General features: G+C 46.4%; 4 protein-coding genes, 1 long non-coding RNA gene and 1 other non-coding gene across 18 annotated transcripts in view; 3 read left to right on the top strand and 3 right to left on the bottom strand.

The window, feature by feature from the left end:
- The first annotated feature begins 6041 nt into the window (after nucleotides 1-6041).
- On the top strand, nucleotides 6042-61146 carry BUB1B (BUB1 mitotic checkpoint serine/threonine kinase B). Of its 2 annotated transcripts, XM_061430758.1 has the most exons (24): nucleotides 6042-6317; nucleotides 9050-9094; nucleotides 9252-9398; nucleotides 14360-14419; nucleotides 14807-14951; nucleotides 18865-19061; nucleotides 28101-28270; nucleotides 29442-29656; nucleotides 29818-29909; nucleotides 31597-31823; nucleotides 38488-38600; nucleotides 39122-39237; nucleotides 39820-39869; nucleotides 41256-41316; nucleotides 41450-41555; nucleotides 45278-45552; nucleotides 50647-50780; nucleotides 51074-51214; nucleotides 51546-51646; nucleotides 53721-53870; nucleotides 55479-55621; nucleotides 58118-58289; nucleotides 59067-59173; nucleotides 60593-61146. In XM_061430758.1, the coding sequence occupies exons 3-24, from the start codon at nucleotides 9259-9261 to the stop codon at nucleotides 60822-60824; spliced, it is 3147 nt and encodes a 1048-aa protein (XP_061286742.1). In that variant the 5' UTR covers nucleotides 6042-6317; nucleotides 9050-9094; nucleotides 9252-9258; the 3' UTR covers nucleotides 60825-61146. The 2 variants fall into 2 exon arrangements, with proteins under 2 accessions (XP_061286742.1, XP_061286741.1); XM_061430757.1 differs by lacking the exon at nucleotides 9050-9094.
- TRNAS-AGA (transfer RNA serine (anticodon AGA)) lies at nucleotides 23983-24054 on the top strand. Its single transcript has one exon. It is a non-coding gene; the product is annotated as a tRNA-Ser (tRNA).
- On the bottom strand, nucleotides 59168-73404 carry LOC133256057 (uncharacterized). Of its 3 annotated transcripts, XR_009739097.1 has the most exons (5): nucleotides 70412-71039; nucleotides 63583-63658; nucleotides 62700-62815; nucleotides 62438-62621; nucleotides 59173-59324 (listed from the first exon to the last, which is right to left on the bottom strand). It is a non-coding gene; the product is annotated as an uncharacterized LOC133256057 (long non-coding RNA). The 3 variants fall into 3 exon arrangements; XR_009739098.1 differs by lacking the exons at nucleotides 62438-62621; nucleotides 70412-71039 and adding an exon at nucleotides 72454-73404 and having other exon boundaries at nucleotides 59168-59324; XR_009739096.1 differs by lacking the exon at nucleotides 62438-62621 and having other exon boundaries at nucleotides 70412-71030.
- Nucleotides 73405-75991: 2587 nt separating this feature from the next.
- PAK6 (p21 (RAC1) activated kinase 6) lies at nucleotides 75992-115553 on the top strand. 5 transcript variants are annotated; one of them, XM_061430759.1, is made up of 11 exons: nucleotides 75992-76735; nucleotides 77480-77558; nucleotides 87244-87361; nucleotides 103301-103509; nucleotides 104375-105028; nucleotides 110508-111005; nucleotides 111113-111246; nucleotides 111605-111731; nucleotides 111821-111946; nucleotides 112406-112540; nucleotides 114006-115553. In XM_061430759.1, exons 4-11 carry the CDS (start codon nucleotides 103306-103308, stop codon nucleotides 114171-114173), a joined length of 2046 nt encoding a protein of 681 aa, XP_061286743.1. In that variant the 5' UTR covers nucleotides 75992-76735; nucleotides 77480-77558; nucleotides 87244-87361; nucleotides 103301-103305; the 3' UTR covers nucleotides 114174-115553. The 5 variants fall into 5 exon arrangements, with proteins under 5 accessions (XP_061286743.1, XP_061286744.1, XP_061286745.1 ...); XM_061430760.1 differs by having other exon boundaries at nucleotides 75992-76551; XM_061430761.1 differs by lacking the exon at nucleotides 75992-76735 and adding an exon at nucleotides 76805-76967.
- Nucleotides 115554-116408: 855 nt separating this feature from the next.
- ANKRD63 (ankyrin repeat domain 63) lies at nucleotides 116409-122189 on the bottom strand. Its single transcript, XM_061430764.1, has one exon. The coding sequence runs from the start codon at nucleotides 120560-120562 to the stop codon at nucleotides 119414-119416; it is 1149 nt and encodes a 382-aa protein (XP_061286748.1). The 5' UTR covers nucleotides 120563-122189; the 3' UTR covers nucleotides 116409-119413.
- A 3706-nt stretch (nucleotides 122190-125895) lies between these two features.
- The window catches only part of PLCB2 (phospholipase C beta 2), a 21191-nt gene continuing 6571 nt past the window's right edge, over nucleotides 125896-140515 (bottom strand). The window contains exons 8-32 of one of the 6 annotated variants that reach the window (XM_061430751.1): nucleotides 136828-136928; nucleotides 136493-136659; nucleotides 136258-136404; nucleotides 135931-136088; nucleotides 135563-135645; nucleotides 135206-135290; nucleotides 134474-134636; nucleotides 134220-134329; nucleotides 134041-134137; nucleotides 133058-133142; nucleotides 132824-132948; nucleotides 132152-132306; nucleotides 131465-131629; nucleotides 130794-130893; nucleotides 130011-130115; nucleotides 129751-129845; nucleotides 129550-129625; nucleotides 129242-129283; nucleotides 128898-129129; nucleotides 128637-128802; nucleotides 128427-128503; nucleotides 128241-128336; nucleotides 127633-127690; nucleotides 127314-127400; nucleotides 125896-126966 (exon numbers count right to left, since the gene is read on the bottom strand). In XM_061430751.1, coding sequence (XP_061286735.1) covers nucleotides 126763-126966; nucleotides 127314-127400; nucleotides 127633-127690; nucleotides 128241-128336; nucleotides 128427-128503; nucleotides 128637-128802; nucleotides 128898-129129; nucleotides 129242-129283; nucleotides 129550-129625; nucleotides 129751-129845; nucleotides 130011-130115; nucleotides 130794-130893; nucleotides 131465-131629; nucleotides 132152-132306; nucleotides 132824-132948; nucleotides 133058-133142; nucleotides 134041-134137; nucleotides 134220-134329; nucleotides 134474-134636; nucleotides 135206-135290; nucleotides 135563-135645; nucleotides 135931-136088; nucleotides 136258-136404; nucleotides 136493-136659; nucleotides 136828-136928 — 2979 coding nt within the window. In that variant the 3' untranslated portion in view covers nucleotides 125896-126762. Of the gene's footprint in view, nucleotides 126967-127313; nucleotides 127401-127632; nucleotides 127691-128240; nucleotides 128337-128426; nucleotides 128504-128636; nucleotides 128803-128897; nucleotides 129130-129241; nucleotides 129284-129549; nucleotides 129626-129750; nucleotides 129846-130010; nucleotides 130116-130793; nucleotides 130894-131464; nucleotides 131630-132138; nucleotides 132307-132823; nucleotides 132949-133057; nucleotides 133143-134040; nucleotides 134138-134219; nucleotides 134330-134473; nucleotides 134637-135205; nucleotides 135291-135562; nucleotides 135646-135930; nucleotides 136089-136257; nucleotides 136405-136492; nucleotides 136660-136827; nucleotides 137003-140515 lie in introns of those variants that run through there. The other 5 variants (XM_061430752.1, XM_061430753.1, XM_061430755.1 and 2 more) reach the window with 5 other exon arrangements.

The raw sequence follows: 140515 nt of genomic DNA on the forward strand, positions 1-140515 counted from the left end.
CTGTGTCTGAGGTGAGGAAGGGAATGCATCCAGGTAGGCGAGGCGCCCATTCTGTGCCCTGCGCTGCCCCCTTCTCACCTGGGATGGAGGAGAGGGATCATCAGGCCCTTCCCAGAGCCAGCTGGAATACGTGGTTCCATAGCTGGGAAACCTGAGAGCTCCATGGAAGAGCTCCAGCTTCTAGACTACAGCTGGACGCCTGCCCTAAACGGGAGGTGAGAGGGCTGGGTTTGCCCTCCAACCTTGCAGTTTGCCAGGCGTGGGGGGCGGGGGCATCCATAGCCAGGTCTCCACATCTCCTCTAAGCGCCTACCTTTGTAACACCCAGCGCACTGTCTGTTGCCTAGGATGACACATTAGCTATGCTGTTCCTTCTGCCTTGAAGTCACTTCCTCCTCTTCCAGTATCTCCTACTCATTTTCTAGGACCCCTCTTCTGACTTCCCCTTCCCTCAGCTCCCAGGAAGGGAAGAAACTGCATTCTCTTTTGAGTTCCCCTAACTCCAGGCTCATAAGCTGCCATGAATTTTTTTTTAAGCACAGGACTTATGCAATTTTTCATATTTATATGAAAATGTGTCCATACCTGTCAGGTTTGGCACCTGACATGAAATACTTATGCAGTGTTTGTTGCGTGAATTAAGGACATCCCGCAGTGCTTGGTCTACCAAGGTCATGTTTTTGTGCTCATGCTGAGTCGCTCAGTCGTGTCCCACTCTTTGCAACCCCATGGACTGTAGCCCACCAGGCTCTTCTGACCATGGAATTCTCCAGGCAAGAATACTGGAGCGGGTACCCATTCCCTTCTCCAGGGGATCTTCTCAAGCCAGGGATCAAAGCTGGGTCTCCTGCATTGCAGGCAGGTTCTTTACCATCTGAGCCATGTTCACTTCCATCAATCTGGGAATTCAATGAAGAGCCAGAACCGTGATACCCCACATCATGGTTCTCTTTTAAAAAATATTTATTGTATTATTATATTTGGCTGCATTGGTTAGTCGCAGCATTCAGGATCTTTCACTGTGGCAAGTGGGCTTCTCGTGAGTTGAGGCACATGGGCTCAGTAGTGGTGGTGCATGCGCTTAGTTGCCCCGCAGCCAGCGGGATCTTAATTCCCCTACCAGGGATCAAACTCATGTCCCCTGCATTGGAAAGCAGATTCTCAACCACTGGACCAGGGAAGCCCCACCTCATGGCTTTTACACCCCACTGAGGGACACACTGTAGAATGTAGAGCCTCTGACTGCTCAGAGGAGCCAGCTGGTCCAATTTCTTTGTTTGCAGTTGAGGAAGAAACTGTCTCCCACAGGTGGGAGGGCTGAGCCTCTTTCACACCTGTCTGTGAGGCATCATCTTCCCCATGAGAGCCGCCATAAATAATACGCATCCAGGGTCTGTCTGTCCCAGACACAAGGCTCTCAGTTGGTAGAAGCCAGCCTCTCAAATACCACAGCTCCCCTGGTGAAGTTACAAGGACCACAGCTGGCAGATGTCCCTGGGTCACTTTTCTTGGAATGCTCACTGCCTTCTCTAACTCCTTACAAAGGGTCTGGATGGAAAATCAGAAACAAGATCAGATTGATCTACTCTTGTCTTTAGCTGTTAGGAGATGGTATTTTTCTAACTCTGCCTGTTTCTGGATTCTTTCTCCTTCCTTCAGTTTGGGAACCTGCGTTGAAAGAAAGACATGGAAACTTCCCAGAGGCAACATGTCCTGAAGACCTCCAAGGAGAGAGGAAGTTTGTATGGTTCTGATCCAGCTCAAGAGCTTAGGGTTCTCATCACTGGCATGTTCAAGCCCAGGAGTGAGCCTGGGACTCTGAAATGTGAAGAATTTCCCTAATGTTGCTCTAGAAGTGGCCCAAGTTCAGGTCTTTCACTGGCTCTCAGTCTCAGAATTGACTTAAGAAAGGAACAATGTTGACCAGTCCTGTGAGGACCCACCCTTCCAAGCAATGATCAGAAAAGGACAGCCTGTAGAGGAGCAGGAGGAGGTGGGAGCAGAGGTCAAGTAACTTGTCACATCACTTAATTCTCTGAATCATCTCCCATCTAGCCACGGCCAGCTTTTACTGTGCAATCCAAATATTTCCATGCTTGGCTCCCACATTCAGCCAAACTAAGTTGTTTCCAATCATCTCATCCTGTCCCAGCCTGGGGGCCTCTGACCTCTAGTCATTTCTTGGAAAAGCATCACATAACCCAGATCCACAGAATGTCTCCCACAGCTGGGCCCCTCAGAATGTCAGAAGCAAACTTTCCAGTCTGCACCATACCCCAGGAGGCAATAACTGAGAAAGGGAGTGAGGAAGCCTTCCAGGTAGAGAAGTAATGGGAGGTGGGGTACCCATGCCCTACACACTCCATCCTCCTGTCAGTCTTCCCACACTGGTTGGCTCTGCCAAGAGCTATCCCAGTTGTCATCCACCTAGCATGGTATCACTACCTCCTTGAATGAAGACAGACCAGTATGAAATTCATTCTTAGCTCAATGCTATGGAGCCACCTGAACATGAATAATGAAAATTCCACTGGCTCTTCCATAGGCTCTCCAGACCCAAGGTCTTGGTTAACACATACATTGCTTTGTGTGAATTAGAGAAAGGAGGTCCCTCTGGGCATATTCCTTTTTAAAGTGCCTACTCTGAGTGAATGAAGCAGGAAAAAGCTTCTCCATTCGTGCCTCTGGCCAGGCATTCTTGGGCATAGCATAATTTGGACAATTATACATGAAGGCCTGACTCACCCTCCCTTTCAAAGCCTCCCCCAGGTCATCTGAGTGTTTCCCAGAGATCTGGCACTCAGAAACCAGTCCATTCCCTGCTGAAGCCACCCAGTATTTGCCATGCTTTTCCCTCTCTGCTCTAGTTCCCTGGTTGAAGGCCTCTACCTCTGAGACCACTGGAGGATATTTCCCCTCTGCTGGAGCCTGCAGCAAGGGTGCTGATGTGGTACTAGCACAGGGTCCAGGAATGGCCTCTCAGTGCTCTCACGATGGCCAGAAATTGAGATGTTGGAGCTGGGTTGTGCCCTTGGCAATTGGGCCTGAAGACAGTGCTGCTGGAGGCCAGCATTACACAGTATCAGTTTCTACAGCCTCTGCCTGTCAGTCCTTTCTCTACAAAGCCAGAGTCCTTGGGGCCAGGTCAAGAAGGGTCACTGCCCAAGACAGATATCAAGTGGCCCTCCCCATTCCAGTTCTCCCCAGGCCTATGGTTCCACCATTTTTCTTCCTCAAAACAAACAAAACTGCCTGCCAGGCACCCCATCCTTTTTTTTTTTTTTTAATATCCAACATGTTGGAATAAGTGGAGGTTCCAACTCTTCATGATACTAGTTTCCTCCCCAAGAATTTGGCACCCAGAAGCTGAAGTTAATTAAACATAAACTTACATTGAAAGAATTCAACGTAAATTAAGATTGAATCCCTTAATTTACAACTGAAATTTGTGGCACCCAGATCAGTGGTCTAGAAGTAAGAAGCTGGCAGCATTCAGATCCTGTTCTGTTCTTCCTAAAATGGGTGACTCTCATTGCTACTCACTTCCTTGAGGTTGGATCACCTCCTGTATAAATTGAGTACAATGATGAGTATTTGGCAACTCTCTAAATTCTCCAAGACCTTCCTATAGGGTGAAACTCTGGTCGGGCTAATTCCAGATCAAAACAGCTTACTTTTGCACTTCTTATTGATGACATAGCTTGTATCTTACCTGGTATCTTAATGGCCCTGCCATATGGATGCTTCTGTTCTTAGCTTGTGATTCATTCTGACCTTTTGGCTCTTTTCTGCCAGATGCAGAAAAGTTGATAACTGGTATCTTCTTGTTCAGTATGTGTATTTTTTGCATATATCAGTGTGGAAATTCAGGGTCAGGCAATCTCCAGTGATTTGAGAAGACCCATGAAAAGTAGGGTAGTTCTTCCGAAGAGCATAAGTAGAGTCCAGAAAGAAGTTTTCGTAGAATTGGAGGGAAACCCAGCTCCTAGGACAGTTCCCTAATACCTTGGCACAACAGCTACTGTGAGATGCAACTAGGCAGCAGCCAGTAGCTGCCAGCCCTGGGGTTAATGCATCTTCTCACCCTTCCTCCCGGCAACACAAAGATGGTTTGGATTATTATGCCTCCTCCTCATTGGTTCTTCTACCTCAGGACAACTCATCACTGGTAAACACAAGATGCAACCACTGCCCTGATTGGCTGATCTGTTGCTGGGGTAAAGGGCAGCATGGTGATGCTGCTTTGCCAGATGTGGTTTCCTTCAGGTCCTGAACACACATACCCTCATTCAGTCTCTCTTGACCTTCCTCCCATCCTCAGAAAGTCCCTCTCTCCTTCTGTGGTTGCACAGTAAACAAGCAGTTTGTCCAGGGTTCCCTGGAGACCCAGAGGTTTTCATCTTTGCAGTGTTAGCCTGCTAAAGTAGGGTTTTGTATAATTCAAGAAGGCAAAGTTGGGGAAAATCAGCCTTTGACAATCAAGAACACACACATCCCTCCATGACCAAGCAAGAGATCGTATATTTTCTGACAACTAAACTAAACTACCACTGATGCAGATAGGTATGGTTTTCCACGTAAATGGGTGAAAATGAGAGGCTTGCTAGTCCCCAACTCCTACCAGTTGCCACTGAACCTGAAATTTCATCATTAAGATTTATTCTGCTATAAATTTTCTTCCCCTGGGACCTACTGTTAGACTACAAAGAGCCAAAATCTGTTCTGAAAGATGTGTGAAAAGGCTTCTTTATGGTCAAATAAGTCTAGAGATGCCAACATATTTTGGCATCCCCTGTGGTAGGCAGAATAACGGTCCCCAAAGATGAGTAAGTCCTAATCCATGGAACCTGTGAATATGTCACCTTATGTGGCAAAAGAAACTTGGCAGATGTTTTTAAGGTTTAGGACCCTGAGACGGAAAGGTCATCCTGGATAATATGAATGGGTCTGATATAATTATATGAGTCCTTCAAAACAGAGAGATTTTCCTGACTATGATCAGAGAAAGAGATGTGGTGACAGATACTGGGTCCGGGAGAGTGATGCTACTGGCTTGGAAGGTGGAGGAAGGGGGCCACAAGCTAGGGAATACTGGCGAATGTCTCTAAAAACTAGAAAACAGGAAACAAATTCTCCTGAAGGGCCTCCAGAAACACAGTCCTGCCAACATCTTGTTTAGTGTGAGACCTGAGTCAAATTTCTGACTTACCAAATTGTAAGGTAATAAATTTGTGATGTTTTAAGCTGCTAAGTTTATGGAAGTTTGTTAGAGAGCATTAGAAGACAGAATATACTCCCTCCCTCAGAGATTCATGAGTGTAGTGAATCGGTCAGGACTGCTGTGCAGCTAGGCTTGTTCAAAAACCCTGCTCCCCAGCCACATCTGAGCTTACCATGGTTTTTTCCTCAAGAAATCAGAACTGGGACTAAAGAATGTCAGTAGAGGCTGGTCTTCTGAAGGGGAAAAGAGGCAAAACCTCCGGAGCTGTAGCATAGCTGTATTTTCTGCCTGGGACTGCAGCAGAGAAGCAAGGTGGTGTCATTACCACATTACAGATGAGTTAAAACTGAAGGTCAGAGAGAATATGTCGCTTGCCTAAGGTTGCACATTTGGTATGATTTCGACAGAATTAGATTCTAGTTTTATTCAATTCAAGTGCGGGGCAGGAAACAGCTGGGTCAGAGCCGCCTAAGAACTCTGGACACTTGTGACACTTGGGGCAGACAGCAGGGGGTGGTCATAGCCTGGCCAGCCAGTCCAGAAATCAGGTCAAGCGCAAGCACTCAGAGATATCTCACTATGCTCATTATATCAGAGAATTCTGATGCTTAAAATGTTCCTCGCTTGGCTCAAAGATTAGCTCTAGAGCCTGGACGCAGAAAGCACCTGTTGAGAATTTACACCTCCTGAATTTACACCCGCTAAGCTTGCAGCACCTGGACAGCCACAATCCCCGGAAACTACCACTCCCACTATGCACCGCGACAGCGTTGACTAAACCCGGGATAAACTACAAGTCCCAGGATTCCTTGGGCACGAGCGCAGAGGAGCGGAGGGGCGTAGCACGTTGTCCGCGCGGGACCGTTAAATTTGAAACTTGGCGGCTGGGCGTGAGAGCTTGGGGTGGCTGGTTCGTGAGGGAATTAGGTGCTTGCTTTTTCGGGGAGCACCCTCCGGTCGCTTCAGTGCCTCGAAGGGTAGGTTGCAGAAGGAGGCCCAGGCGATCTGAGGCTCTGAAGAAAGGCCCGCGGGAGGACGAGGCCCTGAGCCGGGAATGCAGGATGGCGGCGATGCAGAAGGAAAGGGGTGCTCCGAGGTAGGTACCGGAGAAGGGCGGCCGGGAGCTGGGCCTGCGAGCTCCTAGGGTGCCTGGCAGTGACAGAGGCTCCGCTGAGAGCAGTCCAGGAGAAGAGCAGGCCCAACCGAATCGTCCTCCCTGCTGGAATTGGACGCGAGGAGTGGAGGTGAAGGCACAGGGTTAGCACTGACCTCAGTGCGCTGAGGGCGCGTGAGAATCCTGCTGCGTCCAGCTGCAAAGCCAAGGAGGCTGTGGGACCCCGGGGGTCCAAAGGGCTTGGACTTTGTGGTCTGTGTTTGTATCTCAGCCCAGCCATTCGCTAACTCTGTGACTTTGGGTACGTCTTTAAATGGAAGATGCTGCTGTTAACGCTACCTACCATTCCGAGTTCTGGGAGAATTCAGAGTATTTGTAAAGTAACTGCCTCCAAATAAGTGCTTAGTACATGGTAGGTGCTGTCTTTAAGTTAGTAGCATAGTTAGAAATCTGAAAAGCCCTTCTCCTCATGCTCGCTGCTCATCCTTATTTATCCATAAGGAAATGGCAACCCACTCCAGTGTTCTTGCCTGGAGAATCCCAGGGACGGGGGAGCCTGGTGGGCTGCCGTCTATGGGGTCGCACAGAGTCGGACACGACTGAAGCGACTTAGCAGCTTAGCAGCAAGCTCTTCTGGATTGAAATTCTATGTGCGTTTTCATTAGGGGCTACACGGTACTTATGGGCTTCCTAGGTGGCGCAGTGGTATAGGATCTGCCTGCCAATACAAGAGACACAAGAGAGACTCGGGTTCGATCCCTGGGTTGGGAAGATCCTCTGAAGCAATAAATGGCAGCTCCAGTATTCTTGCCTGGAAAATTCCATGGACAGAGGAGCCTGGTAGGCTACACTCCATAGGGTCACAGAGAATCAGACACCACTGAGCACTACCACCACCACACAGTACTTAGATAAATGTCATTTTACGAGCTCTTTAATTCATGCAAAAGATATATATACTTTTTATTTTATATTGGAGTATAGCCTATTAACACTATTGTAATAGTTTCAGGTGGACAGCAAAAGGACTCAGCCATACATGTATCCATTCTCCCCTAAACTCCCCTCCTATCCGGAGTGCCACCTAACATTAAGCAGAGTTCCCTATGCAATAGGATAGGACCTTATTGCTTATCCATTTAAAATATAGTGATGTCATGCGAGATATATTTATTAACCACCTACAAAGTACTAGGTGTAACAAAAACACAAAAATCCCTATCCTTATGAAGCTTAAGTTCTGGGTGGGATGAGGGTAGGGAAAACAGGATAAATAAACTAAAAGGTAGATAGTGGTTGGTACAAAACAAACAAAACTGGGGAGGAGGAGGGTTGGTGCAATTTTTGATAGTTTTGAACAGAGGGCCTCACTGAAAAGGTGTTATTTGGATCAAGACTGGAAGGAAACTCAAGAGTTAGTCATGCATTGATCTGGGGGGAGAAGTACAAAGACTGAAGGTGAGAGTTGGGTGAGGCAGGGGCACTGGCTGAGTAATTGGAGCAGAATGAACCAGAGAATAAAAGGAAGTAAAAATGGTGAAGATGCAGGCATTGGAAGGACTTGGCTTTTACTCTGTAGTTGAAAGTTATTGGAGGGTTTTGAGCAAAAGAAAGACATGATCTGACATGGGTTTAAACAGGATCACTTTGGCTGCAGTATCGAAAAGACTAAAGGTAGAAAAGGATGGAAGCAGAGAGACCAGTTTAGACATTATTTAAATAGTCCAGGCAAGAGAAGATGGTGGCTTGAGCCAGGCTGAAAACAGTGGAGATGCTGAGAAGAAGGCTTATTTCTGGATATGTTCTGGAGGTGGAACCAACAGGACTTGCTGGATGACTGGGGGCTGTGAGAGGGGTGTCTAGGTTGGCATTAAGATTTTTTACTTGAGAGCTGGATAAATGAAATTGCCATTTATTTGAGATGAGGGAAAAAGCAGGTCTTTGAGGAGGCAAGAGGAGAAGGGAGGGAGGAAGCAATCCCAGCTCAATTTTGGACATTTAACAGATATTTTAATTGCTATTGTAAGAGAAGAAATCTAGAAACCTCAATATTTATTCACTGCTTACTACTGTTAGATCCTGTGTTAGATCATGAGAATAGAAAAATAAATGACATGGCCCTTATATTTACACAAAATAGTTAAAAAGATAAGAGTAGTTACAACTTACATTATTAATCACTTACAGTTTGTTTTCCTGAAGGGAGTTTTTAGCTCTCGTCTAGACTGAGGTCACACAAAACTTTCACTTTATTTTTGAAAAATAGTGCCTGTCTGTCTCTGTTTTAAACACAGAAATAGCATCTCTTGGCCAGAAGTAAACTTCTCTTCAAGGATTGTAGAGCTCTGAAGTTCAGAGTATATACCCTTTGTGGTGATTACCTCCAAAAAGCTTTTGCAGATTCCCCCCATAGAATTGACATAATTGGAGGAGCCATTTATGACCAGTAAACTGTATTTTTGTCTGCTTCTACTCTGGGCAACCTATATATATAAACTTCAGCTTTAAGTAATCAGTTGAAACATGGGGTTAGTCTGATAAACACTTTGCTAATTTTAAATTAAACAAGGTGATGTATTCAGTGATAGGCATCAATCTGACTTTTGTCTACTTTGCCAAATTTATAATATTTTTTTCCCTTCTTTCTTCCTGTCATAAACTTTCTTCTTAGGATATTGCTCACAATACTGTAGCCATGTTCTCTCTTCCATTAGGTAATACTGCAGCCTTGAACTTGGAAACCAGGTCACAGATAGAAGGTTAGGAGTATAACATTAATAACACTACTAATCTGCTGGCCCACTGTATTTAACCCAAAGATCATGAATTATCACTTTTCTGAAAACATTTACAATAATCCAGTGTTGTAACAATTCAGTGTTAGTATGAGATTTACTTTTGTTTCTCTCTTCACAGTGAAGTCATGTCCTTGGAGGGAGATGAATGGGAGCTGAGTAAAGAAAATGTCCAACCTTTAAGGCAGGGGCGGATCATGTCCACACTTCAGGGAGCACTGGCACAGCAAGAATCTGCCTGTAACACTACTCTTCAACAACAAAAACGGTATGTAGGATGGTTGGGGCTCCAACCAGCCATCATTCACCCCCAGCTGTGGTAGTTAATGTGGCCGTGGACCCATGCAGGATGGCATAAGGAGTGGAGTACTAAACTACTCTTCAAAAATTGGTAGTCTGAGAATCTGTTCCCCTCCTGCTTTCTTATCACACAACAGCTATCTAAAGATCCCCTCAAGCGCACTTAAGAAAAAGAGCTATAGGATTCCATTTCACTGGAGCAGCCAAACTCTTTATCAATAGAAATATTTCTCATACAGGGGTAACTGATAAGGAAAGCAAGTATCATATTATAGTATTTACCAAAAGAATTATGTCATTCTGAATCCTGAAACAGAATTAACTCTTTGAGACTAATCAATTAATGAAATTGCTTCTTTGTGTTCTGAATACTGAGGGAGAGTGCATCTGTTTATCCTTTGTCTGTACTCAATTATTAATGTTCTAGGAAAGTATTTTTGAGAATGTGTGCAAAAGAAATAGTGGTCTCCAAAGAAAATGTAAGCCTTGGAGAAACTGAATTTAAGGAACTCAGGGTGATGAAAAGCTGAAAAATACCACTATATTGTTCAATATAGTGAATGATAAAACTTGCTCTCCTTTGACAAATGTTTTGATAAATACACTTCTTTTCAAAAAGGTAAACTAAAGTATTGGTTTCTACCTGCAGTCTCGTGACCAAAAAATTCTTGTATTATCAGAAAATTATCATAATTTTGATCTAATGTAATGATTACCCTTGATCATCTCTTTGAATCTTTAAAAGCATTGGATTTTATGTTTTTGTTTCACAGATGGTGTTCTATTCTTAAATCTTTTTGATGACATTCTGTGACATTGTACTAGTTTTTCCACTTCACTAACTACTGTTCCTTTTTGCTTGTTGGCTTCCTACTTCATTTTACCTAAGTTTGTGTTCTTTGCCCTCTGTTCTCATTCCATATTCAAATTTTCCAGCATTATTTAACTACTGTCTACATCTCTTACTTGCCTTCTAAATATCTTTTTATCTTCCTGTAACATATGATGAGATAAATATTTCACTAGTGTATTAAATACTGAATCTCTTCTCTCATGTAGGACCTTCCTTTTTCTACTCCATTTTGATTAATGGTATGAATTAATCTGAATGATTAATTAATTCAGATTAATTAACCTGAATTACCTCACTGCTCTCTCATACTCATTGATTTAGTTGATTGCTAGGAATTGGTGATTTTTTTTTTAAAGATCTAATTATTATTATTTTAAACTTTTGACTGTGCTGGGTCTTTGTTGCTGTGTGCAGGCTTTCTCTAGTTGTGGTGAGCAGGGAGTACTTTTTGTTGCAGTGTGCAGGCTTCTCATTGAGGTGGCTTCTCTTGGCCACCTAGGCACATGGGCTTCAGTAGTTGTGACTCTCAGTCTAGTAGTTGTGGCGCACAGGTTTAGTTGCTCCAAGGCATGTAGGATCTTCTCAGAGCAGGGATCGAACTTGTGTCCCCTGCGTTGGCAAGAAGATTCTTAACCACTGGACTATCAGGGAAGCCCCTGATTTTTTTAAGTTTAATTTTTATGCAGTGAAAGGCTCAAATTTTTAAGTATGCTTAGGTGATTTTGATACACATTTCAAGACAGAACATTTTTATTACCTCCGAAGATTCTCTCCTGCACCTTCCCAATCAATCTTCCCCTCCTCCATGAAGAAACCAGTGATCACATTTTTATCACCATAGGTTAGTTTTGTTTATTTTACTATATATAAATGGAATTATGCAGTACTTTCAATATATTTTTTAGGCATTTTCACGTTGCATGTATTTAGTAGATTGTTCCTTTTTTTTAACTGAGTAGTATTTCATTTGTTTATCCATTTATCAGTTGATGGACAAATGGATTCTTTCCAGTTATGTGTTTTGTGGGTAAAGCTGCTATTTACATTCTAGAGTAAGACTTTTTGTGGACATAGATTGTCATTTCTCTTGGAATAGCATTGCTAGGTCATAGAATAAGTGTTTGTTTTCCAAAAAGGTTGTAATATTTTACACTCCTATCAGACACGTATTAGAATCAATTTTCTCCAGATCCATTCCCATATTTAGTGTGGTGGGGTTTTTTTGGTTTTTTGTTTTTTTTTTTTTCATTTTAGCCATTCTGGTGGATGTATAATAGTATCTCATGATGGTTTTACTTCCCATCTCCCAGGTGACTACTGAAGTGAGCACTTATTTATTTGTTTATTGGCCATTTATATATCTTCTTTTGTGATGCGTTTGTTCAGATATTTTGCCTTATTTTACAATTGGAAGATCCCCTGGAGGAGGGCATGACATCCCACTCCAGTATTCTTGCCTGAAGAATCCCCATGGACAGAGGAGCTTGGTGGTCTACAGTTCATGGGGTCGAAAAGAGTTGGACATGACTGAGCATCTAAGAATAGGACTGAAAGAGTTCTTTATGTAGTCTGTATACAAGTCCCTTATCAAATATATGTGTTAAAATATTTTCTCCCAGTTCATGGCTATCTATTTTCTTGGTATTTTTTGACAAGCCGAAGTTTTTAATTTTGATGTCTGATTAATTAGTGTTTTTCTTTTAGTACCTTTTGTGTCTCCTCTAGGAAATCTTTGCCTGCCTAAAAGGTCCTTTTTTCTGAAAAAAGGAAAATATCCTGTAATTTTTTTTTTCTCCTAGTAGCTATGTTTTAGCTTTTATGTTTAAGTCCGTGATTCATCTTAAATTTGTCCTTGTGCATGGCGTGAGGTTAGAATAAAAGGTCTTATGCTTCCGTCCCTACCCTCATATGCCTATCTGCCTTCAGTTGTTGAAGAGAGTTTTTTGTCTTTCCCCATTAAATTGCTTTGGGGCTTTTGTCAAAAATCATTTGGTTGTGTATGTGTGGATCATTTCTAGACTCTATTCTGTTCCATTGATCTAACTGTCTACCTTTTCATCAGTTGTATGTTGTCTTGATTAGCTTTATATAATAAGACTTGAAGTCAGAATAAGTTCTCCACTTGTTCTTTTTCAAAATTCTTTCAGCTATTATTGGTCCTTTGCTTTTCCAAAATTTAAAATCATTGTGTCAGTTTCTAGAAAAGAGACTGCTAGGATTTGAATTGGATTGCATTGAATCCATAGATAAATTTGGAGGTTTGTTGATTTTTATCAATAGTGTCTTGAATTTTTTTTTTCATTATTTCATTATCTTATACTTAAATCACCATTTTAGTCACACAATTGTGGCCCCTTTTCTAATTTCTCCTATTCTTATACTGTTGTTATCAAACAGGGTTCTTGGATTCTTTAATCAATAGAAATTGATAAGAGGCCAGACAAGACATTCAAGCAAGGCTTTACTGGGACTAGAGCTGCAGGGAGCAAAAACAAGTAACAGGTTCCCTTGCTTGCTTCCTGAACATGGGCCAACTGGTGCCCTAAAGGGAATGAGGGTAGCGGTGGGTCCAAGGTTTGGGCTGGAGGGGTGGCTCGGGTGATCTGCCCACCCCCTTGGTTTTGCTGTATGCAGGGATCATACTGCAGTACCCTGCTTTTGCTCTGGACACCTTAGAAGCAGCAGTTGAGTTTTTGGACTTTTTGTATCTTGTTCAAAATTTGTTCCAGCTGTGTTCATGTACACAGTTATTTTTAACTCCCTTATAGTTTCTTTATATTCTCTTGCTCCAGAAAACATTTCTTCAGGTACAAGCACTGTAGCCAAGGGTCCCAGGTCTCAGCCTTTTTCAGTGTTACCTGATTAATCTTCTTGAAATCTTTACTTACCATATTCAAGATACTCTCCAACTGAAGAACCAGTACTGGCTTGAACAGGCAGAATCCAAGCTCTTTAAATTTGCATTTAAAGCATTCTCTTACCTCTCTAGATATCTCCATTTATTCCCAATACTGACTCTATGTTATAGCTGGATAAGCTCTCTGATTTTGACAACTGTATTCAATACTGATTTCTCTCTCTCTTGGAAAACTCTCTTTTTCTTTGAAATCTTATGTTTCCTTCAGAGTCCCACCTTCTACGACTGCTTCTATAACGCCTCCTTTTGACATCATGAAGCCTTTACTATCAATTCTTGGCAGTTGTAATATACTGCTCTGTATTGTTAATTTTTCATTTATGTACTGTCTTTCTTATTAGAGTTTAAGGGTCTTTTGTGTCAGGGACTACTCTTATTCTTTATGTTAAACATAATCCCTTATACAGTTATTATTGATAAATTGTTTATTTAAATTGTGGTTTATTACATAATACTTCCCCTCTATTCTGACTGGTCAATCTTTAACTTCATCTTAGCCCTCTGCCTTTGTAAGCACTTTATAAAGTCATATTTCACACTTTCTCTGAAACATTCCTCCAATTTTTATATGGTCTAATTCTTCTTTGACTAATGTTATCCATGGAATTTCTCTGTAAGAGTCTTATTTCTGGGTATATATTTATGTGTGTGTATATATTTAGCTTCTTCAGTACTATCATATGCATATAAAGGTAGTGGGTGTCATTTATTGAGTACTTAACTACTTACTTTGTTAAACACTTTACACTTAAGACTAATCAACCTAATAAGATAGATCATATTATTATCCCCATTTTACAGATGAGGTAACTGAAAGCAGAGTTTAAGTAGCTTTTCTAATGTCAGTTAGTCATTAGTGGAGCTGCACTGGAACCTTGGGAGTCTTGTTCCAGAGCTTTAAATGCTGTGTAATAGTGCTTTTCTATAAGTTGTCTTGAAATTTATCTAATTTCTTCATATTTTGTCTCTCCAGTTATGTTATCAAACAGAATCCTGATTATTTCTATTCTTTTTCTTTCTGTTTAACAAGCTCTCAAACTCCAATACATTTATCTAGATTGATATTAAATACTTAATAATGAATAAAAATAAAGGTGACACTTGTTCATTTGGCTGTTATCACTATTGCTTATGCTAACATTTTCTGTTTAAATTTCAGAGCATTTGAATCTGAAATTCGATTTTATGCTGGAAATGACCCTCTGGATGTTTGGGATAGGTGAGTCTTTTTTATTTAACAGGGCAATAGAAACTCAATAGATGGAGTTCTTTTAGCTATGCTTCTCAAACTGGATTGTGTGAAGCAGTGTGTTAGAGTAGAGAGTAGTGTTTTTGAGACACAAAGAAGCAGAATAATCATAGTGTATCTTCCTGAGGTGTGACTGTGAGCTATACCCGTCTGCCACCATCCTCATTTTTTCCCACAGGTACATATTAGCAATATTTAGAAAAGTTTGAGAGATACAGGTTTAGGACATGTCACTGAAAAACTCTAAATAAACATTGTCAACATATTAGATATTTCTACTTTGAAAAGTCCAGAATGGATCTTGGAACAAGACATGTTAAACTTGAAAAATAATTCATTTCCTCTCTTCCTATTCAGATATATTAACTGGACAGAGCAAAACTATCCTCAGGGCGGGAAGGAAAGCAATATGTCAACATTATTAGAAAGAGCTGTAGAAGCACTACAAGGAGAAAAACGATATTATAATGATCCTCGATTTCTTAGTCTCTGGCTTAAGCTGGTAAGTCTTTCTGAAGTGCCATCTGAGTTTAAAATATTAAATTAAGAGATTTTTCTCTACAGGTATCTTATACATCCAAAAACTGAGCTGTTCAGTAGATACTAAACATTCCATAAATACTCAATATTTGTTAAATTGTTTCCATCTAGAGATGCATTTTACTATATTTTTTTTAACCCATTAAAAGTGATCATAAGGCCATATCTGGCCATATCATAAGGCCAGATAAGATCATCTCTCTCTGTAGGAATGGGTTATTTATCGATTTTAATCATCATTAGTCCATGCAGCTATACTTGGGGAGGACATATAGGAACCAGCACGTGGTAGGTAGTAGTACAGTTGTTTGGGAAAAGCTTTTGTAGGTGATTCTGCTGTTCCTTTCTTCCATTTTTTGAATCATCACCATAAAAAAAAGTGTTGTTTATATTTTATCTATCTTTCATTTGTTTTCATTTAGTATGTTGCTATAATTAAAACTATTGACCTGACCACTTTGTACTGTCTTACTTGACATGTAGTTCTTTTAAGAACACTTTTGAGGATTTTTTATGAAAACATCTTTATAAAAATGATGACCAGAGTTTCTTAGACATTAACTCTTCTCTTTTATTCCAAAAGAGATTAGAGAAAAGCAACTGGGGACTTCCTGGTGGTCCAGTGGTCCAGTGGTTAAGAATCTACCTTCCAATGCAGGGGACACAGTTTCAATCCCTGGTTGGAGAACTGAGATCCCACAGGCCATGGGGCAACAAAGCCCACACACGACAACTACTGAGCCTGCACACCACAACTCGAGAGAAGCCCACACGTCTCAAAAAGAGACCACCTAACCCAACTAAGACCTGATGCAGCCAAAAATAAATAAATAAATAATTCTTTTAAAAAAAGGAAAAATGCCAAGTGGTAAATATTTAGAATAGAATTTTAAGTGATAGAATTAGATATTGGATAAAAACTTTAAATAAAATATATAAAAAATTAAAAATAAGTAGTCAAGTAATTCTAAATAATAGACTATTTTCAACAATCATTGTAATACGATGAAATACCAACATTGGAAATTAATAAGTTTTCTGGCTAAAATATATCTCCATATTTCTGGCTAAAATATAATAAAATAATTATTAATATAGTTAAATGAATCTTGAAGACATAATTATCTTGATTTCTGCAGGTCATTTGACATATCTTGGCATCCTTATGTAAGTTGGTGACATTACCTTAGGGATAGTAGTTATGGGAATTTATAAGAAAGGGTGGCACACAAAGAATGCTAAACAGATTTGTTAGTATGGAGACTGTGGTTCCTGATGGTGTACCAATAGATTTTGTTGTTCATTCTATATATAATATTCTTGTATGTGACTTATTAGAAGGTTGAACTAAATAAACCTCTAAAGTGACATTTAATCCCAGGTTTCTATGATTATATTTAGTTGGGGCTATTAAAAGTAGTAATTGGAATAATTTCTCTGTTCACTTGTGTTAACCCAATGTTTATAGTGAAGAGTAATGATTATCATAGAGTAAAAAGCATAATCTAAACCAGTGCTCCTGAAAGAATGATCTGTAGACTGTTTAAGGTAAATACAAAAATTGAGAGTAAGCGTTTAGAAATTTTATTAACAATTTAATGTTGTGCATCTATGCACATCATTTTTCTTGTAACTTCTATTTTTATTGTCTTTTTAAAAAATATCAGTCAACAATGCAATGAAAACTTTTAAACACACACACCTAAAACTGTCCCCTTCACCGCAGGTAATTGGAAAAGCACTGATCTAGATAACCCTCAAGTTCAACATTTAAAAAAAAAAAAACTGCCCCCTTCACCACAGGTAATTGGAAAACACTGGTCTAGATAACCCTCAAATTCAACATTAAAAAAAAATAAAAACCCTCAAATTCAAATTATTAGTCCTAGAGTGATCAGCAGTAATCTCTAAACTTTATACCTGGGAAACAAGGTGCATATTAAATTATTTTGCTCTCTTTCTTAGTCTAAAGGAATAAAGATGGGTTCCTCAAACTACTCTTTTGCTTTGCAGAAAGTTTTTTCCAGTCATTTTTATAAAGGATAACTAAAATCTAGCTAAGGAAAAATTTGTTCTTAGAAAATATCCAGTATTTTTAGTTAAAAGTTTAAAATGGTTTTAATTTGGCTTTTTAAGAGTTACCAGAAAGATATGTTTAATAATTTTTGAATCGATTAATCTAACCATCTTATCCTTTTATTTATTTCTTAAGTGATCTTATTCAGCACTCTAGAATAACCCAAACTGTATTCAGTGCCCCATGCTGCACCACAGCTATTCAGAAAACCATTACTGAAGTGCAGTCAATTTTAAACTTTATTTATGTAGTAATAGATATCAAGGACTTGCTCTTACAGTGATAAACATTGAGAATTATTACTTTGCTTGAAATATCATCACATGTGGGAAAACATCTCTAATTTGAATAAGCAGAAAAACTCCATTACTGAATTACTGTGAAATTAAACTATAAGATACTAATGGATTTTGTTAAAGATATAAATGGAACATTTCATTTTTTTCTACTAGACCGTGGGTAGGGACTGGAATGTAGTAGAGAGCAATGTTTTCTGCCTTTGTGGAACTTACTTTATTGAGAAAGACAGATGGGTTAAGTCTAACAGGAGAGAAAGAGGGAAAGTGTTGAGATGTATGGTAAAACATACGAGGCAGACTAAACCAAGGCTACGCAATCAGAAACAGAAAGATATGAATGAAAATACATGTAGTAAATGAACAGGAGAAAATATTATCCTCTGCAGTAGTAAAAGAACTCTTAATGAGAACACTGAAATGTTATTTTTATATGAAAGTAGAAACTTTTAAAAATAAATATTAGCTATGAAATTATATTTGGAAATAACTACTAACATTTTAAATTTGTATAACCATCTTAGAAAGCAATTTACTTTTTAACATAGTTCCACTTATAGGAATTTATCTTAAGGGAATAATGTAAAATGTGAAAGGCAATATGCTTAAAGGTATTCATTACACAGTTATTTACAATTGGGAGAAATTAGAAGTGGTTTGTCCAAAAAATAAGGGAATAGTTAAATGATGAAAGATCTACTAGATGGAACATTGTTCACCTGTTCAAAAATATTAATTAAGTAGCAGCATGGAAAAATGAATGATGCACAGTTAAATGGAATAAAAATATTTAATTATGATTAAAACTATAAAATGACAAAAATCTTTTTATCCTGTGGAAAAATGTTCCTTTTTTTCCTCAAGAGAAAAATAAAGACTGAAAAAATATATCAAACTTGTTAGTGGTGTGGGATTTTACTGATCCCTTCCCTTTCCCTTTTTGCTGCTCGAATTATCTGTATTGTAGCTGGTCTTAATAAGGTCCCTTTTAAAATACAGATTTGACCGTGTCATTTCTTAGCTCTCCTACCCCAACACATATAACATTGACTATCAGGTATATTTACAATTGATGAGCTTGACTTTCAAGCCTGGTCACACCTTTTTTCCTCAAACTTCTATCTAGCCTACACCTCCACAGATTTAGTCTTCAGTGTCTTTGCTTATGCTTTTTCCTCTGCCTAGAGTGCACTTCATTTCCCACTCTTTACCTTATATAAGTCTATTTCTCCTTAAGGGCCACACTCAAATATCATGCATTCTTGAAAGCTTTCTTTCCCATTTCTTTTTCTTACAAATTAATTCCTTACTTTTGTCAGGTAAGGGATTAGTGTAAATGTGTTTTAGGTCCTCCCAATATATTCCTTATAATCTTGTGTTATAATAATAGATAATATTTTTTTCAGTGCAGAAACTACATATTGTATCTCCAGTGACTGGCACATAACAGACAAAATGTGAAGAAAAATTGGTTAACTGCTAATGCTTTTAATTTGTTACAGGGGCATTTATGCAATGAACCTTTGGATATGTACAGTTATTTACATAACCAAGGAATTGGCATTGCACTTGCTCAGTTTTATATCTCATGGGCTGAAGAATATGAAGCTAGAGAAAACTTTAAGAAAGCAGATCTGATATTTCAAGAAGGTATTGAACAGAAGGCTGAACCACTGGAAAGACTGCAGTCCCAGCACAGGTAAACTTCCTCTCTGCAGCTTTTTGTAACTCTTTAATAGATACAAAAAGTTGTTTTGCATCTGAATAAAGTGCTCTCTGTGGATTGGCAAGTTAATTTCATTACTATTCGGTTTTTTAAAAGACAATATTTCAATATTTTCTATTTAATATACAGTAAAATATAGTCTTTGATGTACAGTTCTGTATGTTTTCACAAGTAAATAGAAACATGTAACCATTATCATCATTAAGATATAGTTGAATTATTTCATCACTCCATAGAATTCCCATATTCTATCCCTTTGTGGTCAATACCTACTCACAGTCCCAGCCTCTGGCAACCACTGATCTATTCTCCAGCCCTATAGTTTAGACTTTTCCATAATATCATGTCAGTGGAATCATATAGTATATAGTCTTTTGATTCGGGCTGCTTTCATTTAGCATAATGCATTTGAGTTGTAAGAGTTCTTTATTCTGAATACAAGTCTTTTGTCAGATGAATGATTTGTAAACCTTTCTCCCAGCTTAATTCTGGAAGTGACTTTTACAGTACAGAAGTTTTTAATTTTGAAGAAGTTTAATTTATCAATTATTTCTTGTATGGGTTGTGCTTTTGGTATATCTAAGAATTTCATCTAGCTGAAGGTCACAAAGATTTTTCTCCTGTGTTTTTATCCTGAAATGTTATAGTTTTACTTTTTGTTTTTAAATTTGTGATCCATTTTGAGTTAATTTTTGTAGAAGGTATTAAGGTTCTTTTTTTTTTTTACCTATGAGCCTTATTTATTCACGTGCCTTTTGTTGAAAAGGTTTTCTCCATTGAAGTACCTTTGCATTTTTGTCAAAAATCAGGTGATCATATTTGTGTAGGTTTATTTGTTACTCTGTTTTCTCTTTTGATCTTAATGTCTATCATTGGTATATATTACCCTTATCTAGATTGCTGAAGAGTTATAGTAAGTCTGGAAATCAGTTAATTGTTCTTTTTAACTCTTCTACTTCATTTGACTTTCTGTATAAATTCTAGAATCACCTTTCTAGGATTTTGATTAGTATTATGCATGAACAAGATGTATTTCTCCATTTATTTAGATCTTTTATTTCTTTGAATAGGCTTTGGTAGTTTTTGTCTTTCAAGGACTTGGTCCGCTTCATCTAAGTGATGAGTTAGTAGGCATAGAGGTGTTCATAGTATTCCTTTATTATCTTTTTAATGTCTATAGGTTAGGTAGTGACCTTCCTTCTTTGTTTTTTCATATTGATAATCCTGATATTGGTCCTCTGGTTTATCAATTTCTATTGATCTTTTTAGGAAATCAGCTTTTGCTTCCATTGATTTTTTAATCTTAATTGATACTCTGCTCCTGATTTTATTAATTTCTGCTCTTTATTATTTCCTTCTTTGTGCTTACTTTGGGTTTAACTTGCCCCTTTTCTAATTTAAGGTGACACTTAGAGCACTGTTTTCTAGAGCTTTTTTTCCTAATATAAAAGATTTCTGTCTAAGCACTGCTTTAGCTGTATCCCACAGATTTTGATAATAATACTATATTTTCATTTTCATTCAGTTCAAAATATTTTCTAATTTTCCTTATGTCTTCCTTTTGATCCATGGGATATATAGAAGTGTGTTATTAGGAAATGTTTGGAGATTTTTCAGACATCTCCCTGCTACTGATTTCTAGTTTAATTCCATTATGGTTAGAGAACATAACTTGTATGGTTTCAAGTCTTTCTAATTTATTAAGGTTCACTCTATGGCCCAGAATATGTGAATGTTTTGTGTACACCTGAAAAATGTGTTTTCTGCTATTTTGGAATAAAATATTTTATAAATGTCACTCTTAGGTCAAGTAGATTGGTAGTCAGTTCTGGTCTTCTTTATCCTTGCTGACTTTCTGTTTACTTATTCTGTCAATTACTGAGAGAGGAATCTTGAAGTCTCTTTTATTGTGGGTTTTTTTTTGTGGGATTTTCTTTTTCTTTTTTTCCCCACACAGCCTGTGGGATCTTTGTTCCCCTTCCAGGAACTGAACCTGGGCCCTCGAAAATGAGAGTTCAGAGTCCTAACCACTGGACCACCAGGGAATTCCCTCTTTTATTGTGAATTTATCTCTTCTTTGAGCTCCTATCAGCCTTGCTACATATATTTTGAAGTTCTATTAAGTAAATACACATTTAGAATTGATCCCTTTATCATCATATAATGTTCATCTTTATCCCTGATCATACTTTTTCTGAAGTCAGCTTGATCTGATATTAATATAGCCAGTCCAGCTTTCTTTAATTTTCATGATATGTCTTTTCCTTTCTTTACTTTTTTTCCTAACAGTTTTAAAGGTATGCAACCATTGCCACAATCTAATTTTAAACATTTTTAACATCCCAAAATGAATTCCATACTTACTATTATTCCACAGAACTGGAAAAGGTCAGTTTTCATTCCAATCCCAAAGAAAGGCAATGCCAAAGAATGTTCAAACTACCACACAATTGCACTCTTCTCACATGCTAGCAAAGTAATACTCAAATTTCTCCAAGCTAGGCAGTTGCGACCCACTCCAATACTCTTGCCTGGAAAATCCCGTGGACGGAGGAGCCTGGTAGGCTGAAGTCCATGGGGTCGCTAAGAGTCGGGCATGACTGAGCGACTTCACTTTCATTTTCACTTTCATGCATCGGAGAAGGAAATGGCAACCCACTCCAGTGTTCTTGCCTAGGGAATCCCAGGGACAGGGGTGCCTAGTGGGCTGCTGTCTATGGGGTCGCACAGAGTCGGACACGACTGAAGCGACTTAGCAGCAGCAGCAGCAGGCTTCAACAGTACGTGAACCAAGAACTTCCAGATGTTCAAGCTGGATTTAGAAAAGGCAGAGGAACCAGACATCAAATTGCCAACATTTGTTGGATCATAGAAAAAGCAAGAGAATTCCAGAAAAACATCTACTTATGCTTCACTGACTATGCTAAAGCCTTTGACTCTGTGGATCACAACAAACTGGAAAATTCTGAAAAAGATGGGAATACCAGACCACCTTACCTGCCTCCTGAGAAATCTGTATGCAGGTCAAGAAGCAACAGTTAGAACCAGACATAGAACAACAGACTGGTTCCTAATTGGGAAAGGAGTACGTCAAGGCTGTATATTGTCACCGTGCTTATTTAACTTATATGCAGAGTACATCATGTGAAATGCCGGGCTGGATGAAGCACAAGCTGGAATCAAGATGGTCAGGAGAAATAGCAATAACGTGAAATATGCAAAAGACACTACGCTTATGGCAGAAAGTGAAGAAGAACTAAAGAGGCTTTTGATGAAAGTGAAAGAGGAGAGTGAAAAAGCTGGCTTAAAGCTCAACATTCAGAAAACTAAGATCACGGCACCCAGTCCCATCACTTCATGGCAAATAGATGGAGAAACAATGGAAACAGTGACAGACTTTATTTTCTTGGGCTCCAGAATCACTGCAGATGGTGACTGCAGCCATGAAATTAAAAGACACTTGCCCTGAAGATAAGCTATGACCAACCTAGACAGTATATTAAAAAGCAGAGACATTACTTTGACAACAAAGATCCATATAGTAAAAGCTATGGTTTTTCCAGTAGTCATGTATATGGATGTGAGAGTTGGACTATAAAGAAAGCTGAGCACCGAAAAATTGATGCTTTTGAACTGTGGTGTGGGAGAAGACTCTTGAAAGTCTCTTGGACTGCAAGGAGATCAAACCAGTCAATCCTAAAGGAAATCAGTCCTGAATATTAATTGGAAGAACTGATGCTGAAGCTCCAATACTCAGGCCACCTGATACAAAGAAGTGACTCGTTGGAAAAGACCTGATGCTGGGAAAGATTGAAGGTAGAAGAAGGGGATGACAGTGGATGAAATGGTTGGATGGCATCACCAACTTAATGGACATGAGTTTGAGCATGCTCCCGGAGTTGGTGATGGACAGGGAAGCCTGGCCTGGTGCAGTCCATGGGGTTCCAAAGAGTCAGCTACAATTGAGCAACTGAACTGAACTGAACTGATTAGCAGTGACTCTCCATTCCCTCTCAATCCAGTTCCAGGCAACCATTAATCTGCTTTCTCTCTCTGGGTTTCCCTATTCTGGACATTGCACATAAATGGAATCCTACGTTATGTGGTCTTTTGTGACTGGCTTCTTTCACTTACCGTATAGATGAACATAGTTGTGGCATATATCAGTATTTCGTTTTTATTGCTGAATAATATGTCATTCTATAGATACAGTGCATGACTTATCCATTCATCAGTTATTGGGCATTAGGTTGTTTTCATTTTTTGGCAATTATGAAATAATGCTGCTACAAACATTCATATTACAGGATTTTGTGTGGATTTCCTTTTATTAACAAAGGGGGTTCTTTTTATTGAAGGGTAGTCGATGTACAGTACTGTAGAAGTTAAAGGTATACAATGTAGTAATCCACAATATTTAAAGGTTATACTCCGGGTGGTGCTAATGGTAAAGAACCCACCTGCCATTGCAGTAGGCATAAGAAATGTGGATTTGGTCCCTAGATCAGGAAGACCCTGCATGGCAACCACTAAAGTATTCTTGCCTGGAGAATCCAGTTGGCAGAGGAGCCTGGCTGGCCACAATCCATAGGGTCACAGAGTTGGGCACGACTGAAGTGACTTAGTGTGTGCACACACTCCATCTATAGTTATTATAAAATATCGACTATATTCCCTGTGTTGTACAATATGTCCTCGTAGCTTAGTTTGTACCTAATAGTTTGTACGTTCCTATCCCCTACCCCTATTTTGCCTCTCCCCACTAGTAATGACTAATTTGTTCTCTATATCTGTAAGTTTCTTTTCTGTTTATTCACTAGTTTGTTGTATTTCTTAGATTCCACATTTAAGTGATATTATGCAGTATTTGTCTCTTTGTCTGACTTATTTTGAGTCCCTGGTGGCTCAGAGGTTAAAGCATCTGCCTAGAATGCGGGAGACCCAGGTTCGATCCCTGGGTTGGGAAGATCCCTGGAGAAGGAAAGTGGCAACCCACTCCAGTACTCTTGCCTGGAGAATCCCATGGAGGGAGGAGCCTGGTAGGCTACAGTCCATGGGGTCACAAAGAGTCGGACATGACTGAGCGACTTCACTTCTCACTTCTTCTGACTTATTTCACTTAACATAATCCCCTCCAAGTCCATCCATGTTGTTGCAAATGGCAAAATTTCATTCTTTTCTGTGACTGAATAGTATTCTACTATATATGTATACCACATCTTGTTTTTCCATTCATCTGTTGGTGACAATTAGGTTGCTTCCATATCTTGGCAATTGTAAATAATGCTGCTCTGAACACTGGGGTGCATGTGTCTTCATATTAGTGTTTTTGTTTTTTTCAGATATATACCCAGGAATGGAATTGCTGGGTCATATGGTAGTTCTATTTTTAGTTTTTTGAGAAACCTCCATGCTCTTTTCCACATTGGCTGTAGCAGTTTACATTCCCACTAACACTGTACAAGGATTCTCCACATCCTCGACAACGTTTGTGATTTGTGTTCTTTCTGATGATGGTCATTCTGACAGGTGTGAGGTGATAGATACCTCGTTGTGGTTTTGACTTGCATTTCCCTGAAGATTACTGATGTCAAGCATCTTTTCATGTGCCTTTTAGCTATCTGCCTTTCCTCTTTGGAAAAAGTCTGTTAAGGTCTTCTCTCCATTTTTAAATCAGGTTTCTCTTTTCCCTTTTAACTTGACAGTGTCTTTTTATTAAAAGTGGTTCTTATACACAGCAAAGAGTTGGATGTTGTGTTTTTCTCAACTCTCACAATGTTTTTTATGTGGTTTATTTAGAACATTTTGATGGAATTACCAACTTTCTGGGATTTAGATATGTTATTTTAATATTTGTTTTCAGTTTCTCTTGTCTTTTGTTCCTTTGTTGCCCCTTTACTGTCTTCTTTTGGATTGTTGTTTTTTTTTTTTTTTTAGTATTTCACTTTATTGACTGTTATTTTTTTAGTGGTTCCTCTAGGGTATATAATACATATACCTAACCTTTCACAGTCTACATAGAGTTAATATTTTACCACTTCAAGTAAAATAATAGAAGCTTTATAATCATATAGGTTCTATATCTTCCCTACTTTCTTGATATACTGGTGTTAAGTATTACATTTACATACATTGAGAATCTCATCAGACAATGTTATAATTTTTGCTTTCAAAAGCCATATGTATTTTAAAGAACTTAGGAGAAAAATAGTCTGTTATATTTACCATTTTTGTTCTCCTTATTCCTGAAGTTCCAGGTTTTCCTCTGATATCATTTCCTGTCAGACAAAAGAAGTTTTTTCCTAGTCATTCATTTAGAGTGAATCTTTTCCAATAAATTCTCTTAGTTTTTCTTCATCTGAGAATGTCTCTCCCTCCCCCCCCACCTCCAGCCTTACAGCATGCAGAATCTTGATTTCCTAACCAGGGATCAAACCCGTGCCTCCTGTTTTGGAAGCGTGGAATTTTAACAACTGGACCCCCAGGGAATCCCCTGAGAGTGTCTTTATTCATCTTTATTTCTGAAGGATATTTTCATTGGATGTAGAATTTTGGTCCAACAATTCTTGTAGCATGTTTCTGTCTTCTAGACTCTCTGATATCTGATGGGACATCTATAGTCATTTGAATGGTTCTTCCCCCTTTTTGTAATGAGTTGATTTTCTCTAAGTTTTTTTTTTCTTTAACATTGCTTTTCAGCAGTTTGATCATGATGTATCTGGGTATGATTGCCTTTATATTTAATCCATTTGGGGTTTACTGGGCTTTTTGAATTTGTAAAGACATGCCTTTCACAAAATTTGAAAAGTTTTCAGCCATTATTTTTAAAATACTTTTCTATACCTTTTTTTCTGGAACTTCAGTTCCACATATATTAGACTCTCTGATACTGTCCCACAGGTCCATGAAGCTCTGTTCATTTAAAACAAAATTTTAACTTAATTCTTTCTATTCTTTAGGGTGGGCAATTTTTATTGATTTGTCTTCAGGTTCATTTACTCTTTTTTTCAGTCTTTTCCATTCTGATATTGAGTATATCCAGTAAATTGTTTACTTCAGATATTGTGTTTTTCAGGTCTAAAATTTCCATTTGATTCTTTTTCATAGTTTCTGTGTGTCAGTTGAGAATTTCTGTCTTTCCATTCATTTAAAATATTTTTACCTGTATATTATGGAGCATCATTGCGTTAGCTGCTTTAAAATCTGTCTGAAAACTCAACACCTGGGTCATTTGATGTTTTTATTTTTTTTTTTTATTAATTAGTTTATTTTAATTGGAGGATAATTACTTTACAATATTGTGATTTTTTTTAATATTATTCTTTAAACTATATATAAAATTTCTACATAAATACCAATCATGGTTGTGCTGTGATTTCTATATTTATATTTTTGGTCACTGTGCTGTAATGTGCTTAGTCACTCAGTTGTGTCCAACTCTTTGCAACCCCACAGACTGTAGCCCTCCAGACTCCTCTGTCCTTGGGGATTTTCCAGGCAAGAATACTGAGGTGGGTTTTTATGCCCTTCTCCAGGGGATCTTCCCAACCCAGGAATCGAACCCAGTTCTCCCACATTGCAGGCAGATTCTTTACTGTCTGAGCCACCAGGAAGCTGTCATTTGATTTGTATTTCTGTTTTTCCTTTGAGAATTGGTCACATTTTCCTAGTTCTTTATATGTCAGGTGATTTTGGATTATATACTAGACATGTATACTGGTATTATTAGACTCTAGGTCCTGTTAGTTAATGTTGATGCTTTTGTCTTATTAGGTAACCAGCCTTCAGATATAATTTCTTTTTCAACTTATGTGAGTAGTGGTTCTAATGTCAGTTCAATTTTCAGAGACCTTTAGGTGTATCCCATTTGTCTGTTACTCCAGGGTTAGTCTAGTGCTTGGACAGTGGTTTATATTATAGTTCAGTTCTCAAAGCCTTTTCTGTGCTGCTTTGGGTCTGCTTTGTGTATGCATAGCTCAAGGGTGGCCCAGGGCTTGTGCCAATTCATGTACAGAATCAGGTGATTCTCTTCTTTAGCTCATCCCCTCCAATATTTCTCCCATACTCATTGGCCCTCACAGTCCACTTTTTCCTTTCCTCTGGAAAAAAAGATGAGATTTCTTTAGGAGTTTTAGCTTCCTGCACTGCTAATGTAACAATTCAAAACCAAATGGAAAAGAGAAGGGGGAAAAAAAAAACAGGAAACAGCCTTGAGTGGGTTGTTTCTTTGACTCCTCTCCACAGTCTACTTGCTTTTGTTTACTTTTTAGAGACCTCAGTTGCTTTTTTTGTATTTTGTCTGGAGTTTTTAATTCTTTTTTTTTTTTAAGTTTTTTTTTTAGAGTTTTTAATTCTAATCGGTGAGAAAGAGAGAAGCTAATATGGGCTTATTGCATCTTGGCCAGCATTTGCAGTTTATTCAATTTCTTTACCCTTTTGATAATACTTAATACTTTGGCAACTGCACAGAAGTTTAGTCTTCAAACTTCTACCAGTTTTACTAAAATGTCATGTTTAATGCAACTTCATTCATCTGATTCAGGGAAAATGTTGGGGTAGGGAATCCGATGGGGATTCTATGTAGCAAGAGAGACAAGAAAATAGATGTGTCAAGATGTTAACAATTAGTTAATCTAAGTAAAGAATATATGGGTGCTCACTCTTTCAACTATTTTGTGAGTTTAAAAAGTCATAATAAAAAGTTGATGGGAAACTCTGATCTTAATGTATTCTATAATCTTAATCTAAGACACTGATCTAATCCCGAGGTCAACCTGCTGGTGCTCTTCAGAGTATTTTTGATTGGTCGAATTTGGACATACAAATTTGGACCTTCTCTGATTTCAAGGTGGCTTTCTTTGTTTCTGAGAGAATAAACACTTTCTTTTGGCTATTTTTATATATTTCTTCCCTTACATCCCACTCTTTTCCCCTGTTTAGCAAATTAGGAAATTGAATTTGGACAGTAGTGTTCATCTCACCAACTGTTAATGGTCCCTTCTCTTACTTTAGACAATTCCAAGCTCGAGTGTCTCGGCAAACTCTGTTGGCACTTGAGAAAGAAGAGGAGGAGGAAGTTGTGGGATCTTCTGTACCACAGCGAAGCACACTGGCTGAACTAAAAAGCAAAGGGAAAAAGACAGCAAGAGCTCCAATCAGCCGTGTAGGGGGTGCTCTCAAGGGTAAGTTTGTTAAGTGTTATTATGGGAAGCTTTTAGTTTCGGGTGGTAGGCAAATTATGTAAGGAAATCATGTATAAATATATATATGAACATTGTCCTACTGTTCTGACTACTAGGAAGCAAAAAAGAAGTCTAAGGAGAAGCTGGGATCACAGTGTACAGTAACACTAAAACATGTCAGCATTTTGTGTCATTAATTAAAAAACACCTACTCTGGGACTCTTATAATGCAAAGAAAGAGGGAAAGACAGACGGAAGGAAAAGAAAAAAGAATAACTTAATCTAATATTTATCTAGAGTAGTAAGCAACTAGAGTTTCTGAGTTTCAGTTATTGAAAGATATGCAGTAATATAGCAAGTATTATCAAAGTAAAGCTTACATGTACCAAATTCACAAAGAATGTATTAATTTGATCTTCAGTTTTGGAGGGTGAGAAATTGGGCTCTCTTTGTATACTTAAAGATGATCAGCAATAGCTGTTTTTTAAATCTACTATTTTTTTAGGTAAATTTTAGGTTCCCAGCAAAATTGACCAGAAGATACAGAGAGCAGTAAGCTTTTATTAACCACATTTATAGCAGTTAGACACGTAGACCAGATATTTAGATCTCTTATCCCTATCCTGATATATCAACTTTGTAATACTCAGAATGTTCCTTGGAGATCTGAGAATTAGAGTACAGAGAATATAGTCCTAAAAAATATTTTATCCAGATCATGATGAAGCTTGAGTCTAATAAGCAGCCCCACTAAAGAGAATACCAATAATAAGTGAGCTAACTTGGTTTTTTTTTAGATTCAGTACATTTCAGCTGAGAGAAAAATTTTACCAGAAAAATGAATATTAAGATTTCAGTTAATCCTGATAAAATTAAACAATGTTAGAATGATGACTGAAGGAAGATACAGAATTTGTTTTTTGGATATCTATATGTAAAAGATTACAGGTGAGGGAAAAGGGGAGGGTATAAGTAACAAATGCAGAATAGACTTAAAAATTAATTATTTGATGCATTAAGGTTTTTAAAAATTATTATTTAAAAAAATCTCTGATTCTATGGTAGTAGAAGTAATCTTGATTTGGGAAAGGTTCAGGTGTACCTTATTGGGCATCTAAATTGGTGAAGATTTTTAAATTTAGATTTTGAAAGTTTAATATTTTTCTCTTAGCTCCAAGCCAGAACAGAGGTCTCCAAAATCCAGTTCCTCAACAGATGCAAAGTAATACTAGAATTATTGTTTTTGATGAAAATACTGATGAGGCTTCTAGAGCAGAGCCATCTAAGCCTACAGTCCAGCCATGGATAGCACCTCCTGTGTCCAGGGGCAAAGAGAATGAGCTGCAAGCCGGCCCTTGGAACACAGGCAGGCCTTTGGAATACAGGGTAAGGACTCTAATCCAGTTTATTTGTTAACATAACAAAGTTCAAATAGAGGAGTATTTTTAGCATCTCTTTTAATTCCTCTTGAATAATTAGGCATGGTCTGCATATGGTGCATCAGAATGTAAAACCATGGTAATTTTAGTTTTCTTCTTCATCGCCAGCCTCGAGGCAATACAGCGTCTATGACAGCTGTACCCTCTATGCTTCCAAGTTTTACTCCATATGTGGAAGAGACTGCACAACAGCCAGTTATGTGAGTTTGATTTCCAGATATTTTGTGGTGGAAATTACTAAGTTTGGCAGGGGCACCTATCTAATTCCTAAAGCCTTTTCTTCTTTGTGGAAATGAAAGTAAACAAAAGTTTTATTTCCTTTATGTCTTTTTTTTTTTTTTTAGTGTGTTAGGACTAAAAGACCACTTGTTATTCTTATTAAGGAATAAACTCAATAGGTTTATATTTAAATTGGTGTAGTCAAAGATAGTCACTGTTATTTAAGGGAGATGTTCTACCTTTATTATTAACAGTAGTGAGGAATTATGGCAGTTTTTGCTCATAACCTGATTTTTCTTTCTGAATGTCTTTTTCTTGGCATTTCTATGAGATATAATAGATGATTAAATAATCAGGCAGTCTGAGATTCAGTCTAATGTATAACATTGTGGAGTGGTAATATTAGGTCATATTTTGTGTCCCATTGCAAGAGTTTCTTCATATATAATTTGTAACCCCTCATTATATGCTAGGTATATGATGTTTGTGTAGGTTTTTTCATAAAGTCTTTTTATCAGTTGAGCAAATTGAGGAAGCTTTTTAAGCATGTAGATGCTTGGACCATTAAAAGTTCTGATCCAGTGTATCTGAGTTGAGGACCAGATACAACTAAAGAACAATCTTTAGTTGTAAAAAGATACACAAAAAAATAAAAGATATATAAGTGATTCTGATCCTGACTGAGGTATGCTCCATTTTCAAACCTGTATTACCACTCTCTACTCTTCCCCTTCAGCTGATAATGTTGAATTTTACATCATCAGTTCTCTAAATGCTGTATTTCTAATTCTTCTGGGTTCAGAACAGTGAGAAATGGGCATAAGTTAGCTTCATTTTGTACACTGGATTCTATTTAGATTTGGTTATTCACCACAGTCATAGAAAACAAATTTATGGTTACCAAAGGGCAAAGTGTTAGTGTTAGTCGCTCAGTCATGTCCGACTCTTTGCGATCCATGGACTGTAACCCACCGGGCTCCTCTGTGCATGGAATTCTCCAGGCAAGAATACTGGAGTGGGTAGCCTTTCCCTTCTCCAGGGGATCTTCCCAATTCCGGAATAGAACCCAGGTCTCCCTAATTGCAGCCGGATTCTTTACCGTCTGAGCCACTAGGGAAGCCCACCAGAGGGGAAAGGTATGGGATAAATTAGGGGATTGGGATTAACATATACACATAACTATATATAAAATAGATAACCAACAAGGACCTACTGTATAGCACAGAGAACTATATTCAATATTTTGTAATAACCTATAAGGGAAAAAAATCTGAAAAGGAATATATATATACATATAATATATAATATATAACTGAATCACTGCTGTACATGTGAAACTAACACATTATAAATCAACTATATATACTTCAATAAAAATATTACCTCCTTTGAAAAAAAGATATGTTATTCAGATTTATTTTTACCTATAAGTAATATAAGCTATTTGATGACTCTTAACTTATAGCTAATTCCTTCCTCATCCTAGTAGTACTCAGAACATAATTGTTGATGGACTATGTAAATTATTTTTAGCCTCTTAATCATTTTTGTTTTTTGGAATCCATCATATATAATCTTACAACTGACATCATCCCTGTGTTTTGTCAAAACGTAAGAAACAGCTCATTTGATCTATATGATAAATAATAATTATCTTGCTTCTTTTAGGACACCATGTAAAATTGAACCCAGTATAAACCACATTCTAAGCACAAGAAAGCCTGGAAAGGAAGAAGGAGATCTCCTGCAGAGAGTTCAAAGTCTTCAGCAAGAGTCTGAGAAGAAGGAGAAGATGATGTATTGTAAGGAGAAGATTTATGCAGGAGTGGGGGAGTTCTCCTTTGAAGAGATCCGGGCTGAGGTTTTCCGGAAGAAATTAAAAGAGCGAAGAGAAGGTATGTGTATTTATCTAGCTCAAGTTTGTAAAAATAACTTAGTTGTAGGAAGACTGGGTTGCTATTTTAAGCCTGAGGAAAGTTACTGCTGTTGTGTGTAACTTTGTGTGATGCTTCTGTGGTTTCTATGTTTCTCTATTTAAGCTGAACTTCCATTGCTGCTTTCTATGAAACCCATAAGGGAAAATTTTAAACAACTAAGTTTGTGTTCAAAAGTAAAGAAACTGCATGACCAGTTCATCTTTCCCTGCAATAGGCAGACAGAAAAGTGCTTTTTCCTAATATTTCCTAAATATTTCACTTTACTTTTGATACTGTGCCTGAAATTTCTCCCAGGGCTAATTTAGATTAACGGACTCTGTCATTTAGATGATAGTAGTATGTCCTGTTTATTAAACAATTCTTTCTGAGTTAAGGGAGGCTTATACATTGAAAACGGAGAAGGCAATGGCACCCCACTCCAGTACTCTTGCCTGGCAAATCCCATGGACAGAGGAGCCTGGTAGGCTGTAGTCCATGGGGTCGCTAAGAGTCGGACATGACTGAGCAACTTCACTTTCACTTTTCACTTTCATGCATTGGAGAAGGAAATGGCAACCCACTCCAGGGTTCTTGCCTGGAGAATCCCAGGGACGGGGCAGCCTGGTGGGCTGCTGTCTATGGGGTCGCACAGAGTCGGACACGACTGAAGTGACTTAACAGTATACGTTGAAAAACTGGAAATTTGGAAAAAGTAGGAAGTGGTTCTGATTCTAAAGCCTAGAGATGCTTGGGGGCAAAAGGTGCCCAAAGCAGGCTGAAAGTAGGGAAGTTTAGCATTTGGAATTTAAAGCATTAGAAGATGAGTGAGAATACAGAAAAGGAGGTTGGGGGTGGGAGGAGTACAAAAATAAATTTTATCCATTTAGGCATTTTGACTAGGATATACCAAGAATGAAGAAATGTTTATTTTATTTTTTTTTTTTTAACACAATCATCCAGAGTAACCTGCAGCTCAGCTCACTTAAAGAGATGTGACATTCATAGAGCTAGCTGGGAAACTTAGCCATCACTTATAATTTGTTTGAGAAAAAAAATCATTTCAGAGTTTCAGGTGGCAAGTTAGAAGCAAAGGTCTGTAAAGCAGCCTGTTAGTAAGTTTGGAATTGCCTTATTTGTTACATCAACTAGTGCCTTCCAAGACTGACAGAAGTGCTCTGGCCTCAAATAATATATGGAAAAATGGAATCTATGTGTCTAGGTAGGAGAGAGGGAATGCGTAAAAGTTAAGGAACTAGTTGTGTGAAGCTTTTTAAAAGTGGAAACCACCACAGCAAAGAAATAGGCTAGCAGAATAGCCACATATGAGCTGGGAAAGGAGCAAGGCACTTAGGTGAAACTACTGCTTCCTGAAGGGAAGGCTCTAGCGACACCAAGTATATTAAAGTAAAATAGTACATTTTATTCTCAACTAGCTAAAGAAGAAGCTGAGCTAGGGTTAGTTGGGATTTGAGTACTGAAAGAAGTATTGACCTCTGAGGATGTTGTAATACTCTTTTCCTAATCTTGTCTCTGAATCTAGTTTGTACTCTTAAGAAATCCTCATGCCTATAAGAAAGTGGTTTCTTGTTATATTTAAAACTAGCTTCAAAGATTATTGCTGACATTCAACTCTCAGGTAGGGACATGAGAAATGAGGAAGCCACAGGTTGGGTCTAAAGACAAGGCTGTTATCCTTTCTTCCCATTACTACTTCTAAAGCATTTTCCCCCTTCTTCAAAAAGTTTCTTTCCAATTCATGTCTTCCAGTTTTTTTCCTACCCATCAAACCTGCTTAGTATTCTACATACCTGCCTCATTTCTTATTTCTACCCCTACACCATCCACTCTATTGTATTCACCTAGCAAAACCTCAACCCTAGTTAAATCCAGGTATCTCCTCACACTCTGTACCTGCATCCAAGTATAATAGTTTAAATGTAGCTGGAGAAAAATGCAACTATGAATTGGTCTCATTTTAAATCCTTTTTATTTTTTATTTTAGCTATCTGGATCTTCGTTGCTGTGCGTGGGCTTTCTCTAGTTGTGTTGCACCAGCTTCTCATTGTGGTGGCTTCTCTTGTTGCAGAGCGTTAGCTCTAGGGCACATGAGCTTTGCTGGACCAGGGATCGAACTTGTGTCCCCTGCATTGGCAGGCGGATTCTTAACCACTGGACCACCTAGGAATTCCTCATTTTAAATTCTTGACCACGACATTTACCAGTGCCTAACAATCTTACTAGTTATCTGATAGGTGAATTTCTTCTTTCTGCTAAACAACTAATTTAATTTTCTTTCATTTTCAAATATACATCCCTGTACCTCCTGACCTATCTCCTTTGTAACCTCATTGAGAAAATAGAAGGAATGTGATGGTAACTCCATTTTCTTCCACCAAATCTGCCATCTCTGCTATCTGTACACTCATTCTTTTTGTTAAAATTTAGCATTTCTCTGTTCCTATCAAAGGAATGGTCCTTATTTCTTCCCCCTCTAGCATTTTCCCTTTTTACTAAACCATTCTTAGTAATTTAGGCAAATATAATGTCTCCATTTTTTAAAAAGAAAGAAAATCTTCATTATCCTTATTCATCTCCAACTACAACCCCCATTTTTATACTCCCTTTCACAGCAAGATTTGGGGGCAATTGTAATCTTTTGCTGCCTAGTATTTCCTCAACTGAAAAAGCTGGCTTAAAACTCAACATTAAAAAACAAAGATACATCATCTGGTTCCATCACTTCATGTCAAATAGATTGGGGAAAAGTGAAAACGGTGGCAGATTTTATTTTCTTGAGCTCAAAAATCACTGCAGATTGCTGCCACAAAATTAAAAGATGTTTGCTCCTTGGAAGAAAAGCTATGACAAACCTAGACAACGTATTAAAAAGCAGAGACATTACTTTGCCAACAATGGTCCATATAGTCAAAATTATGGTTTTTCCGGTAGTCATCTACGGAAGTGAATTGAACCATACAGAAACCTGAGTACCAAAGAATTGATCCTTTCGAACTGTGGTATTGGAGAAGACTCTTGAGAGTCCCTTGGACAGCAAGAAGATCAAACCAGTCCATCCTAAAGGAAATCAACTCTGAATATTCATTGGAAGGACTGATACTGAAGCTCTAATACTTTGGCCACCTGACGTGAGGAGTCAACTCTTTGGAAAGACCCTGATGCTTGTAAAGATTGAGGGCAGGAGGAGAACGGGGTGACAGAGGATGAAATGGTTGGATAACATCATCAACTCAGTGGACATGAGTTTGAGCAAACTTGGGAAGATAGTGAAGGACAGGGAAGCCTGGCATGCTGCAACCCATGAGGTCGCCAGGAGTCAGACATGACCTACCTATTGAACATTTCCTCAAGCATCATTTCTATTCCATTGATCACAGTGACCAGAAACCTCCTTTTTGCCGAATCCAATGGCTGTTTCTGAGTCCTGATCTTTATTGACTTCTTGGCTTCATTGAGTACAGTTGATGAAATGCTTTATGAAATGCTTGTCTTTGGCTTCTTCCTTGATGGTGTATTCTTGCTCCATTTCCTTTACTGTTCTCATCCAGGACCTCTTCCTGAGGCCCAGGAGAGTTCTGAAATATCCCAATTATCTCTTCTTTCCACAGCCATCTTTAGGTAATGGATTAAATACTGTTTACAAGCTATCAACTCTCAAATTCATATCCCCATCCCTGACATTTCACCTGATCCCCAGACTGATATTTAGTTGCCTGCATTTATTGGCTGTCCTAATAGGCATCTTTTAAAATTTATATGTATTTGGCTGTGCTGGGTCTTAGTTGCAGCACACAGCATCTTCAATCTTCATTGAGCATTATGGGGGTCTTTAGTTGAAGCATATGGAATCTAGTTCCCTGACCAAGGATTGAACTCAGGCCCCCTGCATTGGGAGTTCAGAGTCTTAGCCACTGGACCACCAGGGAAATCCCTCCAATAGACATTTTAAGCTCTACATAACCAAAAACAGTTGCTGATTTATATCACAAACCACACCCCAATATACAAATGTACCACAGGCTTCCCTATTTCAACAAAAGGCATCACCATGCACCAAGTTGGTTCAGTTCAGTTCAGTTCAGTCGCTCAGTCGTGTCCGACTCTTTGCAACCCCATGAAATGCAGCATGCCAGGCCTTCCTGTCCATCACCAACTCCCGGAGTCCACCCAAACCCATGTCCATTGAGTCGGCAATGCCATCCAACCATCTCATCCTCTGTCATCCCCTTCTCCTCCTGCCCTCAATCTTTCCCAGCATCGGGGTCTTTTCCAATGAGTCAGCTCTTCACATCAGGTGGCCAAAGTATTGGAGTTTTAGCTTCAACATCAATCCTTCCAATGAACACCCAGGAATGATCTCCTTTAGGATAGACTGGTTGGATCTCCTTGCAGTCCAAGGGACTCTCAAGAATCTTCTCCAACACCACAGTTCAAAAGCATCAATTCTTTGGTGCTCAGCTTTCTTTATAGTCCAACTGTCACATCCATACATGACCACTGGAAAAACCATAGCCTTGACTAGACGGACCTTTGTGGACAAAGTAATGTCTGCTTTTTAATATGCTGTCTAGGTTGGTCGTAACTTTCCTTCCAAGGAGTAAGCATCTTTTAATTTCATGGCTGCAATCACCATCTGCAGTGATTTTGGAGCCCAGAAAAATAAAGTCAGCCACTGTTCCCACTGTTTCCCCATCTATTTGCCATGAAGTGATGGGACTGGATTCCATAATCTTCGTTTTCTGAATGTTGAGCTTTAAGCCAACTTTTTCACTCTCCTCTTTCACTTTCATCAAGAGGTTCTTTAGTTCTTCTTCACTTTCTGCCATAAGCGTGGTGTCATCGTCATATCTGTGGTTATTGATATCTCTCCCGGCAATCTTGATTCCAGCTTGTGCTTCCTCCAGCCCAGCGTTTCTCATGCTGTACTCTGCATATAAGTTAAATAAGCAGGGTGATAATATACAGCCTTGACGTACTCCTTTTCCTATTTGGAACCAGTCTGTTGTTCCATGTCCAGTTCTAACTGTTGCTTCCTGACCTGTATACAGGTTTCTCAGGAGGCAGGTAAGGTGGTCTGGTATTCCCATTTCTTTCAGAATTTTCCACAATTTATTGTGATCCACACAGTCAAAGGCTTTGGGATAGTCAATAAAGCAGAAATAGATGCTTTTCTGGAACTCTCTTGCTTTTTCCATGATCCAGCGGATGTTGGCAATTTGATCTCTGGTTTCTCTGCCTTTTCTAAAACCAGCTTGAACATGTAGAAGTTCACAGTTCACATATTGCTGAAGCCTGGCTTGGAGAATTTAAGCATTACTTTACTAGCGTGTGAGATGAGTGCAATTGTGCGGTAGTTTGAGCATTCTTTGGCATTGCCTTTCTTTGGGATTGGAATGAAAACTGACGTTTTCCAGTCCTGTGGCCACTGCTGAGTTTTCCAAATTTGCTGGCATATTGAATGCAGCACTTTCATAGCGTCATCTTTCAGGATTTGAAAGAGCTCAACTGGAATTCCATCACCTCCACTAGCTTTGTTCGTAGTGATGCTTCCTAAGGCCCACTTGACTTCACATTCCAGGATGTCTGGCTCTAGGTGAGTGATCACACCATCATGGTTATCTTGGTCATGAAGATCTTTTTTGTATATTTCTTCTGTGTATTCTTGCTACCTCTTCTTAATATCTTCTGCTCCCCCCAAAAAACTCTGAAAGGCATCTTTTATCCCTCTTCCCTTACCATTCCCCCACATCTAACGAATAAACCAACTTTGCCACCAAAAAGTTTCATACATCTTTCATTTATCACCAGTCCCATTATTACCTCAGTCCAAACCACAGTCTTTTAGCTGGACTACTACAGTTAAGACTTTCTGCCCTCTTTCTGGCCTTCCCAAAATTCATTGTGTTCACAGCACATTATCATTTTTGGAAAATCAGGTCATGTCCCTCCTTTATTTAAAATTCTCCCATGTTGTTTCATTGTCTTAGAATGCAGTACAAACTCTTATAAACCCTACATGATTTGGCCCTTGCCTAACTTTCCAATCTCATCTTTTACTTTGCTCCCTATTTCTATGCTACAATCATGTTGGTGTTCTTTTGAGTCCTTGTACCAGTGATCTTGTTCCTCCATTAGGGCCTTTATGCCATCTAGTCCCTTGCTCTAGAAACTTTCCTCAGATCTTTATATGACCAGCCTCTTGTTATCCAGGTTACAGCTTCATAATGTAACTGACTTAGATGATCTCCCCTGATCACTGGTTTAGTAGCTCCTGACCTCCATTCCCCTACCCAATAACACATTTTCACATCACCTAATTTTTATTTTTAGCACTGATTATCTTGTTAATTTCTGTGTGTTTGTCTCTGCCAAATTGAACATTAGCATCACATGACCAAGGACTTTGTATTATGTGCCACTAAAACCTAAATACTTTGTTGTGCTTGGCATGTAATAGATTTCTATTTCTTATTGACTGAATAAATAATAGAGACCGAGACCTCAAGTTGAGGACTTTGCTCCATTTGTGTCATTCTTATCTGTAATATTGACTGTCCCAAAGACAATCTTTGACAGGATAAATTGCTATGAGGAGTAATGCCTCAGCCAACTTTACTGTTTCTAGCTGAGCTACTGACCAGTGCAGAGAAGAGAGCAGAAATGCAGAAACAGATTGAAGAGATGGAGAAGAAGCTAAAAGAAATCCAAACTACTCAGCAAGAAAGAGCGAATGAACAGGTCATTTTCTCTTTTCAGTACATAACAACTAATGCTTATTGAAACAAATTTAAAAATATGAAAATATAGAAGGTAAAAGTCCTGCCAGTGCCCACTCAGTTTTTGGTAGTTTCTTAGCTACTAGTATCAGCAAAGTTGAGCAGAAAAGTAATTTTAACAGGTGACTTCAAATGGAATTTGTGGCATATAAGTGATATAATTTATTGACATCTTAGTTATACTCTAAATCACTATTCTGTTACTTCTGACTTTAGTTTTTTATTCTAGTTATGTTCAATTAAAATGAGATTAGCTAAAGAAATTTAGTGTGTATTTGCTTGCCACTACTTAGTTAAGTACAGCAGTATCAGTTTATACTGGTAACATAAATTTAAGAACTTCTGTGGGACAGACATTCTATATGGTTAGTAAATATCTTGGGAAAGTGTATAGTAAAGCTAATTTTGGCACTAAAACTTGAAAATAGGTAGCATTTTCTAGATAAGAGGGACATACTAATTTTGTTTATTTAATGCAAATAGCAAGAAGAAAAGATGCCTACAAAGGAGACAGCTGAACTGCCAATTGCTTCAGAGTCTCAGGAAATATCAGGAATGGCTCTGTCCAATTTTGTTTGCCCAGTAAACCCTTGTGCCAGGTAGGACCACATTGGTGGAAGAAATGATACTTATAGGAAGGAGGGCATTTAGAACCAGCCTTTGACTCTCTAGACTTGAAGTCTCCTTAACTTTTATAGTATTGAGACATGATTTTTGCAACTCTTTGTCACAACGTCAGCTTTGATACTAACGAAGGAGATCTAGGTGCTGGCTTTTTTCCATTAAAAAAAAATAACGTATTTCTTATAATAACAACCAAATAATTTTTTAAATGGTAAAACCACTCATTTCTACCACTAAAAGATGACTAATATTAACATTGCTTTATTTCTTCTTTATGTGTTGTTTTGGATTTGTTTATAAAAATGAAGGTTTATCATTTTGTAATCTGCTTATATTGTTAATGTAACTTGATGTCTGCTATCAAATATATTTCTGTAACAATTCTAATGACTGAAGGTTCTATCTTAAAGAATTTGGTTTAATGGTACTAGAATATTTTCTTTATCTTAGAATGAAGATTGTATTTAATTTTTTAAAAAGTCTCTTGGACTTCTGAAAATTAAATAATTTGTTCCGTGGGTAGTAAGCCACACGTTTAAAATCGAGTTTCTTCACAGGGAAACATCACTTGCAGAAAACGTTTGGCAAGAACAACCTCATTCTAAAAGTGAGTTGTATTTGACAATCTCATGAAGACCTTACTGATAACAAATGCATTATGTAACAAGTATAAATAATTTTATTGATTGTAGTAAAAGGAGGTGAAAGAAAGCAAAGAGAGGGACTCAGGTTTGTAATCTTTGAATCATGGAGTTCAATTTATTAGCATATAATTCAAGATAGGATAGACATTTGAAAGAATATTTTTGTAAAATAACTCATTGCTTAAAAATATTTGATTTTAAATGTAATTTAAATTTATACTAACTATAAAGTAATATTTCACTTTAGTTAGTGCACTCTAGCTAATGGCACCCCACTCCAGTACTCTTGCCTGGAAAATCCCATGGACGGAGGAGCCTGGTGGGCTGCAGTCCATGGGGTCGCTAAGAGTCGAACATGACTGAGTGACTTCACTTTCACTTTTCACTTTCACGCATTGGAGAAGGAAATGGCAACCCACTCCAGTCTTCTTGCCTGGAGAATCCCAGGGACGGGGAGCCTGGTGGGCTGCCATCTATGGGGTCTCATAGAGTTGGACACAACTGAAGCGACTTAGCAGCAGCAGCTAAGCATAGCAGTAGCACCCAGGAGCCAAGACTGGAAAGTGGTTTTTTGATAGGAAGAGGGGGGAGAAGCTTAAAATTAAAGCTATTTTATATTCAAATTTGGTCTTTTCAGAAACATGTTAAAAGTGGTAGAAACATGAATATCCACCTAGTAGTTTAAAAAGTTCAGTAGAATCTGATTAAATGTTTAAGTCTAACCATCAGTTTATAGGAAATGCAAGGCATAGAAGAACATTTGAAACAAAAATATAATTGGCCAAAAATCCAGCATTATGGGGTGTACAACCCAGTTTCTAAAACAAAAAATTAATAGCAAAAACAAAAACCCTATAAAATAAAAGCAATTAAAGAGACAACTTCAACTGGTCACAGTGTTTGAATCTACTTTGCATTCCTAATTCAAACTTTCTAAAAAGTTTTGATAAAATGTGATACTTCTGATTGTATGGGTGAATTCAGAAATGGTTAATTCTGTAGATATGATCATGTTTTGAGATTATGTTTTTTAAAAGACGCTATTTCTAAGAAATGTGTACTGAAATATTTACATATGCAATGATATGGTGTTTTGTATTTGCTTCAAAAATAATTCAGAGTTGGGTTAGATTTGGGGAGCAGTGATGGGGAATAAAGATGAAACAAGATCATCCATGTTTAGATCATTGTTATTAAGTGATCTTTACTTTTGTATTTTGGAAATTATTTATTATAAAAGATAAAATTGTTTTTCTGCTTTCAGACAGCAAAAATGTTAATTGACCTAATTGTCTTGAAGAGTAGGGCATTTACTCTAAAGAGTGTAAATTTAGTCTCTCTTTCTATAGGTTCCAGTGTACCTTTCTCCATTTTTGATGAATCTCTTCTTTCAGAAAAAAAGCCTGTCAGGTTTGAGGGTTTTTTTTTAATTTATTTTGTTTCAACAATTAAAAGTTTTCTATTATTATATATAAGGGTGAAATAGGAGGTTACTGTTATCTGTGTTAAGAGAAAAATTGCTAAATGGGATGTCTTTTTCTAGTCCTTCTGCAGCTCCCTCACGTGTTTTAGCCCAACGAAGACCTCTTGCAATTCTCAAAACTTCAGAAAGCATCACCTCAAATGAGGATGTATCTCCAGATGTTTGTGTAAGAAACAGTATCCCTAAGTTTATATAAATGGGCTAGTGTATAGTTTCATTCATTTCTCACAGAAGTTTAAAGTAAAAATCATTGGCTTGAAATAAGCACATGAAAAGATGCTCAACACTGTTATCAGAGAATGCAAATCAAAATCATGGTGAAATACTATACACATGCACTTGGATGGCTATAATCAAAAAGACAAAATAACAGCTGTTGGTGAGGATGTTAAGTAACTAGAACCTTCATACGTTGCTGATGAGGATGTACAGTGGTACAACCTGTTTGGAAAACAATCTGTCAATTCCTCAAAATGTTGACAATAGGGTTACCATATGGTCCAGCAGTTCCCTCCTAGGTAAATATATCCCAAAGAATTTTTTAATTTAATTAATTTTTAATTGAAGGATAACTAAAAGAATTTAAAACATATCATCACACAAAAACTACATAAATGTTCATAGCAGCATTGTTCGTAAGAGCCAATAACAGGAAACAACCAAACATTCATCACCTGATGCCTGGATAAACAAAATGTGTATCTGTAAAGTGGAATAGTGTTCAGCCATAAGAAGGAATGGAATATTGACATATCCTACAACATGGGTGAATCTTTAAAACACTGCTAAAATGAAAGCACGTCTAAAAGAACACATACTGTATTATTCTGTTTATGTGAAATAAACAGAAGTCTTTCATAAAGGCAGAAAATAGATTAGGATTTCCAGGGGATTAGGGAGAGAGTGGATTGGAAAGTGACCACAAATTGATATAGTGTTTCTTTTTAAGGTGATGAAAGTGTTCTGAAGTTAGATAGTGGTGATGGCTGCAAGTGAGATAGTGGTGAAGGTTGCAAAGCCTTATGAATGTGTGATACTAAAAACCACTGAAATGCACATTATAAAAGAGTGTATTTTTTGGTATGTTAATTATATCTCAATTTTTTTAAGTAGGGAAAGATCACTGTCTTCAAAGCCCAGGATCTTTTTTCTTTATAAAAAAAATTTTGTAGCAATGAAAGTTATGTGAACCAACCTTTTTTTTTTTTTTGTAGTAATGTTCTGTTTTAACCACTGTGAACTAGTGACCCCGCACACATTCAAGTCAAAGTAAATAAACTTGATCAATGACATTTTATTGAAGGTTTAAACCAGCATCTGGAAACTTGTCTTAATATTTAAAGAGAACTGAGTATGTTTAATCTGAAGCTTATAAGGGGAGACATGATCAGTATCTATAATGATTTAAAACAGTGTTAAATCAGTGTATTCCAATGAATCAAACATGTTTTTCTTTTTGTTTACCCATTTATTGAGGTATATCTTATATCCATGGACCTCCCTCAGTAGCTCAGTTGGTATAAAGAATCAGCCTGCAATGCAGGAGACTCAGGTTTGATCCCTAGGTTGGGAAGATCCCCTGGAGAAGGAAATGGCAACTCACTCCAGTATGCTTGCCTGGAGAATCCCATGGACAGAGGAGCCTGGCAGGCTACAGTCCATGGGGTCACAAGAGTTGGACACGACTTAGCAACTAAAGAGAGAGAGAGAGCTCTTATATAGATACATTGCACAAATATTAATTGTACAGCTAGGTAAAGTTTTAAATATGTGAATATCCATGTAGTCTTCACATATATCAAGATACAGAAAATTTGCAGCAACCCAGAAGAACCTCAGGAGCCATGTATGACTGAAGGTGCTGAGGCCCCATTCCAACTATACTGAATTGGAATTTCCAGAGATAAAATCCAAGTATGTATTTTTGTCTGTTTTAAATACTTGCCCAGGTAATTCTAATGTAGATAATAAAGATGATGATGTAGAAGAGTAATTTTTACATACTGGATTCTGGAGAATACCACCAGAGAATAGGCTGGATTTGGAGGTAGTGGTTCTAGGTTCAGATGCTCAAGGATGGACTAAATTATTAAGAGGATATCTTATTTTTTTTTGTCTTAAACCTTTTACTTGAATTTTGTTCATAGGTACCTACCAGCATTTTTTTCCCTAAAAAAAAAATCATATTTAAAGTGTCTAAACTAATAGGGCCATAAATAGTATTTGCATAAAATGTATCCATAGACTACAGACATCTATTTTACTCTAATCTTACGATTCTTCAGTTTCATCTATTGTTTCTTCTAGATGTATCTCTCACCTCTACTTAATTATGTTGAACCAGAAATTCGGAGTATATGTCATATTGGTAATGATCTAGAAAATTAATATCTAGTATCTATGAGGGTTAAATGAAATAGGCACTTTTGTGTACTTCAGGTAAATGTATAAAGTGGTACAATATTTCTGAGGGAAGTTGGGCAGTATGAACAAATACCCTTAATGTCCCATTACCTTTTTGACCTGGTAGTTCTATTTTTATGAATTATTCCTAAGAAAACTAACATATTCCTAAAGATTTAAATCTATAAGAATATTTAAAATAGTTTCATGATAGTAAAATACGGGGAATAGCCTAAAACAGTTGGTCAACTTCTGATAGACCCACAGTGTTACCAACATGTTTTTAAAGAATTTTTAATAGCACAGAAAATAAACTAAAAAATATAATGATAATGAATAATATGGACTAGCATATATGCTGTAATTTCACTTGTTTTAAAACCTCTTTTTAAAATGCATAAAATATGCATGTATCCTACCAGATGTATATGGTCATAGCAGTTGTCTCTGGATAGTGGAAACTGGGGACTTCCCAGGTGGCACGAGCGGTAAAGAACCTGTCTGCCAATTCAGGAGATACAAGAGATGCAGGTTTGATCCCTGGGTCCAGAAGACCCCCTGGAAGAGGGCATGGCAACCCACTCCAGTATTCTTGCCTGGTAAATCCCATGGACAGAGAAGCCTGGTGGGCTACAGTTCATAGGGTTGCAAAGAGTCAACACAACTGAAGTGGCTTAGCATGCACATACCAATAGTAACTGGGGTGGAGAAATAGGAGGATCAAGTGTGGGAGGGAGACTTTTTTACTACAGATTCTTTTAAAATAGTTGACTTTTTAAAACTATATACTTGTATTACTTTTAAAGACAAAGGCATATTTTAAGTGTTTTCCATTATTTTATATTTTTTCCCCCATATCTTCTATCATCCTGAATTGTTGTTTAGTCGCTAATTCATGTCTGACTGTTTGTGACTCCATGGACTGTAGCCCACCAGGCGCCTCTGTCCATGAGATTTTCCTGGCAAGAACACTGGAGTGGGTTGCCATTTCTTTTTCCAGGGGATCTTTCTGGCCCAGGGATTGAACCAATATTTCCTGCATTGGCAGGCAGATTCCTTACCATTGAGCCACCAGGGAAGCCCATGATCATGAGTTACCTTTTAGAAATAAAATAAAAATTGTCATAGAATAAGACCTAAAAGCTAGGAGGATAGTTGATTACCAGAGGGTATTCTAGGCCAAAGCCAGAAGAAAAATGGTATTGGTTCTTTGGTTCCTAGGTGAAATTGATTGAGGAGAAAACATTGTCCAGTATTTTTCTTTGTGTGGAGAATCTTCAGTGTATTTTTGATGAAATATAGTTTGCTGTTTTCATAATACAGAACCTTTTTCCTCAGATGTAAAGATGTACTTTTAAAAATTGTCTTTCTCTAGAGATTCTGTGTTAAAAATCACTTATCTAACACCTCTTTCAGTAAAAAATATAGGCCATTCATATGCTCATTGAAATGTTTCAGCTAAATTTTATGTGGTTTTTATTTCAGGATGAATTTACAGGAATTGAGCCCTTGAGTGAGGATGCTATTATCACAGGTTTCAGGAATGTAACTATTTGTCCTAACCCAGAAGACACTTGTGACTTCGCTAGAGCAGCTCGTTTTGCATCCACTCCTTTTCATGAAATAATATCCTTGAAGGATCTCCCTTCTGATCCTGAGAGACTGTTGCAGGAAGAGGATCTAGATATGAAGACCTCTGAGGACCAGCAAACTGCTTGTGGCACTATCTACAATCCACCTCTCAGCATCAAGAAGCTGAGGTAAGTGGTGATTATAGGTTGCACAAACCAAATTGTTTGAGAGCTCTTATTCTGTGTATGCCTGTCAATTATAGCCATCAATTATCAAGCTTTTACTACCTGCCAAGTATTGTGCTAAGTGCTTTACATGACAATTAAGCTCCTTCAGATAAAATGTTAATGGGATTTAGTAATTTATTTGAATATGAGAGTTAGAAGTAAATTTTTAAAAAATATTTATTTATTTATTTAGCTGCTCTAGGTCTTAGTTGCATCATGTAGGATCTTCCATCTTTGTTGCAGCATGTGGGACCTAGTTCCCTGACCAGGGATCAAACCCAGGCCCCCTACATTGGGACCATGGAATCTTAGCAACTAGACCACCAGGGAAGTCCCATGGAAGAAGTAACTTGGGGTGATTATGGTATCTTTGAGGAAACTCAGAAAGGGTCCCTGATTGGTAGAGAAGAGGCATGTATTTTTCCTTTAATATTGAATTTTAAATAATGGTAGAGTAGCTTGATGCTAATTTTAAATAGGCTGTTAGAGATATACTTTTCAAAAGTATCTTGTGATAGAGAGAAATGAATAAAGTAATAGCAGGAATGGCATCGAGAGCCAGGGACTAATAAACCTTGTGATCTATCTGTATTTAAAAGTCACCTAATTTAAACAAGTTCCAGTTTTAGGAATATTCTTTAATTTGCCAGTTTGTGCTTTTAAAGCTGTATTTTCAAACTTTGTCCCCAACAAACTTTTCTCAATTTCTAGCACATAGTCACCTTGATTAATTTCCTGTTTTCTTTCTTGACCTTTGCTTATTGAAGAGTTAAAAAGTCCAAAGAAGAGATAAAGAGGAAGAAAACTAGTGTCTTAATCAGTTTTTCTCGGTCTAGTTTAGGATAGATGGAGAATAAGACATTTGCTATAGATTAGGTTGTTGTTTAGTTGCTAAGTTATGTCCAACTCTCTTGCGATCCCATGGACTCTAGCCCTCCAGGTACCTCTGTCCATAGGATTTCCCCGGCAAAAATACTGGAATGGGTTGCCATTTCCTTCTCCATGATAGATTAGGTTGACAAAGCACAAATTTAATAGCTGGCGTTGCTCATCAACCATGGTAGATAAAGTTACCTAGATTCTGATTATGAATCTTTTTTTTTTTTTTTTTTCAGGAAAATAATAGACTTTAAAGTGAGATTGAATAGTGGATACTTTTTTTTTTTTTTTTTACTTTTGTTTACATTTATTTTTTGCAGCATTTATTCCCAGGCCATAAGTTTTTATTTCTTTGGTTTCTTCTAGGGTATCTTCTATGCAACTTCCTCTTCTGGTTTAGGACCTATTTGTTCTTTTTCAGTGAGAATTGATCATCTCAATGTGGCAAGGAGAGTTCATATATGGGTTGATCTGACCATGAACTCTCTTAAGTTCTGTGCCACATCTTGGGGACTTTGTTCACCTGGAATGTGCTCAGTAACTAGAGAATCTATATCTAAGCCCTTAAGTTCAGAATTACTCTCTGCATTTTTGAGCATGTGCAGTAAACATTCAGCACTCTTTTTGGGCCACTGACCCTGCATCCACTGCATCCCTGACCCACTGTTTAGCCTGTGCCCACATTACCAACTCTGCCATTGTAATGACAGAATGGCACGCATTGCTTCTTAAAGGTGACATCCGTTAGATACTTGGTTGCCTTTCGGATATGCATACCCTTAATGGCCTGGGCAGTTTCACGAATGTTCTTAAAGTGAACTGGAAGATTTGAGCCTCTTGATTTACATGATTTTGTGGGGTTTTCTGGGTCAAATAAATAGCACACAATTTTTAGAGGTCACCTCGGGCCACTTATGGTTCCCAGGTGGCTCAGTGGTAAAGAATCTGCCTGCCAGTGCAAGAGACCCAAGAGACTTGGATTTGATCCCTGGGTCAGGAAGATTACCTGGAATAGGAAATGGCAACCCACTCCAGTAGTCTTGCCTGGAAAATTCCATGGACTGAGGAGCCTGGCGGGATACAGGGGTCGCGAAGAACTGAACTTGACTGAGCATGCTACTGGAGATCAGTGGAGAAATAACTCCAGAAAGAATGAAGGGATGGAGCCAAAACAAAAAGAATACCCTGCTGTGGATGTGACTGGTGATAGAAGCAAGGTCCAATGCTGTAAAGAGCAATATTGCATAGGAACCTGGAATGTCGGGTCCATGAATCAAGGCAAATTGGAAGTGGTCAAACAAGAGATGGCAAGAGTGAATGTCGACATTCTAGGAATCAGCGAACTGAAATGGACTGGAATGGGTGAATTTAACTCAGATGACCATTACATCTACTACTGTGGGCAGGAATCCCTCAGAAGAAATGGAGTGGCCATCATGGTCAACAAAAGAGTCCAAAATGCAGTACTTGGATGCAATCTCAAAAATGACAGAATGATCTCTGTTCGTTTCCAAGGCAAACCATTCAATATCACAGTGATCCAAGTCTATGCCCCAACCAGTAACGCTGAAGAAGCTGAAGTTGAACGGTTCTATGAAGACCTACAAGACCTTTTCGAACTAACACCCAAAAAAGATGTCCTTTTCATTATAGGGGACTGGAATGCAAAAGTAGGAAGTCAAGAAACACCTGGAGTAACAGGCAAATTTGGCCTTGGAATACGGAATGAAGCAGGGCAAAGACTAATAGAGTTTTGCCAAGAAAATGCACTGGTCATAACAAACACCCTCTTCCAACAACACAAGAGAAGACTCTATACATGGACATCACCAGATGGTCAACACCGAAATCAGGTTGATTATATTCTTTGCAGCCAAAGATGGAGAAGCTCTATACAGTCAGCAAAAACAAGACCAGGAGCTGACTGTGGCTCAGACCATGAACTCCTTATTGCCAAATTCAGACTGAAATTGAAGAAAGTAGGGAAAACCACTAGACCATTCAGGTATGACCTAAATCAAATCCCTTATGATTATACAGTGGAAGTGAGGAATAGATTTAAGGGCCTAGATCTGATAGATAGAGTGCCTGATGAACTATGGACTGAGGTTCGTGACATTGTAGAGGAGACAGGGATCAAGACCATCCCCATGGAAAAGAAATGCAAAAAAGTAAAACGGCTGTCTGGGGAAGCCTTACAAATAGCTGTGAAAAGAAGAGAAGCAAAAAGCAAAGGAGAAAAGGAAAGATATAAACATCTGAATGCAGAGTTCCAAAGACTAGCAAGAAGAGATAAGAAAGCCTTCTTCAGCGATCAATGCAAAGAAATAGAGGAAAACAACAGAATGGGAAAGACTAGGGATCTCTTCAAGAAAATCAGAGATACCAAAGGAATATTTCATGCAAAGATGGGCTCGATAATGGACAGAAATGGTATGGACCTAACAGAAGCAGAAGATATTAAGAAGAGATGGCAAGAATACACAGAAGAACTATACAAAAAAGATCTTCACGACCTAGATAATCACGATGGTGTGATCACTGACCTAGAGCCAGACATCCTGGAATGTGAAGTCCAGTGGGCCTTAGAAAGCATCACTACGAACAAAGCTAGTGGAGGTGATGGAATTCCAGTTGAGCTATTTCAAATCCTGAAAGATGATGCTGTGAAAGTGCTGCACTCAATATGCCAGCAAATTTGGAAAACTCAGCAGTGGCCACAGGACTGGAAAAGGTCAGTTTTCATTCCAATCCCAAAGAAAGGCAATGCCAAAGAATGCTCAAACTACCACACAATTGCACTCATCTCTCACTCTAGTAAAGTATGCTCAAAATTCTCCAAGCCAGGCTTCAGCAATATGTGAACCGTGAACTTCCTGATGTTCAAGCTGGTTTTAGAAAAGGCAGAGGAACCAGAGATCAAATTGCCAACATCCGCTGGATCATGGAAAAAGCAAGAGAGTTCCAGAAAAGCATCTATTTCTGCTTTATTGACTATGCCAAAGCCTTTGACTGTGTGGATCACAATAAACTGTGGAAAATTCTGAAAGAGATGGGTATACCAGACCACCTGATCTGCCTCTTGAGAAATTTGTATGCAGGTCAGGAAGCAACAGTTAGAACTGGACATGGAACAACAGACTGGTTCCAAATAGGAAAAGGAGTTCATCAAGGCTGTATATTGTCACCCTGCTTATTTAACTTATATGCAGAGTACATCATGAGAAACACTGGACTGGAAGAAACACAAGCTGGAATCAAGATTGCCAGGAGAAATATCAATAACCTCAGATATGCAGATGACACCACCCTTATGGCAGAAAGTGAAGAGGAACTCAAAAGCCTCTTGATGAAAGTGAAAGTGGAGAGTGAAAAAGTTGGCTTAAAGCTCAACATTCAGGAAACGAAGATCATGGCATCTGGTCCCATCACTTCATGGGAAATGGATGGGGAAACAGTGTCAGACTTTATTTTTCTGGGCTCCGAAATCACTACAGATGGTGACTGCAGCCATGAAATTAAAAGACGCTTACTCCTTGGAAGGAAAGTTATGACCAACCTAGATAGCATATTCAAAAGCAGAGACATTACTTTGCCAACAAAGGTTCGTCTAGTCAAGGCTCTGGTTTTTCCTGTGGTCATGTATGGATGTGAGAGTTGGACTGTGAAGAAGGCTGAGTGCCAAAGAATTGATGCTTTTGAACTGTGGTGTTGGAGAAGACTTTTGAGAGTCCCTTGGACTGCAAGGAGATCCAACCAGTCCATTCTGAAGATCAGCCATCTGAAGATCAGGGATTTCTTTGGAAAGAATGATGCTAAAGCTGAAACTCCAGTACTTTGGCCCCCTCACGCGAAGAGTTGACTCATTGGAAAAGACTCTGATTCTGGGAGTGATTGGGGGCAGGAGGAGAAGGGGACGACAGAGGATGAGATGGCTGGATGGCATCACTGACTCGATGGACGTGAGTCTGAGTGAACTCCGGGAGTTGGTGATGGACAGGGAGGCCTGGCGTGCTGCGATTCATGGGGTCGCAAAGAGTCGGACATGACAGAGCGACTGATCTGATCTGAGCATGCATGCAGGTCACTTACTAGAAAAGAGCAAATAAAATTAGAACAAAGATAAGTTGATATAAATTATCCTTTGGAAGACTGATTCATTTGTGGTTCTTTCAGCCCAATTATTGAAGACAGCCGTGAAGCCACACATTCCTCTGGGTTCTCCGGATCTTCTGCCTCAGTTACAAGCACCTCCTCCATCAAAAGTCTTCAAATTCCTGAGAAACTGGAGCTCACTAGTGATACTGCAGGTAGGTTCATATATACCATTTGTGAGGAAATATCTACATCTGCATCCAGTGAGCAGTTGTTTATCAGAGCAAACTGAGGTATATGTATTTCTTCTCTGGAAAAGTTGCCATAAATTGTGAAATCACTAGACTAAATGAGTACAAACTGAATTCAGTATCATAAAGACCTGAGATAGATGAGTGTTGTTAGATTAACAGTTTTGATCATGCAGTCTTGGGGGTTTTTTGCCCTCCTCTATTAAAATACCCATTTTGGTTTTAAGGTAATTTTTTTCTCAACTTTTTTTACCCAGACAGCCCTACTCAGTCACCCTGGTGTCCACAGTATCGCAGACAACTGGTAAAATCCCTACCAGAGCTGAGTGTCTCTACAGAGTTTTTTGTAGAAGATAGACCAATGCCTAATTTGGAAATAGAGAAGGAAATTGAATTAGGTAAGTATCATTGAATGCATGGCCTTTTGTGTGTGACAGTATATAAATAAGTGACTATTTATACTTGAACTTGATGCTTAAGCACAATCAATATTTCTAGAATGTAAGAAACAGCATTATAGAAGTTGACACATTCATAAGTTTATGTCCCAGTAACAATAGGAATTCTGTCTTCCCCTCTTTCAATTTTTAACAAATGATTTTCAAAAGTATTTTAGATGCTACTAACTGGCAAATATAAAGTTCCTTTAGCCCTTAAACCAGGAAATAAAACCTAGGGGGCTGTACATATTCACAGTGACTTTTAAATGGAATCAAACCTTCTCAACAGATAATGAGGAATATTGCATTAGACAAGAATACCTGGTATGTGAAGACTACAAATTATTCTGGGTGACACCAAGAAACACTGCCGAGTTAACCATAATAAAGGTAGGACTGATTCTTTGTCATTTCATTTACTTCATAAATAATGTCAGTTGAAGCAGTAATTGTAACTCCATAGCACCATCAAAATCCCTCTGTTAGTCTAGGAGCTGCCTTATATGAAAGTCAGTGATGCATCAAGAAATCGCTCACCATTATATGCCAAGGTCTGATGTGAAAAATGACAGGGTATTGTGTAAATCTCTTAATGTGTTCAAACATGTTAGGTATTCTGTCGGTTTTATCTTCTTGAGGACATCCGAAATTTCCTGGCTTCCTTCAATCTGGACAAGTTACATTCTAGGATACACACACACACACACACACACACTATATTACTTTGAAATTTCCATTCAGCATCATCTCAGGGATTCATATTACTTCTTTTTTATATTGACTGCCTAGTTACCTTGGATCCCTGTTTTTTTCCTTCTTTCTTGATTTAAATCCTCATATTTCAGTAGCTCCTTGAGAAAGGATGTATAGGATATAAAATTTTTGAAACCTTGGATGTCAGAAAATTTCTTATTCCACATCTTTATTTGATCGGTAGTTTAGCTCGATATCAGAATTCTTGGTTTAAGACTTTTTTCCTTAGAATTTTGAAGATGAGCTTCACTAGCTTTTGGCTTGTAACCTTGCTTTTAAAATCTTTTGCCATTCTCTGATTTCCACCTGCCCCACCCCTGCCCCCCAGATCCTTATAGGATCTTATGTTTGTCCCCAGGATTCTAAAATTTCACAATTATGTGCTTTGGTAAAAGTCTATTTTCACTCATAATCTTAGGCACTTGATGGCCATTTCAACCTGGAAACTTCTTCAGTTCTGAGAACTTATCTTCAAAGAAAAAATTATTTCTTCTCTCAGTCTTTGCTGTTCTTATATCCTAGAATTCCTTTTGTTAGGATTAAGGGTTTCCTGAACAGATTTCTTTAAAAATCTTACCTTTTTTTCCCCTGTTTCTCTTTATATTTTTGCTTTACTTTCTGGAATGTTTTATCAACTTTATTTTCAGCCTTTTTACTGGGTTTTTAATTTCTTTTATCATGTATTAAATTTGTAAACTTTCTTGTTTGCACTCAAATTTTTTCTTCTTTGTAGAATTCTGTTCTTCATTTCAAAGATGAAATATTCCTTACCTCTCTGACTATATTAACAGTGCTTTAATTTTGCTTTCTCCCTGCTTCATCTATTTTCTTTTGTCTGTTTTGATCTCCATCTTTCATATTTGAGGCTTTCTTCAAGTCTTTGGCTCTCTCTTCATATTTAAGCATGGGCCTCTAGAAAACCAGTTAAAACTATGTATATGGAGGGACCTTGACAGCTGTAGGCCTCACAGTACAATGATCTCATTTGACCTTGATGTTGGAAAAACCTCCAGTCTTTAGGTCTTTTCTCTTGAGCTTATCAGATACCTCAGAGAAAACTTCTGGTTTCTTACCTAAGGTATATAATCCTGGCTGCTAGTCTCCTAAAAGTTTCATGGGGAAATAAGTTTGGAAAGTAGAAGGGCAGGAAGGTACATCTTAACATTTGACATGTAATAAACTTTTTCTTCTTTTCCTTATGGCCTTCCCACTTTCAACAGTGCATAAGTGTCCTTTAGTCTAGAGCCCTTCTGTTTTATATTCTCTAGGGAAAAAAAATGGTCTTCAAGAATGAAAGAGAGGCTGGGCTACAGGAGCTGGAAGGGTAGTCAGGGGTCTAACTTTCTCTTTAACAGAGTTCAACCCCTCCAGTTATAGCTCCACATTCACTCTTACCTCTATAGATAATTAGTGCTACCAGTTTCATATTACAGAAAGGTGGTCTTATAATATAAATTTGGTTGCTGTCAGCTTTCTCCACTGCTAGAATCAGCTTTCTTGGGTCTGTTAAGTGGATTGTTACCTCTTAATATTCTGTTTCCAGCTTCCAGAATATCCTGCTGCTCTGTTCTTTCCTAAAGGTTTATGCCTTTTCAAATATCCCTTTTCTACTATTATTTCTGATCAGAAGGGCTGGAGGGAATGTTTTCAATCTGCCAACCATTACCATAGATTCTAATGGCTTTTATTTTTAAAATATATTTTCTTACAGGTATCTTCTCAACCTGTCCCATGGGACTTCTATATCAACTTCAAATTAAAGGAACGTTTAAATGAGGAGTGTGATAATTTGTGTAGCTGTTATCAATACCAAGATGGCTGTATCGTTTGGCATCAATATATAAACTGCTTCACCCTTCAGGTTTGCAATAATATGAAAACATACCATTTAAAATCCTCAAGTAGAGAGATTTGTATGCCATTTAGCAAAGGAATTTAGTATACAATTCCTATTAATCTTCTAGAAATAGACTAATTAATTTATTTTCCGAAGTTATTTTGACCAAGAACACATTTTAACTCTTTATTATGTCAATTGTCAAACATATAAAAGGAGACAGAATTGTGTAATGATCCGGTCATTTATGATCATCACCAGCTCATGGCCACTTTTGTTTTAAATTCCTGGTCTGATAATTCCAATATCCCTGCCATGTCTGGCTTTGATGCTTATTAAAATTGTGTTTTTTGCCTCTTAGTATGCTTTGTAAATTTTTCTTGATAGCCAGACATGGTGTACTAGGTAAAAGGAATTCCCTTTAGTAATGTGATGATAACGTGTGAGGGGAAGGAAAGTGTCGTACAGAGCTATTATTTATCATCTTTTGTAATGCGCATATGCCTTTGGACTGTGAACTTCACAACTTTCTCAGTTTCCTAAACCGGCCCCCATAAACTCCCACCTGCCCAGCTTAGGTGGGACAAAATAGCTGGAGTGGGCTGGAATTGGATATTTCTCTTATCCAAGGTCAAGTAGACTCTTGATAATATCCCAGTATGTTAGGCTCTGGTTAATTAGTTTCCCCTGAAGGCAGGCCTTGTTAAAAAGAACAGCGTGCTCTGGCCTGTTTCAAATGTTTCTTTTTCCCCTCCCCCTGCTGAAAACAGTAGGGAGATTTTTCTATGATATTTACTGTGAAAACCTGATCTGCTCCTAGAGGTGAAATTCACAAAAATGTAGGTGCTTCCCCTATACTTACAGATACTAGAAGAGTTGTTGATTTTTTAGTTTGTTCAGCTTTTTACATGTTCGGACAGAGTAGCAACTTCCAAGTTCCCTACATGAGGAATGGAAACCAGAGTCTATTTTTGCCACTCTTGTTTTATCTATACTACCCCTCTGGATTATTTTTAGAACCCAAACACAATATGTCTTTTTTTTGACCATGCTGCAGGGCTTGTGGGAATCTCAGTTCCCCAGCCAGGGATTGAACCAGGACCCTTGGGAGTGAAAGCCTGGAATCCTAACCACTAGGCCACCAGAGAACTCCTTATAATATGTGATTTTATTCTTTGGACTATTCTTAAGACAATTTTATGGCTTTTTTTTTTTTTTTTTTTTTGAGATTATTTCTCCTATCATTTTTATTTTTTTTAATGTTTCTGAGATTATTTCATTTCTCATCTCTTTTTTTAAATTGAAGTATAGTTGATATACAATGTTATATTAGTTTCAGGTATACAACATAATGATGGTTTTGCTGCAATTTTGATGGTAATATGAATTCTCCAAAATTGTTGGCATGAGGATAATTTTAAACTACCATTTATATAGAGATCCTACTATGGGCCAGCCTCACCCTGTATGAACGATCTTACTGGAGAGCAGCATTGTTAAAAATGGGACAACAACCAATCTGCAAAGGAACCCACATTCTAACAGAGAACCAGGAAGAGTACAGAGCAGCAGTAAGCAAGGTATTGAATATGTCACCCCAATTTAAATACTTTTCTGTCCTTCTATTTCCAGGATCTTCTTCAACACAGTGAATTTATTACCCATGAAATGACGGTATTGATTATTTATAACCTTTTGACAATGGTGGAGAAACTACACAAAGCAGAAATAGTCCATGGTGACTTGAGTCCAAGGAGCCTGATTCTTAGAAACAGGTTGGTCCTTTTCATTCTCTTATAATTCTGTCAGCTTTGGCTTAAAACATGGGTAGTTTCCATTTTCTTTTGCCTTTTGATAAATACCGTATTAAAAGAATACTGTATGTTAAGAGGATATTTGCTTCCTAAAAGTCAGTAGTCACTGAGAATAGTTTAAAAGTATTCAAAGGAAAAAAAACACACACACATTGAGGAAATAATCCAGAAAAAAAGAATTAACTCTATTGTGATGATTCCTGTTTAGAGAGATGTACAAGATAAATATTTGGGGAATGTGAAGTAGATTGTCTAGTGTTTCTTTGTGTGGGGCCAGCGCAGAGGTAGATTGCTAGCAAAGTTGAGGCACTGCTCAGTTTCAAAGACCAAAGTTTAAATCATACCAAGCTGAGGTAATTGCTGAGAGAAGTAAGTAAAACCAGAGAGCGAATGCAAACCATGCCAAGAAAAGGGGCTTAGTGTTGAAATCCAGTTTAGCCGTCAAGTTCAAGGAAGGAAATTTCAGAGCATGAAATAAGAGATGAAACCCAGATACTCAATTAAGAAAATATAGAAAACATTGAGGCATAAACAAGGCAAAAATGGTCAACAATTTTTGTTTTATGGAAAGGACTAGAGGACCAGCACACCTAGTCTAGTGGTCATTGATCTCATGGTGTTTGAGTAAGTAGTGTAGTTTAAAGATGCTTTTTCTGTCCCAAGCTTGTGACTTGGGTAAGCAGTTAACTTTCTCTTTGAGGTCTTTGGTGTACACAAAAAGCTGGAATCATCCTCTACATTTCTCCTGACTACTTATTCTGTAAGAAGAAACTGAATTAGACTCCAGATCATAGTTGGCATGGAAATTAAATAAAAGAATCTGCAGTGTATTCTTGCAATCATAACCTTTTGGTTATGAGCATCCTGCCTTCTTTCCTGAGATGGTGGAGTCTTAAAGGCTTCCCCAAGCATAATACAGCAGCATTTCTCATCCAGAGTACCATAGGTACTTAGTGCAAGTCTGGTCCAAGCATTTCAGGATTTTTATATCTATTCCCCTATAATTACCTCCCACCGAATTAAATACAAGTTACAGTCAACCAGTCATTGTGATCACCAAAAAAATCTCCCCATATGTTTCTAAATGTGAAAAACCCTGGTATAGTTTTTATTTTGACTCTGTTTCACAGCACTGAAATTTCAGAGGGATAGTACTAGAGTTCACAGGCTTTTCTCAGGACTTGTAGGCAAAGAGATTTTCTAAGCCTTTTTAGGATTGGGCATTTGTATTCTGTATATTTAGATATCCTCTCAGTCCCCAGAGGACTCCAGAAAACCACATAATGTTCAAGGGACATTGCCTTTTAATATGTCACAACTTTTCAAATTTGATAGGAAATTTTGTGTAGATTCACAAGGAGTTGAAAGAGCCTTTTGAATGATTAAATGCAGTTTCTATATTGTGTGTGTGTAAAATGAGATCCAAGAAAGTGGAATGTCTTTCCCAGGGTAACAGTGAATGGAAGATTAGAGAGTTAGGAGACCTTTCTGCTTTTCATTATTCTAAGAAACATTTTCCTACCTCTCCCAAGTTTTGAAAATATTTGGGGATTACAGTTTTATGGCCAAAATAAAATTGTAAAGCAAAATGGGAACAGTTGTAAATTTTAAAGTAAAATAGATAAGCTGGTGCTGTGGAGGTATATGTGATAGGATTAATCAAAGCCTCTATTTAGAAATATAGGACCTGCCATTGATATCAGGAACTGAGAAAGCAGGGAAAGAAAAGGAACACATAAAAAATAATCCATTTTTTCCTCATATAAATAATTCCTTTATCTCTTTGGAGAACAGCTTTATTACATGGAATAGGTAATTCCAAGGAAAATCAGTAGTGAATTAGTGCTGTAAAGTTGTTTATGTGTGTATTTTTTAAGGAAATAAGGGTTGGAATTACAGATAAGTGTAAGATAGAGTATGGTATTAGTTTAATGTAAACAGGATAGTTTACAGTATTTTGTAAAGGTGTCACTTTACCAAAAAACAGTCTTATGTTGTTTTTAATTAAACTCAGTGAAGGAGTCTGAATGATTCTCAGAAAGCCTAATCTATAATAGTAAACAAGAAAGGCTATGCCACCTATAAAAGCTTAATTTCCTCCATCATAATCCTTGTTAGTGTTTATATAGTACAAGGTCAAGGCCTGCATTCTGCTTCTAGTACTTAGTTTATGTAATATGGAAACTTGGTAAATGTTCTGTTGTGACCATGCACTTTGGCTTCTATAGCTTATGCCAGTAAACTACTCTTGACATTGCCCAGTTGGGTGGATACAGGCACTTCTCTTATAGGTGCATTTTCATAACTAACCACTTGAGGGAGCTATTGGCACAGCTAAAGCACACCTGCGGTACCTCCTTTTTTTTCTTTGCCTTTTTTTTTTTTTTTAAAAGACCAGCTATGCAGCTTCTTTCATGGCCTGTTTTTTAAATCTCCTTCTCTTAAATTTGGGCTTAGAATCCACGATCCCTATGATTTTAATAAGAACAATCAAGCTTTGAAGATAGTGGACTTTTCCTACAGTGTTGACCTTAGGGCACAGCTAGACGTTTTTAACCTCAGTGGCTTTCCGACTGTACAAACCCTGGAAGGACAAAAGATCCTGGCTAACTGTTCTTCTCCATACCAGGTAAGTGTAAAACAAGCCAGAGCAAATATGGTGAGGGTTTCTTCATCTCTTTCTTACCTAAATAAGCCATGAAAGCTAATGTTTACTGATACTATCTCTCCTGAAACAGATGACCTAGTTTTCCTATATCACCAAGTCAAGCAAAATGTACCATTTTTCTGTCACAACACTGAAGAATATACACATACACGTGCAGACACATGACTAACTCAGTAACTGTCAGGGCCGTTTCTACCACTTATCTGTGTTGTATTTTGTAAATCATTATCTGTGATCCTCTGTAAAATAAAGAGTTTGCTATATGTACATTAGAATTCTTGTGAGGAATAAATGAAATGATGTATATAAAAAGAACATTAGGACAAATGTAAAGTGTTTTATATGGTGGCATTATATGCAAAAATCCCTTCTGACTCAGCTCTGGATATACGGCGTTTGCTGATTGAATATACAGCATAACCCTGAACTAGTCATGTGCAACACACTTAGATCACAGCTGGAGTCCATGCATATTTAGTAGGTATACAAATTTGAATTTGACAGTCCAGATATTTTTGTCATCTTTTGTTCTTAAGGATAATTCCTAGAGTTGGCTCTGCTGCTCACTTCTTTGGGGAGTTTCTACCTTTACTGTAAGGATAAGAATAGTCTACTGAAATGTATGTCATAAAATAAACTTAGCTAAGCACTATAATGCCTGTCAACTTCCTATATAAATAAATTGTCATCATAGTAGCAGAGAATGATTTTAGCTGATAGTGCTTTTTGTGATTTCAGGTAGATCTGTTTGGTATAGCAGATTTAGCACATTTATTATTGTTCAAGGAGCACCTACAGGTCTTCTGGGATGGTTCCCTCTGGAAACTTAGCCAAAATATTTCTGAGTAAGTATTGGTGATTTCAGGGTCTTTGCCTGTCCAAATGATCTTCTCTTTATCTCCGGTGCTCTCTCTGCATTGACAGCTTGGTTTCTTAATCCAAATGCCATGATTTCATTAATTTTAACCAGTTTTCATTAGATCTTCAGTGGAGTACCTTGTTCAGGACAAAGGAATTATTAATAAAAAGGGAATCAAACTATTCAGCTTCAGGACATTATTTTGAACCTAGATATATAAATATGACATATAGGTTGACTAGAGTATGGAAGTCTCTCAGTTTAGAAGTCTTAATAGAAACATTTGTGAGAATAATTTTCTAACCAATTGGTGTTAGTCTTATACCCCTTTTTAATTGCTTTTATGAAAAGGTAATAAGCATCTCTTGAAGAGAGTTAAATTTCTAAATTACATAATAATTTTAGGCTATTATTTAGTTAATGAATGGATAAAACCAAAGCAGAGAATTGAATCTCCTTGGTGAGGAAGTAAATGCTCTCTTAATAAGAGTTGCTTGGTCTCAGAACCTTAGTATTCCCTCAAGCCTGCTCATACTACTAAATATCCCATCTTCCATCTTACCTTATCATAGCTGTTAACTTCCCAGAATAAGTATAACAATCTATCACCTACTAATAGATTCTTTAGTTAAAAGAAGAATCAGTATTGATACTTTAACACCACTTTACTTCCATTTTCCCCTCCCAACAATTGAATTGTTGTTTTTCTTTACTCAGAATTTGGCCAGTCTTATTTGTCTCTAACATATACTTTCAAAATGGGTTTGAAATATAATTAAGGCATAATATAGGATAGAGTTAGGTATCTCCAGTTGGTTATGGTCCTAGATGAGTCTTACATAAGCAGAAGCAGGTAGGGGCAGGTGGGATTTTCTAACAACCTTGCCTTATACAATAATAGAAGCTTATCTGATTTAAAAAAAAAAAAATTTAATACAAACATCATAGACTTAAGCAGTAGTTACTTCAGTCGAGCTTAAGATTCTGAGAAGGTTGTAAAGATAATAAAATACTGGGCAAGGGGAGAGAGGAAGCTGTCATCTTTCTAATGACCTAGACGTTAGGAAAGTTAGAGGAGAGGAGACAAATTTTGTTTTTCTTCTAGTCGTAGAAGAGAAGTGCTGCATCTCAGTACATGGAGGAAATTTATAGATTCAAATGAAAGATCTTTCCCTTTAGGTGCGTTCATCGTATTATAACTTTTCCCACTGTGGTAGTCTTTTTTTTTTTTTTTTGTAGTTTCACCTTGCGGTTTCAAAGGACACTGCTTGAGTGATCTCTAACCCTAGAGTTAGGTATTACCTTAAACCATGTTGGTGCATAAATATACCATTGAGTTAAACACAGAAAGAATTCAAACTCCTATATGCCTAATCTTGATGAAAATGGTTTTATATATTTTTAGGCTAAAAGATGGTGAATTGTGGAATAAATTCTTTTTGCGGATTCTGAATGCCAGTGATGAGTCCACAGTGTCTGTTCTGGGGGAACTTGCAGCAGAAATGAATGGGGTGTTTGACACCGCATTCCAAAGTCACCTGAACAAAGCTTTTTGGAAAGTGGGGAAGTTAATCAGTCCTGGGGCTTTCCTCTTCCAGCAAGATAGGCAGTCAAGCCTCTCACAGATTCCTGCCTAAAATCAATGGTTGTACTATGGAACACTGGATCTGTATATGCTGTGATTTAATTTAGGTACACTACTAATACTTTCCTAGTTTTTGATAGAAGTATATTTCTACGTAACTGGCAGTTTCTTCTCAACAATGTACCTACTCTTGGCCTTGACTAAGCTTAACAAAGAACAGTTTTATTCTAAATAGATTCAATATTAATGGGTACCTTGCTGTCATTTAACACATTTGCCTCAACTTTTCCTTGTACTTTTCCCATTTGTAATTTGTTACATGTATCCTTGTGATCACTATGTATTTTGTAAATAATAAAATAGTGTTTGTTAAATTTGTGCTTCTAACATCTCATCTACTTTTTGCCAACTAAGATAATAAATAGCCTTATTTTGCAGACAGGAGCTACTTTACCATGGAATTTTGTGTATTCTAGACTTGTAACTGTTATTATAGGATCATAATAATACAGAATAGCCAACCATTCCTGTAGGTGTTCCTGACTTTCCACTAGATGGTCTAGATTGAAAAGTAGATAAAATGGTTTATACAAGGCCAAATTTTCTTAAGTTTCAAGTGGTAAAGTTTTTTTTATTATGTCTTAATGTTTTCATTTTTTTATCCACCACGACCCTTGGTCTTCTTATATAATCTAGTGGTGCTGTTGCTGCTGGGCCTCTTGATAAGGGCTGTGTGAGTTAGGGGAAAAAGGATTTTGAATGGACTTTAGCAACCTTTCAGAAACGGAATGATCATCATTCTGTTACATATAAAATGACTTGTTAGGGGCAAGGTTAATGAAGGATTAGAAGAAGGTTTTTCATTTGAAAAATTTGAAGAGGCAGAATATTAGAATAAAAAGATGACTTGACACAAGGAATCATTTGGGAGTGCATAGGTCTAGATGAAGTATTAGACCACTAAACAAGCTTGAATTATATCAGGTTTGGAGATAGGGAAGAAAATCCGTAGAAAGGGCAGTGAAAACTATTTCATATCATAATATCAAAATTATCAAATGTGCCTCTTATGTTGGTGCCTGTATTTTTGTTTTTTTTTTTAACTCTAGTTGTCACTGTTACTGCTCTAAAATTGCTGGAAAGCAGAAGGTTCTAAGTATATCTTAACTAAAAATATTTAAGCATATATACTTGAAGCACTGAAACATGACTTGCATCTGAAGGATAATCAACTTAGAAATTTTTGCTCTTAACCAAAATATGACTTTTGATACATTTTCATGTTTGTTTCTTGTACAACTAAAGATATAAAATTATATACTGTACCTTTTATGTAACTGAACCCATCTATCCCTCTGCTGTTCTCTCATTTCTCAACCCACCACTTTGACATGTAAAGTCATTACTCTGAGGCTAGATGGTAAATTTAGATTCTTTCTTAACATAGGCTTAGCTTCCATCTAGTGAATTTTTCAGCAGCCTTGACAGCATGACTGACAAAGCACTGCTTTATGGATACAGCTTTATTTCTCAAAGTCTGCTCTGAGGAGAGGGAGGGAACTCTGAGGAAGTTAATTTATTAGGGAACTTGGAACTATTTTGCCGCCTCTTCCTGCATTCCCCATCCCTTCCAATCCTTTCTTTGTAGAGGGAAGAAAATAGTACCTGATCAGTTAGGACCTATGATGTCTTCGTTTTCTCTTAGCCTGAGCATAAAACTATAAAGTGGGTGTGTTTGCCTCTTCCTTATAGTTTATGTTGTTTGTCTTGGGAGAAGGAAGCCTCTATTTGACTTCCTTCAAATGGTTATTTCTTGTCTCACTAAGGCAGTGATAGTGTAACGATGGACCTGAGGGGAAAAGAACACAGTTGAAAAGAGGATTTTCACTTTTGTTTGAAAAGAAACCATGGAAATACAGTGACTCACCATTCACAAAGTGTACATCCACTGATTTTCTACTACTGTTAGCATCTTCACCCCCTGTGACAGTTGCACAAGAAAGCTTCCACCCAAGTCATGGTGCTCTGCTGCCAAACCTGAATCTGGAAATGAAAAGAGCTCCTGGAGCATTAGGACTTTTGACTGTTAGTTGGGCTGTTATCTCAAGATAGATAAGAAAGCCTTTCAGAGGGTTAGCAGAAAACTCTTTGAAATGACTCTTGTATTTAGGCTAAAATCTTTAAGCAAAGACAGCAAAGAAATGCTTCTTTTCTATTGCTTTGGAAAAAGAGGAATTCTTCCTCCAGCCTCACCAACTCTTACACCAAATTTGCTTCCAATCTGGCTTCTAAAATTAAGACTTCCCTAGTGAGGAAAATGCATTAAAAAAAAAAATTTAGTATGGCAAACTTCAATCTTAATGAGGTTCTTGGTTCCACCAAAGATATAAGAAGCTACAAATATTTAATAGGATAAAGGTGGCAGTCCAGGTAACTGGTATTGAAGCATGGATTAGAGTTTGAACTTACAGGATGAACCAGTACCAGCACTAGTTCATAAAGCATGCATGCAAGCTCAGCTGTGTCCTACTCTTTGCGACTCCACGGACTGTAGCCCGCAGGCTTCTCTGTCCCTGGTATTTCCCAAATAAGAATACCAGAGTGGGTTGCCATTTCCTCCTCCAGGAAATCTTCCTGACCCCGGGATAGAACCCAGATCTCCTTCGCAGGTGGATTCTTTACCACTGAGTCACCTGGGAATCCCTAACTCATACAGCATGCTTGTGCACATTAGAAAAAGGCTCCTCCTCCTGGTGCATTCAGTCCCTTCCTATGCACCATAGCTTGGCTGGATTTCAGTCCCCACTTACCCTCTCAACCTGGTACCCTTGTGCAATGAATACATTGCACTGCTATATGCGGTAGTCTTTCCTGTTTCACAGCTACCTACAAAAAAAAAAGATCAAAAGCATTAATGTAAGAAGCTGAAAATATACTAGATGACTTTGTAATTTTTTGTCTGTGACATAAAACCAAGAATAAACCAAGAAGATTGCTATTTATTACTATAATAGATAAAAAACAAAACCTAATGTAGTCACCGATCTCCCCTTGCCCCCACGAAAAAAAGAAACTCTAAGCTCAAACTAGGAATAATCACTGGCCACATGTTTGCATCATTTTTCACTTGCATTATCTCAAGGTCTTATAACTAGTCTCTCTGCTCCCCCCACCCACCTCCAGTCAAAGCAGAACCCTCCAGTGGCTTCTAGTCTCACACAGCTCAAAATGGGAAGACTTCTCACAGCCTGCAAGACCCTACCAGGTCTAACCTGGCCATTCCCTCACCTCTTCCCTGACTCCTTTTCCTTCCTCACTCCACTGTGGCATGCCCACCTCCTTACTCTTCCTTAAACATGCCAACTAGTTTCCTTCTTTATGAACGTTTAGCTTTCCATTTCTTCTGCCTGGAATATTCTCTCCCATAACTTCACATGCATTACTCCTCTACTCCCCTTCAGGTGTCTTCTCAGATTGCCACCTTATCAGAGGCCTTCCCTGGCTGTTCTGTACAAAACACCACACCCGCCCTTATACACACTGCTGTTCTGCTGTCACTCTCTGTCTTTCTTTACCCTGCTTTATTTTTTCCATAGCATATATAGAAATATATTTTATCCTTTCCCCCTGTATCCCACTACTAGAATTTAAGCTCCTTAAGGGCAGGGATTTACTTTGTTTTAACCCCAGTGCTTAGAGCACAGTCAAAGCACTATTTTATACCTAAGGTACAAATAATTTTTTTAAAAATGAAAACCAGTTGAAATAGACAAAGGGCATGAACAATTCACTAAAAACATTTCAATGACCAACATGTGAGTTGTTCACTCTCATTCCTAATTAAATAAAATGCAAAATAAATGTGAAATGTCCATCATTCACATAGTAAATGGTTGAATGTTGTATTTGTGAGGATGAGTGGAAATAAACACTCAGATGTTATTAGTGGGAGTGCAGATTGGTACACTACTAGGAGGTGATTTGGCAATATTTATTTAATTTAAATCTGAGAAATTTTCCCTAAGATTTTACTTTAAGCATTGGCACAGATGCTCAAAGATGAAGCACTGCATGTGATAGCTGTCCTTCTGCCTCCAAATCTCATGAGTCCCACTGGGGTAATAGTGCAGCCAAGCCTGGCAGAAGAGGCGCCCGAAACCAATGCAGAGGTAAAACCAGACCATTTCTGTAGATGGCGGTGGTGCTTGGGCATTGGTGCCGAAGCCCAAATCTTCCAATTTGGCACGAGCCTGTAGAGATGGCAGAACCTGAGTTAGACTTTGAAAGTATAATTCCACACATTTCAGCTTATGTTAAAAAAAAAAAAAACTGGGGGGGAAAAAGTGGTTGTCTTTGAGGAGAGGGGCAGTGAGAGGAATGAATAAAGGCTTTTACTTCTGAGCACTTTGAACATTCTCATCACTTCTTTTATGTCTGTGGGATAATCTAGGCTAAGAAATTATGGGCTATGGTTTTGTCATCTTTTCCCTTCTGTACATTAAAAAAACAAAAAGCCCTAATAAATGTTGGGTTTCTGTTTTTTAAGCAGGAAATTTAGGAGACTGCATCATCCATATATAAAAACAAGATTAATTTGGAATTTAAAAGAGAGTAAAAGCAATTTTACATTACTGAAGATAATATATCTAAATTTTCATCTTTGGTATGTTAAAAATCCATACATGTTCAAATATTTTATAATGTTTCTATTCAAAATACTCTTTCTAAAATAATCATCTTCCTACTATTGCAACTTCCTATGTCTGAACTGGGGTTTGAATGACAAAATTTGACTTTTCAAAACAAAAATCATTTTATAGGTTTTGTATAAAAGCTCATTGAGTTTCCACAAACTGACATAGTATGATTAAGAAAAGAACAAACTAATAAATTCAGGCTAAATGTCTGTAAACATACTTTTTTCCATCAAAGCATACTACTTCCAATAGTCTTGCTCTTTAGAGGTTCCTACAGCAAAGTCTCGGCTCCCTAGCAGTGTTGTCCCCTAATTCAAATTGACTTCTCCATGACTTAAGTTCAGTCAGTTCAGTCGCTCGGTCGTGTCCGACTCTTTGCAACCCCATGAATCGCAGGACGCCAGGCCTCCCTGTCCATCACCAACTCCCGGAGTTCACTCAGACTCACGTCCATCGAGTCAGTGATGCCATCCAGCCATCTCATCCTCTGTCGTCCCTTCTTCTGCCCCCAATCCCTGCCAGTATCAGAATCTTTTCCAATGAGTCAACTCTTCGCATGACGTGGCCAAAGTACTGGAGTTTCAGCTTTAGCATCATTCCTTCCAAAGAAATCCCAGGGCTGATCTCCTTCAGAAAGGACTGGTTGGATCTCCTTGCAGTCCAAGGGACTCTGAACAGTCTTCTCCAACACCACAGTTCAAAAGCATCAATTCTTCGGCGCTCAGCTTTCTTCACAGTCCAACTCTCACATCCATTCATGACCACAGGAAAAACCAGAGCCTTGACTAGACGAACCTTTGTTGGAAAAGTAATGTCTCTGCTTTTGAATATGCTATCTAGGTTGGTCACAACTTTCCTTCCAAGGAGTAAGCGTCTTTTAATTTCATGGCTGCAGTCACCATCTGTAGTGATTTTGGAGCCCAAAAAAATAAAGTCTGACACTGTTTCCACTGTTTCCCCATCTATTTCCCATGAAGTGATGGGATCGGATGCCATGATCTTCGTTTTCTGAATGTTGAGCTTTAAGCCAACTTTTTCACTCTCCTCTTTCACTTTCATCAAGAGGCTTTTGAGTTCCTCTTCACTTTCTGCCATAAGGATGGTGTCATCTGCATATCTGAGATTATTGATATTGCTTCCGGCAATCTTGATTCCAGCTTGCGTTTCTTCCAGTCCAGCATTTCTCATGATGTACTCCATGGGAAGTAGTGGTTGCCCAATCACACTGCTAGTTCTCAAACCCCTTGTGAGCAAAGGACTGTCTAATTTTATATAGTCCTAGAAATTAGGAGTGAATTAAATATGTAGTGAGTTAAAAAAAATAGTGAATTTAAATGTGAAAAATGTGGCCACAAGTTCAAAAACTAGTTATATCAGAGTCTTGGTGAAGAGGAAAAATCTCTCCTAGGCTGCAGATGTGTCTGGAATCATCTCACTTTCATTTCTAGTGTCTCATTTTGTGTATGTTTCTTTAATCTTACCGTCCTGGTCATGTGATACATTTAATTGCTTCAGTCCTACAATTAGCAAAGTGAGGATGGCATTTCATAAAAACAAATACCCATTAAAATCTGTGAACAGAAAGATGAATATACATTTGCCTTTGCATTTTTAAAACAGAATTGAAAAAAACGTGGTAATTCTAGAATGAAGTGATAAAAATACTGAAAAGGGTGACACATGAAGCTTCAATGAGACTGGTTCATTCCAGGAAATGAGACAGCTAAAGGTGAGTGAGTGTGTGGTACAGCAAGTCAGGGAGTCCCAGAGAATTGAAAGAATCAGGCAGGCAGAAATATGAGCTAGGCAGAACAGACAAGTTAACTGGCATTGCTAGGAGAGACCTTCCAGATCACCTACCCTGTCACTGAACAGATAAGAAAGCCACTCGATCAGAACTCACTCAAGCAGGCACATGCAGTACCCGACCTAGCATGTGGACAAGTGGGGTAGGCCCCTGGGGTGGCCCCTTAGCTCCCGGCTGCATCACACCATTGGTTGCCTTGCATAGGTGCTTGTACATGTGTCTTTTTATAGTAGAGTTACAGCTTATATGTGGTGCTCACGTTATAGGGGTCAGCTTCACAGGCATAAGGCCTACCAGAATCTCCTCAGTATTGAGGTGGTCCCCTGCCTGTGGTGCCACTGCTTGGAGGTTAGAGATGCTGCCTCTATGGCCAGAATGCCTGGGTTTAAATCCTGGCTGTGTGGCAAAGAACAAGTTACTTACCCTCTCTGAGCCAGTGTTGTCCTCTATAAAGTAAAGATGCCTGAATGCCTACTTTACGGAGTATTTAGAACTAAATAAAGCTTTTAGTACAGTTGCTTGTAGATGTTTATATTGGTTTAGTTCTAACATGGTTTAAAGTCCTCTGGAAACTTCTCGAGTAAATTGGAACCTCAGCTAGATTAGGACCTTACTATAATTTACTGTACAGAGTACAGCTAAATCTGTAATATAATAAAGGCAGTTGAAAGAAACATGATATTCTGTATTCTAAAGGGGAAATAGTTATTTCTATTGGGAGTGACCTTCAGGAAACCAAATACAACAAATAATTGTACTTAAAGAAAACAGTCTCAAGATCAGCCAAGTTCTAAGCTATCAGGAAGGTCCATCTAGTCCCATCTTCACCCCACAGGGCTGTTTCAGTTCTGGCTTGCAGCTCTCTGCTGCTCCTCAGCCATGTTCAGAGCACAGGAATCTTAAAAGTTGCCTCGGGTCCTGTTTGCCCTGATGATACATATCAGGCAGGGTCTTGCTGCCCACACTGGTGGGAAGCATGATGAGATTCCCTCTCCTCTGGCCATCTGTAGATGTATCTCTCTCTTCTGCCGACTCTTCTCTCCTTCACCAGGGGAAACCCCTCTAGCTTAGGCACAGGGCCTGCTCACCCCATTTAAGGCCAAGATATTTAGTCTCTTCCTGAGACTTTTGCTGCTAGAGCTTAGGCTTTCAGAACCATTTCTATATTACCTTCTGCTGCATCCCTCCCATGAGCCAGTGGATGAAAAGTGACCACTTGCTTGATAGGAAAAAGGAAAGATAGAACGCAAGAAGTCCTATGAGTTCGATTCATGAACTGGAAAACCTGGGCTGCATCCCCAGGTCTGCTCCACACTGGCTGCTTGATCAAGGCAGGTCAATCTGCCATCTATAAACTAGTGCTAAGGGCTGTTGTGAGAATTAACACAATATGGTTGCTAAACTTGAAAGTCCCATGGTTCCTGGCAAGCAGTGGATTCATCTCTGTCTGCCCAGCAGTCAGCCCGGAGCTGGGTACGGGAGGCAGCCAGAGCCAGTGTAACCCATCGTGGAATCTACAGCACAGTGGAGATACCTGACATTCCTATTCACTCAGGCTTCTAGCTGCAACCTGTTGACTCCTGTTCTACTCTTTGTTGGAACATGTTCATTTACCCCCTTCAGGACAGCAAATACTCTCTTGGAATGTGGCAAAAATGATTAGCCAATAAATATAAACTCTACTGAGGATACACTTTTAATGTCAGGCACCATGAAGGATATAAAGAAATACGAGGCATGCTGTCTCCCTTCAGAGAGTTTATAATTTAGTTAGTGGAACAGGATATTATAGGTTAAAGGCTAAGAGAATATAGAGGGGAATATGTCAAAGGACATCTGAAGGTAAGGCTTGACCAAGAGCTAAGGAGTTGTGCAGATGTGTTGGGACACTTTGAAGAAGTGAGGGCCAGCATGGGTTATGGTGTCCTGGGGGTCATCAAGGCATGGCAGGGATCGGAGCTTGTCTGTATCAGGTAGTTTGCAGCTGCGAAAATCAGAAAATCTAAACTAGCATACGGGGTAAGAATATCTGTTATCTCACATAACCAGCCTGAAGCCCAGCAATTCACAGAAGACCCACGCTTCTTCCTATTTCTCCATTCTCAGCATGTTGGCTTTTGTCCTCAGGCTGGTCCCCTTTTGGAACCAAGTTGGCTCCCGCAGCAAGCCAAACAGCTTGGAGCAGCACAAGGAAATTCTTCCCAAAAACTCTTCGGCAAACTTGTACTCCTGTCTGGATTGTCACATGCCTAGGGTCTAAACCTGGCAAAAAGTCCCAGGCAAAAAGAAGGGAATTACCAAGATTGGTTCAAACTAATTGAGATTACCCCCAGAGCTGGTGCCAGGGAGGAGCCCTTCCCTGAGCACACAGGAAGGGGAAGAGGATACATGCAAATAAGCTGGGCTTCTTCCAGCAAGTCAGAAGGGGGATATGAGACAGATTTAGAGAGGCGACCAGTAGTGTCTTGCGCATGGGTGGTGTTGGGAAGGAAAAAAAAGCAGAATTTGGTAGGAAAACACCACCCTGGACTCTGAAACGTTGCCTGGGTTCAAACCCCTGCCCTGTCACTTAGTGACCTGAGCAAGAACTTCAGGAGGCCTGATTTATCACCTCTAAAATGAGGTAGATAATAGTTCCCACCTAGATTGTGAATTTCATGAGGACAGGGACTTCTCCACAAAGTTATCCCTAGCGCCTAGCACAGAGCTTAGCACCTAGCAAGTACTCAATAGCTATTTATTGAATGGACTCATTAATTGGATTGTTAGGAGGATTTAATGAGTTAATGTGTGGTAAGGGCTTAGCACTGTGCATAGTCTCTAACGTGTGCTCAAGAAAATGAGTTTTTTGGCAGTCATTGATGCAGTAGGAACCCTCCATGTATGTGCTTCTGCTGCTGTGTTTTCTTCTGTGCTGCCAGGCTTATCACTAGCCCTTGCTCATTGAGCAGAAGCTCAGGTGTGTCTGGAAGGCTGTCCTGGGGCAATGGGCCTGGGATGGCAGAGGCCATCACTGTGCACTTGGGACTCAGCAGTTTGCAACTTTGCTCTGACCAGTTTCTGAGCCAGCCCCCATGTTACCATTAACGCCTCAGGGTTAATCCCCTAAAGCTTCCGGAGCCCAGCCTTACTCACCTCTAAAGCTGTATGTGCCAGAGTGGAGAAGGGGTGCCCATGTCACCAACAGAAGACTTTTCTTTTTAGCTGTGTCTCAAGTGAAGTTTCTTCTAGTCCCTCCTTTTCCCTGCTCTGACAGAGGGCGTCCAGCCCCTCCCATCAAAGCTGCTCCCAGGAAGTCTCATTTCTGGGAAATACCACTGCTGGACCTGCTGCCAGCCACTAAACTGGGGACTGGGGGCTGACCCTCTCCTGACTTCTAAGTTAAAGTCTGTGTCCTTGTCACATAGCAGTGAAAGTCAGCCAGAGGCAGCACTCAGCCCAGTCAGAGCAGGTTGTGGCCAGACCTTGACTGAGTGGCTCCCTTCAGCCAAAGGGTGCAGTGTCCCCCAGAAACAGTCACGCCAAAGCTTCCTGCCTCGGCACAGGGCGTTACAGCAGGAGCCAGGGCTTGCACGCCGACCCTGGCTTTGCCACCTCCTAGCTGATTCAGGGAAAGTTATTGAAACACTCTGAGCTGCAGACTCCTCGTCTGTATGAACTGGGATAATAATACCTCCCCCTTGGTGTTTTAAGGATTCAGTGATCGAACAAGCAGGTTAGAGCCGAGCCTTCCTATCCTGGAACATGGTATATACTTGATTAACATGTTTTCTTCTGTGGCCACCTCCATCTCACGAAACCAGGAATTTTCACAAACTTGATTCTGGAAAAAGAATTCCATTCCCTATTCACTTACTTGAAAAATCCTATTTCTCCTGGAAACCTCTCCTGGAGGTCAAGATCAGGCACCCTCGCCAGACTCGCTCCAAATCCTCCCTTGTGACCCCAGCAGCACTGTGACAGGAGGGGCCAGAAGGCAAGGCCATACACAGTGACGTCCGCCTTCTGCTTTCCCAGGCCATCTGCTAACACTGCCGTCTGCTCTGGGCCTGTATCCCGACTGGCCACGATCCTGTCACCCTTTCTTCTTGCTTTCCCCAGAAGCAGAGGGGCTGGGAGGGGTGGGGCGGTGGCAGAGGCATGTGTGCTTGGTCACTCAGTCGTGTCTGACTCTGCGACCCCACGGACTGTAGCTACAGCTTCTCAGGGAATGATACCTGTCTCCCTCAGTCTGCACCGTGGCCCCTCAGCCTCCTCCCCATCTGCCCTGCCCATCGGTGTCCAGGCAGGTTCTGCAGCCCAAACTGGGCTTCCGGAAGGCCTCATCATCCCTTCTTTACTTCTAGTCAGAGGGCCAGTGCAGGGCCTTCTGTCAAGGCCAGAAGGGGAGTGGCCAGGCAGCAAGGCCGTCGGCCAGCAGCGATAGTAATTCCTGCTGCTGCTGCTGCTAAGTCGCTTCAGTCATGTCTGACTCTGTGTGACCTCATAGACGGCAGCCCACCAGGCTCCCCCGTCCCTGGGATTCTCCAGGCAAGAACACTGGAGTGGGTTGTCATTTCCTTTTTGAATGCATGAAAGTGAAAATTGAAAGTGAAGTCGCTCAGTTGTGTCCAACTCTTCACGACCCCATGGACTGCAGCCCACCAGACTCCTCCATCCATGGGATTTTCCAGGCAAGAGTACTGGAGTGGGGTGCCATTGCCTTCTCCGGATAGTAATTCCTATTGGAGTCAAATTGAGTTTTTCCAATTTGCTTTTGTTGAAGAAGCATTCCTAGAGAAAATCCTTAACAGCAGCCCAGCAGGCACTCCTACTCCAGGAGCACGGTGAAGAGTCCCACCAGTCACACTCACAGCCCTCGGTCAGGGATTCTCTACACATCTTGCTGCACCACCAGGGCGTGCCCATTACCCTGGGGTTCTCACCCCACTCCACCCCCACAGGAGGGAAACAGGGCGGAGCGGGAGGAGAGGCACAGAAGGGGCCCAAGCACCCTTATATGACAAGGCCCTCTAGGCTCCATTCCACACAGGACCCCCAGGACTTGGCTGGCCCTTCTCCCTTTTGCTACCAGCACCTTGGAGGGTGAGTGGGGGCTCTGAAGGCATCTGCTATGGGAACCCCACCTCCCCTGTGGGAAGCCATTTGGGAAAATCTCTTGAAGGTGGGGCCCCTACCTCTGACCTGGAGGCTTGTGGGCTGAGGGCCACCTCTGAGGCAACACCAGCCCTGGAATGCAGGACACGGACCTCCAATGACGACAGCTGCTCGTTAGTCCCAGCCCTTCCTTTCCGGAGCCTGCCCCGGCTTGGGACGGCAGTGGGGGCAGGCAGATCTGTTCCTCCTTCCTGGCCCTTTGGCAAGAGGTGCTGACGAGTGTAGGCAGGTGGAGACAGGCCCGCACGGCCGTCAGAAAGGCCTACGTGAAGCACCCTCTATACACACAGCACAAAGGAGGCGGGAAGTGTAGGAAAGAAGCTAAAGATCTAGAAAAAGCTGGCAGTAAAAGGGCATTTTTCCCACACGTTAGAACCCTAGACTTTGTTTCTGAAACTTGTTATTCTTAAGGAAAGCCTGGGAAGCATTCGTCTATGAAAATGTGAGGACTTCGCTATTACAGTGCCTTTCCAAACCAATCCCCAGATGATTTGTTTAAAGCCATTCGGTGGGATATTTCAGTGTCAGCTTTCAATCCAGTGGAACCTGACTCACCAAAATGGTGCCGACCAGACAAGTTGCTTTTGAGGCTTTAAGAACATCACCATTTTCAACAGTAAAATTGAGAAAAGTGAAAGACTGTATTAATTAGTTGTAAGGACACCATCTAGGCTGAATACACGCTGCCACTCCCTGGGAACCAAGAGTAAAAGGCAGAAAAACCCACAGTGACAGCACCGCTGCTGCCTTGGACTAAACGACAGATACCTCACTCTTGGGGCTTCAGCAGAACGGGCCTGCGTGGGCAGCAAAGGGAGCATCACCGGCCTGTGAGAAGGAAGGCTGAGTTCCAATCCTGACTGCCTCTAATTTCCTGTGTGGCTTTGCTGAGTCACTTCATCTCTGGGGGCTGCAGTTTCCTCACCTGAGGAAGGTGGGGCGGGGCTGATGATTTTAGAGTCCCCTGCAACTCCATGACTCACTGTGTTCCAAGTATACGGGGGGCCAGAGCACAGAGAAGGCAATGGCACCCCACTCCAGTACTCTTGCCTGGAAAATCCCATGGACGGAGGAGCCTGGTGGGTTGCAGTCCACAAGAGTCGGACACAACTGAGCGACTTCACTTTCACTTTCCACTTTCATGCACTGGAGAAGGAAATGGCAACCCACTCCAGTTTTCTTGCCTGGAGAATCCCAGGGACGGGGGAGCCTTTGTGGGCTGCCATCTATGGAGTCACACAGAGTTGGACACGACTGAAGCGACTTAGCAGTAGCAGAGCAAAGAACCTCCTCATGCTTTCATTCACTCAACCAAGTATGTATGAGCATCTACTGTGTGCCGGGCACCATGCTGAGGTTCCTGCCCCCGAGAGCTCAGCCTGCTGGGATCAGCAGAGGTGACCCGCTGGGGTGACGAAGGGTGCAGAGCACCCAAGCAATGGCCCAAGAATGCAGGCATCTGTCCGGCTGCCCCCTACAAGAGGCAGCCAAGCCTTTGAAGGGTTTCTTCCAATGGCTGACAGATTTCCCCTTTTCTACAACCTGTGAGGAAAGGGGTCTCAGTTGGCAGCAATTCTCACCAAATCAAGAAACCCTGTCAAAAAAAAAAAAAAAGAATCCATGCAACATTACGTAGAGGAATGAATGAGTTCTACTTTGTGCAGGTGTCAGCTTCCCGAAGTCCCTGAAGACAGAATCAACAATGTCTGATTATCACTCTCAGGAATTTGGAAGGATGAGCGAAAGTGGCCAAGACCCATGGTGACCCTTGACTGGTTTCTGAACTCCAGCACCCTTTCCTTTGGGGCTTCCCAGGTAGCTCAGTGGTAAAGAATCCACCTGCCAATGCAGGAGCCACAGGAGATGTGGGTTTGATCCCTGGGTCAGGAAGACTCCCTGGAGGAGAAAATGCCAGCCCGCTCCAGTATTCTTTCCTGGAGAATCCCAGAGGAGCCTGGTGGGCTACAGTCCATGGGGTTGCAGAGAGTCGGACACAACTGAGTAGCTGAGCATTCACGCACATACAGTTTCCTTCAGCGCCTCCACCCTAATCTTCTTTCCCGCCTCATGTGGGTAATGGGAACCCTTGACAAGGCTACCCTCTGCTCCACCAGACCAGAGGCACACCAGGTGGAGCACGTGGTGGGAGCACCTTCCATCCAGGTGGGGGAGGCATGGAATCTGCAGAGTCAGGTCTGATGCCTAAAGACCTCTGTACTGCCTGGCTTCTGTCCCGGACTTGATTCTCCAGATTTCTCATCAGTGCTGGGAGCTAGTTACCTGATGGCTGTCCAAAAAAATCCCTTTTCTGCTCAAGATGACTAGTAATTAGAAACCCTAATTGAATTTTTATGACTAAACAGGCCACGTGGTCCCATACTGCACAGCTCAATCAAAATGTCTATGTGCGCAGCCTGAGACCGTCACTCAGGAGGTGACTGAGGTCATCGTTCTATAGATTAATCTGCCGCTGTTTGGTGGGTGGATAAGAGTGAGCCCCAAACAGCCCAGTCATGAAGCGGAAAGCTGAGAACATTCATGTTTTCTGAGCTCTCAGGGTGAGCAGTTCCTGGGCCAGGAGCTTTGTTCACTTATTTCCCACAACCCTGTAGGCAGGTGAAATCATCCCCATTTTACAGACGAGGAAATCAAGGTCCAGGTGGTTATATAACATGCCAAAATTCACTCAGCTGATGAACGGTAAAGCTGGGATGTGAACTCGGGACAGAAAGCTCGGAACCTGGGCTTTTAACCAAACACCACGCTGTTTATTTATGGAAGAAAATTCATGAAGGAGTTTTCAAAAATAACATGAGCAGCCTAGTGCCACCTTGGATGTAAGGGGCGGGGGTGGGGAAGCATCGAGGGGAATGGTGGGTTTCCATCTGGCCATCAGCAGCAGTGGGCACTGGGGTGGGAACTGGCTGGTGAAGGTGGTGCCCGTGTTGGCAGCTGTGACTTGGGCTCTGGAGTGAGCATTTCCAGGTTGATGGTCAAAACCACGGATAGGATGGTTTTCCAACAGGACCGTGGGCGAGTATGGGAGAGAGGAGCAGGGGGCCGAGATTGGGCTTGGGCACTGGGAGAAGATAAAGAACCAGTGAGGGGATGGATGGATTCGGGGACCCGGAGGGCACTGTGCAAGGCTGAGCTCTCCCTGGCCCCAGGGGAGCTCAAGCACCCACTTGCAAAGGCCGATACTTCAGATCAGGGGCTGGGAAACAAAGGGTCCCTGCCAAGCCCTGAAGCTGATGCCCATGCTGCCCAGCACCCTCTATGTGCCGCTTTCTCACTCTTCACAGCAAAACCAACCGAGACCCCAAAAGCGGGGCTCAGCCAGCTGTGGCCCGGCAGCCAGGTCTTGCAGCCCTGGGGGCGGGGAGCCCGGGAGGTCCAGGGCTGCAGGGGGGAGGCTCGCCCTGAGAGCACAGGCAGCCCTTCCCCCCGCCTCCCCCTCAGTAAAGGAAGGCAGGGAAAAACGTGTTTTTATAAATAGCTCCAGCCCCAGCTGATTTGTAAATTCAGTGGGTTTTTTTTGTGTCAATGACATCACCCTCCTCCCCATGGCAACCCCCGACGATATCAAAATTGCCAAGCAACGTTGGAGCAGCTCGGAGCCCCAAACGAGCAGGTCGCTGCCTGAGGATTTAATGGAGAAATCCCAAAGTGAGCCGGGGTGCTCGGTGGAGGAGGGACAGGCGGCTGGGGAGGAAACCGGTGCCCGCCTGCCGGGAGCCCTGGGCCAGCTGGGGCTCCGTGGCCGCACTCCCTTTGACAGCCTGCTGCTGCCGGCTGCAGGGGGCAGGGCATCGCTCCCAGCCTGAGGTGCTGGGAGCCAGGAGCAGCTATCCAGGTGACTAAGCCGGCCCACGGGCACTGAGTCACCCACTGGCCTGGAGATTTCTTCCTTCCCTTTTGCATCTGATTATTTTGGGAGCTGGCAACTTGGAGCTGCACCTGGGTCCCGCCCCTTCCAGCTCTCCCCTCCCTACCTGGGGCTCCACGGAAGATGGGACCTGCCACAAGCCTGCCGCCACCCCCTAAGGATATGGAAGATGCCGTGGGGGCCCGAGGTGCCCGGGAGAGACGTCAGTCAGCAAAGTGCAATAGCAGATAAGGTGATGAGGCGGCCTATCCTCTGGAGGTGTCGGGAGAGAAGGGGAGTCTGGTCCAGCCGACCGGAGTCCTCCTGCCCGGCTTTGAACACACCTCCTACGAGATATTTCTATAAATGAGTGGCTCCTAGGGTCAGAGTGGCACTTGGAGATCAAGGCTGGATTGGCTTAGGCTGGCCTGGGGAAGGTAGGTGGCTCTGCTGGGTGTGGCTCCACGTGTGTGTGTGTGTGTGTGTGTGTGTGTGAGAGAGAGAGAGAGAGAGAGCGCGCGAGAGAGAGGAGCAAATGTGTGAGAGCAGACCACGGGGGGCCAGTGAGAGTTGGGGGCGGGGGATCCAGCATCCATTCACCCTGACCGATACTGGGCCTGCCCAAGATGGGTGCTGTTGAAAAGGATGCCAGGCACCCGGCCTGAGCAGGTGAGGCGCAGTTCCAGCTCAGATGGGCCCAGGACCCACTGAGTCCACGGGACAGAGACACACAGGATGCCAGGGTAGGGAGTGGGCCAAGGTTGGAAACCAACCCCCCAGAGTGCCGGACAGCGCTTGGGCTGCCCCGTCTTCTGGCAGCCCTGGGCACTCAGCTTCCTACAGGAATTCATCCCTCTCCAGTGTGTCTCCCACCGAGCTCGTTTGGGGACATCCCTGGGGAAGATGTTGCCCAGGGCTCCGGTCCCCCATACTCAGGACCCAGAGGGCCAGCCCCTCGGGCCCTCGACCCCACACGGCACGCTCCGGTGTGTGTCAGGCCGAGGGGCGTGGGCCCCCCGCTTCCCCCACACAGCTGGCAGCCTCACAAGCACACCGGTGAGTAAGCCGCCGGGAGGGAGGAGGCTGTGTGCCCACAGAGGCAGGACGACACCAACCAGGAGCCTTCGGGAGAAGCAGCTGAGTGAGAAAAGCACTGAGGTTTTCTTTTTCTTTTCCTGAAGGGAGTGCCGCTTCCTGAGCTAGAGACAAGTGGAGGCCTGCAGTGGGGAGCTCGGGGCCCAGCTGCCAAGGACAGCTCAGGTAAGGTCCCTGCGGCTCCCGGGCAGGGTGGGGGTACCGAGGTGTTCAGGTTGCCCACCATCTGGAACAGGAGCGGCAGTTGTGGGTTTCTGGGCTCAGGAGCCCCACGCCCACACCCCACCCCATCTGCCCCCCTTCCAAGATGGATTTGGAAGCAACCCTGTCCAAGCTGGCCTCTGGCTCCCCAGCCAGAGAGAGAAATGCTTGTTTCCGCTGCTCCTGCCTTCACCTCCCCTTCCTGCTGGGTGGTGCACGCACTGCCATCAGGACGCCCCTCCGGGAGGCCCCACCACCTCTGGGACACTCCCCTCATGTGTTCATCCCACAAATATTTATGGAGCATCCACTGGGGCCTGGGATCCAAGTCACACCCTCATGCTGAGCTTGACTTGGCACAGATTCTGACTCTGAAACTTGGCATCAGCCCAGTTCAGGGGACTGCTGGGCTGAGAGCAGGCCCCAGGGTTAATGACCTAGTCAGAGCTTTAGGGACACCAGGCCCATTGAGCTCCAGTTTATAAAGCACTAGGGACCCCCTACATCCCGCCCCCACCCCACCCCGCAAGAAGCAAGGCTCATATGGTGTAGTTTGCTTTTTCCCTGATATCACACACCAAGGTCGGAGGGTCCTGCTTCGGGTCTCTCCTTAAGTGATTTTGGTGGGAACCAGGTTTCTGAAGTCGAGGATGAGCTCTGGACTGCATGGTCCCCAGGCCTGGTGGGCCTGGGACTCAGCCTCACAGAAGCTCACTTAGCCAAGAATAAGGCCTCTGGGCTAAGCAAGGGGTCCTCTTTGCAGCTCAGGAGTGACAAACCTGGGAGCCCTGGTGACCAGGGTGCCTTGTGAAGAGGAGTTGGCCCCAGGAGCAGGCCTGGGAGCCCCTGATTTGGGTGGAAAGCTCTGTGCACCCTGCAGTGGCTACAAGGGAGAAAGATGGGGGCTGCATGGACCTTTCAGTCCCCCAAGGACAGACATTCTTGGTGAGCTGAGCAATCTGGAACATGCCAGGCACAGGGAGAGGTGCAGTCAGGTCAGCGGCCTCCAGCCAGGGCAAACCCACTCTGCACAGAATCCCCCAAAATGACCAGAAATGCTCCTATCCTGGAGGAGCTCAAGGGACCAGAGTCAGGATGAACACAAGTGTCTCCCACTCATTTAATCCCCATACCTGGTTCCAGGGCAAGGAAAAAGGGAGTCTTTACTAGCTGTGGCATTACCATCTGAGGGGTATTCCCACTGCCTGGGAAAAGGCCACTCCACGCCTGGCAGTGCCCTATGTATGCAGAGCTGAGCAGCATCTGGTGTCTGGCTAGGGGCAGAGAGGCAGCAGCTGGGGAGCACCAGATAAACAGCAGGCCAGCAGGGTGGTAGCTGGCTGGGCTGGGTGGGAGGCCCGGACAGGGAGGAGGCACAGACCCTGAGAGACCACACTGCTCACCCAAATGGCCCCAGAGGTCCTCTGTGCACTCTGTCCTGGGTTCAGAAGGCCAGAAGGACTTGGGGGAAGCTGACCTGTGGCCGGAAGCAGAGTCCTTCCTGCTGGATGCCCCCCACACCTGAGTGGGAAGGAGACTCAGCTGGTGCGAAGCTTGCTAGCAAACCTCATAACGGGCCCTCTGCAGCCTGTCCCTAAAAGAACTAGCCGACAGGTTGGACTAGATCATGGAAAATGGAAGCTTCGGAATCCGGAAGAGCTCTGACTTCCTCAAGGCGGGCTGGCCCTCCTGTCTGGGATTAACAGGCCCACTGGTCCTGGAAGCTGCCCTTTCCAAGCTCAGTCCGAGGGCCCATGAGGAGCTAAGGTGAGAGGTGTGAGGGGTGGGATAAAGGAGGGGACTTGTCTTTTCTGGATGAGGTGTGGGCTGTAGGCGGCACTGGAGGATGGCCACTGGCCCCTTGTGCTGGCTCACTGGCTCACAGGCAGTGAGGAGAGATGGCCTGACTGCAGGGAGCCAACTCTGGTGGCAGGACAGGGTGAGGGATGGGAGTGCTGAAGAGTGAGCAGGACAGAACCCTTGCCCTGGGGAGCTTACAGCCCTTCAACAGACAGGGGAGAGGAAAGCTGAACAGGATGGATTTTCATACCCTGGGGGTAGTTAGCACAGGAAGGGGTGGGGCAGGGGACAGGTTCCCTTACAGCTCCATGACAACATACCCACCCCAACAAAGGGACACTCACGCTGGCCAGCATTTTCTATAAAACCTCATCACGACTCACCACGCAGGGCAGAGACTTTACAGAGGGACAATGATGGCTTTTTGTACACCCATGGGCTCTCTGTGGTGACCTTTCACCCTTGAAGTGCTTGGTCAGCGATGCTGACACCTTTCTGCTTGGCTCTGGTTTTCCCAAGTTCACCAAGACTTGGGGGGCCTCAGGCCTCTGGCTAATGGGCAGTGGGGAGGGAGGCAAGGCTGTGTTCTCTTGCACACTCAGGCTGCCCAGGACTGGGGACGGGGAGGGGCTCCACGTGCTCAGAGAAGCCTGACCAGGAAGCTCAGGTCTGCTGGTTCCCAATTCTGGTCTCTGAATCCCATGCAGCAGGAGCCCAGCCCGCTCACCCACCGCAGGGCAAATAGCAAGGAACCAGTCACCTTGCTCAAGGCCCCCACTGCCTGCTCGCCACCCCGCCCCTGAGTGCTGCTGCTGTGGCAGGGTTAAAACCTTAAAACCGGGAGGACTAGTTCTCTGGTTCAGTCCTGGCCTGGCGCCTCCAACCTCCATTTCCTTTCGGCTTCGAATGAGGTTCCCTAGGGAGTTGTGCAAGAAGACCCAGAGGGTGCAGAGAGACAGGGACCAGCTGTGCATGCAGAGCACAATCCCAGGCCAGTGGGCAGGAGTGCAGAGGAGGGAAGGGCTGCCCCAGATAGGAGCTGGCCACCCTGGATGGATCGCTATAGAGCATCAAGCCAAAGGGAAGCCCCAAAACTGTGTAACGTAGCCCTTATCATTTCACAGAGTGAAACAGAACCCAGAGAAGGAAAGCAGGGTCCTGAGATCACAGAACTGACTGGCAGCAGAGTCAGTTTCGGGCCTGGGGGTCCCAGCCTTTCCATTAGGAGCATCGGTAAAGGCGCCCCCAAGCAGGGCCAGATGAGAGCTGCCAGGTAACTCAATGGTTGGGAGAGGCAACCAGCCTGACACAGTAGGAGGCCGGACAGGTTCCCTTGCTCCTCTGTGCATCCTGCCCTAACAGGGTTGGGCCCTGCACTTCCCCAGCCCCTACTTCTTACTTGACCTGGAGCCCCAGCTCAGCCCGTGCTCTTTCGCCAGCTCCCCACAAGGAGACAGGCTTGAACCCCTCCTTGGACCAAGCCACTCTCTGATAAACAGATTCAGCTAATTTGTAAATAGATAGACTCAGCTCTACTTGTCCCAGGAAGCATTTTCTATTTTGAACATAAGCCTGTTAATGTCTGAAGCCAAAGGACAGGGTAATGGTGATAGCATCTAGGAAGGAAAGAGATTCTGGAGCTGACTCTGTGACCGGGAGGCACACAGGAGATCCTCTGCCTCAGGTGGTCTTTTCCCCAGTTATATGCCATGACCCTGGGCAGGAATTTAAGCGTCCACCATCAAAGGTCAGATTCCAGGAGCAGGCGGCCTGTCATCTGTCATTTGTCTCCCTGACACCAGGCCCAAGCTGGCTTTTATATCCCACGATAGTGGGTTTTTCTGGGAGATGGTATGTCAGGGATCAGGAAAGGTGGAGATCTCAGACCCAGGGACATGAATGCAAGGCCAGGAGTTAACAAGCATGCAGGCCTCCTATAGAGGAGAGGTTGGTCAGACAGGAGGTGGAGCTGTCTCTTAGCAAGAACCGCTGGGAGGAGAGGCGGGTAGTGCAGTGCACACCAGGACCCTTCATGTCAGTGTTCACATAAAGGTCCCACAGGCCCTCCCAGGGCGGTTGAGGTGTGGTCCGGAGACTAAAGAATGAAACACCCTGAGAACAGATGATGGTAGCTGTCTGCGCACACCCCATCCTAGCACCCTCTAAGCATAGCCCAGCCCAGCCAAGTGGCAAGTCATGTTCTCACACTGACCCAAGGCGGATGCAGAAGGTGGAGTGCCACAAGCTTTATAGCAAGATGGTTAATGCTCCCAAGAGGCCACATGGGCCAGAGTCTGTGACCTTCGTGCATTTAGAGCTAAGGTGTCCCCCAGAAGGTTGTAGATGTGGCTTAGGCAGCCAACATCATGCTTCCTCACTCTTTCCTTCCCTGGATCTGGCCGGAGTTCATACCTACTTGGAGCACAAGCCTTCTGCTGCTCCAACTCACTTGTCCTTCCTGAAAGTCAGGCCCTTGGCTCCAGGACATGGGTGCCCATCAGAACCCTGCCCTGACCTTAGACTGGGGGCAGCTCCTGGAGGTTCCTGGGAGAGAGGAAATGACAATGAAGGGTTTCCATTCAGGAAGCTTCCAGCTGTTAGTTCTGCCAGCAAAAATGCCAGCTAGAGAACTAAACTGCCAACAACAGACATTTGGATGGAACTTTGGAGCCCATTAAGAGCAGGGGCTGCAAAGTGATCATAGTGAGAAGATATTAAAGGAATTCATCATGTCTCTAAAATGAGTGTCCTTAGCACAGAGGTGGCTCTTTCTGGTGCCACCCGCTCCAGGGTAGCTCATGCCCCCATGTACCCAGGAAGGGTGCTGCAGTCTACCCTGACCCTGCTCCAGCCCCTTGAGGTGGGTGGACAGTGGCCCCTGCATCTGGGTGATTCGTCCAGGTCACCAGGTCCCTTTGGGACTTTCAGGAAGCTCAGCCTCAGTGTCAACTTTCATTTAGAGAAGATGGGCCTATGTATTCTAGTTGGCAAAGGAAGCCCAGTACAGATGCATGCTTGAGGAAAGGCAGGGTGTGGTCATTTCCTTCAGCTGAGGTGCAGAGTGGCAGTGACCAGGCAGGGGAGTCCTATGGACTTTCCCCAAACCTAACTGGGCCCCGGTGGTGCTGCCAGATGGGGCTGGGGTTCTCTCTCTGGGATTTGGAGCGATTTAGTATCTAGGTCTCCTGGAAGAACCCTGGGATTCTGCCCTGGTGGTGCACTAAACTGGGCTCCATTGCTCCCAGTGGCAGCTTGTGCATACATGATGTGTGGGAGGGGTGTTTTCTCCTTGGACCCTTCAGCAGCTGTGAGGGCCAAGAGCCAAGAACTCTCACCCTGTTTGGGGATGCTGGTCCTTTGAGGCCCCTGTACCCCAATGCTCTAGACCTCATTATTCTACCATCTTCCCGAGGAAAAAGGGTACATGTATGCATGCTCAGTTGCTCAGCTATGTCAGACTCTTTGCTCCCCTATGGACTGTAGGCCTCCAGAGTTCTCTGTCCATGGCATTTCCCAGGCAAGAATACTGGAGTGGGTGGCCATTTCCTACTTCAGGGGGTCTTCCGGACCTAGGGATCAAACCCATGTCTCCTGTGTCTCCTGCATTGCAAGCATATTCTTTACCCACTGAGCCATCAGGGAATCCCCCTAAGAAGGGAACCCTCTCCCCCCTTATACACATCAAGAAACTAATGCTGAGACAAGCTGGAAGTCTAGAAAGGCAGAAGGGCTCCGATCCTGTCGGAACTCATGGTCTCTGTGGCTAGATTCAACCTCCCTCCTGCCTGAAGACCCCAAGGGTTTGGCAACCTCAGCTTTCTCAATTCATTCTCCCAAACCCTCAGAGGTTGCCTCCCAGGTCCATCAGGAGAGAGATGGATAGTTTTATCAAGGTGAGGGGCACTGATCCAGACCACCCCAAGAGCAGGAAGGGACAGGCGTAGGCAGCCTACAAGAGAAGGGGAGGAAGAGATCTTCTCCAAAGAATGCCTCCTCTCCTCAGACTAGGGGCTCAGGGTGAATGGGCTGCTACTCCTCCTAGAGGCCGGCCCCAAGGGATTTCTCCAGCCAGGTAGCAAGCAGGTGCAAGGCCCCACCTCCCCATGTGGCCTGAGGGTACCTGGCACATTCTGGGTCTGTGAAGGACAGATGGCTTGATGCAGGGATTTCAAGCAGAGTGCTGGCTCATGACTCAGTAAGAGATGGCAGAAACTGAGGCCCTCTCTGCCCCTCGTACCCAGGACCATGTGGGGTTCCTCATCCCCTCACCAGAAATGGAGGAGAGATTACCCCACACACTTCTCTGTGTCACATGACTTGCCCTTCCTGGGTGGTAGTCAGGGCCAGCACCAAGAGGCAAATTACCAGTGCCTCTCCAACCGACTGCTGCCATGGACCTGACCCCGCATGGTCAATCATATCTGACAGTCTCCAACCAGAGAACTCTGAGCAGTACTGAGTTATAAGAATGGACTGGGGACAGATACTCTTGGGTTGAAATTCTGGCTCCACCACTCAGTAACTACAAGACCCTGAGCCAGCTGCTTAACCAGTCTGGGCCTCATCTGTTTCCTCATCCATAAAATGAGAATAACAACAGTACAGTCCTTCTGTCTCAGGGTTGTTGTGAAGACTTGAGTGATGATATATGTAAATAGCTTAGCATGGGGCCTGGCCCATCAGAAGCATTCAATAATCGGTAGGCATTATTATTAGAGAAGGGCAGTCACCCAGAGAAAGGACCCTGAGGAAGCTTTTCGAGTCACGGAGCAGAAAGGTGCCCGGGAAAGATAATGTGTTTGTGTTTCCAAACCACAAGTTGATCTGTATCTCTCCTCCTTGGCCCTAACCCGGGCTCTCAGCTCAGATGTTTCAACAGGCCCCGACAGCCACAGGCTGAGAGCCAGGGAGTGCCTGCCCTGCCCATGTGCCCTCCCTGACACCCTCCCAGACCAGGCTGGTTGACCAGTGCCCCAGAGCTGGTAGGGCTCTGAGAACCACAGCCCATGGGGAAATGCCAGCTTTCAGTGCCCTAGTCCAGCACTCCTGCCCAATCTGTGGAATGGCAGTACATGGACAACTCCCTCGACCAGAAGGCCTATGCCAGCTGCCAAGGCTCTTCAAAGGAGGGTGTGCCTGGGCCCTCTCCCTGTGCTTGGGGTGGCAACCTGGCAATAGGCCAGAAGGAGGCTTGTAGATGCTGGAGAAGAAGCTGTCCCTAGACTGTCCCCGCCACTTCCGGCACTGTTATTCTGCCTCCTCCTCCTGGGCAGGGCTGAGTTGGGAGTGGATGAGAGGAAGATGGGGAAGTGGAGAGAGTCGCACACAGAAGTTACTCACTCAGGATCCATTCTGTACCTCCCAGCCATCCAGATAAGCAGAGGGTCATCCAACCCACCGCAGAAGACCCATCTGTACCCCACCTGGAAGCGCAGAAATGTGGAGCTATGATGGGCCCAAGAGGCCCCCTAGTCTAGTCTGGTATTCACTATGGGAACCTTTACTCTAGCACATCTGACAGATTTTATCTGCTTCTTGAATACCTCCAGAGATGGGGGATTCATTACTTTCTCAGTCAGTCTTACTTAAGTAGGAGTCCTGTCTCTCTTAAGGCCCCAAAGATCTCAAAGATGAGAGGCCCCCCAAGTTTCCCTAGACTTTCTCCCTATGGGGTAAGGATGGGACTTGGCTTGTAGCCTTTCTGGGATACCCAAGCCTGGATCCAACCAAATTAAATACCAGTTCATTTCTGATAATACTATAATGTTCACACTTTAGTGTAGCTTAACAGTTCAAAAGTCCTGCTTAGAACTGTGGTTTTGGTATATAAGGTATTTTAATTAAAAGAAAATAATTCATGTGTGTCAATTAAAAAAATAATTTAGGGTGTCGATTCTAGGTTCAATGGTGTAATGCATTTCATTCTAGCTTTGGTTCCTGCTTCATTTCAAATCCTCAACAACCATTTTCCCCTCTCCCTCCTTCTCCCACCCAGCACAACCAGCTTCCCATAGCCAGCCTGTCCACCTGGCATCACCATGCCTTCCCCAGGGAGGCTAAGGACGGACATGCAGCCAGACAGGGTGCAGGCCTGTTTGGAGTGATGAATTCCCACTGGCCATCTCAGCTGTGTTTGGTGGGAGCCTACAATAAACTGTGCATAGCAACTGAGCCTAAAATGCAGATTCTTTATTCATAAATTGCACGATGTCTGAAGAATCAGTGAGCAAAACTGTACATGGCAACAGTGACCTCAATGATAAATTTTGAGGTGCTCAAAGTGATGAAAATCCCTGCATTGTCCCCAGTGCCTGCCACTGCTTTGGGGGGCAGCCATCTGGGGTCCAGATATACTGAATTTCTAAGCTAGAATCCCCTGGATATTCAGTTGGACACAGCCCTCTCTCTGGACCCAAGGACAGCAGGAGTCTTCTCACTTCCTTGTTTAGGGAAGAGACAGATGGCCCCTGCCCTTCTCCCACACATATAAACACAGGACAAACCATCCTCCAATCCAGGGGCAGGGCAAAGGGCAGCCCAGAGTGAGCCACTTGGGATAGCCATCCTAACCCTCCGCCAGGGCACTGCTGGGGACAACTAGGAGATACTGGCTCTAGAACCATATCTTCTCCTCTGTTTGGCGGGGGTGGGGCTGGGGGTGGGGTGGGGATCCAGGGCTCCCGGAAGCCTTCTTTCCACAGAGGTTCCCTACAATCCTGAGACCAGAGGGTTCTCAAAACTGAGCAAGATCTGACAAAGGCATTGGGATCTCTATAATTTCCGCTTTCCTGCCCACACAAGGGGGCTACCCCAAGGCAGTCGTGGGACCTTGTCCCGATGGGACAGGACAGGCCAAGGTGGCAGGTTTCAGGGCGCTCCACGGTGTGCGGGTGGGGGGTGGGTACACGCCGCCTGGGCGTGCGTCTTCAATGCAAATCAGGGAGTTAATTACAGAGAGGCGCTCGGTGGACAGTCCAGGTCGGTCCTCTACGCGGCAGCCCAGGGTCCGAAGGGAAATGTATAGGTCACGGTAGGCAGCGGCCGGGACCAGTACAGGAAGGCAAAGGGCTGGCCGCCGCTGGAGCCGAGCAGCCAGGGAAAATGCGTTGAGCAGAAGGGCGCTCCTCGGGAGAAGAGGCCCCCTGGCCGCTGCCCCTGCACGCCTCGGCGACTTCTCCCGGGCTCTGCGTTCGCCGCGTCCTACCTGAGGCCACACCCCGAAATCAAACTCCGGGCAGGTGAAGCCGGCGCGGCACAAACATGTAAGCCCGGCCTCTCCTCGTCGTTCCCGGCGCCTCCCGGCGGAGGGTGGGCCGGACTGCCGCGGCCTTTCGGAGAGCTCTGGGGGCTTCCCGCTCGGCAGGTGGGTGTCCTGACCGCCAAGGGGCTGTGAGCCCCGCCGGGGCGGGGACCGGCCTCCCCGCGCGCGAGGCTTCGGGTCCCCGGGTTTTCCTTCCCCGAAGTGCGGGGCCGCCGGCGCGGGCAGAGGGGACTCGGCTGCGCCGGGAGCCGACCTCCCTCCGCTTGTGCGCCCGGCGCTCGCGCCCAGGCTGGCGGGGGCGGGCTTCGTCCAGAGAGCGCCTCGCTAGTGCTGGCGAGGCGGGGCCGGCGGCCGCGCTGGGTCGGAGCTAGGCGGCCAGAGGGAGCGCTGAGCCTACCGCCCCCCGTCCCCGTGCGCTCCGCGGGGAGCCCGCCGCCTGCCCTCGCACCTGAGAAGGTGGCTCAGTCGGAGGCCGGGCAGAGGGGGATGGGGGGCGGTTCCGAAGCCTTTGAATTCCGGCCAGTCGCAAAATCCGCGGGGATACTTACTACCTCGGTCACAATGAATTTCTGATCTGTTTACACCCAGGCCTCGGAGGACTGGCCCTGGAAGGTGTCAGGCCTTCCCCTTCCTCGGTGCCTGAAAGCTCTGCCCTCTAAAGAGTGAGGAGTTGGGAGAAAGAAGAGGCCGGGAAGGCGGCCCAGAGGTGAGTGAGCCCCGGAAGGGTGTCCAGGGGACTTCTCGGGATCTGCGGGAGGCAGAGGCTGGGACAGTGGGCAGGCAGGTGGCCCTCCTGTGCTGGCTCGTTTTCGGTACTGTTAGGCAGTGGTCCCTCCCAGTCCTTAGTGGGCGTGCATTGTTACTTCAACCGCCTGCACCCGCAGCAGGCACAGGGCTTCAAATGGCCCGCCCTTGTTCCTGGCCCAGGGCTGATGCCTGTCTGGGGAGAGGCAATGTCACCAAGGCCAGTGCACTGAATTCTTGTTTGGGAAAGAGGTTCCCAAACAGGAGGAGTGAAGCAGGCCCAGCCTTTGGGCTGAGTAGGTCAGGAAAGAGCCCCAGCCAGAGGTGCTTGTCCGCATATCCCAGCCTGCCAGATCACTCCCCAGCTCTCCAACCTGCTAAAATCTCTCCAACTTCACCCACACCCAGTGAGTGGATTCCAATTGGGAGGGAGATGCCGCTGAGGACACCAAGGGCCAAGACATGAAGATTTCCAGTGTGTAGGCTGCATTTTCTCTACCTTGCCTCATTCTGGTGTGTGTGGTTTTTTTTTTTTTAAAGATATATTTATTTATTTGTTGACTTTGTTGCTGCACTCAGGCTTTTTCTACTTACAGAAAGCAGGGGCTACCCTTCATCGTGGTGTGCGGGTTTCTCACTGCGGTGGCTTCTCTTGTCGAAGCACAGGCTCAAGGGGGTGTGGGCTTAAGTAGTTATGGCTTGAGGGCTCTAGAATATGGGTTTAGTAGTTGTGACACATGGGCTTAGTTTCTCTGTGACATGCGGGGTCTTCCCAGATCAGGGATTGAACCTGTGTCTCCTGCATTGCAAGGTGGATTCCCAGCCACTGGACCACCAGGGAAGCCCATGGTGTGAGTTCTGCTGTGAGCTCTTCCCGGTCATATGTAGGACTGCAGTGGCGGGCACAGCATTTGGAACTCAGAAAGAGCTGGGTTCAAAGTCTGACTTGCCTTTGATTCCTTAGGCAAGTTACTTTGTTTCTCTCCTAACTTTAATGTAGTTATCTATAACATGGGGGTGATCATGTCTTCCTCACAAGGCAGCTGGTGAAGTGACAATAATAATTGATACAGGAGGACAGCCCCAGCAGGAGCCTACCTGCCTTGCCTCCAGTTTTGGAAAAGGTTAAGCCACCTGAGCCCTCTCTTGGAGAACTTGAAGAATGGTCTGGCTGTGTGGCAAGAGACTGTGGAGGATGTTAGAGCCAAGCAGTGGGAATAGAGTCAAGGCCAAGGGTCTGTGGAGGGTGGGTAGTGAGGCGCCCCTGGGCAGGGGCATTTCTGGAAGGGAATTGGCTTTGGAGGCAGAAACAACAGCATGCTCTGTGAAGCCTTGCAGGGCTTCACCTGTTCATAGGTGACTCTGGACATGCTGTTACCACCAGTGCAGACTGGGCCAGAGAGAGACTCTGGCTTGAGGCTTCTGGTCCTACCTCTGCCTAGAGGAGCTGTGTGATCTGGGGCAGGTCAGTTGGCTTTTCCGGGTGTATCAGGCATCGTGGAAGAGCTTGGGAGTTGGGCTTGAATCCTAGCTGCACACTCACCATCTCAGACAATGACTTCCCTCTAAGCCTCAGTTTCTCCACCTGTAGACTTAGCTTTTAAAATCTACCTTGTAAAATCGTCACTGTCATGATCACAGTGTCTGACACGTGCTGGGCATGTAATACACGTGTATGTGTAGATTCCCTTTCTCGGCTCTGCCTTCCTCTCCTTGGTCACCGGTCGTCCTAAAAAATATACTCAGTCAACAGGTTTGGCCCATCTCACTGCAGTTTTGTGAACTTGGAGTGAGGAAGGGAGCAACATAGAGATAAAGTTAAAACAATAACTGTAAAAACAGTCTTTTTGTGACTAGGGGACTCTGGAGGTTCTTTGGGCGAGGCATCACACTAGGCTTGTGATGACGATTTGGGCCTCTCTGTCTATGTGGAAGCTGATGAAAATCGAACAGCAAAGAGGGGCCAGGCCTGCAGCCCTGCCATGCTTCCCTCTGCCCTTGGAGACAATCCTGTGCCCAGGAAATCCCAGCACTGCCGACTGCGGAAGCGGTTGAGATTCTAAGTATGTGAACAGAGGTCAGATGGCTGCTCTGGCTTGAGCTGTGGCTGGACCGCAACACGGCACTTGCAGGCTGGAGCCGGGCCCAGGAGGCAGGCCTGAGTCAATATTGACCTTCCCTGGCTGACCAGCCTGACTCTTCGGCCTCTCATTTAGCTGGAGTGTTGACACAAGTGATTGAATGAGACTTATTATCATATTCTTTTCAACAGCAGCCCCATTATCTTTCCCTTGGGGATTCACTAAGACCTGTAGTGTGGGTAGGATGCCAGGGGTGGGGAACCCAGACATTCTGGCGCATTCTGTGCACAGGCCGTCTGTCCTGCACACTGGGCTTCTCTCTGGGCCACTCTGGTGGGGCAGAAGAACCTCAGAGTACTGCTTTGTATCCTGGGGATGCTCTGTCCACATTTCTGCACAGCGCCCTGGGCAGATCTTTCAGAGCCTGTGCGCAGGGGCAGTAAGGGGCACAGCCTGCGTCTAGGACTCACCTACACTGCAGGGGACAATTGGGCAGAAGAGCAAATGAAATTGTCTTCAGGCCCTTTGCCTGGTACATTTCTAGGGACCAGAAAGGGTGCTGGGGTGCCACCTCTCTTGTCACATGCAGAGGGAAGTTTGAGGCCCAGACTCCTGGTAAGCTGAGGGGGGACAGAGCTCAGCCCTACACGAAGGACGACGAGCTCTGAGGGGACAGAGGGCAGGGGCCTTAGGAAGGGGGACATCCCCATCACTGAATGCATTGGCACAGGTCAGCAGAGTGTGGGCAAGCTCCTACAGAGAATGCCACCAAGGGATGGAAAATGAGGCAGGGGCTCAGGGGAAGCCAGACCCCAGCAAGTCCTACAGGCAGGCCGTGCAGGTCAGGGGACTAGCAACATCTATTTGGAAAAGCCAGCTAAACGCACAAGAGCAAGGATTCTGTTTTGTTCACCACGATCCCCAGAGCCTTGAGCAGAGCAGATGCCCAACAAATGAAATTTATTGAATAAATGAACGAATAATACAATTTTATAAAATTTTGAGAATAATCTTGCTGACGGGTGAGAATACTCCAGTGAAAGACTGGCTTCTGTCCAGGGTATTCTCAACCAGGGGGCTGGTGAGGCACATTCCTTGTCATGGAAGGGTTGGGGGGGGTGACAGTTCCCACAGAGCATGATGAAGAGGCCGGGCAGCAGACCTCAGGGTGAAGGGCCCAGCTCTGGAGGTAACAAGGTCCCCCGTAGGCCCTTCTGTGGCTGGACGGAGGCAGCAGTGGGGCGCCTTTGTACATGCTCTAGGACTCAGGGCCTTACCTCTCCTCCAGGTCACAGAGCCTCTTGCGTGACTCTGAGAATGACACGGGTGGGGTGGTAGGAGGTGACAGCTGACTGCAGCTGCATTCACATCAGGGTCTGGGTCCAATTGACAGAGATCTTTCCCTTCTTGGCTGCTTCACTGGGGCAGATCAATCTCTGAGCAAGGGCTTCCTCATCTGCAGAATGGGTACAATAATAGGCCCATCTCACGGGCTTGTGGCGAGGATTCTGTGTGTGAAATGCTCAGCCCAGAGCCTGGTGCTTACACCAGGCACTCCCTGAGGGATGATTACTAAAAATACCCCAAACGGCCCCTCCAACTGGGACAGATGGTGTTTCTCGCCTCACTGTACCTAGAGAAGCTGGCAGAGGTGAATAAATCCATTCCCCTATCACCTCCAGAAATGCTGAGTCCTAGAATGGAAGAGGGGTCAGGATCACAAGCAGAACTTAGGGACTGCACACCCTGGTCCACGCTGAGCCAGCACACAGCCCTGACAAAACCAGCCCCAGGCCTCCCTCACGGGGTCTAAGTGTGCACCCCACTCTCATTCCCTAGCCCTCGGAGGGAGTGGGGCCCCGGGGGCAGTTGCCATCTCTTTTCCCAGTGGTCTGTAGGTGGAGGGGAATCCCACCAGCCTCATCCTAACAGAGAGCTTACAACATCCCAAAGCTTATATGGACAACCAAATCCTGTTCCCTACGAGTGGCTGCAAACTCCTTCAGGCTCGCTTTCTGGAAAGCACCTTCCCAGCCTGTAGTGTGCTCTTGTGAATCCCTTCGGTGGGGGTAGTGTCCTTTCCTTGAAAAGAATTCAACATATGGGAACAACCAGAGCCCACTGGAAGCCAGGTCTGGGGGTGAGGCAGCCACATTGGACACCAGCTCTTCTGGTGAAAAGCAGAGACCAAGGGTTAAGAAAACAGTTGACACTGGCTCTAGACGGGCCCCAGAGTTACATCCCAAGAGGACTTCTGGCAGGAAGGCAGTCTTGGAGCACATCTGGAGCGGGCAGTTTCACTCCCCAGGGTCTGCCTCAAATGGCAGTGCTCACTGGGAAGCCTGTGCTCTGCTTTGTGGTTTAAGCGCAGACTCATGCCTTCGTGGCTCTGCCTTGGGTTGGTGGGTTGGTGGTGCTGGCACCCCAGGCCTGGCAGACGGATGTCTCCTCACTCAGAGGAAGAGCAGCTTGAGAGAGTGACCCACCCAGTGCAGCTGTCTGCCGTCCCTGTTATGGACCCCGGACCAGCTGAGCCACAGCCCCTAGTCCGGGGGCTCCACCACCCGACCTCCCCTCACACCCGTCACCATAGAACCCTAGTATCAGCCACAAAGCTCTGCCCACCCTCCTTGAGCCAGGCTTGCCAGTTGCCTGACTTTAGGCTGAGACCCTACTGAGGGGACGTGACCTGTGCTGGAGAAAATACTCTCCTGCTATTTCTGCAGTCTTTTCGCATGTGCCAGGCCCTGCATCACAGCTGCCAAGGCGAGCTCTTTAGAACACCCGCACCGCCACCATTGCAAAGCAAAACAAAAACAAATCCTGGTTCCAAAGTAAGGGTCAGCTTACAAGTCAGGACAGCACCCATCTCCCTTGGCCTCTGACTCACAGATCAGAACAGGAAAGAACCCAGCAATCTTGGTTGAGGAAGCGGGCCCTGGCCCACCCCCTTCTACACAGGCTGTGCAGGCCCCTTCCTGTTCACAGAGACCTCTGGGAAGGAGACTAACAACAGCCCGAGTCCTTCCGGGTGGGCATGGTGGATGGAGCAGGACTTGGGAATCAGATCTGGGTTCAAACCCCAACTCGGTCATTTCCTGGTTCTGGGACCCTGGGCAAGTTATTCAGCCTCCCTGAACCCCATCTGGATTTGCAGATGATAATAATAATGCCTGCCTCCCAGGGTTGTTGTGAGGATTCAATTAGTTGGTGCTTGGAAAGTGCCTAACATATAGTAGGTGTTCAAGAAAAGTTACTTCCCTTTCTCTCTGGAGTCTCCTGCTCCTCTGACATGAGAGTCCCACCCCTCAGTGACCCCGGGCCTGTGGCTCCCTGAACTCTCCCACCAACTCCACCCTCAGTGTTACTGGGTGTGGCAGCTCTTCCTCCAGAAGGCTCTGCCAGGAGCTGACCGGCTCCCCAAGTGCCAGGCTCAGCTCGCACTGGAGGGAGCAGCCGCCTCAGGAGCTGTGCCCAGAGCTTCCTTCTCAGACTGGTTGGGGCAGGGCTCTCCCCTCCTCTCCCTTCCCCTCCCCTTCCCTCCCCTCTCTGGCGATGGTCATTCTTCTCCCACCCAGTCATGGGCCAGCCTGCTGGCTGGATGGTGACTTCCTTGGCCATTCAGAAGAGGAATGTGCAAAGCATTCCTCGGGCTAGAAACGCACCCCAGCCTAAGGAAGACTCCTAACCCCTCCCTCCCCTGGTCTGGCGAGGTGTCAGACCAGAAGGGAGGGGCCGGGGCAGCGGAGTTCACCCTGAACCAGAGCGGGCGCCCTGCCTCTGCCCACTTTCTTCCGCCACTGAAGCCCATATAGTTTCTGTCAGGCTGGGCAGGAGGCAAGGCCGGGACTGGCTCTCTGAGGGGACAGTACCCTTCTTCCTGCATCCCCCTCCAGAGTATCTTCTTTAAGGAGAGCTCTTCCACTGGGGTGTGGACTCAAAGCGCTGGAGCTGCTGGGTGACAGTTTTAAACGTGGGCGTGGCCTGGTTTGATTTAACCTCAAGGCTGACTCAGCACCCGCCCTCCCTCAGCCCAGGGACTCCTGGGCTTGTCAGAAGGTGGGAAACTGCGTGGAAGATGGAGACCTAGGAATGGCAAGGGAGGGCCCCTGTCTGGGCATTCGTGTGTGTGTCTAGGACACAGAACTGGAGAGAGGCACTCAGGTGATTGATACCCAGTGACCTGGCCGCATCAGAGACTTAAGTGGGTGCTTATCTCTTAGGAACTCAGTCCTTAGGGATCACTCTTCTTTATTTAAAAATATGTTGTTTTCTTTTGGAGAAGGCAATGGCACCCCACTCCAGTACTCTTGCCTGGAAAATCCCATGGACGGAGGAGCACGGTAGGCTGCAGTCCATGAGGTCGCTAAGAGTCGGACACGACTGAGCAACATCACCTTGACTTTTCACTTTCATGCATTGGAGAAGGAAATGGCAACCCATTCCAGTGTTCTTGCCTGGAGATTCCCAGAGATGGGGGCGCCTGGTGGGCTGCCATCTATGGTCGCACAGAGTTGGACATGACTGAAGCGATTTAAAAAGCAGCCCATTGTCTTTACGGAAAATTCAGAAGAGTACAAAGATGGAGTAGGAGGAAATCACCTGGGGCCCCACCAGTCAAACGCAATGATAATGAATATTTTGCTACATTTCCCTTCAGACAGTCATTGTGTTCATACTGCATTTACAAATTAATCTTTGTAAAATCTTTACAAAAATCCTTGTGAAATCTTTAGAAAGAAATTACTATTGCTAACCTAGGCCTGCTTTGGACAAAGAAAACCTTGGAGGTTTAATTTGTCCTTGGGACCCATGGGTAGGGACAGGTTTGGGCCCCAGCAGGTCAGGGCCTCCAGGAGAGGCCCCCATAGTCACTCACAGCAGACCTAGGGCAGGGGATGGCCAGACTATAGGTTTCCCCCTCCAACCCCCTACCATCACTTTATTATTTTACCTTTCACATTTAGAGCCAGTTAGTTTGGGGATATGATATGAATTCGTTTTTCCGGATTCTTTTTTTTCATATGAATATCTAATTGCTTCAGCTACATTTATGGAAAAGACCTTCAGTTCCCACCATATTGCACTGTCACCTCTGTCGTAAATTAAATGACCTTATGTGAGTGAGTCTATTTCTGGATGCTCTCTTCTGTTCCACTGGTCGACTCATCAATCTGTGTGCCAGTTCCACACTGCATTAATTATGGTAGCTTTATAATCAGTCTTGATATCTAGTAACGTAACTCTCTAACTTTGTTCTTGTTCAAGACTGTCTTGGCTATTCCTGATTCTTAGTTTCTCTGTACATTATAGAATCAGTTTGTCAATTTCTTTTTTTTTAATTGAAGGATAGTTGCTTTACAGAATTTTGCTGTTTTCTGTCAAACCTCAACCTGAATCAGCCATCAGATCAGATCAGATCAGATCAGTCACTCAGTCGTGTCCGACCCTTTGCGACCCCATGAATCGCAGCACGCCAGGCCTCCTTGTCCATCACCAACTCCCGGAGTTCACTCAGACTCACGTCCATCGAGTCACTGATGCCATCCAGCCATCTCATCCTCTGTCGTCCCCTTCTCCTCTTGCCCCCAATCCCTCCCAGCATCAGAGTCTTTTCCAATGAGTCAACTCTTCGCATGACGTGGCCAAAGTACTGGAGTTTCAGCTTTAGCATCATTCTTTCCAAAGAAATCCCAGGGCTGGTCTCCTTCAGAATGGACTGGTTGGATCTCCTTGCAGTCCAAGGGACTCTCAAGAGTCTTCTCCAACACCACAGTTCAAAAGCATCAATTCTTCGGCGCTCAGCCTTCTTCACAGTCCAACTCTCACATCCATACATGACCACAGGAAAAACCAGAGCCTTGACTAGACAAACCTTTGTTGGCAAAGTAATGTCTCTGCCTTTGAATATGCTATCTAGGTTGGTCATAACTTTCCTTCTAAGGAGTAAGCGTCTTTTAATTTCATGGCTGCAGTCACCATCTGTAGTGATTTTGGAGCCCAGAAAAATAAAGTCTGACACTGTTTCCACTGTTTCCCCATCCATTTCCCATGAAGTGATGGGACCAGATGCCATGATCTTCATTTTCTGAATGTTGAGCTTTAAGCCAACTTTTTCACTCTCCACTTTCACTTTCATCAAGAGGCTTCTGAGTTCCTCTTCACTTTCTGCCATAAGGGTGGTGTCATCTGCATATCTGAGGTTATTGATATTTCTCCCGGCAATCTTGATTCCAGCTTGTGTTTCTTCCAGTCCAGCGTTTCTCATGATGTACTCTGCATATAAGTTAAATAAGCAGGGTGACAATATACAGCCTTGACGTACTCCTTTTCCTATTTGGAACCAGTCTGTTGTTCCATGTCCAGTTCTAACTGTTGCTTCCTGACCTGCATACAGATTTCTCAAGAGGCAGGTCAGGTGATCTGGTATTCCCATCTCTTTCAGAATTTTCCAGTTTATTGTGATCCACACAGTCAAAGGCTTTGGCATAGTCAATAAAGCAGAAACAGATGTTTTTCTGGAACTCTCTTGCTTTTTCCATGATCCAGCGGATGTTGGCAATTTGATCTCTGGTTCCTCTGCCTTTTCTAAAACCAGCTTGAACATCAGGAAGTTCACGGTTCACATATTGCTGAAGCCTGGCTTGGAGAATTTTGAGCATTACTTTACTAGTGTGTGAGATGAGTGCAATTGTGTGGTAGTTTGAGCATTCTTTGGCATTGCCTTTCTTTGGGATTGGAATGAAAACTGACCTTTTCCAGTCCTGTGGCCACTGCTGAGTTTTCCAAATTTGCTGGCATATTGAGTGCAGCACTTTCACAGTATCATCTTTCAGGATTTGAAAGAGCTCAACTGGAATTCCATCACCTCCACTAGCTTTGTTCGTAGTGATGCTTTCTAAGGCCCACTGGACTTCACATTCCAGGATGTCTGGCTCTAGGTCAGTGATCACACCATCGTGATTATCTGGGTCGTGAAGATCTTTTTTGTACAGTTCTTCTGTGTATTCTTGCCATCTCTTCTTAATATCTTCTGCTTCTGTTAGGTCCATACCATTTCTGTCCTTTATTGAGCCCATCTTTGCATGAAATGTTCCTTTGGTATCTCTGATTTTCTTGAAGAAATCTCTAGTCTTTCCCATTCTGTTGTTTTCCTCTATTTCTTTTCATTGAACGCTGAAGAAGGCTTTCTTATCTCTTCTTGCTATTCTTTGAATCAGCCATAGGTATACATATATCCCCTCCCTTTGGACTTCCCTCCCATCTCCCTCCCCATCCCACCCCTCTACAGAGCCCCTGTTTGAGTTTGTTAGCCATACAGCAAATTCCCATCGGCTATCTATTTTACATGTGGTAATGTAAGTTTCCATGTTATTCTTTCCATACATCTCACCCCACCTCCCCTCTCCCCATGTCTATAAGTCTGTTCTCTGTGTCTATTTCTGCATTGCTGCACTGTAAGTAAATTCTTCAGTACCATTTTTCTAGATTCCATATATATGCATTAGAATATAATATTTATCTTTCTGTTTCTGACTTACTTCACTGTTTAATAGGTTCTAGGTTCATCCACCCCATTAGAACTGACTCAAAGGTGTTCCTTATTAGGGCTGAGTAATATTCCATTGTGTATACGTACCACAGCTTCTTTATCCATTCATCTGTCGATGGACACCTAGGTTGCTTCCATGTTCTAGCTATTGTAAATAGTGCTGCAGTGAACAATGGGATACGTGTGTCTTTTTCAATTTTGGTTTTCTCAGGGTATATGCCTAGGAGTGGGATTGCTGGGTCATATGGTGGTTTTATTCCTAGTTTTTTTAAGGAATCTCCATACCATCTTCCATAGTGGCTGTATCAATTTACATTCCTACCAACAGCGCAAGAACATTCCCTTTTCTCCACACCCTCTCCAGCATTTATTGTTTGTAGACTTTTTGATGATGGCCATTCTGACCAGTGGGGTGATATCTCATTGTCATTTTGATTTGCATTTCGCTAATAATGAGTGATGTTGAGCATCTTTTCATGTGTTTGTTAGCCATTTGTAGGTCTTCTTTGGAGAAATGTCTGTTTAGGCCTTTTCCCCACTTTTTGATTGGGTTGTTTGTTTTTCTGGTATTGAGTTGTATGAGCTGCTTGTGTATTTTGGAAATTAAACCTTTGTCAGATGTTTCATTTGCTATTATTTTCTCCCATTCTGAGAGTTGTCTTTTTACCTTGCTTATAGTTTCCTTTGCTGTGCAAAAGCTTTTAAGTTTAATCAGGTCCCACTTGTTTACTTTTGTTTTTATTTCCATTGCTCTAGGAGGTGGGTCATAGAGGATCTTGCTTTGATTTATGTCATTGAGTGTTCTGCCTATGTTTTCCTCTAAGGGTTTTATAGTTTCTGGTCTTACAGTTAGGTCTTTAATCCATTTTGAGTTTATCTTTGTGTATGGTGTTACTGCTACTGCTAAGTCACTTCAGTCGTGTCCGACTCTGTGTGACCCCATGGACGGCAGCCCACCAGGCTCCTCCGTCCCTGGGATTCTCCAGGCAAGAACACTGGAGTGGGTTGCCATTTCCTTCTCCAGTGCATGAAAGTGAAAAGTGAAAGTGAAGTCGCTCAGTCGTGTCCGACTCTTTGAGACCCCATAGACTGCAGCCTACCGTGCTCCTCCGTCCATGGGATTTTCCAGGCAAGAGTGCTGGAGTGGGGTGTCATTGCCTTCTCTGATATGGTGTTAGGAAGTGTTCTAATTTCATTCTTTTATATGTAGCTGTCCAGTTTTCCCAGCACCATCTATTGAAGAGGCTGTGTTTGCCCCATTGCATATTCTTGCCTCGTTTGTCAAATATAAGGTACCCATAGGTGCATGGGTTTATTTCTGGGCTTTCTTTCTTTTTCCATTGGTTTATGTTTCTATTTTTGTGCCAGTACCATAGTGTCTTGAGGACTGTAGCTTTGTAGTATAATCTGAAGTCAGGAAGGTTGATTCCTCCAGCTCCATCGTTCTTTCTCAAGACTGCTTTGGTTTCCTAGTGTGTGGCGGATTCATTTCGATATTTGGCAAAACTAATACAATATTGTAAAGTTTAAAAATAAAATAAAATTTAAAAATTGAAAAAAAAAAAGACTGCTTTGGCTATTCGGGGTCTTCTGCGTTTCCATATGAACTGTGAAATTTTTTGTTCTAGTTCTGTGAAAAACACCGTTGTTAATTTGATAGGGATCGCATTGAATCTGTAGATTGCATTTGGTAGTATAGTCATTTTCACAATATTGATTCTTTCTACCCAGGAACATAGAATATCTCTCCATCTATTTATATCATCTTTGATTTCTTTCATTAGTGTCTTATAATTTTCTGTGTACAGTTCTTTTGTCTCCTTAAGTAAGTTTATTCCTAGATACTTAATTGTTTTTGTTGCAGTGGTGAATGGGATTGATTCCTTAATTTCTCTTTCTGATTTTTCATTGATAGAATATAGAACAGTTTGTCAATTTCTATCAACAGAATTATGCTGTGATTTTGATTGATATTGCAATAACTCTGTAGGTTAATTTGGGAATAATTGATAATTTTATAATATTGAGTTTTCTAACCTATGAACATTCTTTATTATCTTTAATGTTTGATATTTTTCCATGTAGAGACCTTGCACCTCTTCAATTAGATTTATTCATAAAAATCTGATATTTTTAATGTAAAATGGGAAAGGATGTCTGAAGGGTTTTACCTAACAACACCTCTGACATCAAATGAGAAGTTTTTTTTTCTTCCTAAAATCACTTCTCCAACTCTCTGGGATCAACTGGGTGTTCCATAATGCAGTTTGATTCTGACATTAACTCCTGAAATAGCACAGACCCCTCAGGCTCAGCCCTACAAACTGCCCCCTATTTTGGACTCCCACTCCAAAGCCAGTACTTCCGACCAGCTGGCTATAAATTAAGTTTCCCACAGCCCTCTTCTCACATTTGATAATTTGCTGAGATGGCTGGTGGAAGTCAAGAAATCACGTTACTATAACTAGTTCACTAGAAAAGAGACAGGAACAGCCAAAGGGAAGAAGAGATTCTGGACTGGAGAGGGGAAGGGCATAGAGCTTCCATGCACATCAGCCTTTCAGCACCTGGGTTCATCAGCCCTGAAACCTATCCCGGAGGGGTTGAATGGCAGTTTCATTAAGTAGGCACAATCGATTAAATCGTTGGCTATTGATGACTTTGGAGGGGGGTGCTGTGCTAGGTCTTCCTTGCCGCATGCACACTTTCCACTTGTGGCTAGTTGCCCTGTAGCATGTGGGATCTTGTTTTCCCTCCCAGGGATCAAACCCTCATCCCCTACATTGGAAGGCAGATTCTTTACCACTGGACCTAATGAATAACTCAGTCTCCAGGCCCCTCTTCCCTTTGCAGAAGTAGGAGAGGGTGAGGCTGAAAGTTACAACAGTTTTATCACTCTGGGGATTCCAGGAGTTTTAAGAGCTCTGTACCAGGTATGGGGGTGGGGGGTAGGGTTGGGGGACAAAGCACAAAGGTCTATTTCCCATTGTACCATAGAATTTTTTTTTTTTTATTTCCTTTTCTATTTGTTTGTTGCAGGTATGCAAAAATACAATTGATTTTTTTTATACCAATCTTGAATTAGGGACTTTTAAAATTCACATTTAATCCCAAAAGATTATGTGTAGATTTTTCTCTGTGCAAAATCATGTTGTCTCAAGCAGTGTTGGCCTTACCATCATTTTGGATGAGTCCTGGAAGCCTCCCTTTAGGTGTGGATTTCCCACTCACTAAGTGACTGGCTCCGATTCCTAAATCTCTGCTTCCCCTCCCCTGAAGCCTGAGCTCAGTTCACTGCTTCTGTCAGCTCCTGACCTCCCACCCCAACTCCTGGGCCCTAGGACCCTGCACTGTCTTCCTTTCCTCAGGCCCTTCCTGATACCCGTGGGAAGAACTTTATTCTGGAGTAGTTGTTAGGGTGATTTCGGAGTCACACAGACCATTTACTAAAGATGCCATCTCTGCACATTCCTGCAGCAAATGCTGGGCCCTTGAGTGGGGCCAAGAAGTTAGGGTGTGGGGTGTTCTGGGTGGGGTTGGGGGGAGTATTGTTGTTAAGTCGTTGTCCGACTCTTTGTGACCCCATGGACTGCAGCACACCAGGCTTCCTGTCCTTCACTATCTCCCAGAGCTTGCTCAAACTCATGTCCATCAAGTCGGTGATGCCCTCCAACCATTTCATCCTCTGTCGCCCCCTTCTCCTCCTGCCTTCAATCTTTCCCAGCATCAGGGCCTTTTCTAAAGAGTTGGCTCTTCCTATCAGGTGGCCAAAGTATTGGAGCTTCAGCTTCAGCATCAATCCTTCCAATAAATATTCAGTTAATTTCCTTTAGGATTGACTGATTTGATCTCCTTGCAGGAGGGAGTATTAGCCAGCTCTTTTTCAACTCTTGGCTGTTCCCTGCACCTCTAGAAGAGTTCACAGAGTAGGGAGGAGAGTGAAACTGTCAGCTGAGCTAATCCAGAGATGTCTGGACAGATCCAGAGGGTCTGAGACGCTCTGAGAACAGAATTGCAGAACTGAGATTCTTCTGTAGCCAAAGACCACCAGGAGGAGGTCAAGTTTTACCAAACCATGAAGAGTCTACATTGTGGAGAAGTAGCAAGGGCCCTAGTACCAGAAATCACGCATAACCCCTGCCAGGTGACTCCGAAGGATAGGGGTTGGGCATCACTTCCAGACTTGTATCTGCTCAAGTTCTGCTGTCTGCAGGGCCCTGAACTGAGAGGATGCTCAGAGAGGTAATAGAGCAAGAGAAAAAGCCCCTGTTTCATGGGAATCTGCTCACTTAACACTCCCTAAACCTGTGTTTTATCTTTTATTAACCCCACTTTAAAGATGAAGAGTGCTGAGGGTTACAGCATTTATGTAGCTTGCTCAGAATCTCCCCAAATTGGTGGCAGACTTCCTGCCTCTCTTCTATAACTCAAAGGTATATTTCATTCTAAAGTCCTTGGTTCTTGGAGCTTCTGCACATGTGGCTTTGCCTGGTGGGAATGTTTGATAGATTCCTGAATTTCAAGGTCCCCAAAGTGATGGCCATTCCAAGAGGTATGACCTGGATTCAGATTGATTCATTCTTGGTGAATGTGGAGAGGCTGTGGCTGTTTGAGCCCCCTTCCCTCCAAGTGGGCACCAGCTCCCTCCTAGATCTGTGACCTACTCCAGAACCTGTGAAAGTAACCAGGAAAATTCTGCTTCCAGAGCAGAAGCAAAAAAGAGAATGCCATGTTCTGATGCCATGAACATATTCAGTTCTGTGGATAGATGAATGATCCAAGCATTCAAGACACAAAACGTGTCTTGTTGAAAGTGACCTTTATAGCTGACACAAGAGCCTACTGAGTGTCTTTTGCACACACACCCCCCACCCACATACACACACAAACCCATTGAGCTATTTTGAGTCACATCAGATATAAAAGTATTTGAGTGTCTTCCATCACATGTGGTCCCAGCCTAGGGCTCCCTGAAGGCAAGGCCAGAGCAGCACTTGGAAGGGTCAGCGCTTTGCCTCTTGGGTCTCCAGTCTCTCTCACTCAGATCTGCATGCCCATGTCACTCAGAGCTGTTGATGGAGCTTAGTAGGGCTTTAGGTGGTGGTGGTTTAGTCGCTAAGTTGTGTCTGACTCTTGCGATCCCATGAACTGTAGCCCGCCAGGCTCCTCTGTCTATGGGATTCACCAGGTGAGAATACTGGAGTGGGTTGCCATTTCCTTCTCCAGAGCATCTTCCCAACCCAGGAATCGAACCCAGATCTCCTGCATTGCAGGCAGATTCTTTACTGACTGAGCTATGAGGGAAGCCCCTTAAGGCCTTAGGCAAACCCCCAACTGCAAAGTAAGGGATGGAGGTTTGACTGCAGGGGATGTTTTGTATAGTCAGAGTTCTGAGACCAGAGAGAAAGGAGCCCAGGTGGAGCTGGGCTGTCTTTTCCCCCTAAGATAGTGGCCCTCACCCTCCCCAGCAGTGCCCTTGGCTCAGGGCCTTTCCAGAATTAGGGCCAAGCACCTGGGGACCACGAGGGTCCTTTTAGCTTGGTCCCTGACTGGGCAGCGTGCCTGTGAATCAGCAGCTTGCCTTTCTGTGAAGGTGCATGTCACATTGACAGGTTTGTTTTAGAACCATCCTGGGACAAACCCGAGTTGACTGTGATATAAAAGAAAAAACAAACAAAAACCTTTAATGCACAGTTGGATTCAATTTGCTAATTTTATTTAGGATTTTCTTTTATGTTCATAAATGAAGTTGGTTCACATTTTCCTTTTCTTGTACTAGTCTTATCTGCTTTAAGAATCAAGATCATGCTTACTTCATAAATGCGTTTGTGGGCTTTCCTCCCTCTTCCCTCACCCCCCTTTTAGCTCTTTGACAGTGGAATGATATTTGTCATGTCTTTGGATCTTATAAAAACACACCCCCAGAGTCTGCGTGCTCGGCAGGGGACTTGGCGCAGACAAGAAAACAGACACCTCTTTTCCATGTTTGTAGTCTGTGTTGGCTTATTTATGGGGCTCTTGCTACTTCTGGGACCTCTCTGTGGGGAGCTAGCCCATTCCCCCAAGGAAGAGGCCTGCGAGGTGGGGTAGGGGGAGCCTGGGCTGGTATGGGCGGGGGGTGTGTGCCCAGGAAGGGAGCCTTGGCTGGTAGGGGTGGGGGTGTGCCCGGGAAGGGAGCCTGGGCCCCCAGCACGCGCTGCAGCCCCCTGTGCTTCCCTGGAGCCAGGCCCCTGTGGAGCCGGAGCTCAGCCTGAGCCTCCCCATGCAGGCACCATGTTCCGCAAGAAAAAGAAGAAACGCCCCGAGATCTCGGCCCCACAGAACTTCCAGCACCGCGTGCACACCTCCTTCGACCCCAAAGAAGGCAAGTTCGTGGGCCTCCCCCTACAATGGCAGAACATCCTGGACACGCTGCGGCGACCCAAGCCCGTGGTGGACCCTTCACGCATCACCCGGGTGCAGCTCCAGCCCATGAAGGTGAGGCGGGCGGGAGGGCGGAGGGTGGGGTTCAGACCATCCCTCTCCAGGGAGGGCAGCTGGCAGGACCACCCAGGCACCTGAGGAACCGTGACAACCAGCTATCAGTTACCTTGTTTTCTTTCCCTGCTAATCAGCCTCTTCTCTTCTCCCTAGGGAGAAGGAGTCTGGTTTGAAGGGGGAGGGGTATCCCAACCCACAGGGTGGGAGGGTTGCCAGATTTAGCAAATAAAAATACAGGAGGCCCAATAAAATTTGAGTTTCAGATAACAATGAACAATCTTTAAGTATGTCCCAAAGCAATATTTGGACCTGGGGCTCTCACAGACCAGGGGGATTACGTTGTGTAGGTCAGGACACAGTGTGATGAAGATCCTCAAAGGGATTGGGGTCAGGGCCCTGGCGGGGTTTGGAGGGCACAAAGCCATGTGTGTGGAGGAAAGCGTTGGCCTGGAGCCTCTCCCCACAGAGAACTCTGCATGCCCCCCAAGAAGACCACAGATAGAGCTGGAGAATGGCAGTGAGCTCCAGGCAGGGTCTGAAGTCCCACCAGCTCCCCAGGCTCAGCCACCCACACCATCAGGCATGCTGGATTAAACACTGTGCTTACTCACCTGTCTGCCCTGCCAGACTGTGGAGCTCTTGAGCCCATGAGAATGAAGCTTCTTCTTTTATGCCCACCCCAGCACAGACCTGGCCCTCTGTGAGCCCTGGTAAGGGACTGAAAAATTAAGGAACAGGTAGATGATGCAGCAAGCAAGGTCCTCAGGTGTTCCTCCTCCTCCAGGCCCCCCTCTCTGACCTGACCCCCACCCTCCACCATGAACAGGAGGCTCACCACACTCTTCCTCCACCCCTCCCGCAGACGGTGGTGCGGGGCAGCTCAGTGCCTACGGACGGCTACATCTCCGGGCTGCTCAACGACATCCAGAAGTTGTCAGTCATCAGTTCCAACACCCTGCGCGGCCGCAGCCCCACCAGCCGGCGGCGGGCACAGTCCCTGGGGCTGCTGGGGGATGAGCAGTGGGCCGCTGACCCGGACATGTACCTTCAGAGCCCCCAGTCTGAGCGCAGCGACCCCCACGGACTCTACCTCAGCTGCAACGGGGGCGCACCAGCAGGACGCAGGCAGGTGCCGTGGCCCGAGCTGCAGAGCCCACGGGTCCTTCCCAATGGACTGGCCGCCAAAGCACAGTCCCTGGGCCCTGCCGAGTTCCAGGGTGCCACACAGCGCTGCCTGCAGCTGGGCACCTGTTTGCAGAGTTCCCCAACTGGGACCTCACCCCCTACAGCCACGGGCAGGCGTGGGACCAAGACTGCCAGGCATGGCCCCGAGGAGGCCCGGCCACAGTCCTGCCTGGTGGGCTCGGCCGCGGGCAGGCCTGGCGGGGAGGGCAGCCCCAGCCCTAAGACCCAGGAGAGCAGCCTGAAGCGCAGGCTGTTCCGAAGCATGTTCCTGTCTGCTCCTGCCACGGCCCCTCCAAGCAGCAGCAAGCCAGGCCCTCCAGCACAGAGCAAGGTAGGTCAGGCCGGGGCCCCTACTCTCACCAGGGTAGGCAGCTGGGCCCACTGCATCCACTGGGGACACAGGCCCTGCCCGCCTTGCCTGCTTACATGGTCAGGTTGGGGGAAGGCAACAGATCATCAACTGAGGATTCTACCCTGAACCAGCTGAGTGCTCCTTCTCCAAAGGCTTAGCACATGTGCGTCAGAGGTTGCAAGCCAGGTCACTTTGCAGGGGCTTCTGAGGGGCTCCAGTATGCCCCAGCTGATACTCCTGCTTTCTGGAATGTGTCTAGGCAGACCACACAGGGAGGCAGGTATGCCCCCTGAAAAAGCAGCACTTTTAACCACAAGCCCAGACCCTCCCCTGCCTCCAGTGACCAGCAACCCCTACCCAGGCCCCAGAAGAAGTAGGTGCTCTAGGACTTAGGGGGCAAGGTCTCTCTGGCTCTCTCTCTTCTCAGATCTTCTTTTGGCCTCAACCCCTGCTTCTCCCAGGGCTCTCCTGAGGTCAGGCACAGCCTCCCTGCACTACTTCTCCTCCCTTCCTCCCCTCCTTCCTACCTACCCTTTTTCTAGTGGTTGCTGCTCTGTTTAACATTTCTATAATTATTTTTTTCTCATATTGTGTGCCCTGTGAAAAGTTAGAGGATTGAATTTGCCTGGGTCTGGGAGCATCAGGAGAACCAGCGTTCAGCATGTGTGACAGTATCAAATGCACACATTTTTCTTGTTAAAAAGGAAACAGTGAATGGAGCCCTAATGGTGACATTTCTTGGCAGGCAGAGAAAGCTTTGGCTTCTTCCATACCGTATGACACGCCGTCCGTGGTGACAGTAACATCCTTTCCCATTTGGCAGATGAGAAGACTGACTCAAAGAGTCAGCTAGGGGTGGGGGGCCCTCTGGGCTCACACCTCCTGCTCATGAAGGCCTTTTCACAAAGGCATCTTTTAGCTTCTTCCTAAGGGACAGGCAGAAATGAGCTTAGGCCGCAGCATGAGCTTGTTGCTGTTTACTTGCTAAATCGTGTCCGACTCTTTGCGACCCTGTGGACTGCAGCCCACCAGGCTCCTCTGTCCATGGGATTTCAAACCAGGCAAGAATACTGGAGTGGGTTGCCATTTTCTTCTCCAGAGAATCTTCCAGACCCAGGGATCGACGTGTCTCCTGCTTGGCAGGCATGTTCTTTAGCACTGAGCCACTAGCGAAGCCCACGAGGGTTATAGGTCAGATCTAAGAAATAACCAGCACAGCAGCCTGAGTGACAGAGTCTCCCCTCCCAGATGGTGCCTCTGTGTCCCGCCTGAGTGTGGGGGACAGCGGGGTTGGGAGTGACCTGGACCCTCAACCCCTTCTAAGTTGCTGCCAGCCAGAGGAGGTCTGGGCTTCGTGCCCTCCAGCCCCCACTGGGACAAAGGACAGTGGGCTGGGATCCCCTACAGGGCTCGGTTTTGGGGAGGAATAGATGAGACGTGGCTTGATATGTCATGTGTGAAAACATGAGTGCCTGTGAGCGGGTGGAGGGGTTTGGAAGGCTGTGTCCCTGGGGAGACATTCCCCAGAAAACTAAGGAAGGAGCAGGACAGTGCATACCACCAGAAAGTGCACTTAGAGGGTCTTGATGGAGCAGGGAGGTGGTTTCAGGGATTTGGAAAAAAGGGGGTGTCAAAACTGGCATACATGGCCCAGAGCTTCCTCCTGCACCCCACAGCAGGGGGCCAGGCCATCCCCCATCTCTGCACACTTCACCAGGCACCTACTGTGGGCTGCTGCTGCAAGGGGTGCAGCGTCTCCCCTGTACCTGTGGAGGCAGGTGGCACTTGTCTGGCACTCAGAGACACCACAGTTCGCAATCTGGCCCCCTGGGCACACCCTTCTGGACAGATGTTCTCAAGCCAGGCTCCTAAAAGGCAGGGCCAAGACTGCCCCTTAGCCACTCTGGGTCCAGGCTTCTCAACCTTGTACCGCTGACGTCTGTAGATAATCCTCTACGGTAAGGACTCTCCTGTGTATTGAAGGATATTCAAAAGCATCTCTGACTGCTACCCTCTAGATGCTAGTAGCACCCCTCAGATGGGACAACCCCAAATTCCTCCAGACATTGCCAAGTGTTCCTCAAGGGAAAAAATCATCCCCAGTTGAGAACTACTGCCCTCGGCTCTTGTGCCACTTGGTCTGCAGTCACTCACTTTGACCAAAGAGCAAAAGAGGACCCAAGGAGGGACAGGAAGGCCAAGGAGGTAAGACAGAGCTTGAGGGATTTAGAAATGGCCCCACTTAGTGGCAGAAAGGCTGAGTCAGAAAGACCTCAGCAATCTGCAAACCTGGGTTAAATACCTGCTGTGTATCATGTACTCCATTATATGCCAAGGACTCCCAGTCAGACCACTGCATAGAGGTGAGAGGTCAGGCTGACCTGACCGGGGCTGAAGTCTGCTTCCTACTGAGTGACTCTGAGCAAGTTACTTAACCTCTCCGAGCCTATTTCCTCATCTACAAACGTAGATAATAATATTACCCATGGCTTAATAAAACAATCCACAGGGCCATGAGCATTAAATGAGATAAGGCACTTAATGCCCTTGTTAAAGTGGTAAGCCCTCTGTAAATGGCTTTATTATTTCTTAAATATTATGAGATGGCCTCTGCCTGTGCAGCCCTGACAGAACAGCCTCCTGAGCCCACAGCTGGAGAGCTCGGCCCTGTTACCACAGCCCAGGAAGGGAACATGGGGCAGCGTTGTAACTCCACGAACGACTTTTCTTTCTAGTGGCTTCCTGCCCTGCAAGAGGCCTCAGTCACACAAGTAACTCCAGAATTAATCCAGAGTCCTTAATTAAGTCCACGTTTTGTTGCCCTTTCGCTTTCTTGGAGTGGTTTAACAAGCTTCACCCGGTCCTTTCTGGTGGCTCTGTGAGGTAGAAGCTCCCTCCTTGTGGAGACAGGCAGCAAAGCCCACAAAGGGACACTTGGGACCAGACCCTGCAGAGGTGAAGACCAAGCCTGGCCCACCACCCCCGTGTCCTAGACCACATGGGTGCTGGCCTCTCCACTGGGTCCACCCCCTGTAACCTCGGGCCCTGAGCTCAGGGTCTCCGTTGGGGCCTTGATGGCAGAGAGGAATGAAGCCCCCTCCTCAGCCCCTCTGCATGGCCTGTCCCCACCCTCCCCGTGTCCACACATCCTCAGAGCAGAGAGCTCATGCAAGAAGCTGAGAGGCCGGAAGGAATGGGAAATTGTCTGCCTTCCTTAGAGATCCAGGGTGGAGAGAGGTCAAGGGCCAAGAGGATAACATTGAGGGCAACTTTAGGAGCTTCTCACGTCCTCAAGCTCCGCCCACACCAATGCTGCTCAGAGAGCACATTTTCTATATTAAATCCGCCTTGGCCAGCAGGCAGCCTTTTTACAGAGCCTTGGGCGCTGCTTCTGGGTGACAGGGCATGATACTTCTGTTCCTGGTTGTGGCCCCACAGCCTCAGTGGTGGCCACGCTCCCTCTACCCCTAGACCCAGCCCTCCCATGGGCTCCCCGCAGCCATGGAATCACAGAGCAGCTCAAATTATGGTTCAAGCTCCTCCCACCTCAAAACCCAGTGCTAGTGTGTTAGCTGCTCAGTCATGTCTGACTCAATGCAACCCCAGGGACCAAGCTTCTCTGTTCATGGAATTCTCCAGGCAAGAATAGTGGCGTGGGTTGCCATTTCCTCCTCTAGGAGATCTTCCTTACCCAGGGATCGAACCCGGGTCTCCAGGGCCTTGTTAAAATGCAGAGTCCCTGCTCTCAGAACCTACTGAGGCCATTCCCAAGGCCCAGGACTCTGCATTTTATCCAGCTCCCCAGATCAGAGGAAACTGGGGCTCAGAGAGGGGGACTGGCATAGGATTCATGGCAAGACCAGAATCCAGGTCCTTTCCTGACCCTCAGCTGGAGGTCCCACTGCTTCACCACAACAGACTAGGGAAAGGCAGGTAAGGGTTGGGTACTGGCGGGAACATGGGACAGTCTACCTACTACACAGATGTGCTCCCCAGGCAGGGGTGGAGTGGTCTCAGCGGTCCCAGGAGGCGTTCCTGCTCTTTCACCTCGAGGACTGAGCTGAAGCCAGGCACGGCCTGCCTGAGGCTGGAGCACGCCCAGCGGGCACATGGGACTGGGGCTGGCAGAGCAGCCGCGGCAGTGGCATCGGGCACTTGCTCAACTAGGCCAGGCCAGGCCAGGGATTGGGGTGGGGGCTCTGAAGTCCAGGGGGAAGGGATGCTGAAGAGGTTGAGAAGGCTCTGGCTGAGCCTGGTAGGACCCAAGGCCCAGACTGATGCAGCCCAGCCCAAGCTGAGTGCTTGAGCAGATTCTCTGGAAGCTGATTCAGTTGTGAGGGTGAGGGAGGGCCAGCACCCTCTAGGCACCTAAACAAACCATCTATGAAATGGGCTCTGAGATGTTCTCAGAAGGTCCCTGTGCAGCTCCTCAAGTGTCCCCCCAATAGGTCACTTTGGGGGATGGCCCTCTCCAGGTGCCCTTGGGTGATGTTGTGTGGTACTTTACCAGCTTCTTGAGGAAAACCCAAGGATGGGACCCTTTCTTGCTGTGGCTGCCAGGAGGGCTGGAGCTGTGTAGGGCTCACTGGGGGCCCAGTCTGCACTCAGTTCCACCTTCTCTCCCTCACTCCCTGCCAGAGATCAGAAACATGGGCCTGCTGCCCTGTCTTCCTTGTTGGGGGATACATGGGAGTTGCATGTATCACCCAGAGGGGCTGCTCCAGGGAGCCCTTAGGAAACCCTCTCACCCCAGCCCCAAGGCTTGTGTTTGGCCAGACCTACCCTCCTGACTCCACATCTCTCTAGTACCAAATCCTCAGTCCAGGGGACACCCAAGGACTGCCCCCCGCCCCCAGGTAACATGGCTGTGTAGCTCACAGCACAGACACACAGACTCCCCATTGTCAGGAATGAGCAGGACTATCAGACCTCGACTGGGGCCTTCCTTCCCTGCCCTGGGAGTCAGTCACAGCTGCGCTGCTGCATTTGCCGCCCTCCACCCCATGCCCAGGGCCTCTTCTGCCCACCTGAGCCCTTGGGTGAGAGAGACACAGCTGTGAATGGCTCTGACCCAGATTCCCTGTGCAGCCCCACAGCACAGAGTGGGGATCGCCTCCTGGTGGCCTCCCTGGGGTCTGACTGTCCATCACCCAGGGAAGAAATACCTAGCCCAGAACACTCCAGGGACCTGGCTTTGTCTTCCCAGGAGGGGCAGAGTGGATATAAACAGCTGTTATTTTTTCTGCTCACCTGGGAACACTGGGGGTTGGCTTCTCAAGCAGGACTGTGGTTTGACTTCAGTTCCATTTGAAAATCTTTGCTTAAGGCACCTCCCACATTCATCTGATGCCCTGCCTGACCCTACACTTGTCCAGAGGTCACAGCGGCCACCCCCTGCTTCTGGGAAGGGTGCTCCAAGTGCTCTCACAGCCAACCTTCCTTCTGTTTCTTTCTACAGCCCAGCTCCTCCTTCAGACCGGCACTGAAAGGCGGCCCCTCCAGCCTGGTGGCCAAGGCCCAGTCCTTGCCCTCAGACCAGCCTGTGGGGCCTTTCAGCCCTCTGACCGCCTCGGATACCAGCAGCCCCCAAAAGTCCCTCCGCGCGGCCCCAGCCGCTGGCGCTCCTCCAGGCCGGTCTTCCCCGGCGGGGTCGCCCCGCACCCGGCATGCCCAGATCAGCACCAGCAACCTGTACCTGCCCCAAGACCCCGCGGTGGCCAAGGGCGCCCTGGCTGGCGAGGACACGGGCGTCGTGACGCACGAGCAGTTCAAGGCTGCGCTCAGGATGGTGGTGGACCAGGGTGATCCGCGGCTGCTGCTGGACAGCTACGTGAAGATTGGCGAGGGCTCCACGGGCATCGTCTGCCTGGCCCGGGAGAAGCACTCGGGCCGCCAGGTGGCCGTCAAGATGATGGACCTCAGGAAGCAGCAGCGCAGGGAGCTCCTCTTTAACGAGGTGGGAGGAGAGGGTGTGGCGGGCATGTGGCGGGTCAGTGATGGACCTCCGGGAGCACGGACGCGGGGGGAGAGTGCCGGCACTCAGGCATCCCCTCCTGCCCCCAGGTGGTGATCATGCGGGACTACCAGCACCTCAACGTGGTGGAGATGTACAAGAGCTACCTGGTGGGCGAGGAGCTGTGGGTGCTTATGGAGTTCCTGCAGGGCGGGGCCCTCACAGACATCGTCTCCCAAGTCAGGTGGGCAGCTGGAAGGGCGGGGCCCCGGCACTGGCTGCCCCACTGCTCCCTGGGCTCAGATAGCCTGGGTCCCAGATGATTGAGGTACCTGTCACATTGTCCTGAGCCATCCTCCCCACGCCCATCGGCTTGGGTAAACCAACCTTGGGGGTCTTAGGGGAGTGAGGAAGACACTGGGTCTCCAGCCTAGGCCCAGGCCTGTTTCCACCAGGGCTCTGACCTGACTCGGCTCCCCCACACATCGCCCAGGAGCTATGGGGCCCAGTATTGGGGCACCCACTCTGCTCAGCCCCTCTGCCCGGCCGCCCTGCCAAAGCTAACATTCTCTTTTGCTGGTGGCCATGCCTTCTACATCCAGGCTGAATGAGGAGCAGATCGCCACTGTGTGTGAGGCTGTGCTGCAGGCCCTGGCTTACCTGCATGCCCAGGGCGTCATCCACCGGGACATCAAGAGTGACTCCATCCTGCTGACTCTCGATGGCAGGGTAAGCCCTGCCCACCCTGGCACACCCACCATCCCCTTCCTGGCTCCCTCACCTCTCATTCCCTTTCCTCCCCCTCGCCCTAACTCCAGGTGAAACTCTCGGACTTCGGGTTCTGTGCACAGATCAGCAAAGATGTCCCTAAGAGGAAGTCCCTGGTGGGAACCCCATACTGGATGGCTCCAGAAGTGATCTCCAGGTCTCTGTATGCAACTGAGGTAACCACTCTCTCCAGCCCCCAGTCCTCCCAGAAGGGGCTTGGAGACACATGGTTCTTCTACTTGTGGTCCTCCCCAGAGCTTCCCACCAAAGATTGCCCCCAGTTCCTAGGTTCCCGCTTAGTCAGTCCTTTCCACTGGCCCCTTTTGGATGGTTCTTCTCTGGCCTATGACTTTGCTGCCACAAGCTGGCCCCCCAAATGCTCTCCCCCAAGCCCAAGGGCAGGTAGGGGTGTAGCCAGGCTTCCCTGTGTGTGATGGCCTTTCTAAGAGAGTGGCTGACAGCTGTGACCTTGCAGCCAGTGGTCACTTAAGCAGGGCACTGGGCAGGTGGCCAGGAAGGAAGCCAACTCACCAGGGAGACCTGGGACCCACTGCTCCTCTCTGCTTGTAGCCTGCTGCTCACTACCAAGGGGCCAGACTCCGGCCAGTGGAGTCAGGGACATTCTCCTCTTGCAGGTAGATATCTGGTCTCTGGGCATCATGGTGATTGAGATGGTGGATGGAGAACCACCTTACTTCAGTGACTCCCCTGTGCAAGCCATGAAGAGGCTTCGGGACAGCCCCCCACCCAAGCTGAAGAACTCCCACAAGGTCAGTCAGCACACAGGTGTGAGCCTGCAGGCCCCATTCTTCCTGAGGCTTTAAGGATCAGAGCCTGGCTCTCAGGCCCAGCTGCACCTGGGTGTGGAGCCTAGTCACAAACTCTTATGGTCACTCTGACAAGTTTCCACCTGCAGGCAATGACAGGAGCCGAAGAGAACAGAAGCAAGGTTGTGGCAAACCCTGATGTCCTGGAAAAGAATCTAGAGAAACTAACTGAGCAGGACCCCCCTCTACCCCATGTGTTGGGGAGCTATACCACAGCACATGTTCCCAGTCCATCACAGAGAACTGGCTTGCCCTCCCCGGCAGTGTATATCCTAACCACATCTAAACTAGTTTCCCCTTAAAGCCAATGTTCGTGTGTGTGTGTGTGTGTGTGTGTGTGTGTGTGTGTGTGTGTGTGTGTGTTGAACCCTTTCCTGCCAAATCCACCCAAACCCCCAGTCCTTACCTGTGGGTACCCCCTGCTGGTGGCCAGCTCAGCACAGAGCTGCAAAATGGCACTGCCATCTGGTGGCCAGAGTAAGAAATGTCCCAGAGGGTTGAAGCCGGGTGCCTAAATGGCAAAATAGACTGAAGCGACTTAGCAGCAGCAGCAGCAGCAGCCCAGCTGGATGAGAGGACAGACAGGAAACACTTTGAGACAAATGGTCCTTAGAGCCTGCACTCCTGACCCCTAGACTAGCAGATAGTTCTAATTGGCTAATTCCCCAGAGGATGCAGCTTTCTGTAACAGCCTAAGACTCATCCTTATCCTAAAATATTTCTCAGAATGAACCGAGGCAAGACTCCTTGACTTGTCAATGAACTAAGTCAATGAACCTTGACTTAGACTCCAAGGCATCGAGCAACAAAGGAATCTTCTTTTCAGGTCTCACTTTGTTCTCTTCTAGTTTTCAAAACACTTCTTCATCCCTGATCTTTTTTTTTTTAATCTTCACTAAAGCTCTATGTGACAGACAAAGCAAGCAGATATTATCATTAGCCTATTCTACAGATGAGAAAACTGAGCTGTAGAGAAAAGTGCAACTTGTCAAGGGATCAGGGATAGACCCAGAACTGGATCACTGGCACCTTTCCACAGTCTGAACACTGAGAGCCCTGAGAGGCAGCGTAGTAGGTGGGCTGTATTGGGAGCCCAGCTCCCCAGGTACCCTAATGCCATCGCTCAACAGCACTCCTATAGGTGAACTGGCCACTTTTCCTGGACTGATGCTGATTTTCTTTGGTTGTTGTTTAGTCGCTAAGTCATGTCCCACTCTTTTGTGATCTCATGGACTGTAGCTTGCCAGGCTTACCTACCTGATAATCCAAAAAGTGCTAAGCCTGGGAGGAACCAGGAAGTAAGAAACAAGAGAACATAAGGCTTTCATATGATGGTGGAGCCAGGTAGATTGGGTCACCCCGAAGTGGCTACCAGCTGTGGCTTCCTCTCACTGCCCTGCCTCCACAGGTCTCCCCGGTGCTGCGAGACTTCCTGGACCGGATGCTGGTGCGGGACCCCCAGGAGAGAGCCACCGCCCAGGAGCTCCTGGACCACCCCTTCCTGCTGCAGACCGGGCTGCCCGAGTGCCTGGTGCCCTTGATCCAGCTCTACCGCAAGCAGACCTCCACCTGCTGAGCCCAACCCCAGAGTGCGCCTGCCACCTGTGCCCACAGGCAGGGGACACTGGGCCGCCAGCTTGCCAACAGGCCTGCCTGCCTGTCTGCCTCACTCTCTCAGTATTCTCTCCAAAGATTGAATGTGAAGCCCCCAACCTACCCTCCTGCCCCTTAGCCCACTGGGCCAGGCCGGACCTGCCCCTCGGTCAGTCTCCCTCCCAAGAGTCCCCAGTTGCCTTTGGGATGATGGAGACCCCTTCTGCGGGATGACCCTTTGTTATTTGCACAGGGATATTTCTATGAAACATGGAGACCAGCGCTTCTGGCCACGGCGGCCAACACAGCAGAAAAGGCTGCTGTGGTTCTTTTTTATATATATATAATGGTAGTTGTAAACGAGCATCCCAGGTCACCCAAGAGGCAGACTGCCTGTCTTCACTAGGATGCTTGCTGTTCTCAGCTCCAGCTCCAAACCCTGGGGTCTGAGAGGGCCACAGGGAAGGCGTTTATTGCCCGAATCCATCTTCCTCCCTTTGTGTCTGACTTCCTGAAGTTGCAGTTCCTCCTACACTGGCTTCCTGACCCACCTGTGATGACAACAGGCCCCTAGCACAGCCAGCACCCGAGTGTGAACAGCCTGCTCGGAGGATATGGGTGAGGGAGGGGAATTTTCTGGGTGAAAGAGGAAGGAGGCAACTAGCAGTAAAGGTGGTCTCACAGGGTGTGTGTGTGGCGGGGCGGGGGGGAAGGTCACCCATGGCTGGCTTCGGTGAGGCTTCTCCATCTTTTCTCCCACTAAGTTCTGCTCTGAAGGTGACCTGCCTGGCTTCCTATCACTTAAGTCCCAGGTTTCTACCTGACCATGAAGAGGTCTCTATTGTCAAACATATCCCAGGTGCTTGGCAGTTTTCTCCTGTACCGTGGAGTCTGAGAGCCAGGGACCAGAATGGTGAGAGAACAGACTTTGTGAGCTTCATCTCAACAACCAGGTCATCAGGGACCCGCTCCTTTTTGTGTATGCGCGGGGGACCGGTTCATTTCAAAATCCTGGTCTGGGGGAGGTGAACCAACTCCCAGGGGCCATCATGTCACTGGAGTGGGCACCCCACCTGTGCAGACCACCCACCCCTAACTCCTCCTCATACACCTGTCTCCTTGTCCTCCCAGCCTTCAGGGCTGTTGTGAGACAGGGAATCCCAGGGAAGAACTCCAGGTGTCTGGACCCTATCTAGATAATATTTTTAGATTCCTCTGTCCCTAGAGCCCTGCTTTGGGGCAAAAAAAAAAAAAATTGCAAGAACTTTTTTTTAAGGGTCAGAGTTTTAAAAAACAAAAGCATCTTCCCGTTTGTGAATTGTTTGCATTTGTGCCTGTTTTAAATTAAACTGAGTGTTCAAAACCTCTGGCCTCCCTGTTGTCTCTGGGAGTATAGCCAGGCTGTCTTCAAACTAGACACACTGTAGTGGGTGTCCAGGATGGTCCCCCTTCCTCCCTGACGTGAGTTCCCCAATGGCCATCCTGAGTCACAGAAAATCCAACTCTCTGGTGGCAATGAGGGCCGAGAAGGAGGGAAACAGGAAGTGAAAGGCCCTTGGGACTGAATGAGCTGAAAAATAGACAAAGCTCCTTCCCAGGGGAGAAGAACTCAACCCAGAAAGCCAGAGCCATGGGCCGTGCTTGCTGCCACCACGGGGGCTCTGGGGCAGCCACCAGGGATAGTGACCACTTTCTGGAGCAGCGTCTCCCGTTCCCCGTTTGCTTCTCCCACCCCCGGAAAGTCAGCTGCGGCTCTCCTCAAGATGTCTACAGGAAGTGGCCTGGAAATGCCTCTAGTGAGAAAGTGGTCTCCGTTTTGGTTCTTAGAAAGGAAGGAGACCATGAGGAGCTGTGAAGAGCACAACTGGAAATCAAGAAACTTGGGTCTTTAAACTTCTAGCTCTGACACTGATTCCAGCACTTCCTTCCTGAGGTCTCATCCTACCCTCTCTCTGTAAGGGTCACTGAAACCTCTTACCTAGGAGGAGCAAGTCCCACAGACTTTCTCCCCACAGCTCCTTACCGCAACCCCACCTAGACAGCTGCCCTGGTCTGAGGGTCCCAGTCCCACCAGCTCAGCAGCACCTGATTCTTACCTCCAGGAGGCAGCCGCAGTGGGCTGGGCAGAGAAGGAGGCTGAGAGAAGGCGGGACCTTCCCCCTCCCAACGGGAGCCCACAGTCAGGAGTGGTTGGCAAGGCAAAAAGACACCAGTCCTCTTAACTGAAGAACACTGGATTTATTAACTGTTTCCTTTGAGTTCTAAGAGTCCTTCCACTGCAGTGTCATTCCCAAAGCATGTGCATTGTGTCATTAGCTTCACACACAGACCAGTTCTGAGCTTACATCAGCTCCAGTGGCACAGGTGACTTCACAACAATGAAAGCAACAAGAATTTGGAAAAGCAAAATGTTTCGAAAAGTCTCTGCTAGACCAGAGTGAGCTCAAGAGGACCCCAGCCTCAATGTTCTGGGGCTGACAATGAGAGGAAGTTCAGGAGAGCGAATTGTGGTGAAATGTCAAAGTTTTGCACAGAGCTGGGCCAGGTAAGTCTGCAAGAACAGCAAGGCAGTCAAAATACACAATTTAGTTCAGACAGGAAAGATCTGCTGTGGTTTTTTAGAAACAGCACTTTCAACCATCAAACCCTTGGCAACTCCACAGAGAGGAGCGCTTGAAGTTGTTTACCCAATAAAGATGGCCTAAGGTGACCTTCAACCAGAAATCCCCATGTCAGTGACACGTAAAACATGACAGCACCTTCAACACAACATGCAACCCAGACCCACGTCTTCAATGTGGTATTTTGAAGAAGCCAAAATACTTATATTCTTACACCATTAAAAACGTCATAAAAATTAAACACAGTTGGAAAAGGATAAGTGAGCAAGCAAGGATCAGGAAAAAAAGGAGTTTGCACTTGGCACATCCAATTACCACCCGCATCCCACCCCAGATCCTCTCCCTCTGGCTTTCCAGGTGCTTTTTCAGAACTTTTCAGTTCACCCGCCACTCAGACAGTGGGACTGAGGAGAGGCAGATATTTAGGGAGAGAAGAGTGGGGAAAGGGCAAAACACCCCAGAAACGAAAGCAAATCTCATCAGAAGAAAACAGTGCAGAATCAGTAGGCCCCACGGTTCAGAAATCACAGAGGACTGGTTGGAAGCTCCCAGTCTCTCAGAAGTCAGCAGGAGCTCTCCACATGCAGCCTTGGAAGATCTTGGGGTCCTAAGTGAAGGGTCTGGGCTCCTGCTACTCCTCATGCGAGTTTTTTGTTCATTGTCCCTCACTTCACTGCTGTGAAATGACTTCAAGTATCCGGATTTAACATACTACAAGAGGAAGAGGATTCCATGGGTAAGTGCACAGGAACGGAGAAGTACACAGCGGTGATTTCAAGCAAAACCAGAAGTCTGAACTCCGAGCCAGGGGCAACTAGAGCGCAGTGTTGCCACCAGGGGGCACCAGAGATCAAGTCCAGAGTCTGGGCCCTGGCGGCCTCGCAGACCCTGGAGGGGTGGAAGCCCTGCGCAAGCGTCTGACACCTACACGAGGCCGGCCTCTGATAACCCACCCCTCACCGCAGGCCCGATTTCTCGTCACAGGTTATTCTCGCGCTGGGCAGTTTCCTTAGAGTTACTGGCGAGAACCCCTCCGTTCTGCAAAGATGAACACATCGACGTCTTGAAAGGACCCCACTGCCGGCGGGTGAAGGGGCTGCAAACTCAACCTCTGGGGTTCACAAAAAACTCCCCCACGCACCGCTACCACGACCGCTGGGCGCGCGGGTGCGTGTGCTGGCGCTTCCGCAGGGCACGCGATTCGCCGGACCCTCCCGACCCCTCCCGCCCCCTCCCGCTTGGCTGACACAAAGAAGAGGGCGGGGGCGAGGAAGGAGGGGACCAAGGGCTAGGCCAGGAAAGGGCCTTTAACCACCTCTCCACAGTTGCCTCTGACTCACTAATCTGCCCAGTATTGAAGCTGGGCCGAGCCTGCGTCCCACGCGTTGGAGCAGAGGCAGGGGTCCTTGGTCTCGACCTCTAGCATCCATCATCTGCCCTGCCCTCCATTAACGGCCCAGCAAGAAGCAGGAACCCTTTAACAGCCCCCTTCTAGCTCTCGCCAGTTTGATATAATTTAAACCCGGACCTGAGGCTCGTGTGGGCTTCAGACTCCCTCGCGCCGCAGCCGTTTACCGTGGCAAACACTTCAGTCAATTATCCCCCTCGCGGAGCTTCTATTTAAAGAGACATTGTCAGGTTCTTAAGCCTCGGATCAGACCCGCTGCTTTCTGCTTCACATACAAAGACTCAAAACATGAGTTCTTTGAAGATTGGAAGAAATACAATTAAGCAAAGCCTTCGCAACCGTTCCACCCTGCGGGAGCACCCACGTGCGGGACGGGGGAGCTGGGAGGCGGTGGGGACGGGGGAAGGGCTGTGTTCTTTTCATTTCAGGTCTCCGAAAGTGAGAGGAAATCACTCAAGAACCCAGAACTGGGCTGGGCAAGGGGAGAGGGGTGGGGCAGAAGACCCCACATTGTCAATGAAGTTGAATCTTTGGATCAGGCAGAGGGAGCTAGAATTACTCAGCTCCTGGTTCAAGGGACAACTGGCATTCCTCCCACCCCCAAAAGCTGCTTTCAGTGTCTTGAGGCAGGAGTTTCTCCCCAGAAAAACTAAACTTCCAGATTCCTTCCCTCCTGTCCAGAAGGGCTCCCCTTCTCCAATACTCCAGCGCTTAAGGGGAAGGGAGATTTAGGTGGTGTGGGGCGTTATTGTCAGCATCATTGGAGCTGGAGAGGGGAGACTAGGCCTTTGTTCTGCAGGTCAACTCATCTCTGCCTGGCTGATGAGGGTGTGAGAAAACCCTCCAAGGGGAAGGAAACCCTGCGGGAGCCGGACTGCACCTTAGCAAGGAAGGAAGTCCAGCTGGAAGGTTGTAGCCTATGGATCCAGTCTTCTACTCCTTGCTTTCACAACAGGAACAGCAAGCCTTCAGAGAATGTGAGACTTAGGAAGTATCAACAAGCACAAAAAAAGAAATGATAGGGGTCCCTTTCAGAGAGAGGGCTGAGGGAGTGAGGTCTCATCTCAGCAGTAGGGACGAGTTCTAGGCTCTGGGGGTGAGAAACTGCCAGGAAAGTGAGGGGCCTGGGAAAAAGAAATCCCAGTAGAGCAGAGATTGGAAGGTGGGGAGAGCAGGACTCAGCCTCGAGGCTATTTACCGCTGAGCGTGCAGCACCACGGCCTCCGTGCCCCCCTGCCAAGGCTGAGGCCCGGGCACCGAATGTGGCAGAGCATTGGGCTCTAATTCCTGGCCGCTCTCGGGCCCAGATGCCTCCCCGACCAGGCTGGGGATGTCTGGAGCTGTGGAGCGTCGGCGCAAACCCAAGCGGCCAGAGCCGGGATCGCCTTCGGGATGGGGGCTAAGACCAATGGGGGCTTGCACTAAGGTTGGGGGTGCTCCCTCCAGCACCTCCTGCGACCGCCACCGCCCAGCCCCCGAGGACTGGGGCGAATGCGGTAGGGCCATCAGGGCTCCCGCTCGCAGTCGCGCCGCCTCCTCCTCGGTCACGGCACCCAGCGCCAGGCTCATGCTCCGGCCCAGCTCCGGCCGCTCGCAGCCCGGTGCCCGGTGCCGACCGAAGCCCTTACCCCCTGAGCCAGCCTCGCCGCCGTGACCATGACCGCCCGCCGCTCGGGCAAAGCGCGCCAGGAGAGGCCGCGGTAGGCGGCGGGGGCTGGGTCGTCGGCGCTCCGGGCTGGGCGCGGGGACTGGACGGCCAGGGGGGCTGTCAGAGTTGGAGCCCCGGGCCGCGGCGGCGGCGGCTGCGCGGCCCCACGGCCCTGTGAGGGCCTGCACACAGGTCCCGTGGCCGCGGGCGGCCGCCAGCTGTAGGGCAGTGAGGCCCGCCCGATTAGTGCGGTCGAGGCGTAGGCCGAGGCGGCGGAAAGAGCGCACCAGGAACTCGAGCACCGCCCCGTGGCCGCACGCGGCCGCCCACATCACCGGGCTGTTGCCTGCTGAGTCGGCCGCCTCGGGGTCGCCGCTGAACTGCACCAGCAGTTGCACGGCGTCCAGGTGGCCGCGCTCGCACGCCAAGCTGAGCGCTGTGCGGCCGCGCTCGTCCCGCAGGTTCACTGCCGCACCCTGCTCCAGCAGTAGTCGCACAAAGCGCGCGCGCAGCGCAGGGTCTGGTAAACCCACGGCCACCATTAGCGGCGTGCGGCCCTGCTCCGCCCGGCAGTCGATGATGCTACGGTCCAGCGCATCCAGGACAAAGCGAGCCAGGTGCACTTTGCCCGCTTGCATGGCCTCCAGGAAGGTGCGCGTACCCGCTCGGGGGCACAGGTCCTTGGGCTTAAGCATGGCCTCGGCCGCCGCGCCCAGGCGGCCCGGCAGCTCCGCGCGGGGGCGCCCCTGTTCCCGCGCCCCGCCGGGCTCGGGAGTGCTCCGGTATAGCCCCCTCCTTGCGTGGGCGGCTGCAGCCGAGGGTCCTGAGGTTCCGGCTTGGTCCCCAGTTGCCCCGCCGCTCCTGGGCTGCACCCCTGGTGTCTCTCTGCTCCTTTCTTGAGCTTCCCGCCTGAAGGTGTAGATTGCTTTGCTACTCGGGGCTCCGCGCCTGGCCCGCCACGAGACGACGGGAACCGAAACTCAGGCCCCTCCTGACTCGCGCTGCTTTCCCGATGTCCGGCGCCTCTCAGTCCCTTGTGGCTGGGAGCCGCGCCACTCACCCGCACCCGGGGCAGCCCCGCTCCCCAGATGAGACGGTGGCGCCCGCCGTGCGCGGCTGCCTCTAGCCCTGGCGGGGCGCGCCGCTCCTCATCTGCTGGCGCCGCTCCTCCGCCTCCTCCCCTCTCGCGGGGGCCGGGCCACGCCAGGGCGCTTGCTCCTTACTTGGGGGGCTCGGTGGCGCGGGAGCTGCCACCCGCCTGGATACCTGGTTTTATAGACTCGGGGGTCTCCATGACAATGGCTGCCCTAGAAGCGGGCTGAGCTGTCTGGGCCGAAACGGACCCGGCGGGGGAGACCGCCTCTGACCGCCGCCCACCCCTTCGTGGGCCACGATGTCGGGGAGCAGCTCCTCCTCCGCGCTTCCCTGGGACTGCGGCAGCGGGGATGGGGCGGGGGCTGCTCGCCGAGGGCTCTGTGCACCCAACCCGGCCAATCCCCACCCTCCGCCCCCACCGGAGTTGGTTCCCTGGGCTCCTTAGAAACTGGCGGGACCCCGAGCCCGTCGGGGAAGAAGAGAGCTACCCCCAGCGGTGTGGGTGGAAGGAAATGGAACCCCATGAGGGCAGAACCCGACCATAAGCGAGCTAGGGGTGGCGGCGAAAGGCGGACTGGGAGTAAATCACTCCCCAAATCCGGGGAGGGGGTACCTGCGCTGCGCGGGGCTGGGGCCGCTCGGTCTGGCTGGGAACGGCCACTGGAAGTGTAGCGAATCACGCGCGCACACACAATCGTTCCTCCCGCACACGCTCATTCGGCGCGGGGGTGGGAGGGGGAGTGCGCTCTCCAATCTCAGACGTTTCAACCCCGACAAAGCGCCCGCCCGCCAGCTCCCGGCGGCTGAGACGCTGGTGGAGCAGAGACGCGGCGACCGGAGCGGGCGTCTTAAGATCCGAGAGTGCGGCAGCCGCGTTATAAACTCCTCGGCACTGCCTCCCCGCTGCTTCAGGACCCGTCGCTACCCCGGAAAGAGCAAGGGACATGCAAGCCTCGCCCCAGGGTCCCCTTCTCCCTCTTGAGCACAAAACCACCCCCAGACCACAGGACTCTGACCTTTACCACTCGCCAACCTCTTCTGAGAGGAAGACAGCATTTCCTCTCTCCTTCTGGCCCGCTGCTCCACCCTGGGCAGCGAGGGAGGGTTGTGCAGGCCTTGGCGGAGGGGAGTCCGAGCGCCCAAGAGCTGCTGGGGGTGGCGGTGTGTAGGGTGGAATGAATATTTGTGAAGTAAGAAGTGAGTCAGGAATCCACTACAGAATTCACTGAGACTTTTAGTGAGCCAGGCATGGTGTGTTCCCAGGTGTGGGAAATACAGAGGCAGAAATTTGGTCCAGGATGGAAGAGACCTCCCTTCTCAAGATGGAAGACAAGACCAGGACATAAAAAGCCGAGTTTATGGCCTGGGGGCTGAATAGGTCTGTAAAACACAAAACCGAGACAGTCCCTGAAGGAGAAAAGGGAATTGTGGAGCGGGGGACGGGCCCTAGGATATTCCCAGGATAGGCCTTCCAAGATGGAATCTGGCTGCTAAGAAGCAAGGTAGACATCCCTATGGGGTTGCTGAGGCCAGGGAATGGAGACAGGAAAAACACCTTTAGGGGACAATGTTTAGGGCTGCTTTACGGGGTCCTTTTATATGAAAGACAGGAAAATAAAGGCAGAATGAAGTCCAGGCTGAGGACTGCACTGTCCTCAGCCTGGGCAAAGCAGTGACCAGAAGCTTTGCAGCAGAATCTGCCTGGGGAAAGGTATGGGCAGGGAGATTTGTCTCAAGGAAAAGCCAGTGGGCTCAGATGGCAGAGAAGCAAAGTGGATGCCTGGCCCTGCACCCTAAGCATCTCACCTCTCTCCAGCTCCCAGGCTTCCAAGATGTCCACCTGACATAAGGACCAGTCATGGAGCTGCTGCTGCTGCTAAATTGCTTCAGTCGTGTCCGACTCTATGCGACCCCATAGACGGCAGCATGGAGCAGGGGCTCCCAACTCCCCTCTTGCCTGGGGGGAGCATGTGATGTATGCCTGTGCACACCATGAAGCCTCCCCTTTTACTTTTTGCATTTTTTATCCCCCCTACTCCGGGATCTGCCGATTTTCTCTCAAGGTGTCACAGAAAGGGCACAGTATTTGACAGTAGAGTTAAATACCAGCTTGAAGGCATTCACTAGCAGTGTGGCTCCAGGCCGGAATACTCTCATCTGCAAAAGAAAGCCAATAACACCAGCCCTGCCTGCTGCAAGCAACAGCAGCAAGCTAGAGTGTCAAGGAAAGAGCTGCTCAGTTAGAGGACAGAAAGTCCAATCCCACCCCTAGACCGGGGCGGGGAGGAGGCATCCTGGGGTAGGAATAGACTCTCTAACCCTAGCAAGAACGCAGGAATCATCTCCCTGTTTTCTCAGGCTTTAGAAGAAAGGCATTCCTCTCTTCATGACTCAATTTCCCTTTTCCCCAGCATGAAGGAAATTGCTGTCTTCTCTTCTTTCTCTGTTTCCAGGACTAAGGGAGGGGGTATCCCAGAAGTCTGTGTGGCAGGCCGGCCTGACAAACCAGGCCCTGACACCCCCAGGTGGAGGAGAGAAGCAGCCAGAACACAGAAGGGGCACTGGTCCCAAAAAGCCATGCCCCTCCTCCCTGGGCCACCCAACCTCATTTATGTCCTTTTTCTCTGTGGTAGATGAAGAGAGTTCGAAGGAAGAAGGGGAGTTGAGGCAAGACCTCTCTCTGGCCTGTCAGGGTGTGCTGTGCTGTGTACGCTAAGGGAGGAGCAGCAGTTCCATTGCTCCAGCCAGTGCTACCAGCCCAGCGAGGCCTATGGTGGGATGGTGTAGAGGTGGGGTAGGATGGGGTGGAGGGGGGTGGGATGGGGTGGCGAGGGCAATGCCAGATCTCATGCCCTAAAGCCTTTTTGCTCTGACTTCCCTGTGGGCTCAGTATGTTCTGAGCAGAAAAGAAATAGCAACGATGAAAAAAAGCCGAGACTTTGCTTTGGAGCACAGAGGCACCAACAGCCGGAATTAGAAGCTGTCGCTTAGGGAGCTGAAGGCTGACAGGCGATGGAGCTGAGGCAGGCAGGGGGCAGGCAGGCACGCCACACTCCCCTCCCCTCCCACCTGCTGAGCCTCCCCCACTGCAGGCCCCAGGCTGGCAAAGGGCTTCCTCCCAGAGGCGGCTGGGGTCTGCAGTCTGTCACTCTGTCTGCAGCTGCCCCCCTCGCAGGCTCCCTTCTTTCTTCCTCAAGTGTCACCTGCCCCCTCATCCAGTCACGTTGCACCAGCTCAGCAGGGTTGGGCCTGGTGGCACGTGGCTGGGAGATCCAAAGAGCTGGGGGGAGGGGGGTGTAGGGGACGGGGTGAGTCAGCAGGGGACTCTGGCAGTGAGTCAGCAGTGGGACTGGGAAGGGGGTAGGGACCTTTCTCTTTGTGAAAAAGGTGAAACTGAGGCATGTTGCTGCTGGGGCATCTGGCCCCAGCCCCCTAGATCTGCAACAGGAGTGGAACTCAGGTGCCCTTCCCTGGCCCAGATCCCTGAGAGAGAGCATCAGGTCTTCCTCTGCACATCCCTGGGGGCCAGAGATTAATGCACCCCCAGGGTCCAAGGACTATGGCATGTTCCCAGGGGCACCCTGCCGTTTTTCCAGAGGACAGAAAGCAGGAAGGTGGATATTTGCCCCATCTTTCTGGGAAGCCCCCAGCCTCTCCAGGAAGCAGGTCTGCATCCTCTCCCCCATTCCTGGGCATCTTAGCCCCAGGCTGGAGGCCTAGGGACGCTGCCCTGAAGTGACTAAGAGGCAGAGAGCAGGAAGTCTACTTCCAGTGAGCGGCCATTGACCAAAGCTGGGAACTGCCCAGTGCTGGCTCTGGCTAGGTCAGTGAGTTCCTTTAGGCCTGGATGCTCATCCCTGTGAAGTTCTACCCCTGGGTTGAGGAGGAGAGGGGGCAGCTGAGTGCTCAGCTGGAGGGCTGAAGACGGGACACTGGCCTGGGATGTAGATGTCCCAGGCTTAGCTGCCTCCAGCGTGTATGCAGGTTGAGCAATGACAGGCCTTACTTCTGTGAATGAGCAGGGCCCCAGCCTCATCGCGCCACGAGAGACTGCTAGCATCCCAGAGATCGGCCCCCAGAGGGATGGGGGGAGGGGGGTCCTGTTTATTTACCAAAGGCACAGGTGCTCATAGCTAATGGCATTTGCTATAATTCTCTAGTAAGAAAACAACCTCTTCCCAGAATCTACACCACCCCCCCTTCCTTTCCCAAGCCAGGGCCTGTCTTCATGTGGGATTTGAGACTGTGTCCATAGGTGTTAGGCTTCCCCAGTGGCTCAGCAGTAAAGAATCTGCCTGCAATACAAGAGCCTCAGGAGCCGCAGAGACTCAGGTTCAATCCCTGGGTGTGGAAGATCCCCTGGAGAAGGGCATGGCAACTCACTCCAGTATTCTTGCGTGGAGAATCCCCATGAATCCCCACGGACAGAGGAGCTTGGCGAGCTACAGTCCATAGGGTCGCAAAGAGCCAGAGACAACTGAGCAACTTGGCAGATGCAAGCACAAAGCCTCCTACAGTACATGGTGGGGTCAACCCTAACTGCCACAGGCATATAAAAATCTGACCACTCTAAATCTGTCTCAAGGGGCCCAGTTGGCCTGAAATATTCTGATTCCCCAAGAGGGTGGGGGACACCTTTGCTCTTTTGCCCCAACCCTGAGGGCAGAGGCAAGGAGGCCACATTTGGATGGGGAGTGGAGCAGAAGGGTGATGTCATTTTCCAGTGGTTATGGCATCAGGGCTGGCAGAAGGGGAAGTGAATCCTCTTCAAACCCAGAGGCAGGGCTTTTCCACTGTGCTCTGGAAGGGACCTCGCGCCCAGTTCAACTCTTAAGGGCTTTTCCCCCAGCACACTTCAGTTGAGGGGCACTCTACTCTGCTGCCTGCCCCCCATTTCTCAGCCAGAGAACAAAGGCCAGGCTTAGGCAGAAAATCTTGGGACAGGGTTCTTTAGTAGGAGTTAGAGAAAAATAAATAAACTTCATACAGTCGGGAGAGAAAATGGTGCTGACCTTGTCAGACAGTCTGAGTCGGGGGCACATGCTGGGAAATGCCCCCAGGTCTCAGAAAAGGGGCGATCGGCCTTTGGGTGGGAGAGAGCACAAAAGACCGTCTTTCTCCCCTCTCCCCCAGCCGTCTCAGTGGCCTGAGGGTCATACAGCTGAGGCAACTTTTCCACATCAGCCTCCCATCCCCCACAGGCAGGAGGCGGGAAAGGCATCTCAGTCTGGGATCCTGGGAGCAGCCATCCGTCCCCAAAGAACTGGAAGGAAGTGCCAGACTCTGTATCCGGGAACTGACAATGAGGTCAACTCAGGGCAAGCCGGAGATGGGGGCTAGGAGCCAGACTGAGCCTCCAGCCTTAGGGCAGGAGCTTTTGGAGTTTGGCCCTGCTTGAACTGCAGGGGCAGGAGTGGAGGTTCCAGGTAGCCAGGTCTAACCCTCCAGGAGAGGAAACTGAGTCCAGAGTGGCTCACTAGGAAAGGCAAGAGTGGGGGGCCAGGACCCCATTTCCTGCCTCCCAGGTCATATTTTTTCCCTCCACAAATATGTGACACTTATTCAGAGAGGAGGGGAGGAGGAGCAGGATGTTAGCTTGGAGAGGGCCTCAAGGCCCCAGAGAGGCCCCACATGGTTCCAGCCTCCACCTTAGCCTACAGCTGAGGGAGGGGCTCCAGTGTCCGAGGGAGCTCCAGCTTCCTGCACCTCAGAACACAAGGGGCCCTCTCCTCCAGGGGTTGGAGCCATGTCCCAGAAAAGAGTGGATGTCCTTGCAGGATGTCCCCATGGGATGGGGGCATCAGAGGTGGCTCTCCTGGGTCTCTGCCTGCTCTGTGAGTGTGTCCTGCTCACACAGCTCCCTGGAGACCACGCAGGGTCTCTCAGGCTTGTCCTCCTCCTCAGAGGGGAAGCAGGCCCGGAGGCAGGTCCTCACTGACTCCTTCACTTCCATCTCCAGGCCCTTCATCTTGGCCTCGTACTCTGCCATCGCCTCCTGCTGGAACTGTGGGGACAGTGAAGAGCACCCCCTGGCTCAGGATGGGCCACCTGCCCCCCTCTCCCTCCCCATGACAGTGAAACTGAACCAGAGATGCCTGGTTTGTTCAGACTGCCCAGGAGATCAGGGTGGGAAGTGGAGCACATCAGGGGGTTTCTCTCAGGGGAGGGTCTGCCAACCAAGCGAAGAGATCTGCAGAGATGCCTCAGAGCATCTGACCCCCAGGAGAGGGGCCAGTCCCTCTCCTCCCACCTCCTGACTGGCAGCTCCCCCGAGCCCGGTCCCTTTACACCCTGGAGCCAGGCCAGCTCTGCTGTGGGCCTGGGTAGTGGTCCACGCCCCTCCACCCCCACCTGTTTTTCCATCTCCTGGATCTGTTCCAGGCAGGCTGCCTGCTTTTCCTCCAACTTCTCCTGGTGCCTCTCCAGGTTCTCCGTCATCTGGGCAGGAGTAAGTGGCAGATACAGACCCCTTTAGGCTGGTGTCCCAACCTCTGCACAAATACTAGAACCCCGGATGGCCAAGGGGCAGCCCCTCTCCCACTGCCTCCTGCCCCATCCCTAGCTGCCTGGGCCAACTGAGACAGTGCATCTCCTAAGGGCAGAGTAAAGGCCTGGGACCACCTCTTCCCTCAGAGAGAGAGTGTTTGGGAAGAACATAGCTCTCACACACCTGCTTGATCACCTGCACCACCTCCTGGATGTGGGAGTTGTTAATCTCTCTCTTCAACCTGTTGGGGTGATCAGAGTTTCAGGTGGGGTAAGAGGCCGCTGAGAAGAGCTGGGTGGGACAAAGTCTCCACAGGGTGTAGGCAAAATGAGAACTTCATTGTAGAATCATCTGTGGCTGGCACATCTATGTCTGGTCTGGGAACCAGCTAGAGGGGTAAGCAGACGGACCCATGGAGGACCTGAGGAGCCTTTGGGAGCCCTGCGGGCCTTCTGAGGGAAGGGGCTTCCTCACTAAAATGCACTGTTCCTCAAGGCATGCATGGGCAAGTGTAGGTGGAAATCAGATGTCCCAAGGTTTCGCTTCCCTCTTGGCATGTTTAATTTTCCCTTAAATTCTCCTCTCTGCTCAAATAGTAGTGGCATCTGTGTTTTGCCTAAGGAGGACATTCTCTGATTCAGAGGTGACAGAAGTGGAATCACCTTTCAGGAACCAGCAGACTCTGGGAAGCAAGTCAGGATCCCCTTGTAGGGAGGCCCCTTCCCACTGGAGTGGTTCCTGCTCAGCACCAGGCCTGGAGTTAAGTCCTGTGCCTCCCCTCCAGGGCTCACCTCTCCTGAGCCATCTTGTCTGTGGTGACCTTCATCATGGCCTGGATCCGCTCCAGCCTCTTGGCCTCCAGCTTCTTCTTCATCTCTTTGGTGTCACTGCAGAAAAACAGGCATCAGGAAGACATTTCCTGCGGCCTGGGCCTTCCTGGGAGGTAAGAGTCAGGAGTAGAAGGGAGGCAGGCCTACATCTCCAAGGTCTCCTTGAGGGTCTTCCGTTCTGCAGCCTGTTTCTCCCTAGCCAGCTCCATCATCTTGGTCATTTGCTGAGGGAAAGGAAGAACCGGCTAAGCCAAGCAGATGAGAAGCCCTTCGATGTGCAATATGCGGAAGGTGTGGGGTCTGGCCGTGGCTTCCTCTCCTTCCCCTCCCCTCCTCTCCCCTCCCCGACTCTGGCACCTGGGCCGCGTGCTGCTCCTTGAGCTTCATGACACACTCGCATTGCTCCTCGCCCAGCTGCAGCAGCTCCAGCTCCAGCCTGTCCCTCAGCTCTCGCAGGCGCACGTCCTCGCCCTCGGGGCCTTCGGCCGACGCCGCCCCGGCGGTGTCCTCGCCCGGCAGGGTCCTGAGACGGCCACGTGGGAACAGGCCGCGAGTCCCAGGCCGCCCGCGCCGCCGAGGGCAGGATGCCGCCGCCGTCGCCACCGCCATCGCCCTTACCTCTTTTTTCGAGATCCCTTGCCCGGGCCGAGCTTGCGGCCCCGGCACCCGCCGCTGCCCCCGGCGCCTGGCGGCCCGAGCCCGGCCAGCTGCGCCGCGCCCCTCTGCAGCAGCTCCTCCCAGCGCCGCACGCCGCGCCGCCCCAGTTCCCGAAGCTCCTTCTCCTGGCGCCGCTGCAGCTTCACGACGCCCTTCAGCTCCCGCAGCTCCTCCAGGCTGGCGGTCTGCGGTTCTGTGGGGGCCAGGGTGAGGCGTGCGCCCCCTGGGAACCGCCCCCCGCCACAGAGTCCCCGACCCTCCCCAAACTCGACCCCAAAGTCTCACTCGGACTCAGCAGACCTTACCCGCAGTTTCTTTCGTGGCCTCCTCCCTCTTGGCCCCGGCTGCTGCAAGAGCCAAAGACGAGGCTCTTGGGGTGTCCTGCGGGCCCCTGGGTTCGGCTGCTCCCCGCCCAGTCCCCTGACAGTGTGGGCCGCCTGCTGAGCACTGCCCAGCCCGAGGCTTCACACGCAGCTGTTCCCTTCCCAGGTGAAAGTCTTCGCTTTTTTATTTTTATTTTTTGTGAAAAGCTGCCGCCAGGCTGGGATGTGCCTATGCGTGCAGGGGAGGGGTCAAGACCCTTCAGATGGGTGGGAGGACACCGAGCGCGTACCTGCTGACCCGTTGCTTGTTGGAGCCGATGCCCCGTTGACCTGGCTGGCAGGGTGATTCCCAAGAGGGAAGGGACTCTGTAGAGAGAGCAGGTTGGGAAGGTGCCTCTCACCCTGAGCCCGGGAGTCGGCCCCCACCCTCATCATCTGGCAGATGGGGCAGGCCTGTGGGGGGCTCTGGCAGGAGACCTGGCAACACAGACCTCGGACTGGCCTCCCATGGCTTCCTTGAGCTTCACAGCCTTCTTATCATGGGCACTGAAGAACTTGATAGGATTGGCGAGGGCCACAGTGAGATCTGGGTGCACAGGGATATAGGGGGCCTGGTAAGATATGCCTCGGAGCCTCTCCCATCCTTGCCTGCCCCAGGATACCCTGTTCTGCCTTCCACTGGAGGCTGGCTTGAGGAGAAAGGAGAGAGGATGGACAGCCTGGGGCTCCCGGCATTCCATGGGCCTCCTACCTGCCCAGGTGTCAGGCACATAGTCCTTCATCTCCAGGAAGACGAAGAGCGCAGGCATGGTGAGTGGCATGTTGCTCTCGTTGTGCAGACAGAGATGGTGGTATCCTGTGGGACATGACCAGGTAGCCAGTGAGCCAGAGCCCACTGCTTCCAGCGCTGCTCACCAGCAGCCCAATACTCAACACTCCTGCCTTTAGTCTGGTTCCTGGCTGTGTGATCTTGAGTAGATTACTTTAAATCTCTGAGACTTTCCCCATCTGTGAAATGGGGGTAACAGTGTCTACCTCATGTGGTTGTGTGCATGCTAGGTGGAGTCAGTCGTGTCTGACTTTGCAACCCTATGGACAGTAGTCCATCAGGCTCCTCTGTCCATGGGATACTCCCAGGCAAGACTACTGGAGTGGATTGGGATGCCCTCCAGCTCCTGCATTGCAAACAGATTCTTTACCACTGAGCCACTGGGGAAGCCCACTTCATGTAGTTGTTCTCAAAATAAAGTGTGAATGTGTTATAAGCCATTAAAGCATTTTAAGTGCCCAGTGAGTGTCAGCTGCTTGGGAAATTGCCCCAGTAATTCCAGAAAATTAGAGACATTCTGTTGGGTGGGCAGAGGCCTCAACCTCTGTCAGTTTCCTGGAGAGGTCCTATTCCTGCCCCACTTTCTTGGGCTGATAACATGACAGGGCTACCTTTCTGAAGCTGCCCCATCCTGTGGACGGGTTCCTGATGCTGGTCTTGGTCTCAGACCCACTGGGAACAGCAAAGAAGTACCCCTGTCCTTACCAGAATTCAGGGCACTGATGGGAATGATGCGGTGTCCAAGAAACTTGTTGCCTTCCTCCATCACAGCAACTCTCAGGGAAGCCAGCTCAGGCATCAAGATCTGGGGAGAGTTCAGGACAGGACAGGCTGGAGTTGGGAGGGGGTGGCCAGGCTTTCCCCTTCCTGGCTCCAGAAATCTAGGGTCAGTGTGAGAACATGTTACCAGGTTTGCTGAGAACAAAAGGCCCACTCTAAGCCACGTACATAGCCATCCTAGCAGCTCCTGTCATGGCTGGTCCACACAGGGCAGAGAGCTGGATATGTGGCCTGGGCTCCAGGGGCCTGCTGCAGACAGCCCTTGGCAGCTTTGTCAACAAGTATCCAGTGGGGGCAAAAGACCCCCATGATTCCTTGGGCCCCTGCACCCTGGTCTGGGAGTGCTCATTTCTGCCTCTAATCCTAACATGAACAAGCATGTGCATACACACCTATACACACACACAAAACCTGCCCACCAAGTAAATTTCTGTAAAACTTGGTTTTTGAACTCTTAAAACTCAGGAGGGCACAGGTGAGGGGTGGGGAGAGGAGGAGGTTCAAAGAACTCCCTTTATGTATTTCCTCTTCTACAAGTAGAGACCGAAGAGGAGGGGCACGTCCCAGCCCCTGCCTACCCTGGGCCTCGCCCCCACCTTCTCAAAGACAAAGGGCTCCTCCTTCCAGACCGGATTGATGGAGTTGGTACTGGGTGATAGCTTGGTGCGATAGCGCCTCTTGGGATCTCCCGGAAGGCCAAACAGCTCCACTTCCACATAGGTGCGCACGCTGCGTTCTGACAGGAACTGCCCAGAAATCACCTGGAGGGGCAGGGAGTGGCACGGGAGGTCAGTATCAGTTTCCTACTCAGGCCATGCTCTAAGTCCTCCAGCGCCCTGGCTGAAACATCCATTCTTGGGTACTGGGAAGAGCCCCATTCAATTCTGGCCACAGAGTAGAAGCTATCTGGCTCAAAGGTTATAGCTAAGCTCTGGCATCCAGGGTGTTTCCAGCATTCAGGGAAGAGGTGTGGGCTTCCCCACCTCCTTCCCCAGTGAGGAAGGAACAGGTCCCTCCCCCAGGGCCTGGGGCTCCTGCTGCCCCACTCTGCCCACTCTTCTCCCCTCCCCCAACCCAGCCTCAGCCCTTCCCCTTGGTTTCCATGGGGACCAAGAGGCAGCCTCCAGTGCAGAGGAGGAGGCAGTTTCCAAGGCAACTTGCTACTGCATGAAACTGGCTGGGGCTGAAGTTTTCAGGATATCAGGGGAGGGGGTTGGGAACGGAGGGGTGGGGCTCCTCAAGACCCCAGCCCTCCCGGCTACTTGTCCACCTCAGGGCCTTGCCGTAATGGAAAGGGTGGTGGCTACCACCACGTCGATGCGGTCCACTGAGAAGGGATTGAACTGCTTGTCCGACCGACGCATGAACTCATGCTTGAGGAGGTAGCCACTCTGCCCGTTGAACTCGAAAAGCGCCATGTTCTGCTGCATGGGCAGGTCTGGGGGGACAGGGGCAGTCAGGCAGGGAGCCCCAGCTCTAAGTCTGCACACAGCCTCTCTCTTTCCACATTTCCCCGCCTTTCCTGTCTCGTGAGCAGGGAGGTTGGGAGGGCTGTGAGGATGAGGGTTTCTCATATCCCATATTGGTTCCTGAGGGTCTCATCTCTCAGGAAGGGCCCCCAACCCGAAGTCAGCAGGAGCAAAGCCACGACCGGACCTCACACTCAGAGTGGGAGCTGAGACCAGTGGAGCAGGGGTTCCCACAGCCCCACTCAGGCTGAGCAGCCAGAACGCCAGAACCCTTGCCAGCACTCTGGCATCACCACACACACACTCATGTACCTGCAGTCACACAGGTATGAGCTGAGGCACTAAATGCTCCTACACTCGCACGTGCACCCACCTAACTGAACATCAGCTCCCCCAAGTCTGTTTCAAAGACCTCCCCCTCCCCAGGGAAGGGGTAAAGGTGAGAGGGGCAGGGGAAGGTTCTTAAGGGCCTGATCATGCCCTTACCCATCGTCTGGAAGTTGAGGGCAACCATCTGACAACCAGCATTCCAGAACATCTGAGGCATGTAGTTGGAGGAGTCCATGCGGGTACCCTTGGGGTAGATGCGGCTCATCTGGCGCTTGTTGTAGCTGCCATGGAGTATAGGAACCGGGAGGACCACAGACCTACGAGCCTCGTCCCAGGCCCCCCGCCCCTCTACCCCACCAGGGACCCTGGCTACAGAGGTCTCAAGGATACTCCACAAACTGCACTGAGGACTTGGAGAGCAGGTCGTAAGCCTTGAGCTCCGTGAAGGAGGAGATAACATAACTTCGATTCTTTTCTGCATGGAGAATGACAGAGAGTCCACATCAGGCTGTCCCCTCCCACAGACCTGTCCTCCCCTTTGGTATGGCTTCCACTGAGGCTTGAGGGTTGAGGGGCCAGCCCCGGGGTAGGAAATGTGCAGATCTCTGTGGGTAGCAGTGTGTCCTGGGATAAAGGGTATGTACAGTGGATACACACGGGGTGGACTGTGAGTGCCAGAGTCCTGGAGGCGGGGTGCATGCCCTGGGCATGCACAGGAGGTGTGGGGAACACACAGAGATGACCCCAGAGGTCAGGAACATGCCATGAAGTACAGGGCACAGAGGTTAGGGGCCCGCAGCAAGAGTGGTGCACAGGAAAGGGCACAGGCTGGGGGTTCAGGGATGAGAAGCATCGCAGAGTGGACACAGAAACAGGTGTTGGTGATGGGGACGTGCATAGAGGGTGAGAGGAACTCACTGTGAGCATGTCTGGAGAAGATAAAGGTAAACAGCACGGGTGCGCTCAGAAAGCGAAGGGGACAGGCTTCACTTGTGTCTGGCTGGTGTCTTTGCCATCTACCCCCTCCCAGGAGTTCTCATGCCCCAGAGACCACAGGAGCCCCCGGACGCCCAGCTGAGGTGGCCTGTTGTAAATGACCTGCCTGTCACCGACACATTCCAGAGCATTCTGCTTGCTGCCAAGTTCCCAGTACAGGGACAGCATATTGGGAGCCACTGCCACTTAAACATGCCCTTTGCCTGGCTCCCCTGCCGGGTATTTATAGACAGGGCTCCCAGCCCAAGGGAAAGGAGGACCTGCCTGGCTCTCACCCCCACCCATCAGACTGCTCTGGTGTCAGGACACACTTCCAAAGGGCCTTCTCCTGCACCGAATCTTGACTTCCAGCTTCCCACCACCCTGTGCTAACTCACGGGCAGAGAACTCGAAGGAGATGAACTTGGTGGGCTGGATGTAATTGACCAGGCTGGACATCTCCTTGTAGGCCGTCACCTCCAGGCCCGCTGTGCCCTAGGGAGGAGGGGGAGGATAGAGAAGAGGCCAGAACAGAGCTGGGCCCCACACCCGCCCCATCGGAGGACTCCCCACACACCTCATCTGACTGCATCTTCTTTATCTCTTCTTCATCCAGGTTTCCCGACTCCTCCTCTTCCTCTTCTACCTCCTCCTCCTCCAACTCAGCCCCTTCCTCACCAGCCCACACTGCCACATACAGCTCTGTCAGTACTGGGGGCACCGGGAGACCCCACACCAGGCTGGCTCTCCCCTTCAGGCCCAGCCCCTCTCTCCCATTCCAGATACTCCCCCATGCCCACACCCACCCCAACTCCTCCCAGGCCAACTCACCTGTATCTTCACCCACAGGGGCATTGGGTGGGCTGCTACCCTCAGCCTCCCCATCCAGCTCTTTGCTGGGGGATGCAGAGCCAGAAAACTGGTTCTTCTTGTTCTTGATTAGGATCTTGCCTCGGAGATCCTCAGGGCTGGGCAGGGGGATGCCAGGTTTCAGCTGTGGGAGAAGAGAGAGAGGCCTCAGCCATCTCCTCACCTTCAGGGTATAGCATAAACTCCTTCAGGCCAGGCTGCCCTTCATTTGCCCCCTCCCTACTTCTCCAGCCTCGTGTCTCCTTACTCCACATAGTGCACCAGCCCTCTGTCTGACCCAACTTATCCCAGCTCCTCAGTGATGTTTCCTCACCTTATTCAGTCTGCCTGGAACACCCTTGCCCACTGTCATCAAGGTAAATCCATTATCTCCCTTAGGTTACAGCTTAATAATCTCCTTCTCCAGGAAGCCTTCCCTAATCCCCAGGACCAGATCTGGAGCCCCAAGTACTCCTAAAGCAGCCACTGGTTGTAATGGCATGGTTACTTGTCTGCCTCCCAACTAGAGGGTAAGCAGTCTGAGCGCTGAGACTGGCCCCTTTGCCACTGACATGTCCCTCAAGCCCAGAATGGTGTCTGACATGTGGTAGACAATAGGGCCCAACAATCCTCGAGGTGAGCCCCAGCATCCTGGCACCCTGCCCGGGGTCCCCAGCCCTCAGCCCCAGATGCCCCACAGTGAAGTCTTCTCACCGGGAACTTCTCCAGGGGTTCTGTGAGCAGCATATCCCCAAACATCGTCCGGCAGTACTCGGCCATCTTAGCCTGTTGGCGGGGTCTGCAGGGAGCAGACGTGGGTGGTGTTCAGCTGCTCCTCTCTACCCTCTTATCCATCTTTTTGTGCCCCCTGATGACCCAGATCAGAGGCTTAGGAATTTGGGGAGGCAGGGACACAGGCAGGAGAGCCCACAGTCCCAAGGAGATTGTGAGGAGACCTGGGAGGGAGCTTGAAGGCATGGCTAAGAGGCTGGGAATGACTGTGGGGAGGGTAGCAGCAGGTGGGAGACGGGGCCAGGGTAGAGAACAAGGCTGGGTGGCCTGGATACACACGAGTCCACGTGGTTTTCAAATGACAGGATGACCGGATAAGGGGAGGTCTTAAAGGCACTTTCTGCAATGGCTTCGATTGCTTCCTGGAGGAGAAGGGGACCCCAGGAGGAAGAAGGAGATCAGTGCTATGCTACAGGCTTCCACTCCCCCAAAGGCACCATTGTCCACTCTCCAGTTTCAACACATACATAGAACTGGAGGGCAACTCTTGGCCCCTGTCCCTTCTGGTCCCCTCTAGTCCCCACACTGGTCCAAGGCCTCCCAGCCATCCCTCCTCTCCTGCTTCACCACCCCCAACCCCCAAAGGCTCTTGGCCCAGGGCCCTTCAATAGTGCCAGTGTCACCAGCCTCTGCATACCGAGTCTCACCTTGAAATAGATGTCTGTGGTCATGGTGAAACCGTGGGTGATGATGGGCTCTTCGTCGGGGGGCTTCCCCTTCCAGCAGTCCAGCTCCACGCAGCGGCAGCCTGCCAGCAGCACTTGGCGGTACATCTCAGCAGAGGAGAGGCCTGAGAACTGGCCGGCTGAGCCGGAGGAGGGGCGAGGGGCAGGGGCTTCACTCAAGGGCAGTCCTGCTCTGCCCCGCCCCTCTCCATCGTGGGACTGTCCTGTGCGAAGCCCCTGCAGGGGATTCAGGGGACAGGAACAGGGCCCAGAGGAAGAGAGGTTGGCTGTGAGGTCACCAAGGCCCACCTGTCAGGTAGGTGTTGTGGGAGGAGTTGATAAAGTAATGGTTGAGCGGCTGGGTCATGTCGTGGTGCAGCAGCAGCTTGTCCTGGGCCAGCACACTGTTCTCCGGCCCGCAGAGAAACCACACCATGCCCTCGGGGGACAGCTGGCCTGGGGGACGGGGTGGTTGTCAGGGTTGCAGCCTAGCTGTGGGGCCGGGAAAGGTCCACGGAGGGCCCAAGTTTCCCTCAGTCCTCACCCCGCTGCACATTGATGCCGCTGGGCTCGTACTTGTCGATGAGGCCCTGCACCTGGTCAGGACGCGCCGGCGGGAACAGCAGGGAATTGAGCCTGGAGTCGCGCTGTTTCTGGTTGATGAATTTGGCCAGGTGCTCCTTAGTCATATAGGGTTTGGCCTTGGAGTGGCTGCAGGCCAGAGAGAAGATCTAGGTCCCCCTCTAGATCCCCTGGGCTAGGGTGAGAGGGGCCTCAGACAACCCCCTTCTCCAGCAACATCACCTAATTATCAGCATGGCAGGTGGGAATTTCAGCCACCACCCCTTCCCCAAGCCCAGCCAAGCCCAAGAAGCTCACTAGGAAGTGAAGATCTCATCTATTTCTGGCCGAGGACAGAGGCTCATGAGGAAGCTCTTGTACACGGACTCTGGGAAGTCCTCAGGATTGATGGCATCGTTCTGGGAGATAGAGAGTCACTGATGACTCCTGGGTCCACGGACCTCAGACTAGGCCCAGCCCTGTGCAAGGGGACCTGGGGAGAGGGACAGCTCAGGGCAGACAGAAGAGCATCAAGGGCACCTTGAGCCCCTACTTTTCAAGGCCCTTGTTGCTGAGCAGAGAGCATCTTAGCTGGTTTGCTTTGCCCCTGAATTGACCTCAGCTAGTCACCAATAAGCATGTGAAGAGATGCCCAACATCATTAGCCTTGTGTGCTGTGCTTAGTTGCTCAGTCGTGTCCAACTCTTTGCGACCCCATGGACTGCAGCCCTGCAGGCTCCTCTGTCCATGGGATTCTCCAGGCAAGAACACTGGAGTGGGTTGCTGGTTTCCTCCTCCAGGGGATCTTCCCCACCCAGGGATCAAACTCAGGTCTCCTGCATTTGCCATCTGAGCCACCAGGGAAGGGGATTCTGCTGGGCCAAATTCTGAAACTCATCAGGACAAGGAACTCCTTTCTATGTCTGTTCCATTTTCTTCCTTCTGGAATAGGAATGCCTATAACTATTATCATACGCCTATCACACCACTGCATTTTGGAAGCAGGAGCCCTGTTGTCTTTTTCACTGATTCACAGATGTAATAGGGCTTCCCTGGTGGCTCAGAGGTTAAAGCATCTGCCTTTAATGCGGGAGACCTGGGTTCGATCCCTGGGTCAGGAAGATCCCCTGGAGAAGGAAATGGCAACCCAGTATTCTTGCCTGGAGAATCCCAGGGACGGAGGAGCCTGGTGGGCTACAGTCCACGGGGTCGCAGAGAGTCAGACATGCCTGAGCGATGTAACTTTCACAGATGTAATGGAATTTTGCCCCAGGATTTTGACCTGTTGCTGATTTAGATGATCTAGATGAGATTTGCCTGGAAAATCCCATGGACAGAGGAGCCTCATAGGCTCCAGTCCATGGGTTCAGAAAGAGTCAGACAGGACTGAGCAACGACACACACAGATGAGATTTAGGACTTTCGAACTGATGATGTTTGGACGAGAGTTTAAACTTTAGGTTTGAGACTTTGGGGAATACTAGGGTAGGGTGAATATATTTTGTACAGGGGACAGACATAAATTTGGGGATCCAGAAGGCAGACTGTAGGGGGCTAAAGGTCATCTCCAAAAAAGATATGTCCATATCTTAATCCCCAGAACCTTTGAATGTCTCCTTATTTGGAAAAAGGGTCTTACAGATGTAATTAAGTTTTGGCTTTTCATATGAAATTATCCTGGATTATCTCAGTGGACGTGAAATTACAACAAAAGTGTCCTTATAAGAGAGAGGCATAGGGAGATTAAGTACACAGAGCAGAAGGTAATGTGAAGACAGAGCAGACAGAGCAGACAGAGAGATGTGGCCATAATCCAAAGAATGCCAATAGCCAGCCAAAGCTGGAAGAGGCAAGGGAATATTTTCCTCTAGAGCCTCTGGAGGGAGCATGGCCCTTGATTTTGGACATCTGGCCACAACAACCATGAGAGAATAAATTTCTGATATGTCAGGTCACCTAGTTTGTGGTAATTTATTACAGCACCCAGGGAAACCAATACAACTAGTAAACATTTTAAAGGGTTTTGCACTTTTAAAAAAATTCTGAAGAAAATCTGGATAAACTTAGTTATTCAGTCATGCCTGACTCTCTGCGACCGCCATGGACTGGAGCCCACCAGGCTCCTCTGTCCATGGGATTTTCCCAGGTAAGAATACTGGAGTGGGTAGCCATTGCCTTCTCCAAGCTAATGCCTTCTCATTAGCCTTAGGTAATTGCAAATCAAAACCACAGTGAGGGGAATTCCCTGGAAGTCCAGTGGTTGAGACTCCACCCTTCCACTGCAGGGAGCACAGGTTCTATCCCTGGTCAGGGAACTAAGATCCCACAAGCCAGAGGGTGTAGCCAAATGGAAAAAGAGCATAAAACCACAATGAGATACTATATACACAGAATGACTAAAGTAAAAAATAAAAAAAGAGAGTAACAAGTGTTGGTGAAGACGTGGAGAAATTGGGACACTTGTACAATGCAAGTGGGATTGTAAAATGGTATGGTCATTTTGGAAAACAGTCTGGAATTTCCTCAAAATATTAAGTATAGAGTTACTATATGACCCCAAAATTCCACCCCTAGGTATGTACCCAAGTGACTTGAAAACATATGTCCAAACAAAATCGTTCATAGAAGCATTATTCAGAATTGCCAAAAAGTGAAAATGACCCAAATGTCCATCAACTGTTGAACAGATGGGTAAAATGTGGTATATCTACACCATGGAATATTATTCCACAGTAAAAAGGAATGAAGTACTGATAGATATTAAAACATGGATGAAGCTTGAAAACATTGTGCTAAATGAATGAAGCTTGATATCAAAAATCACATATTGTATGATTCCATTTACATGAATTGTCCAGAAGAGACAAATCTACAGAAACAGAAATGGAAAGTAGCTTTGGTGGCATTCAAGAATTCTGTGCCTTTGCATTTCACTCCAGAAAAACCCATCAATTGTTTTCTAGGTTCACTCTGAAAAGCCAATATCGGTCTCAGTTTGGAGCAGAGGCTCCGAGCAGACGAGCTAGATTAAATCTTGGACCCATCAATTACAAGCACAGATGGCTCAGGGGCTCCTACTGTGGTGCTGGAGAACTGATCGATAAGGAGGACATGGCCGAGGTGGGAGCTCGGGAGGTAGGAGCACAGAAGCGTGGATGTTACTGACAGCAGCCATGGTGCCCTGGCAGGAGCCCACTCGCACCTTCTCCCCAACCCCCAGCTTGCATCCTCTGCGACTCATGGCACCAAGGGGTCCCCAGCTCTGTAGAGCTGACCACAGGGAAGGATTCCTCCCGGGATTCATGCAGACAGGTGATCAATGAGGCCTCAGTTTTATTTATTTATAACATTCCAAATTCTTATCAGGAGAAAAGACTCCATGGATTCTGGGTGGTACTCTATATTGAGGCACTGGCCAAGGGAGGATGGGGGCCTGAGATCCACCCCCGCCAGGCAGGAACCCTGGCTCAGGGCTGTGTCTGCCCAGACAGCTCCTTTCTGTAAGTCACATAAGGTACCTCATGGGTCACCCCACATACGACTTGTAATTCAAAATTAATTACTTAAGTAAAAAGAAGGGGTTTCCCCGATGGCTCAAGTGGTAAAGCATCTGCCTGCAATGCAGGAGACACAGAGACCTGGGTTCAATCACTGGGTTGGAAAGATCCCCTGGAGAAGGAAATGGCAACTCACTCTAGTATTCTTGCCTGGAAAATCCCATGGACAGAGGAACGTGATAGGCTATAGTCCATGGGGTCGCAAAGAGTCAGACATGACTGAGCATGCAAGCACGCCAGTAGAAAGAAAGATGTTTTCATGTGTTGAGCTGAGGGAATATAGACCAACCTACTCTAAACTCAGGCATCTCAGCCCCCTGCCCTGGTTCTGTCACTGCTCCTGATGTCAGGAATCGGTGGCTCTGGAGTTACCTGGCTTTTCAGGCTGTTGGCCAGGACTGTACCATCATTTCTGCTCTCCCCACTCCCATGAGGCCTGCCTAAGTTGC

The sequence above is a fragment of the Bos javanicus genome, chromosome 10, assembly GCF_032452875.1.
Source record: "Bos javanicus breed banteng chromosome 10, ARS-OSU_banteng_1.0, whole genome shotgun sequence".
In the NCBI taxonomy this organism is placed as follows: domain Eukaryota; kingdom Metazoa; phylum Chordata; class Mammalia; order Artiodactyla; family Bovidae; genus Bos; species Bos javanicus.

Bases quoted from the DNA above. Each gene is read 5' to 3' on its own strand.
- BUB1B (XM_061430757.1), top strand. From the start codon at position 6,283: ATGGCGGCGATGCAGAAGGAAAGGGGTGCTCCGAG. The intron at 9,399-14,359 runs GTATGTAGGATG...TTTAAATTTCAG, and splicing joins ACTCTTCAACAACAAAAACG to AGCATTTGAATCTGAAATTC. The intron at 19,062-28,100 runs GTAAACTTCCTC...CTCTTACTTTAG, and splicing joins AGACTGCAGTCCCAGCACAG to ACAATTCCAAGCTCGAGTGT.
- PAK6 (XM_061430759.1), top strand. From the start codon at position 103,306: ATGTTCCGCAAGAAAAAGAAGAAACGCCCCGAGATCTCGGCCCCACAG. The intron at 103,510-104,374 runs GTGAGGCGGGCG...CCCCTCCCGCAG, and splicing joins TGCAGCTCCAGCCCATGAAG to ACGGTGGTGCGGGGCAGCTC. The intron at 111,732-111,820 runs GTAAGCCCTGCC...CCCTAACTCCAG, and splicing joins TGCTGACTCTCGATGGCAGG to GTGAAACTCTCGGACTTCGG.
- ANKRD63 (XM_061430764.1), bottom strand. From the start codon at position 120,562: ATGCTTAAGCCCAAGGACCTGTGCCCCCGAGCGGGTACGCGCACCTTC.